The sequence below is a fragment of the Archocentrus centrarchus genome, chromosome 4 (assembly GCF_007364275.1).
Source record: "Archocentrus centrarchus isolate MPI-CPG fArcCen1 chromosome 4, fArcCen1, whole genome shotgun sequence".
NCBI lineage: Eukaryota > Metazoa > Chordata > Actinopteri > Cichliformes > Cichlidae > Archocentrus > Archocentrus centrarchus.
This window is the reverse complement of record NC_044349.1, coordinates 22256354-22378249: the sequence shown is the minus strand read 5'-3', so window position 1 is coordinate 22378249 and position 121896 is coordinate 22256354. Positions and strand designations below refer to the sequence as shown.

Below are 121896 nucleotides of genomic sequence, written 5' to 3'. Positions count from 1 at the left end.
ATTTTATCTTTTATGATGCAGTTGTTAATAACATAATATTTGAGGTTGTTAATTTGTGGTGAAATATTAAATGGAGGAAGTAAAATTAAATAAAGATTTCTTGAGACTGAGAAGCCTTAATGTCACAATTTTCTTCTACTGAATACATTTAAAAATAAAGAGCAGTGCACTGAATTTCTTAAGCAAGACAGCAAATGTTCGCGGACATAAAACTATAGCTCCCTATATTCCCAATTTTCTGGGTAATCCCAGGAATTCTTCTAAGAAGAGAATTCCTTCAGATAAACCTGTTAACAAACTGAACTAGCACTCTGCAGGATCACCTGCTGGTAAATTAAATATTTTGAGGGATATTTCATCAGTGGCTCAGGCTTTTATATCTGTTCTTTGTTTTGCATGTTGCTCATTCGGTCACTGACCTCATCAAAGTAATTATCAACAAAGCAAAGCATCTGGATGACAGTGGTGAGCAAAAGGATGTCACAATTTGTGTCCAGCTCCAACTCCTCGCTGTAGTTCTTCACAGGAACAACACAGGACAACGGCACACCGAGCCGAGAGCTGACCTCCTGCATCTGTATCACAGAACACAGCAAAACTGCTACTTTTTCCCCCCAACATTTATTTATTGAACATTTTTGCAAAACAGGTAAGACAGAGACATAAAGTACAATACCAGCAACCATGTACAAAACTGCTACTCTTGTCTAAATTGTTACTAATAGAAAGAATCAGGAAAACAAAGCAAAAAGATGAAAAGAAAAGAAATAAAAACCTCACCATGTCCTTAATGTAGCCACTCTTATAAATGTTTCTCACATCCACTTTCACCAGTGGACATGCTTCATCTACTTTAGTGAGGAGGACCAGCTGAGGAATACCTGGAAGCAAAAGAGCAGAAAGATCATTTCCCAGATGCCAGAGATTTTTATGCATTGCCTTATCAAGATTGTAGTGTCACATTTCTATAATACCTGATCAAGTATGCTGCGTAATATTATTTAAAGATTCAGTCCACACTGAAAACAGACTGTAGTGAGAGTAACTGCACAGGCTCAGGAACACTTTGAAAAAACATTTTAATTGGACATAGTTTGTTGCTATATCCAGAAATGCAAATTAAAACTTGACAATGCAAAGAAAAAAATGCAATAATGTGCCACAATCTCTGGACCTGGACTCTTTAAGATGAACTGAGATGAAGCTGAAAACTCTGATCACAAATAATAATGTACAAAAAATTGCAGGTTTTCAGTGCTTTCCACATTATTGCATTTTGTTTTCATTTGTTTTACACAGCATAACTTATTCTAACTTATACTATATTCCCCAAAATATATTGCACAACCAGAGTGAATTATCTTTGGGTAACCTTATTCTGCTGAGATTGAGGGTGAGAAAAAAACACAATCAAACTGAAGTGGGACTCAGTTCTACTGACCCATTAAGTTGGCCTTTCTGCGGATAGAGTCCAGCTTCTCCTTCAGCCCTTTGGGCATGATGGAGATCTTGCAGGCATCGATGACATAGGCCACACATTGGATCTTTCATACATTCAGTGTCCTGCTGGTATAATGCAGTACCTGATAACAGTCTGGCAGGTGACCTTTGAGGATGCTGCTCATGTCATCAATGTCAAGCCCCGCCCCTTTGCTTTCCTCCAGTCCCATGGTATCACACAAGATTATTGGCAGAGGTTTAACTCCACGCCCAGCTTTCACAGAGTAGGAGTGAAACATACAAAGGGAATGAATGACAGACCACAAAAAGTGGAGGACTGAAATCAATCCCAATAAAAAAAAAAGCATACGCAGACCTGTGTGACATAGTTATTGTTGCTTTTCTGCATAGGGTCTCTGTTGTTCTTCTGCTGTTCATTTCTGTAACAATGAGAAGACCCCCTCACTGTTTTTGTTCTTTCTGTTGGCAAACAAAGAGGGAAGAGAAAAATGCTTTTTTTTTTTTTTGGCTGAAATGCATGAAAACATGTTTAGAAACAAAAAGAAAATATCCCTTTAATTTTTTGAGCTGTGTATTTTATTTGCTGAATTGTTTTTTTTTTTTTTTTGTCTTTCAGATTTTTTTTCCCAGCATCTATCTATAAAGATGAAAAAAAATTATGTAGGTACATTTTAGGATTACATCCTTTTAGCTAAAACTAAATAAAGAAATAAATCAGAAAAAAAAATGAGCGGCGTATTGGGAGCATGAATTGTTCCACTTGTATTATGCAAATTCAGGAGCTAAATCTGTTAACTTTTTACATCCAGATCAAAAATGTGTGAATTAAATTACACTGCAGAAGAACCTGTTCTGATCGGTACAAAATGGCCACATTGAATTTGTTTGTTTAAAATATTTGTTGAGTTCAGTCTGAAGAAATAAAATTAACACTGTAATTATATACATAATGTTAGTCAAGTGTTTTACCAGGGGAAGGGGGGGGGGTATTGAGAAATGCTACTGCATCTGTCAACATGAATCGATTACATCTGGTTTATCAGTAACTTTTTATACTCTAGCAAACAAACAAGAAGTGATCTGCTGTTTGGGAGACCTTTCTCGCAGCCTGACACAGGTAAGATTTCTGATGCCTTTCTGGGTAACTTTGAGCTTTGAAATTCATGGTTGTATAAGATCTAATCTTGTTATATTGTTCTGAATGAATTGGACTGTTCATTCAGTTTAATCCTTATGACATCTGTGAATTTACACACTTATTTGACAGGAATAAAATTAACTTGTCCTATGGAGGTTTAATTGCTTTTTGCAATGCAAAGTGCTGTTATTTTGCAATATATTTGCAGAAACTTGTTTTGAGTTGTCCATCTTCTGTCTGTACCTTTTTTCCCCTGCCTGTGTACGTGATTTGACTGAATCAAAAGAAAAACTATGAAAAGTTGTGTGTTTAAAATCATTGCTTAACCCACTTAGTTTCTCTCACAGAGAATCCTGTCTCCTGATGCATGCTTTCTGCTGCCTTCATGTAAGATGGAGCAATGTAATTGCGAGAGAAGTAGCAAAGAGATTGGAAAAAGAGAGAGGAGCTAAAAGGATCTTGTTGAGATGGCTGATTGTTCTCTTGGGAGACGGTTGAGAGGGAGATGGGAAGGGAATTCAGGCAGATGGAATAGGGTGGATGTTTTTAGATATGTAGTCACTTAAGAGTGTGGCTGCATTGTTTTCTGTAAGTTTTTGCCTGTAACCAGGATAAATTACAAGCATACATCAAATCATACAAAATTCACTGTAACTTTATTGATAGGTGCTTTTCTGATATTTCTTAACATTCAGAATCGATGCTTTATTTTGTATTTTACTTTGTTCTTCAATATAGCAAGTTCTACTGTAATACTTTGTTCTTCTATTGCTGTACACTTGTGTTGTTTTTTTTATGCAATTTGATTTTTTTGTGTACATTTTGAGCGTGCAAATTCCTGATTAAAAACATTCTCTTGTGTAAGTTAGCAAAATACAGAGGCAGTTGAAATACATGCACTGAAAGATTAAACAGAAAATACATTTGATAAGAAAAATTCCAAATACATTGATAATGGATGGGCGAACTGCTCAGGATGCCTCCCGCCCAATGTCAGCCGGGATCCTAGTTGGATCAGTGGTTAAGGGGATGGATGGATGAATCGCGTTATTTCAAATATAATGCAGCCTTATTTATAATGTTAATCTCATTACGCTTCTATTATCTGAGGTCAAATGCTGGCAGAATTGTTCATTTGAACAATAGTTCCCAAAATGTAATACATAATGACTCAAATTACGATTTTGCTGAATGTCCTTTATGCAGAAACGCAGGTGCTCTGTAGAGCGTGAGTGTGTGTGTGTGTCTGGGAGCAGGGTGGTTCAGGCAGATGTGTTTTAGCTAATACAGTCTGAGAGCAGCTGGGCAGGGCTAATAGACCAATGACATCATCCAAACAGAGAGAGAAGAGAGAGAGCAAGACTGGGAGCACAGCTTGCTTAAGGCAGTGAAAGGGAGCAGGGTAGCTCAGTGAGGAGAGCAGCATGAGAGCGGGACAGTGTGTGTGTGTGAACAGGAGAGGACCAGACAGCATTCAGTTGACTTTGACAAGGATATAGGACCAGCGAGATTTTCTCTCTAGTTTCCTCCTCCTCCTTCATTGCACCTTTCCCCCTCCCCTTCTCCCCTTTCCCCTTTTCCCTCCATCCTCCGGCAGTTATCCCCCCTCGCAGGTCCTGCTTCAGGCGGCTCCTCCGGGCATGCTCCTTAAGCCAAAGTATGATCGCTTTCGCAATGAGTCTGTGACCTCCTCCGACGACCTAATGCAAAGCTTAGCCATGAGCGGCAAAGTTGTGGCCACACCAGTGGTTCCCTCCTCCACGCCAAGTCTTCCTCTGCCTCCTTTGCCTCCTTTGCCTCCCCTGGATCCCAGTGCCAGGTCCTCCTCCTCTGCTGGAGCTATGGCCTTGGCTGACTCCCCCTGCCTGGATGGGGAACAGGATGCCACAACAACCTTCTGTATGCTCATCCCTAAGATGCCTCAGTGGAAATTCTCCAACTCCCTGCTTAGCCGGAGTCCATCCAACTCCAGTTCCAGCTCCAATTCTAGCAAGGACTCGGGGAAGACAGCGGCAGCTACTTCCCAGGCCTCTGTCTCCTCTTCTTCATCATCACACAGGCCTGGTGGTGGAACCTCAGCCAGTGGCCCAGTGGCGAGCCTTGCAGCAGTGCTTAATTCCTGTGACCCTGTGTGTGTCACTCCCTGTTCCCTACAGGCCATTCGGGGGCAGCGAGCAGTAGCAGCAGCAAATTCTGCCAGTCCAGGGGGGCACGGATTTGGAGTCACAGAGGTCATGGCGAGCCCTGGTAGTTCCAGCAACTTCAGATCAGGAATGAACCGCAACACAAGAGTCGAAGGCATGTGGCTTGGCGGAGAGGACTTCAACCAGAAGGGCAGCTTCATCCACAAACCCTCTCAAGGCTGGCTGCACCCTGACAAGAAGATAGCAGGACAAGGAGCATCTTACATTGTCAGGGTAAGCCAGTTGGCATTCTTTTTATGTATATTGTATATCCATTTTAAATGTAGTGGATCATTTACTTAAAGATTTCTTTAAAGAGAAAAAAACAAATGGAATTAAAGCCGCAAGTGGCGTTAAAGGCCCTCGCCGGCCGCCGCCCAGATGCTGGTGCCGATTTGAACCCATCTTTCCCTGCCGTGCCCATTTTTCCCTTTTTATAGCTGCTACATGTGAAATACTGAAGTGGATAAATTGGCTAACTCAAAGAAAAAGATGCCATATTCCAGTTGTTGCCATTACAACAACTTACACATTACAATATTTTCACCTGTAGGTTTTCTGTTCAGGTAGATGTGAAGAACACGTGTACCAAATTGCATGCATTTCTATGCGTTTCTTAGAAAGGAAAGGGTCACTTTTCAATCGCAGAAATTTCAAATTTTTCCCCACAGGAATAAAATGGGGCAGTTTTGTAATTGTCACAGCAACAGCATGCAAAATATGATATAGGTGTGATTGACTTTTTTGATCAGGCTGACATAGAGAATCTGTGTACCAAATTTCATGTATTTCGGGCAAACTAAGTCAAAACTTTTGTATTGGAGAAATTTCACTTTTTCCCATTAGAATAACATGGGTCATTTCGGACTTTGCCATGGCAACATGTTACATAATTCAATATGGGTGTGATTGACTTTTTCGATCTGGATGTTGTCAAGAACCTGGAAAACAATTTTCATGCATTTCAGAGAAGCAAAGAAGCAGAGAAGCAAATTTCGTTTGCTTCTGCAGGAGGCGCTATTGCACCTACAGCCTTGATTCCCTAGTTGTGGGTTCAGGCTGGTTCAGTACATAAGTTATTAAATTTTGAGGCTGATCGGCCAAAGATTGTGCGAACGAATGCAGAAACAAATTTGCGGCGAGACACAAAAACGAAGGCCAAATTCATGGGGTTGCCATGGCAACACCGTTTAATATTCTATAAAACCCCGCAGAACTTTTGATTCCCCACTTCTGTAGATGATCCTGGGCGATTTTGGTTGTAGTCGGTTAAACGCCCTAGGACAAGTTGATTCAAGTAAGAGGTGTGCAAAAATGCTGACTCTACAAAGGTCAAAGTTCAATCCAAAATGGCCGACTTCCTGTTTGTCAGGCGGCAGTTTTTTGAGGTTTTTAATTGCACCATTAAAAAACAAAATGTTTCACCAGACCTGGCTTGTATGCAAAAATTGGTGAGTTTTCGTATATGTTCAGGGGGTCAAATTAGCGATCGTTTACTCAGAAAGAAGAAGAAGAAGAATGAACGAAGCTAACGATTCCAATTATGCGCTTTTCCAGTCACCTTCATATATACGTTTTCGGAAAGTGCTCGACCCGACCCACGTTGTCCATTGACCCAATTTCATTGCGTAAGCTAGCTCATGACGCTAATGATTTCAATTATGGGCTGTTCCATTCACCCCCATGTATACGTTTTTGAGAAGCGTTCGACCTGCCCTACCTTGTTTGAGGGTGTGTTGTCAAAGTCGAGCGCGAAGCGCTTCGGGCTCGACTTTGATCCTTTTCATTTTTCGCGCGAGCGAATACAATAGGCTCCTCGCCGATCCCTTCGGGAGGCTCGGGCCTAAATATCCAATAACTTTTTCAGGTGCTCATTAATTAGTAAAGAGAACCAAATAATTGCAGAATATTGAATATGTGACCCAACTGCAAAATTTCTGTCTGGCTGGAAAACAAAAGGATGCCTCACTATCAGGCAGTTTGTTATGCAGCTCATGTGGCAAGGACTGGAGAATACATAATTTAATCCAGATAGATGGCTTAGTGTGGCTCGTTGGGAGACATCACGCAGGCGTCAGGGTGGAGAGAGATAAACCATAAAATTATGTGTACAGACTGTAGAAAGGATTGTTGTTCGGCTGCACTGTTTACGAGGGGTATAATGCATCATACTATAGTTAAAACAATGAGCATCTGTATTTAAAGCGTATGTAACTTATGTCTGATTGTAAGCTCCCACTGCAAGCTTGTGGGAGTGGTGCTCTTTGTGCGGTTTCGGGATTGTTTACGTTCTTGTGTGCAAAGAATTGTTATGATTTTATCCATAAAACGTGATTTACAGCACCGCAGCATAGTGAAAACCAAATGTTTATTATAGTATCATTGTAGCATGCTCAAATTAAGCTTTTTATTATTCTGCAAATAAAGAAAGGGTTACCATCTGCAGCAGACTGCTCGATGTCAAAGATCTCCCCTCAGCAATCCCCCATAGCTGTTCACCTCTGCCCCTCTGCTCTCTCCTCCTCCTCAAACTAATGACATGACTCTTGATTAGCCCAGACTGGGGCCCAAGCACGCTTTCTAATAGCATTATACAGGCACCATTCATTCCATTATTCAATTACATTTAATCACAGCCATTTGCATCATATGATGTGGAAGAGGATGGTCGGGTCTGTATGGGAGCAGTCCAAATGTTGAGTACATATGAGCTCTCATCACCAGGAAGGGCTTTCCAAAATTTATAACAAGTGCTCTTTTCATATCTGACTCATAATCGGATTAATGATGGGACCAAGCCTTTAACAGCTTGTTGTTGTCATCAGAACCTGCCCTGTGACAATCGCAGATGACCTGTGAGAGCTAATGTTTGAAATGTGTTTCATGGCTCTTGAAGCGGTACTTCACGAGACATGCATGTGCAGCATGCAGTTCAGTGGTAAATCTATGCAGGGAGGCATACTCACTGCATACATTAGTGTCAAGAGTGACGGTAGATTTCTGCTGCACTGTGCCATTTTTAAGCAGCATGGCCACTATACTGTGTGGCTCTCATTCTCTCGCTCACACATTGACAGACATCCACTCCTCTGCTGGGAAAGACATAAATCAGATTTTTAGCAATGGCCTTACACTCTGTCTCTTTCTCTCTCTGTCAGCATAGCCACGTCAAGATCTGTGTCTGGCCTGCATCTGCCGTCTCCGATATTCAGGATGTTGCACCAACCATCAAAACACTGCTTCTGCCAAATCATTTGTGGAGAGAGTGAGACAGTCAGGCTGTTTCTGTTTTGTCCTATTCACGTATTTCACTTTCAAACCGAATCATAAATATTTGTAATGTGATTGCCTGTTGCTACTGATGCAGTTTCTAGAAAGATCCTATGACCGTGGCCTTGAGTTGTTGTAATTTTACTGTCATGTTTTTTTTAATCTGGTCTATGTTGTGTGCAAAATGATGAAATCAAATGGAATTTTATTATCCAGAATGGGGAAAAGAACTTTAAAAGAAGAACAAAGTAACAAATCATTTATTTTTATCTGGTCATCCTTTACTAAATTGCATACACGGCTCTTGTTTTGTTGTAAAATTTAAACATACTGGATAATGAACAGGAGCTTAGGACATTTTTTTTTTTCCAGTAACAAACAATATGAAATGGTAATTATTTATCATAAAGGCGGCAGCTACAGCAAAACACAGTTTAAGAGGAGATGGCAATGTTATTCAATTTCTAAGGAATGTGTCTTGGAAAGTCATTGTCCCTGTAGTCATAGCAATAGTGTGCAAGAGACTTCGCCAAAAGGACAAGAGTGCAGATAGGGTGATAGAAGTAGGGATGTTGCATCAGTAGATTGAGTGTGTGACAATGGAAGCATTGGCGGAGAGAGGGAAAGAAAAAAGAGAGGGACAATTTCCCTGATGGAAGACTTCCCTCATGTCCAAATCTTGTTAGTGAGCTCATTAAGTTCTCTGGCTCAGAGGTCCCTCTCTTTTTCTCTCTCTGCCTCTCCAAATAAGTTTCACAGGGAGCTGTGCGTTACATCCCCAATGCAATGTATTAGATTTAAGACGACTTTCACATGTTTTTAAGGAGGCTGTGACCCAGTCGTAGCATAGCCAAAAACACTGTTTAACGTATGGAATATGGGACCACACTAATTCCTTTCAATTCTTAATTTCAGTGCCTCATCTGTTGCTGTTTTTGTGTATTTACTGTTTCATTTACCTATGTAGCAGTTTTTACAGACTGATAAAAGCAGGTAAACAAATGCCAAGCAATTGATTCATTACGTCATCTTTTCATAATCATGAAAAGATATGTAAATATGAAGTAGAGGGCATCCTCACATGCTGATTGTTTACACAGACACACTCACATTCCCCAGAGGGCTAAGAAGCTACAGTTTATCCATGATTTGGATCTTTGAGTGCTGCTAATCTAGTCACAGTGCCATTAGCACCCCAACCTGACAGGCATTAGGAAGCTGCTCAGCTGGGACCTTCCCACTGGAGGACACTACATTAATGGTCTATATGGGGATTTGATTTAGATTACTGTTGAAAATAATCACATTTACCAACAGAATATTGCATATTGTAAATGTAAAATGTCTTTCTGGAAGTGTTGTGGTGTCATTAAAATACAAACTTAATTTAAATGGAGCACGTTTATAGTTCATTCGTCTTTTCAGATTATCAAACCCGCTTGAACACTTTATATGATGAGTTTATTCTGAAAGAAAAAATAGGGTATTTAGATTGGACCAAAATCTGCACACAGCCATTTGGTATAACTTAGTTTAATGATTTTTTCCCCTTTTTGTTTGTTTTTCTATACAGTACATGGGATGCATTGAGGTGCTGAAATCAATGCGATCCCTAGACTTCACCACACGGACTCAAGTGACAAGGTAAGCTGGTAACCATCTCATCTGCTGGTGGTGAGTCAGAAAAATTTGATCCAAGATGTATTGTATTAATTGAAGTGTCCGCCCTGATATCCAATTTCTAGTAACAGTTCTAGACTAGTAGTTATGGGAGGAGTGTTTTTAAAAAATATATATTTTTACTCTTATTACTACTATGTCAGTGCTGCATGACAATGCTTTTACTCTAGCATGGCTACTAGGAGTCACACCTGTAGCTCTGGGAATTGTCTTTTTTGATCAAGAGCAACAACTTTGAATTTCAGTTGCAGAGGAGTTGTCCAATAACTGTCACGCACTTGCAAGTACTAAAAAAAACAGTCGGAGCAAAAGTCACAATGGTTTGCACGAATACAGCAATATAGTATGTACCACTGCTGATAAACAGCTACTGTATTTGGTTTCAGTGGCATGACAGGCCATAAGGTTATACATGGAACTATGCCTCAGGGTCTTACTATGTCTGTTTCTTAGTCTTTTTATGCTCTACATGTCATGTTATTGTTATAAAAAAAAAAAAACAGGGTGCTTTGCAGTCCTTGACCTCATGGGAGAAGTACTTTTCCCCACTCCCTCCCTGTCTGCTTTGCTCTCTGTCTCTCACCCTCTCCTCTCTCCTCCACAATTGATCGACAGTAATCTGAGCCCACCGTGCATCCAAGGCTTTTAAGTGCAAGGGGGAGGAGGTAGCAGAGATGGAGTGATGGAGAGGGAGATCTATTATTGATGATGTTCGTTAATGACTGTGGAAAGCTGCAGTGGTCCCCATGAGCGCACCAGGCTGGATAATGTCTGCGGCTGTAACTTAAGGGGGAGGAGCAGCAGGAGAAAGAGGAAGATGATCAAAACAAAAACGGCAAAACAAAATGTTTGCACAGGGAGTAGCCATACAGAGAATAAGCTGGCTACTTCTGGTTTTGTTGTTATGTGACTGATTGCATGGCTGCAGTTTAGCCATGATTATTTCCAGCAATGATGAAGGTTTTGTGTTTGCATCCTTGTGGTGGTTGATTTTTATAGTCCCATTAAAGTGTGCTTACCCCTCAGTCAAATTCAGAGTGGCCTTTTTCACCTGGTAGCTCATATAAGGCAGTTTTATTAAAAGTGAGTTCAAAATGGTTATTCAAATCCTCCATGATCCTAACAGCACAAGGCTTTTGTTCCTGGTTCTTTCCTTACTTTGTCTGCCAAAGTTAGTACTGTATGTGAATTGCTGGATACCGCTCAAAGGCAACAAAGTCAGGGCTTACATATCCATCCAGAAATAGCCATTCTTCAGTTTCCTGACTTGTACACAACTTGGCTTTCAGAATTTCAAAAATGTACTTCAGCTCCTGGATTTAAAGAAGGTGCTTTTTCTCAACAGTACTCTCTGTGTTTGTTGCTGTTTAACAGCAAAATGAGCGAAATGAGGCACAGCATTTTATTGTAGAGAAGACTGCGGACAAAAACAACAGCTCATCTCTCTCTCCTCCTCCTCCTCCTCCTCCCTCTGCCCTCTCATCAGCATGAGTCATTCGAACATTGTGGTGTTTTTCAAAAATCCCTGAGAAGACCTTTACTCGAGATGGGGCCCGGGACGCTGCTTTTTAAATATTTACAAGCCACTTGATAGGGGCAGCTAGGTTCTTGATTGCTGTTCCCACTGTCCCCAGGCAGGGACCATGTGAGCTCCAGCCTCAAATCCACTTTATGCCTCACTTGCACCATCACACTCAAACGGGGGACAGACCCTTTAAATGCCCATTAGGCAGCCATTCCCAGGAGTTATATCAGCTTCATCTTCAACTTGTAACAAATCTGCAAGGAGGATTGCACTACAGAAAATACATGTGAATGCTAATGCCCTAAAGAAATCCTACACACTATGTCCTTTTTATTTTTATTCATCTGATGGTGTTTATTCTTCAATAAATTGACATGGAATTTAAATTGAGTTTATGAAACATTAATACATGAATACTGTGATTGTTTTCTTTCCAGGGTTTATGAACATTAATGTTAAAGTCGATAAGTTTGTTGTGACTTGATCATTTTCTTAACCTTTGAACTATGATTTGCTTGTGACCTATGGCCACTTCTGTTCATGTTTAACCTAAAGTTTTCCATTATTGCGAGGCAGCATTTCTCCTGTGACTGAGTTGGGGTTTTTTTTGTAATTTTGCACAGACAACATAAGGCCATATGATTCTAAACAGCTGATGATCACTGGCCAGTATGTTCGTCTTTATTCTGATCTGAAAACTTTCTTCATGTTTCTCGTTAGGGAAGCCATCAACAGGCTGTGTGAAGCTGTGCCAGGTGGAAAGGGGGCTTGGAGGAAGAAGGTTAATAGTAATTAATAATCCTAACACTCATCAATCAATAGTAATTTCACATACACTGAAACAGTTTCGACTTCTTCAGCACAAGATGTTAAAATAATAAGAGTATAACAAACCTCTGTTGCTCCATGCAGCTGTTTTTTCTGGTGACAAATATCCAGGATGACATTTTTATTTCTGAATATACTGTACCTACACCTAAAACTATATGCTTGTAATTTCCATTGTGCTCTTTATTATGTAGGCTCCAAACAAAGCTCTACAGTCAGTCATGGGGAAGAGTAATCTACGATTTGCAGGCATGAGCATCGCAGTCAATATTTCTATTGATGGTCTTAATCTGCTCATTCCTACCACACGCCAGGTTAGATGAAGCTTAATAAATGTGACTAATGTGCTTGCATGACCACAGCTTGATTAAGACTTTCAAAATATGCAAGCTATTATTTTTGCATTTTGTTTATTTCTATAGGTTAGCATCGTGCAGAAGTGTGCATAATTACAGATTTTTTTTTCTTTCTTGGAAGTTTTTAGTGAACAATTTTATACTCGTACATGAAAAAAATAAGTACTTCTTTTCTGAGCATATATCTCATACTATACAGTATTATACAGAAGTCTTGAGCCACCTCTCATTTATATTTTATGAGGAAAAAATGGAAGTTCTTAAGAGAATGATTTCCAGATACTGTTCATCTGCTGTAGATAGTTTTTTTTTTTTTGCCCACAGCGGCTTTTATCAGCAGTGGAGGGAGACAGGAAATGGGGGAAAGATACATGGGCAAGTTTGCAACGGGCTGGGACTTGAACCCACGCCACCCGCACCACAACGCTGCTCATGTATGTGGTTGCCGGCTTCACCACTATGCCACCCAGATGCCCCTGCTGTAGATAGTTTTTAGGCCTTCCACTTCTTTTATTTTCCACTTGTCCAATTTCCTCAATATATGCCAAGTTTTTGGATAATTGCTCTTGGTGCAAAAAATACTATTTTATGCCTGTCCAACTGTGTTATCTTTGGCATTTTTGTGGATTCAACTAAAGAACTGCGAACAATTTATGTGTTTTTGAGAAAAGCCTAAAGATACAATTTAAAATTGGTCCTTTGCTAAGTTGTCTGTTACGTGTCAACACCGGCTCATCCCTTGAGTTAGGTGCCTTTTTATGCTTGAATGATTCATAGGTCAGTGTCGAGTGGCTTAAAAATCAAAAAACAAACAAACAAAAAACATTCCTCTAAAAATGGTCAGGTACAGGGACCGGACTGAAAATGAGTGAAAAAAGCCAGTGTCCAAAGAAAAACTTTGAAAGGCCTTTGGAAATCCTGGAGAACTATTGCTCAAGATCAGTTCAGAGGATGTCTTTCTTCTTGGAAGCAAAATATAAAGCAATGAGGGGTGGCTCAAGACTTTTGCACAGTGCTGTACATTAATTGATAAAATAAAGAATAGCTTCTTGTCTCTTTCAGGTGATAGCTCACCATCCCTTGCAGTCCATCTCATTTGCCTCTGGGGGAGACACGGTGAGTACAGCATTTATCAATTCTCCATTAAATTGTTGGAATGAACAAACATATAATACTTGAATTAATTTTCCCCAAAAAATCACTGACAGCTTTGATTTATTAAACTGAATTTTCAAACCTATATGTTACAGGACACACCTGATTATGTTGCATATGTGTCCAAAGACCCGGTGAATCAGAGAGGTATGTTTCACACTAGGAATATGAGAGTGAGCTCATGCTCACATTTTGTCGCTAAGTTATCAACTTTGTTGGCATGCAATGAACTGACATTAGAATACACTGTCTACACCATTTGGGAGTAGTGCTTTCACCATGTCACATTTTTACTATTAATTATAACATTATTATTGTGATATCCATAGACACCTTTTTAAATACATTAAGTTGAATTCACCTTTAATTTTTTAATTATATGTTTCATCCGTGGCTTAATTATAGTTAAAATGAGTTTAGGGTGGCATTTTTAATAAATATTTTATTATATATTATAATTTGATTTATTGTTTATAATATTAGTATTTGGATAATACATGACATCAGTTTTTCAGTGCAAAATATCAGATCTCTAAAAATGAACATGTATAAAAAGCATATACCAGTATATATAACAGTATATTGCAACACCCCCAGGTGAGTTAAATCACTTATAATTATTGAATGTTTGTTGATGTGAAAGTCTTAAAAAATTTTGATATTTTGGACCCATAAAAAAATCTACATGTGAAAAAACCCTTAAAGTACCAGAAGTTTGATCTTAATAGCATGTGGCAATTGGTAACAACTTCTTTAACTCCCTAAATCTCTCTTTTTTTTTTTTTCCTTTAGCATGTCATATCCTGGAGTGCTCAGATGGTTTAGCCCAAAGTGTCATCAGTACCCTCGGCCAAGCCTTCGAGCTGCAGTTCAGACAGTATCTGCACAGTCCACCAAAAACCATGGCATCTGTGGAGAGGTAACAGAAAGTCGTGCTAACACTGACTGACTTCAAAAGACTTTTGGTACTCGCCTCAAGGTGAAATAATGAATCACAAATTATCCCACCACTTCAGCTAGACAAATCTATCTTTTGGCCAGAAGATCTTTTTTGCCAGAAGATAGATTTGTCATTGGTTCTGTCTTTAATAAAAGACTGACACTGAAGATGGTTTAAATTATTTAGTTGGCACAATCAGTTTAAACTTTGACACAGTAAATATTTGAGAGTCTTTGCAGGCCAAGCATCCAGCAGTTTAGCCACCACCACCTGATCTAGTTTACAGTTCTCATATTTCTTTTATTTATTGCAAGGAGATGCGATACTTTGTTCTCATTGTACATCCTGTATAATGACAATAAAGGCATTCTATTCTATTCTATTACTTCAAAATCTATCTTACATTGTTCCAGATGCATAGATCTTCTCGCACTGCATCCACACATCAGGTGCTGCCACAGTGATGCTACTGCAGTCACCAGAATAACTCCAGACAACCAGTTTTTCTTTTTTTTGTTGTTGTTTTGTTTTTTGTTCTGTTCTGGTTTCAAATAAGCATCATCTCAATTTCGGATGTGGAGATGTCACTTGATCTGAACAAATCAATATAAGAACCCTGATTTACTTCTCTGATGATTATTACTATTATATTAATGCTATAATGTTAATATAATTTAAAAAATGAATAGATAATTATTTAGAAGTTGTTGTATTGATATGTTTGTAATCATACTAATATTATTTAGACATTTAGTTCTATTTGTCAGACCTGCATAAAATGTTTCCCTTTCACTTACACATACAGTATATTTCTCCTCAGATCTGCCAGAACAGAAGAACCAATTTGGGTGGAGGATGAGGACTTCTCTGAGCCGGATTACTATAACCGTATTCCAGGGAAGGAGCCTCCTGTCGGGGGAGTAGTGGACTCCAGACTCAGGCCCAGTGGAGCCCTCCTTGGTCACATGCACACTCAACCACAGAGTAAGACAGCAGCTCAGGTGAGTGTCCTGACATGGTTATAGAAATAATGTCAGATCGGGCTCTGCTGTCCAGTTTTGAGGTACTTTAATTGTATTTTATAATATTGTGTGTTTCTGCTTCACTAAATTTCATACAGAAGCACTCCAGGACATTTATGTGGCAGCTGCAGATCCTATATGCTAATTGGTTTTTAAATAAATACATAAAAATTACATGACCATTTTTATAGGACAGCGAGAGCCACCATTTATGGCTCTTTACAAAAAAAAAAGTTGTCATTTGAAAAAAGTAGTTTGTAACATTCCATAGTCTTTTTCTTTTCTTGCTAGCACTGCTAAACATATATATGTAATAAGCAACCGTAGAATCTAATTGTACCAGAGATGGAGTTGAAACTGCGTCTGGACATCATCATGAAGTGTTGGATTGATGTTTATAACAGAATGACAGCCAGACTCAGTCTAAACTCTCTGACATCTCTTTCATAAACTGGTGACTGATGTGTTTTCATGCTCCTACCCCATATTGTTACATGGAATGAATCACGAAAATATACTCCCTGACTGTGCCTGCACCATAATTGCCTAAGACAAATATGATTAGATAAAGAGCCTTGGGTTCTCTCTAGCCTATCAGGTGAAAGAACCCATTGCCCCCTTGTTGCAACTTGTTCACAATAGGGTGACATGCTGCAGCTAATGTTTCAAATAGAGTGCTTCAAAACTACATTATGCAGGGACAAGCGATGAGAGTCCTTTACTCAGTTATACAGATACAGATGTATTTAGGTTGTGTTCTTGTTGTGATTATGTGCTAGCAGGTGGGCTCAGCAGCCAGGAGGGAGCAAGTGTCCTACCAGCCTGGTCAGCTGTGTTATGAGCTTCACTGGGACACTGAGGCAACCTGCAGCTCAGGTGAGACATCCTGTGGCAGTGAGCAGCTATAACAGCTTTTAAGAAAAGTTCAAAGTGAGGAGATGATGGCTTTTTAGATAGATAAAAATACTTAACTGGGGAGGGGGGGAGGGGTTCAAATTAGGAGGTTACTGATAATATTGAAAATTATTTATATTTTTAGTAACTTATGATTTACTGCCAAAAGTTGGTGGTATTATCTTTATGGCATTTAATAATATATAACCAGTTGCCATTAGCTTCACTGTATACCAGACTTTTCGGTCAAACTTCACTGTGTTAGATCATCTTTTATTCATGTCAGTGTAACATAGTCTGGCTGTGGTGTTTGTTTCTTTGTTTGCAGAAAAAGAAACAAACTCCTTGACCATCAGGAGTTGAGCAAGCAAACTTCCCACCAAGTACATATTGGGTCCCTGAAGGGTTTTATCTATAGCATATATTATGTCATTGTGTTGCCCAGCAACCATCTAACAACTAGCCTTTATGCATCTGCAACACCTTATGAAAGGTGTATCCTATCATTTTAATTTCACCACAGTAACAACTCATTTATATCCACAATAGTTGAAGTATACATGCCAACAGCCACTTTTTAGCAAAACAGCATCTACCACATCTACTTTTTTTTTGTTTTTACTTTTTTCAACATGATTGAGTATATCAGTTTGTCAACAGCATGAAAAGGTCAAACAATACTGTAGCATGGAACTGGTACTAGTGAATAATCACACACAAATCTATCCAGCCAGAAGTCAGAAACATTTTCTGCACACCTTTTGTTTTAGGTCTTACATCGGATGGTTATTTGTGTGCTGATGGTCAGCCTCCAGGCAGCAGAGACTATGAGGAGCATCAGTATGTTAACACACAGAGTCTGGAAAATCTGGATTCACTCACACAGGGTCCTGATGGGCACAGAGTCACGAGGGCACCAGACAGTCCCAAAAAGGATCTGTTTGACATGAGTAAGTCCCTTGATATCATGTTCTCACACACATACAAAATGTATAATATATATAGTACAGTATATATATAAAAAAATGTGTGTGAAAACATCTTTATCGTAGGGCCCTTTGAGGATGCCCTGAAGCTCCATGAAGCCTGTGGTGGAGGTGTTGGGTCCATGACATCTGGAGGCTACAGTGCTGAGGGTGGAGGGGGAGGTGTTCGAGTCTTGGAGGACCAGTGGCCCAGCCCTCCACGACGCAGGGCCCCTGTTGCTCCAAATGAAGAGCAGCTCCGCCGGGAGCCCTGGTACCACAGCCGAATGAGCCGACGAGACGCAGAAAAACTCTTGAGCCGGGATGGAGATTTTCTCGTCAGGGAGAGCACTACCAATCCCGGGCAGTATGTGCTAAGTGGCCTGCACCGTGGCCTGCCTAAACACCTACTACTAGTGGACCCTGAAGGAGTGGTGAGTCTGCTAAGAAGTGGCTTCCCCAAATCACGCTTTTCAATTGTTTTGTTGTGAAGATCACTGATTAGTTATACTGGCATTTTCTTTTTATATATATTTTTTTTCCCTCAAAAAAGGTCCGGACCAAAGACATGTTGTTTGAGAGTATAACCCACCTCGTCGCATTTCACCTGAAGAATGAGCTGCCTATTGTAGCAGCAGAAAGTGAGCTTCATCTCAAACGGGGTGTCAGGAGGAAGCAGTGAGTCACCTGGACCTATATGGGATGGTGAGCATACTGTATACTATGCACTGTTCAAACAAGATAAATAAATGATTTAAGGAATTACAATGCAGGCATAAAGCAAGGAGTACATGTTAATATCATAATTTTAAGAAGCATAGCTGATTGTTTACTCTGTGGAAGTATACAGTTTTAAACAGTCTTTACCTGCAAAGGTGAGCTTTACATTTTAGCATATACAACATATGTATGTTATGCATGCTAGATTATATAGATTTCCATGAATGTTTACTATAGATATATATAGAAATTAAATAATATTTCTATCTCCACCATTCTACAGAGCTACATTCCTATGTGCCCATGCAAATCACATAAAAGCTGAATCTGGGACTCATTTTCTGGGATTATTTTTCAGTGGCAAAAAGGACATTAGCAAGACTTTCTTTCTGTGGACAATTCTGCTAAGGAGTGTACAGTATCTGATATATCCCTGTACTTCTTCTGCTTGTTGACTACCAGGATAAACCAAATATCCCTCATCTGTCATAAACTCCTCAGCACGCAGCTATTAAGCTAACAAACCAACCAGGAGCCACAGTTTGTCTTGTGCCAGAGCTGGATAATCACCAACCAAGTTCAAAAATTAAACCGACAACTGTTTGGAAAGGACCCTAACCTCAGGAAATCACGAAAGGATTTAATGCACAGTGAAGAAAAGCCTGTAATTGTGAAGTGTGTTTGAAGTGCTTCCTTTAATTCATAACTTGCACAACCAGTGAGTCACAGGTCAATCAACCAATTATGGGAATCACCAGAACAAAAATGTCATTGATTTTTCTGTGCAAAAAATGTAAAAAAAACATGTCAGGCTCCATATTCAGTAGTTCATCTCAATATAAATGCAAGATACAGCTACAAAGCCTTCATTGTTTCTCTGGTATTTTAAGCATCAAATTCCATTAAAAAAAAAAAAAAAAAAAAAAGCATGGTCATGCTACAGTGATTAGCCCCAACATTAAAAGCACTGACAATGAAGCGCATACCACAGACTTAGCTGGGATACTTGGACCCTGGCATTCAACTGGAAGTTATTGAGACGTACTGCCCACCTAAACTTTACTGAAGAGCAATCCCAAGTGACTGCGACCTCAAGCGTGCTCCATAAAAACTGCTCAGGAATGGTTGTAGAACATGACAAACAGCCCACCACTCTGCAGATCCCAATCCGTTTGGGCTCTCACAGGATGTGCCAGAACAAGCCCAGTTCATGGAGTTTTAATGTGGCTGATCAGTGCATACATCAGTGCAGTGGACATTGTCTTAACTGAGAGGTTTCATCACATTTGCCATTAAATCTGTTGTTTGTAAGGGCTGTTCATTCTTTTGGGAAAGTCGTGTGTTGTAAAAGCCTGAGTTAAAAACTCCTCTGCATTCGAGCTCAGTATAGTCATGCCTGTTTTCCCCAGCCTCTCCCACTTAAGTGCCTTAATAACTACACTGACAGGCATTTGTGTCAGCGTGTATATAATGTGCATTTATGCTCTTGTTGCAAAAGAATAGTTTTCTTGCCACGCCAATGAGTAAATGAACAAACTTCAGGATGATTAAACTTGTGTACTTGTAAACAATAATGAAAGCTGCTCTTGTTTTGGGGTGAATGAGTAAATACTGTCTGTGGTGGTCTCAAACGTCATTGTCTTATGTGTCCCCCTCATTTTTTTCCATTAGAAAAGTTATGTCAGCCATACATGCCTTAAAGAAGGCTCTTAATTTGTCCCGGTTCAGGGAAGTGCATCACTTTATGGCTTGTCCTTATCCCATGTCTATCTCTATACATTTCAGTGACTTGCTTGTGTGTTTATGCTCCAGTAAGTTTTATTCCCAATTGTGACAGTGTAATACATTGTTTTTTCCCTGTTCTTAGCTAAAGTACTTCTGTTTAATCAGGCCCTCCTTTGGTCTTAGCCTCAGCCTCATAAATGCACAGAGAGATGAGGTAAGCTGCAATGGATTTTAGTGAGATTCCGATCATTGTCTTTTTTTGTGTATCTCCCCTCAGGAATTTCCTGGACCTTTTTCTTCTATGATTATCTGTACTGAATTTTTGTTAATAAAAATGTATCAAAGAAAGGGGGATTGCAATTTGTGAGTCCTAAACCACTTTTTTTTTTCTTTTTCCCTTCAGGGTTGTGTCAGGAAGTGCATCTGGTGTAAAAGTGTTCCAAATCAAACATGCAGAGCAATCCTTCATGAATAAGGGAGCAGCTGAAAGTTGCTTGCTTACATAGTGTTGTTGCCCTTATAAAGTATGAACTGTTGTATGCATATATTTGGGACATACTAATTTGTCCCAACATTGTGCCTTGAACTTATACTCTCTTAATGCATGTAATGTACAGTAGTTGCTGCAGACTGGCCAGAAAAGCATGTTGGCTTACAAACTGCAAAATAAAGCTGGATGCAGCAAGGCATCCTGGTGTTTTTGAATACTGCATTTGATATATTGCTATGTATTTTTCTGGCACACTCCATAGTATGGTTACTCAAATGTACCCTGTATTTGTGTGCTACTGTACCAGGTCAACAGTTAAGCCCAGCTGTTAAACTTTCCATATACAAATGCTACAACCAAATTATGACTCACCCAAAAATAGATGAATTGCACTGTACAAGCTGTGGCTTTTGAAACAGTGTGTGTTCACTCAACCTATACTCTTTCATGGATAAAGTTAAAAAGAACACACACAGCAGAGAATTTATTTATTTATTTTTATTAAAACTATTATATAAAAACAAGTCAATGCATCTGGTATCATCTAAATATCCACTCTGTCACATTTGCATTCATAAACCCCTCACATACCATATAATAAAGGCACTCCATGTTCCATTTTATATTTTTTATCTGTTGTTTGGGTTACTACATTACAAGCATGCAGCTATACCTGACAGCAGATCAGTTGTATTTGGCTTTATACTGGGTACTGGTCCCACAGGTTGCTGTGACAGAGCTGCTGTGCTGCCTGTAGAGAAAACTGGAGGTGGAGAGAAACTTGCAGATGCTCTAAAGTTCAGTTTCCCTGCTGCGTCATCTTCAGGATCTGGAGTAGCACACGCTGCACCTCTTCATCCATATGACCCTGTTGACAAACGATGATGCCATATTGTAATGAAAGGTAATTAATACTGTAAATATCAGTCTAAGGTACTTGTATTTCCATTTACTGCTACTTTATAATAAAATTTACTAGAAAAGAGATGTTAGCCACTAACTAGTCATTACAATAACTGCCCCATTTTAAGAGATGCATCAAAAACACTACCTCCTAAAAGCATTAAAAGGTAAACTACGCAGCCAGCTCAACAACCTAGAACAATAAATTTCACCTAGTATGGCAAAAGGTAATAGCAAATGTCTACACCTTATTGTAGTAGAGGAATATGATGAAACTATTAAAAAAAATATGGCAATTTGAGCTTCTTTTCTCTAAACCTCATCTGAAATTACATCCACTTTGCTCCACAGAGATGACAGACTGATTGTTCTTATTCTTTAGTGTCTGCATCTGATGGGGACAAACCCAAGTTCAGTCAGTGCAAATCACATTTGAGACAGTTAAACTGAACAATGAAAATCATTTAGCTAAATCAATGCCCTAGAAACTCTGAAAAAGCCAGGACAACATGGTCAACAATGGTGTATGCAGGTGCTCTACTTATACAAAGATTGCTGTGGCATGACTCCAAGTAGACAGTGAGCTCACGTTCACACACCCACGTGCACACACACATATACAAATCCTCAACAAACTGCCATTTGTCCTAATTTTTGTGTATGTTGAGTTCACTGAACTGACCTGTACAGCTGCCAGTAAATGCGAGCGGTATACAGCCACCACTTGTTTGTGCTTTCTCTCCCAATCCTGCGAAAAAAAAAAAAAAAACCCAAACAAATTACTATCATGTGAACAGCAAGTGTACACATTGTTTTGGCCATTTTCATTTTGGAGCTAATGATTTCGCACATCATACAGCGCCAGCCTAATCTCAATTCTTGGCTCACCTGGAGCTGTTGAGTCAGTATGGCAATCCTGTTCTGCAGTGCCATTTGCTGTCCAGGGTTAACATGATGGGTTGATGAGGATGAAGAGGTGATTCCGAGAGGAGGTGAGAGAGCACCCAGGGCCTCTTTTAGCCGGAACACCTCCTTTGACAACTCTGTTATCTGCACAAATATTAAGCACACGTTTGCACAACCTTGTTCTTCAAGAGCAGCTGTGAACTTCATGAACGATTCATATCTCACCTTGCGGTCCTTCTCCTTCACCAGGCTCTGGGATTCCTGGATGTCCTTGTGGAGTTCCTGGATATGGGTTGATTGGGCCTGTAGTTCAGCAAGTTGTTTTTGAACTGTAGCGAGCTGGGACTCTGCAACCTGCCGCTCACTCTTGTTAAAGAGTGCCTCCCTCTGTACCTGGAATACCTGGAGTAGACAAGAAATACCAAGAGTAATCCTGTTACTACAAAAACAAAAATCTCTCTACATTTAGTAATACCGCCAACATTTATTATCCAAATTGTTGAACAGGTTGAAGGAAAATTCAGTTTGGAGTGTCATTAAGATGAGATTAGATGCATTTATTTATCCCAAATTCCAATGTCACATCAGTTATAATTAAACACAACAACATTTAAAAAAAAAAAAAGCTTAAACAAACAGAATGGTCATATTGCATTCTGGTTTTTGTTATATGTTGTTTTAAACTTAATTTTAATGGCTATAACAAAGGAATCAAGTTTAAGACTAATTTAGGATTGACAGCCATATATTAAAGTAGTGTTGCATGTGCACTAAGTATAAACACAGAGGGATCACTGAAACAGAAAGAAGTACAAAAGAGGGGAAGTAATGGAGATGAATAATGTATAGGCAGGTAGGAGGCTTTCATGGAACACAGCTCACTTTGTTTGCCACAAACTGAGATAATTGGGCTTTAGAAAGGACTGAAGGCAGCACAATATCACAGACACACAGACCTCAGTGCAGGTCTTCTCGTGTTTACGAGTGAGATCATTGAAACGGGCCATGATGGCATTGATCTCAGCCTGCAAAGAGAGCCGCAGGGCCTCGTGGTCCTCCTTAGAGATCAGACCCTGTTCTGCAGCCTTCTGGGATTTCAGCTCTCTCAATTCCATCTCCTTCTCACTCAGAGCATCCTGAGCTGCTGCTGCACTGCTCTCACTGGCCTGCAGGGCGTGCTGGAGCTCTGCCTGTAAGACAAGAAGGCCAGATTAACTGAAGAGTTAAAACATTCTGAAAAACTGAACATTAAAAACAAACTTCTAAAACTTAGTAGTGAAATGAAAATACAATGATGGTTATTTTTAAATAATGTGCCTTTTGCATTTCTTGTAGAAGGTGACATCGTTCCCTTAGCAAGAGATCTGGGATCTGCTTATTCATAAGTCCATGTGGCTAAATACAATTACAAGGAGGAGAAAAGTCAACCAAAAGCAAAAGCACAAAGTTCTTATTTCTCTCCATGCCGCGATACAAAATTTTAAGAAAAACTGCAAGCAGTCCAACGTGAAATTCATAGTACGTAATATTAAAGATTTTGCATAACAAGGGAGACATAATTCCGGGCCTTTGATCATTCAGAGCCTGACATTTCATGCTTCAGATAAAATGCATTAACTTTCACACTGAATGAAGAGTGTAGATTTTGTCCCCTGTTGCTTACACTAAATTTGTTTTTTTACACAAGTCCCTTTTGGCAAGAAAGTAGTAACAATATAACCTATTACTGTACACTGGACATGTGAGCTATGTTTTTTAAGATGTTGAAAAAAAAAAATGTGAACCTGTCCTTTAAAGTAGTGGGAATGGTTTACCTTCCACTTATGAGCCAGCCTTTTCTGCTGAGTCTATATTTAACATCCCTATATTTAAAAAGATTCCTGCCTTATTGGCTTCTTTTGAAAACTCTTATTATCATATTTGTAAATTCCTGCTGACCTTGACTTTCTCATGCTCCTCTTTGGGGATGGCATCCTGCATGGCCTGCAGTTTAGCCTCCAGTGAGGCAGCCTGTTCCTCAGCATGCCCCCGAAGCGTTTTCTCTTCTTGGAGCTCCTGCAGTGTCTGAGCTAGCTGTTCTGATACTGCAGACAGCGCCTCTTTATGTTTTGCAAGTGGCACAGTGTCCTTCAGCTGCAGGGCATCCTGTGCCCTGCTCTCCCGCTCAGCGCACAGACAATCCAGAGCCTGAGCCGCTTCCTGCCTGGCTAATTCAAGTTCTTCTCTCACTGCTGCCAAGGTGCGCCTGGAGTGCTCTAATTGGATGGAAGCACAAATATTCACACAAAAACCCAAACTATGAACTAAAGACAATAGCTTTCTATTCAGACAAAATTATACTGCGTACCTGATATGACTGAGGGTTCTGAACTCTCTGATTGCTCTTCCTCCTCTTCTTCGTCTTCATCTCCGTGTGATGGAGGTCTGAGTCTCTCCAGCTCCAGGAGGGCATCGTTGAGCCTTCTAGCCACATCCGCCCTCTCCCTTGCCAACTGCTCACACTGGAGTCCCAGAGTCACCTGCACCTCCTCCAGCTCCGAGCGGGGCACACATTTCCTCAGTTCTCCCTCTAGCTCATGCAAACGCTCCTGAAGACGACGGACCTGATCTCCATCTCCTGCTCCTCCTCCATCTTTCTCAGATATCCTGCTCTCTGCCAGGGCTGCCTCCAACTCAGCAACTTTGTCACATAGGCACTTAACTGTTTCTGTATCTTCTCTTTTGCCTTCTTTCTCTTCTTCCTCTTTTGTAGACTCTTTCTGGGCCAGAGCAGCCTGGAGCTCCTTTACTTTCTCTGTCAGCTGTTTGATTGTGTCACTGTCCGGACTGCTCTGACCCCCAGCCTCACCCTGTCTCTTAGCAAGCTCCTCCTCCAATTCTGTCACCCTGGCTCTCAGCTGCTCTGCCTCCTGGCTCAGGCCGTCCTCTGGAGCCCCAGCACCTGCTGCAGCAATATCCCCTTCACCACACTCCACAGAAAGCACCCCGACACGCATCTGCTCCTTCAGCTCCTCCAACTCAGATTTGGAAGAGGCCAACTGCTCCTCCAGCTCGTGCAGCTTCTCCTTCAGAGCTTCCGTACTTTCTGAGTCTGTACCTCCTTCCTGAGAGTTCTCATCACCACTGCAAAATAACACAGGAATTATAAGTTGTGAACATTAAAAGTGAACATGCTAACATTATACTAGGAATACAATTCATTATGCTCTGTAAAGATTAAATGACAATTTCATCATTCTGAGATTGTTTAGCAGTCACACAAAATAACAAGAGCACAAGGTGATATCCTCAAAAATGCAGAATTCTTATGAATTATATTACTTCTCCACCCTTTATGAAAACAAGTTGTTGAAAGTCCATTGTTAAATAAACAAGGGAGTAACAAGAGAGATAATTTCAGAATTAGATAATACTTTATAACTCTTTGTCAGTGTATTATTGAAGTGTATTGTTGCCTAGATGCAACACAAACATGGGTTTGTACTTTTTTTTTCCTCCAAAGAAAAATACACAGAATAAAAAAAAACAAAACAAAAAACATACAGTCATGAAACCGTATGTCATGACTACACAATTTGTAAGCAAGCCTTAGAATAAAGGCCAGATCCAATGAATGGAAACTATTAGAGACTCTAGTTTGATAGTATTTAAGAAAATTAATTAATCTTACTGCTGCTCTGCCACACTTGAAGTATCTCCTGAAGCCTGGGCCTGAGAGAAACGCTCCTGAAGGGCTTCAAACTCTTTTCTCAGGGTCTCATACTGAACAAGAGGAACAAAGTCCGAACTGGCGGTCTGCATATCTGTGTCATCCTTCTCAAACATCTCCAACATCTGTACACAACGGAGGTGAAACTATAGCAGCTTATGAAGCTAACTGACCTTTTATATGTGAGCACAACAAAACTAAACAGTGTCCACAGAAAATTCAGGTAGTGTCATTAGATAAATGTTTTGGTAAAAGGGTGAGAACATAGGTGTGAATTGCCAGTTCAACTCAGTTTTATACTAGTTTATTACTGGAAAAGTAGATTTACTTTCAACTGGTAAGAATTCAACTTCTATAACATGAATGACCAAAAAAAAAAAAAGAAGTCCAAACTCAATAAAGAGTATACTGATTTTTATTCACTTCTTGGACAAGCTTCAAAAACATTAGATCCAAGATTTTGGGATTTTTTTTTTTCTGTGAAACCCTTCCTGCCTGGTAAAATCTTTCTAAGCTCATATCCCCAGTTTTATTCTCAACAATGCTGATATCATCAGAGGTCATTTTCTTAGACTCAGTGAGTTTCCTCCAGAGCCACAGAAGACTTTTTACAGGCTAAAAAAAACTTAACTTTTAATTTAATTCTTCCCACCGACATTAAAGATCACAATTATAAATCAGAGCAGAAGGTTATAATACTAGTTTACTTCTGTCCGTCATAACAGACTCCATCTCTTTGAGAGATCCTGCATGCAGCAGCGTACGTGAAACCTGTTCTCACGTTTCCAGTGGTGAATGAACAATCACACTATAACAGAATCAAACAAATATCAGCACTAATAAGCTCTGATTACTTCAACCAGCATGACACAGTCAGTGTAAAAAGGCTGCAGAATGCCTCCATGTCTCTATCTGATGCTGTTCTGTTCTATTTATATCTAAATGAACTAACTGCCTGGGTGCATTAGTGCACCAGAGTGAACCGTCTCAAAGTTTAAGTGGTCATGACTAATGCTTGAATGAGGGATACTCAGCTAATCCTGAAACAGATTCTTCATTTTCTGCCAGGAAACCAATTAATAATCAACTTGACTACCAGTTTATCCTTGTTAATGATGCACATATTGAGTGCATGAGAATGTTCTCAGTACACGTGTAAGAGTAGGTACTCATCCATTAGCTGTGCATTTATGCATTTGTGCTGTTTCACCTAACCTGCACTTTCAGAACGAGTTCGGCATTCTGGGAAGTAAGTTCCTCTATTTGTTTATGCAGCTCAGCAACAACTCCTGGGTCTGCAGGGGCGCTGACTAGGTCAGTGTCGTTTTGAGAAGAGGCCTCATCCTGAGCAGGGGAGGCTCTGGAGCGCTTGGAGAGCAGCTTTTCTAGAGTGAAAATTCAAAAGAAACGATGACAAAAATAGATCAGTGCAAGGACACAGGCATGAAAGTGCATGCATGCTTTGTGCCAGCGACAGAAAGCTCACCAATACACGGATCGCATACCTGGGAAGTCCAGCATTTCATCCATATCCTCAGAGTCACTGGCCCCAATACCATGCCCCCCCTTCAGCTCCTCAAGCAGTTTGTCCCTCTCTGCCTCTGCCTCCTCTAGACGTTTCTTTAGCTGGGAAAGCTAGTGCACACACACACACACACATGTAAAACTGGCCACTCTAATTGGCAGACCCTTATTCTTTATAAATATATCATCAAGGTTTTTTCCATTACGGTTGCATGCAGACAATGGGCTTTCAATCATTCGAGGTTTAAACAGAATTAGGGAATGCATGCATAGCAGTGAGGAGACTGCATTTTAGTACCTCCTCCAAGGCAGAGATGGCACTCTGTTGTTGCTGCTCCAAGGCTTTGATTTTCTGGAGCAGACGGCCTCTCTCCAGACGTAGCCGGCGAATCTCCTCAAACACCTCCTCGTCTTCTGCCTAAAGGAAACACAAAATAATAAAAAACAATCATAGTCTGTCTTTTATGTTAAGATGAAAGGAAAACATCCATAAAAGCCAAATAAAAACCAAGATTACAGAGCTAACCTGGGGTGATTGCTGGGTTTCTTGAGGCTGGGGAGAGGGAGATGGGGACTGAGACTGATGGGGCTCAGGAGAGTGGGCAGGGGGAGCTGAACTCTGGGACTGTGGGGAAGGTGGTGCACCTTTCATCTTTGAGATCAGCAAAATAATACAAAATGACATTAATGAGATGGTACAATTAGCATAAAAATGGAAACCTGCTTATTTTTTTTAGATTTTTATATGAAACTGTGGACTAGAATTTCAGATACATCTTTTTATTCCCCTGGTTTTATCGGATCAAAAATGACATAATCAAGGAAAAGAAAATCTTAGGTGTAAAATTTCTTGGCTATTAAACAGATATCACTTAATGTTTAAGGTACAGGTGATACTGTAAATGCTGACAATACTGAATACAGAAATGTTTCATGTCCACTAAAATGGTTCTTACAATACCTGAAGAGGAGAGCGGGGTGGTGGAGGAGCTTTCCGTTTGCGGGGGGTAGTCCCCCCTTGCATTGATGAAGCACCTGAGGGGGTTTGGGGAGGCTGCATGGGGGTGAGAGGGTGATAAACAAGCAGAGACCAAGCTCAACTTAAAAAAAAAAAAGCAAAAGGAAAATGGAGGAAACCAAGATAAGACTAAAGGTCAGCAACTAAAAGGAAAAAAGCCAACAAAAAGAAAAAATGACCTCATATTGGAAAACATGCACAATATGATTGCCAAAGTGAGCCATGATCTCATTTATGGAAGGAGTGATGCAACACAAGGCTATGCAACATTACCTCCTCGCCCGAGCCCTCAGAGACTATGTACGCAAAGGGAAAGAAACACATTAAAACACTTAAACTTCTTCAACACAGAGGTTGAGAAAGCAGCTAGAAACACATGCAGACAATGCCTTGAACTCACGTTCTAATATGCATCTTATATACATGCCATTCATGTATCATGCAGTAAATCTATGAAAATCTCTCAAATTATAAAATATTAACTAATGTGGTCAGGCATCATGTGACAACCAAATTACATCCTTCATCTTTTCAGAAAGGCCAAACATCTGGTTTCCATGTAGCCTATCTGCAAAGTCTTTGTTGGGAGATAAAGTGGAACCAGCCTTTTTAAAAAAATGTTATGCCCCACTTCACAATCATGCACAGCTGTCCTTCTGATCCACTTCCTCCTATTACAGTTGTTTCCCATTGGAGGGCAGTGAGAGTGTCTAGATCTGGAGCATCACAGCAACTCGAGCCATACTCTGGGTCTGATTATCTCTGGGAGGTTGCTGCCATGTGTTAAAGTAGGTTTAATTTAAAATTTTGATTGACTGTGTTTTCACCATTCCCAAACAATCAATTTTTTTGAGTCATTCATTCCAAGGAGCTGCAGTAGTGAGACACGCCTTTTGAGATCTCAGAACCAAAGCAAATGGAAACCCTAATGAAAAAAGACTTGGGCCTCATACTCTACCTGGGGGTACTCCATCCTGCAACATCTGAATGATGCGTTGGTTGCCTGTGGTTATGCTGTAGTCGGTAGCTTTGTGTCCAAGGCTGTCAACCAGCTGTGTGTTGGCCCCGCCTCTCAGCAGAGCTTCTACAGTCTCAACACTATCACTCTCACAGGCCAGCATCAATGCAGACCTGTGACTCCATACAATATAAAAGTACAAGGTAACAACAAATTATTTAAAATGTGGAATGCAATACAGAAAGAAACTACTACTAACTACAGAAGTATTACAGAATAACAGTGTATTCTTTGAAGGCTGCATTTACATATTGTGCAGAGATATTTTCTTTGGTTAATCACTGCATATAAAAACTACACTAAAAAGGACATCATTTTTCATTTTGGTCAAAGATTCCAACCATAAAAATCAGGATCCGTTTCAGAAAAAAACAGCAGGACACTGTACTCAATATGAAGCAGAAAGTACTGCAATTTTCCATTTTATGCAAAGATGCAGGAAGAAGTAGTTGGCTTTCCCCTTTTTAATTTTAAACAGAGGATTGTTCTCTATTAATCCTCTACAAGGGGCTATCTAAAGTCAAACTGAAAGCTGTTGCCCCCAGCTGGAGAGCCTGACCTGCATCCTTCCAAATCTCTCAACTACTAGAGTAATTCTGTGGGAATCCCTTCTGTAGACCCAGTGAGGGTGTGAGGGTAATCCTGAAGAGATTTTTTTTTTATTATTCTAGCTTAGCTAGAAAGTCCTAGTGGTTTCATGCCCCTGCCCATCACTACAAGATTCTAACCTGTTTGACACTTTCAGTCATTTCATCTGTACAAGTTTCAGCAGCAGCTACAACAAATGGTCGATGGACAATGTAGTAATAAAAGGCTCTGTAAGATGAGAGAATCATTGGGAAATTATCAGTAATAGTTCAGTACCTTCCCTGATTGTCTTGTATATTTGCTTTTGCACCTCGACCCAACAGAAAGACACACAGCTCCACTCTACTCATCTGGGCTGCTAATATAAGAGGGGTGGCCCCGTCCTGACAAAAAATTAAAACAAAATTGAATTATAGATCAGCAAAAACAGCAAACCAAATACAGTTGAAATGGTCAAACTTACACTGTCCTGCACATCCAGATTGGCTTTAAAGTCCCACAGGGTCTCAGTGCAGGACATGCAGCCACTGACCGCTGTGGATATGACCAGAATTCAAATAATTAAAAGTTTGCATATAGTATGTGTTGTAATTACATGACTAAGTTCAATTGAATTTCTAAACAGTACCCATTCAAGTTAGATAAAGAATTTTTGGAAAACTCAGATTTAAGATTCTTCTGCACCTGCTTAATGTTTTCATTATTGTTATGGACTTTATTAATGAGTGTTATGGAATCAAATAAACTGGTGTAATACTGTTATGCTGGAACTGCTACCTGCATGATGAAGTGGTGTCCTACCAATGCTATCTGTGCAATCTACTGCCATTCTTTCCTGTTGGAGGAAACAGCAAGAGAGGATCCCACTGGTAATTAGATAAATCTTAAAAAATAATGTTTGCCAAGCCCTTATTTTATTCATGATTTAAATTATTAATTAATTAAGTATGGTGTCACCTTTTTTTTTTTTTACCTGTAATAGTCTCTTTAAGCACTCAGACTGGCCATTTTTGGCTGCAAGGTGAAGGGCACTGAAGCCTGGAGTCAAACGGTTACAAACATTTATAAATAGTCCAATGGCTTGCAGGATAAAACTATGTTTTTACCTAATAAAATACCTTACCAGCCCCATCGGTGACACTGATGTCTGCTCCGTGAGAGATGATAACCTCCAGACAATCTAGTCGGCCTCGGGATACACAGAGGTGAAACCTGCCAGGAGGAAACAGGACAAGACATGCCACTAGGTCTTATAGATGAGGGGAGGAAAATAAAAATGGCTTATATTTTTTATATCTACAGTTCTACTCAAAAACTTCACAATCAGTGAATCTTCTCATTGGTTAACTTTTAGCTCAAGAGTCAGGTTACTTTTACTTACAGTAGTGGTCAAAAGTTTACATAAACTCATCATGAGCATGAATGTCATGGTCATTTTGGGCTTTAACGATTTCTTTAAACGGTTCTTTTTCCAGGGTGGAATGAGTGTACAGTATACACATTTAATGAAAAAACAAGAATTGGGGGCACAAGTTTGAATTTATTTTCATCCATCCATTTTGTTCTGCTTATCCTGTTCAGGGTCGAGGGGGCGCTGGAGCCTATTCCAGCTGACACCCTGTACACATCGCCAGCCTATCTCAGGGCCAACACAGAGAGACAGACAACCATTCACACTCGCATTCACACCTACAGGCAATTTAGAGTGACCAATCAGCCTAACCCCAGTAACTGCATGTCTTTGGACTATGAGAGGAAACCCACGCAGACACGAGGAGAACATGCAAACTCCACACAGAGGGGCCTGGGCCAAGGTGGATTTGAACCCAGACCTTCTAGATGTCATTCCAGTGCTAGCCACCACACCATGTCCCTTAGTGATTTACACGTCCACCAGGTACTTTTGGTAGCCATCAAGAAGCTTCTGGCATAATTCTGGCTGGATATTTGAACACTCTTCTTGGTAGAATTGGTAGAGTTCATTTAAATTGGTTGGAAAACTGCCACAAACCTGGTTTTTAAGAAAAGTCCACAAATTTTCAATAGGGTTGAGGTTGGGGCGTTGGGAATGCCATTCCAGGAGCGTCATGTTAGCCTACCTTATCCATTCCAAAACCAGTTTTGATGTGTGTTTGGGATCATTGTCCTATTGGAACACCCAACTGTATCCAAGTTTCAACCATCTAGCTGCTGATTTGAGTTGAAGTTGAAGAATTTGGCGGTAGTCCTCTTTCTTCATTATTCCATCCACTTTGTGCAATGCACAAAACACCACTGGCACTGGGAGCATGACTCTACCACCAACAGTTGGTACAATGTTCTTAGGTTTGAAAGCCTTACCTTTATTTCTCCAAGCATACCTCTTGTCATTGTGACCAAATAGCTCGATCTTTGTCTTGTCTGACCATAAAACCTTTTTAGAATAGAATAGAATAGAATAGAATGCCTTTATTGTCATTATACAGGATGTACAATGAGATTGGAGGGCCACTCCTGTTCAGTGCCATGTAACAGAAAATCAAACTCTCTAAAATAAAAATATTATGAAAATATTATAATCTAGTATGATCAATATAATCAAGAGATATACAGAAATAAACAATGTGTAAAATATACAAAAAATAGCATGTATAAAAATATATACATACATTGGTGCATCTGTACATTGTAAGAAAAGTAAATATGTGTATACATATAATAATGAAGATGATGAATATTGCACTTGGTGAATGAATATTGCACTAGTGAATGAATACTGGATATTACACAATATAGGAATGTCAGATATTGTTCAGTATGAATAATATAATATTGCACAGTTACAGTGGGTGAGTGTGTGAGTTCAGGGTGGTGATTGCTCTGGCGAAGAAACTGTTCTTGGGTCTGTTTGTTCTGGCTTTGATGCACCTGTAGCGCCTGCCAGAGGGCAGCAGGTCAAACAGGTCAAAGCCAGGGTGTGAGCTGTCCTTGATGATGTTCCTGGCTCTGCTGATGCAGCGGGAGGTGTAGATCTCCATCATCGACGTAACATTAAAAAAAACGATTCTTTGTGCTGTCTTGACTACCCTCTGAAGCCTGACCCTGTCTGCCTCAGTGCAGCTGCCGTACCATACTGTGATACAGTACGTCAGCAGGCTCTCAATGGATGAGCGGTAGAAGGTCAGCAGCAGGTTTGAGTCCAAGTTGTTCTTCCTGAGGACCCTCAGGAAGTGAAGTCGCTGCTGAGCCTTCTTGATAACAGCTGTGATGTTATCTGACCAAGAGAGATCAGCAGAGATGAGGACACCAAGAAACCTGAAGGTGTGGACCCTCTCCACACGCTCGCCGTTGATGTAGAGGGGAGCTGAGTCGGTCCTGTGCTTCCTGAAGTCGATGATGATCTCTTTGGTTTTCATGGTGTTCAGTACCAGGTTGTTCTCTGAACACCAGGCTGTCAACTTCAAGACCTCCTCTCTGTAAGCTGCCTCATCTCCCTTCGAGATGAGTCCGACCACTGTGGTGTCGTCAGCAAATTTGACGATGAGGTTGTTTTCTAGAAGGCATTTGGCCTTTCCATGTTGACTGCTGCAAATTTGAGTTGAGCTTGAGGGTGTCGATTTTGGAGTAGGGGTTTCTTTCTTGGTCGAGACCTTTTCAGTCCATGGTGATGTAAAACAATGGACAGTGGACAGTGACATTGGTTTTCCAGCAGTTTTCAGTTCATAACCGGTTTGAGCCTTGATGGTTACTGAACATCCTCACCTAGCCTACAATTCTCCTTGAGCGAAAAGTTCAAGGAACTCTTGAGTGCCTTTGACTTACCAATTTTCTGAGTATTGGTCAATCCAGTGAGTGGTATCAAACAAATCCTTTTTTATGCTGGCAAATAGAAACTACCAGTTGTAGTCAATCATGATCACTAACAAGACATTAATAGGCCTTGGCCTTCAACTTATAAGACACTGAAGAACCTTCAGCACCACTTATCAAAAGATTTAAGTGAGTGTATGTATATATCTGGACCTGTATGTATACTTTTGACCCTGTGTGGATTAGAAAAAAATCTCAAATACTTTCAAACTTATGCATCCAATTCTTGCTTTTTAAAAGTCATTAAAGATATATGCTGTACAATCTTTCCACCCTGGAAAAAGATGAGTTAAAAGAAATCATTAAAAGCCCAAGATGACCATGACATCCATGCCCATAATAACTATATGTAAACTTCTGACAACAACTATATATAGTACATTTGAAAACACATTACATTTTTTTACAGTACATTTGTTTGGGAAATTGTAAGGAATTGTGTTTTACAAAACCAGAATCACCAATAGCAGACATTAAATAACTTTGTGAATTAAACAGTTACTTGTAGTAACAGATTTGCAGCCAGTGGTGTAAGGTAATAATTAGGCACTCAACTTACGCTGACTTGCCCTCAGCATCCAGCTTGGTAGGACAGAGACCTTTTTTGACAATGAGGGCAGAGACTTTATCGGGTTCATTCTGTTCCACAGCTTGCAAAAGCCTTTCATCACTCTTACTCCAGTCCTGACTCTGAGGGGGCCAAAACAGAGAACAGGTCACCATGAAAACTGATAGCGCACTACTTCTCTTGCCATACAAAACAACAGATGACTGAGAAATATGAAGCAATTAGAATGTGCAACAACTAGTAATGATATCTATGTAAAAAAAAAACAAAAAAAAAAACACATCTCTTTTGCCTGATGCAAAAGAGAACAGGGCACAATAATTTTATAGTTTATATAAATAAATACAGAAATACTATAAACTATAGGGAAAAAGCTAATCACTTATATTTCTATTTGATACCTACTGGAAGTGGCAGCAGGCTGAAACATGTGCAGAACCTCTTCATCAAGCTATAAACAGGCTGCTGAGGATCCATAATGCTAGCAGGGTGTCACACAACTAAATACAGCAAGTGTACGAAGCCACCACCTTCATCTATGTCCTATTTGACTATACACGCTCCCACCTGGCTACATAACAATACAAACACACTCCAAATAATTAAAGAAATTAACTACTTCTGAGTTTCTGTAAGCTACCCTTTAGAGGTCAGAGCAAAATCAAAGCAAACATCTACATACCAGAGAATTTATGCTCCCTTCAAATCATACCTCCAGTGAAACTGAAAGGCCGTCACACAAACTGTGACGCACGTACAGTAACACAGCTATTTTCTGTCCCCCCCGTGCAGCACTCCCTCTCCACATTCAAAACAGCGTCCTTTCGTCCTGTTCCAGCTGCTAGCAGAGGCATAGCCAGTCTATCCACTGCGCACACACACACATACTCTGCCTCTTTTCCTCACTGCCCTCTTTTCTCTAACCTAATAATTTCTCTTGTGTCTTCCTCTCTACAGCCACCTCATTTCTTTTCTTCAGTAGGTTTTCTTTTTTGCCAGGTCCACTACAGTACCCCTTGGCGTCAGCGTCACAGATCTGTGCCTCTGCAGCTACAGAGCAGGGCCTGTGTTGTGAGGACTCAGCAAAAACAGAAAAAGAAAGCTGGATAAGCTGCACTCTCCTCTGCAGAGTTGGATGGTCAATTATGGGTAACAGGGGAGAAAAGTGAGACACACAATCAGGCATGAACAAGAATAACAGTATCAAGTCTGAACTAGCTAGTTCACCTATCTTAGATTGTTAAGTAAAACTACACACAGACTCATCTAAAGAGATGACTTTTGTTGCCATTAGATTTGGGGTGATACAGTACACAGAAACAGCCTATAATGGTTCTAAAAGCATCACCAGGATCCCAATGCCCACAAAAGCAGTTTGTTAGATAAACCAGCAACCTTCAAGAAAGCCTGTCAGTTTATACAAGTGCCTATTATGAATACACCAGCCTGTACCATGTACATGACTGCCATAGTTGGTTCTTCTTGTAAGAAGAAAGTTAACATTTTAAAATCCTTTCACAGCAGAAAAAGGATGACAGCAGGAAAGTAGGAACTATTTGTGTGTGCAGGTATATGTGAATAATTGAGGGCTACCTGAGATCTCTGGCTACAGCAGCAGTCTGGAGACAGTCCTGCTTTCCTGCTGCTGCTCAGTGACACCAAATCCCACTGCCCCCCAATTACACACACACATACACACAGAAAGCAACCTGGGACTCTATAAATGACTACATAACAGAGTGCAGTTCAACACCTCAACATTAATTTAAAAACCAAATAACTTGAAGGCATATCAGACAGGTGTGCTCCTTTAAAACATACCCACCTGTGAAGCTCAACATGTCCCACAACAGACGGCTCTTACCTCGGTCTTTTTAAATTTTGCTTTCAGGCTTTTCATAATGGTTGGACAGCCTCTGTCAAAACACTGCAAGGTAACAATAAACAAGAACCAAAGTTATAATGCTTGAGAAATTCTCAGTGTGTCTTAAAGAGGGTTTGATTCATTTACCTATTACTCAGCTCAAACACACTGATACCAACCACAGGGTAATGTAGGTGTACTAAAATTTAGGGAGCACATAAGGCTACCAGGCTAGCATGAATATAAAGGCAGTTTATGTAAACACACAATTACACAGGTCTACTACCCAGCTGGAGAAACGCGCAGCCTACCTGTAGATGACGGCCCTGCTCCAGGTGGGGGTTTCATCTATCCTAAAAGCTCCTCGCGGCAAAACACTGAAGTCACTGCTGCCTAGCGGACTGAAAAAATGCACCCGCCCTAATCGTAAATTAACCAATCAGCAATGCAGGAAACGCCGGATCAGCGTTTGATTGGCGATGATGGATGGCTTGTTTCGTCTGTCGCGTGCAGTACAGCCAGCAAAAGGCAGGCCCACAGTTTATTAAAAGTTGCGGCGTTAAGACTCGGGGAGAAGCAGCGAGAAGCAGAGATGTTTTATGGGGGTGATGGCGACATTATATAAGTATTACGTCGTGTACAATGTCATTTTGCCGCTGCTTCCCTCTCCTGGAGTCTCCTTACCTCAACACCAGTGGTGCTGGGAAAGTTCCTACTTTAGAAATTTCAGCCAATCGCTAAAAGGGAATCTTACCGATGGCAACACTGGAGGACCGGACCCCGGAAACAAACACCTTTATGCAATAAAGAAAAGGTGAGGGGGAAATATTGCAGGTGCCACATAAAGACTATTATGTGTTTTATTAGACTACTTCGGATTATCGCCTCTATGCGCAGTTTTGTGTGTGTGTTGGTTGTTTTTTGTTTTTAATTTTATTTGCATTGTCCTGTTCTTTCTGACGATTTCACAATAAGTAAGTTAACTGTGGATTAAAATGGGACATGCCCGTGTTGTTACTTCTGAAACAACACATGCAATACACACCAACCACCAAATGAGGGCAGTCAGTGCAAGGCAGATGAAGCTCTGGCGACTTAGCTCCTTATTTCAAGGCAGATTCTCATGATCACACTAAGATTAAACTCAAGGTTTTGATATATAACATTTGTGTGTATGTGTGAAACCTCTAGAAAAACACTGGTTGTTTATATATCAAATTTCATAAATTATAGCACATCGAAGCCAACATCTGAGTGAAACTTGGAGTTCAGAGAAGATGTCACATCTATATTTAGCCCTTTATAATGAGGCAGTCTTATTAATTCAATGGGGAAAAATACAGAACGCCCTCATTTTTTTATTATTCAATTCAATCTTTGGCTCTTATGCAACTGTTTCTTTTTGCATGAAAAAATACACAGTCACTATATACCTGTCTGATTGTCAGCCTGTCAGTCTGATTTCATCTCAGTGAGAGATCCAGATTTTCCATTTCAGTTTTTCTCTCCTCTGTGCTCTCCATGTGTCGTCCTCTTGCTCATTTTGACAGTTTACATGTCTGTTCATCTCTGATTTTTCCATCTACTGCTTAGTCTCTGTCTAAGACTTCTGGCTTTCACCCTGGCCAGGATGGAAACAAAAATTAGATGTATCCTCAATATGGTACTCACTAGGGGGTTAGAAGAGGTGTTGGATTGAAGGGGCTGTGCAGATGAAAAAAAGGGGAAGGTGTGACTGAGGGGAGGGGTAGAGAAGAAACATTACAGCTACAGTGAAGGATATGAGAGGATATAAAAATTCAAAGGTAGAAAAGAAAGGGCAAGGGAAGAAACATTGAGAGCTTGGAAATCTCCAGGAAACAGTGATAACCAAAATATATTTTTTTTCCTTTGCTTTTGCATGTGGAGGAAAAGATTGTAGGTCATTTAATAGAATGATTTTGTGGTGACAGCATATTTCTGTTAACTTAATATATGCATCTAATTCCATTGAGATAAGATCTTTAGCACAAGACCCACATGGTAATGACGGCTTCTCAGACAATGTGAACCATGTTACAATGAGACTTTGTTTTTAACTCTGGATAACTTTTTTCCTTTTCCTGAAAAGAATAATGGCATGCATTTAGTGGCTAGTGAAATTGAATCCCTTTTTCACATTTACTGCTTCACTGCTATAATTGATTTAAATTGGGCTGCAAGCCCCACAAAGATTTGCATTCACACTAATGCAGTGCACTCAGATTTCTTTCAGAAACACCTGGGGCCTTGTTTTTGATCTCATGAGCTTTCTTAGGTTTGGAACCAGTACTTGGTAAATGCTGGTGGAGACGGACTAGGTACTGTAGGCAGAATGAGGGAAGATTTAAAGATCTACATGGGATAATGTTGATGGCTGTGGTGATAGTGTGGTGGGGGTGGATTCTAGCTTGCTGACCTCATCCACTCTCTCACACTCCTGGGAGAAAGTGAGCTCATAAAGAAAGAGGCATTTACGGTCTTTTAACAGATTTAGATGGTCCTTACCCGCTGTAGCACGCAATCCAATTTACCTGCCTGCACAGTGATATGACATTTGCGAGAGGATGGAACACATTCAGAGAGATCAGTAAGGATTAAAAAGAGGATGAAATCCAAACATGCTTAATTTTTCTGCAAAGTGGATAGGGCCTTAGTGCTTTTGTCATCTTGTCTGTGTGATTTTGAGTTTTTGGATCTGTGCTTAAAAAAGGTTACTACAGCACTGGTCATCTTGACAAGCAGCCTTTTTATGAGGAAGCAGATGGCAGTTTTCAATACCATTCAGGGGCTTGAAGTTTTCTTTAAGGGGCTTCTCTTTAAAGGCAAAATCATTTAAATAACCTTGACTGAAGTCAAAACATGAAAATTGCCCAGTGATGTCATACAAATAAATAATGCACAACTTTGGATGATATTTGTGCGAGGTTATTTTTTTTCTCCCCTTTTAGATTCAGTTTTTCATTTGCTCTCCTCACACACCTCTTTAAAGAGGATGCATCTATTGTTGCAGCATGCGTGATGTGCAGATATTTCAATGAATGAACGGTCGGCTGACTGCGAAAGGGAGTAGGATGATATTCCACAGGGAATGAAGCGCCTCCCCTTTAATCGCTCGGTTGAGTTTCTCTCGGAGCTGTAGTCGATCTCGTCACTCGCACATTTTCCGTCAGTCGTTGGAGGAACTGTGCTGGATATCAGTGTTCTTATATTAGAAAGGATACTGTTTGTTTTTTTTTTCCTTTCTTTTTCCGTGCTTTTGAGGAATAAAAAGTGGAAGTAGAAGGTTTTGACACTATTCTGTGTCGTTTTGTTGTCATCGAGATGAAAAAACGCGGAATAAAGCATCCAAAGTGGCTGAAGGACTGAATTGGTAAGTGATTGTGCTTCGGAGCGCAGCGCTCTTTGGTATTTAAATCCAGTGTTTTTTGGCCATTGTTTTGAAGGGAAGTTTAGGAAAACCCGCGTATCTTCGGCTTTCCAAAATAAGACTGGGTCAAACCTGAACTGGTTATTTTGTGTTGCACAAATTCATAAACTAAAGTCGCTAGAATTTTAAATAACTTTGATTAATTTGATTCCCCATTATTTTGTAATATTCTCTTCCAGGCTTTGCCTTTACTTTTGTATCACCGCATTGAAGTCGGATTTTATTGCCGGGGTGTGAAATGTAATTGCAGCCTTTGGGCAAAGTCCAGATGCCAGACGTTATTGCTCCCTGCGTAAAACAAAAGGAGTGCGTAAAGCCCAGCTGTCGATGTAGTTTAATGTCACATGAGTGCATGTAAAAGCACACAAATTGTGGGTCCGTGATCAGGGGGAGATAATTCTACACAAATATTGTTAGTGAAACAGGACCTGTGGATTACTACTATCACCTTTTAATATAATAATTTCATTGTTAATCTTTGAACTGACCTGTCACGTTTAAAAAAAATCACAAAATCTCGCAGAGCAAATTCCAACTCACAATTCATAAAGTCTCATTAGGAAAAAAGGTAAAGCAATGACCTTAAGTCTGTCCATGTCTGTCTCCTACAGCCTCCTGCTCTCACTCCACCACACACTGGCACATAGGGAAGCTGAGTGGCAATGGCCAAGTGGTTAAAAGACTATCTGAGTTTTGGCAAGAAGGTGCCTCCACAGCCTCCCACACCAGACTACACAGAGAGTGAGATCCTCAAAGCCTATCGGCTCCAGAGGGACCTTGATTTTGAAGATCCCTATGAGGACTCAGAAAATAGATCCAGAGGGGAGTCTGGAACTTCTGAACCTGCAACACCGGTCTATGGGTCACCCATGAAATCATCCAGTGTGGACATAAAGTCTCCTAAACACAGACTGATCAAAGTGGACTCCCAGGAATTGGGGCGCACCAAGATCCTACTAAGCACCATCTCTTTAGAGGACCAACAAGAGCCTGTAAGTTTCTCTTTGTTGCTATACAAAGAAGAAAGTAGGTGACGACAACCTAGAATTTTTATGTGGCCCATCTCTTGAGAACTAGAGGGATGACTCGAAGGCTAGTAAAGGAAAAACACTCTCCCACTTGTTTCATCCCATTTCCATCACTGTGACAGCATTATTGATCAGACTCCATAAGCAAGTGTCTGTAATCTGTGTCTGAAATATGCATTGTTTACATAAATCATGTTAGATCCTATGCAGCACATAATCTTGCTACCTTAGACTGGAGAAAGAATTATTGATGGCTCAAGCGGACCATTGAATCAGAGAGGGTCACAGTCCCCTGAGTTTATGTCCTATAAATAATAGATGGGGTTTGGTTTTGCAAGCTGAGAGAGACCTCCACATGAGCAGATGTTAGGAACCATATACTGTATGGTGTATGGTGATATGTCAGGGGTGATATGTCAGGGGCCACAGGGAGGTGAAATTTATTCTTTGGTGCTGTTTGGATCGTCAGGACTGCATTGCTCTCTTGGCTGCGTGCTCTGCATTGTGCTGTAGAAAAGCTACTGAGAATAAAAAAGGCAGATGTTAAGAGAACGACTGGAGCAAAAGCAAAAATTTTACAAGGGTATGGTCTACACATCAACACAGCGACATATGTTGAGCAAGTTATGGAATATTTCAGGCTTTTCATCACTGCAGTTAAATCTATGACTCCACTCATGGAAAATGCTACAAGTGCAAATGTCCTGAAGTGGGTTGAAGTAGCAGTCTTAACCGAAGTCAATAGCTCCCCTCTCTGCCCCACTCTTCTTCTGTTCTCATTAATTTCCCATGGTCTGTGGGAACGTCCGCGCTCTAATTAACATTGCAGATTCCCGTGCATCGATAGATAACCTGTTACAGAATCAACATGGGATTAGGATGTAATTTTGTGAGGGCGTGTGTGTGTGTTTATCTTGAATTTGGCCAGCAAGCCATGCTACAGCGATTTCTTTTGTCAGAGAGAGTGACAGACAAAGAACACTGTGCACGTGTGCAGGTTTGTAGATGAATGTGCAACCATATGGTTGCCTATGTAGCTGTCACTGCGCCAGATTACTACTGTTTTCCTTGTGTGCTTGTAAGAAAGAACAAATGCCACCAACTGGACATTTCCCTCTTTAATCTCCTCTTCTCTACCTTCAGCCAAAAACTAGGTCATGCTAAGATAGGATGATTTCTCACTGTTGTTTATTCATTTAACGTGACAACAAACATGCAGTATGTTTCCTTCAGGGGACTGAAGAGTTATTTGCCTTGATTAGCTGCTCAATATAGTATACACTGTAATGTTGTACATGTGTTTTGTTTGGGATCGAAAATCTATTTAGCATGCCATTCAGTGTGGATCTTTCTGTGCAGCATTCCTTATTTGTTGGCCTTAACATGGAAACTATGTTTCCCAATTATGCAAAAACACTTTTCTAGGATACTTAAATTTAAGTGTTTCACTCAAATGTTTGATGTGCAGCTACAAAAATGCTGAATAAAACTCAAACAAATTATAGCCCTTCACTGGCATTATAGCTCCTTTTGAAAATGTGAGTCATTATACTGATTCAGCATATTTGTTTCCAGAGGTTCAAGTTAAAGTTTTGTAAATCATCTTCTTCGTGAACACGTTTTTGTCCTTTAGGTGGTGCCATCCGCTCCACTGGCTGGAGAGACAGATTATTCAGACCCATTTGATGCTCGATTGAACCATCGACCAGACCCAGATCTTCGACCTGTTCCCTGTGAGAACAATGGCTATATGGAACCATATGAGGCCCAAAGAGTCATAACAGGTCAGGGGACTCTTAATGACCTAATCTGATCAGTCTCAGTTTTACCACAGGTTTTCATTTCTTGTTATCTTTGGTATTTTCTTTTAAAACTCACTCTCTTTCACTCGCTTCAGAATACAGCAGCTGGATGTCTTACTGATTTTAGCAGATGGCATCCACTCATGTCCATCACATACACATTTTCAATACAAAAACAGATAGGAATAATAAAAAATAGCAAATAAATAGATAATAATAATAGAGAGTTTACACAGCATCATCGAGGAAAGCAAAGCTATGATTTGATAGGAAAGCTATGATTTACTCATCTCAGTGATGGCTGCTGGAACAAAGCTTTGTTGTTCTGCACTTTGGGATCAGAAGCCTTGGTCCAGAGGGAAGAAACGGAAACTCACTATGCAAAGTCAAAAGTAAAATCGAACCAGCCAACCACTGTAGCTGTCTGATATACAGGGATACTGGTTTTTAGCTGTGGCTCACTAATCAGCCTGTTTAGAATTATTTTACTGATCACTTTTAAAGCATTTCTTCGTCTGGTTCCAAGCTACATAGCTGAAATGTTAACACCACATGACGAATCTCATATGAGCCGCTTCACAGCCTTAGCTCCTCAGGTCATTCAGAGTCAAGACTGTGCCCTCCAGCTTTGTAGCAGCCCAACTGAGGAGTTAAAGCTTGCAGAATCAGTTCCCTTTTACTTCCTTAACCACATTTTTATAGACTCAGCTTTATGTGAAGTTTTCATTATTGTATAATTTTTTTTCTGTTTGTATTTATTTTGACATTATGTTATACATTTTTATTGTATCAACTTTACCTTATTTTTAATTTTTTCTCCTCTTTGCTTTTCTGTCTCTTCCATTTTATTTCTTATCATTCTTTTACTTGTCTGTCGAAGAACTTTGTAAACTCTGTTTTTAAAGGTGCTCTGCAAATAGTTACTTTTCTTAATATATGCAATTCTTACATATAAGTAAATTCAAGTAACAAAATCACTGATATGTAATTTGTCACTTGTTCTTTTTTTTATTATTTTATTTATTTACTTTTTAGCAGACTATTCACCACTAGAGTGTTGTAATAGACCTTCCCAGGGTGTTTTAGCTCACCACAGCTGTAGCAATTCCATGTCACCTCACGAAAAGTCCCTCTAAAGAGTCTAGCCACTATACAGTTCTGGTCCCCTCCCCACCCCTTCCCTGTGATTATTTTCTCCCACATCGTCTAGCTCACATCTATCGTTTTCCATTTGTCTCTCCTTCTATAACATCTCTGTCTGCCCCTTTACCCCCTCTCTCTCCCTCGTCTGTCCTAGTCATTTAGTGTAAAAGCCTGCCCCCTCCTCTTTCACTATTTCGCTATCTCTCTTCATCTCAAGGGCTCTCCCTGGCCCTGAGGGGAGTCTTTGGCTGTCACTCTAATCTGTCCGTTACTGAATTTTATGCCCTGTCCTTTCTCCATCGTCACTTGTGCTGCCCTTTTAGTCGGCAGATGAAATTCATAATATCAGGGATAAGTGAATGGAGCATCCCTTCCTCTGCCTAAACTGAGAAATGTTGAAGAAATTCTTCTGTCGCTACAGCTGGATGGAGCCACAGGAGAGATTAGATGCACAGTGGTGATGGCACAGCATTTGGCAGGCCATTGTCACAATTCTTTCATTGACTTTGAATTGAGTCTGTCACTCCCGGGCTGTCTGTCTGCCTGCTTTTGTCTGTCTCTGTCTGTCTGAATCTGCTGCATCTCACTAAAGAACAGCAAAATCAGGTGTGCAATCAGAATTGTAATGATCTCACACGGGGATTGTCCTGAAAACTGTTCCTTTCAGTGGTAGACATCTTTAATGCTTATTCCTCTTAAGCAGCTCCGTCATGATTCTTAAATTTGGCTCATGGGGATAAAAGATTGGTCTCCCTACTGACACACATCTGCATGCCTAAACACTCACTAGACTTCCTGTCGTCATTCCCTTCAATCTCCAGTGTCTGTCACTCTGTCAAATTGCTGTTTTCTTACCCCCCCACCCCACCCGACCCCACCCCCATCTCCTGCTTGTGTTTTTTCTCCATCATGTTTTCTGTGAATTTATCATTTTATTTCCTTCATGTCAGTTTTTATCTCCCGACCTTCATCTTTTCCATCTCTGGGCTGCCACGGCACCACGGGTTCCCAGTGCAGGTAGAGCAGCATACAGCCCCGCTGTGCTTCTGTCTCAGTGACTTACCATCAAACACTGACAGACCCCAATCCTCCCTCCACCCTTCCTTGCCTTGCTCTCACATCGCCCTTCTCCTCCCCTTGTTTCCTCATTGCTTCCCTTTCCCCTTCCTTTTCCTTCTGCTCCACCACATCCTCTCCTCCTCTTTCCCTTGCCTCTCCGCCTTGCTCCTCGTCTCTCGTGATTTGCCCTCCACCCTCGTCTCCATTACCTCTGGGTCTTTCCCAAGGGGCCCACCACTTGGTCACCATGGTGATTACAAGACCGCCCAATAGCTGTATCTTGCTGTGTGAAGGTTAAAGTTTTTCCCTGCCTTTCACAAGCAAACCTTTCCATGTAGTCTTTCTTACAAAGCAGCCAGATGTGTGCACAAAAAGACCTGCTCTTCTGTTTTCCTCTCCTTTTTACTACCTTTTTTTTCTTTCATTCTTTTTTTTTTAAAAGCAAGGTCAACATATCAAAAGCCATTCCTGTTTGGTGCTGGCACAGCATAGAGGCTTTTACTGATGCATTTAGAAATCAAAGTTCCACCTCTTGGTTGCATCAATAACCTTAAAGCCTTTTATCTCGTGGCTGCATTTGACTCCACATAACAGTTGCAGGTGCCAAGTAGCATTTGTTGGTTGAAACCCACAGAGAAAGTAATGAAAATGTTAACAGGGAATTGTGGATGCTGTGTTGAGCTGTTCTAGATTGCTGCTGGGATTCAGGTTGGACAAGAGGAGGGGCGGTGGGCTGTCTACTGTGTTGCTACTCAGCATCTACCCCAAGGCATCATTAAGCCCCCCCATATGAGATTCTGAGCTCATGGCAAGCTGTGCAAACATAATTTGTCTCTCTCCTCTAATTCTAGTCATGGCAGAGCTCAACAGGCTTTTCGTTTAATTTTTTTTTTTTTTTTAAGCTCAGAATAATATTAGCATAGGGGAACATCATTTATATTATCAGATATTATTTTGTAATGTTATCTGTTTTTCTTTCAGACTGGTTAAACATGACACAACAGACAAATTTAATCATTTTTTGCATGTATATATTCGCGGCAACGTATGAACTTGCATTTTGCTGGATTTGCTGTCACAGAGCTGCAGCGTAACCCAGGAGGAGGACGGGCACGTGGAGGGGTGCAGCTCTATGACACCCCTTATGAAGATGTTCGAGGCCAGTGCTTGGGTTTGATGTATGGAGAAGCTCAGGAAGAGGGAAAAGAGAGCAGCAGGCTGCCGCAAGATGATGAGAGACCGGCCGATGAATATGACCAACCCTGGGAATGGAAAAAGGACAACATCTCTAAAGCTTTTGCAGGTAAACAGAAGACTAACTATAGTGCTTTTTTAAACCAAAAAAGAAAAAAAAAAAGATGGCAGTTCTTCTATAAATGTGACTATTCTCCAGATTACAGGTTACTTAATGCATTTCCTCCAATATTTAAGGAACAGAGACACTGAATTACACTTCATTTTATAGTTAAACTGCCTAATTAGGTAGTAATTTATGAGTTTGAAGAAGCAGTGAATCACACTATTTTCCTTTGTGTCGGTGCTTCAGACTGTGTTAGATGAATCGGATCAAAGTTTTCCTTTCTCACATCTAACACAAAACAGGTGATGATTAACTTCAGAGGCACTTCTCACCGCTGGAAATGTGCTGTTTAATTTAAATAAGGTTGCTGCCTGGGTAGAGCATGCAGGAGGCAGGACACATAATGTCCACTCACTCACTGTAAATTTACTGGACAATTGTGTGTGCTTTTCCTCACATGGGGGTCATCTGAACATTTGCATTCTCATCGACACTCCATCAGGTATTATATCGAAAAGTTCAGGGTTACAGTGCCTGTGTGAAACTACTTTAGTCAATATAATCCCCCATAATAATGGGTTATTGGCAAAGAAAAATGCCCACATATTGGCAGTTCTCTATTCTGTTAAGTGTCTTATTTATTTATATGTATGGATATAACTCTGTGTTAAGGGTCTTTTTTTTTTTTTCACGAATGATGGAGAACTTTAAGGCTGCTAATGTGGATGAAACGCTCCGCTTACACAGTGACACCTGAGCTGCAGAGTAAAACGAAGCATCGAAGCAACAAATTTGTGTTGTGGATTTTTTTTATAATCGAATTATTCGAGTTATTCAAGGACTCGTTGCAGCCCTAAAGTTGATGAGTGTGTTTCAACCTACACATGTGAAACTGATGATCATTAACACCTGTTTGGTATAACTGGTTGATCCTTATATAGACAGAAACCAGTATCATTTTTATTTTTGAAATCCTTCTTAGTTTTATAGCCTAAAACTTTTGCGTATACACACACACACACACACACACACAGTGCAAAAGATTTAGGCAGGCATGGAAAAATTGCTGTAAAACTAAGAACTAAGAATCTTTTTAAGGAATCATTCAGTAGAATATGTTAAGATGGTTAAGAGCAGGCTGAAAATTTGCTGTTTTAAAAGGTCAGAGCACTCCTAGGAGCACACAGACACCTCTACTGCTGATACTACTTGGTGACATAATCATCTAACCCTCCTGACCTTTAATATAGTATTTAAACCCCGCCCCCACCCCCAATCATTACATCTCTGCGCCTTTTTAATGGGAAAAGGCAAGAATTGTGACTTCCACTCTCAGTTCAAATGACACATGCCTCTCTTTTAACATTTAAATGCCTTCTGGTAATTATTGATTTCTTACTGTCACACATGTGACTGATCACAGACTTAATCTGTGAAATGATCATTAAAACTAATAATGGTTTCTTGCATGTCTTTTTTGGGAGAAAGGAATTGTCAAAAAGAGAAGGATAAAGATAGACATTTTCATATTATCTGCAGTATTATTTTTTAATAACTGACACAGTGTGTTGTTATTCCTATTTGCTAAAGCTGTGTAGATTATGTCTCATTCCATTATGTTCTATGTATTTAGCCAAGTTAGAGAGAGAGAATGAAGTGTGAATGAAAGCGACCGAGTGGGAAGGAGAAACAGAATTGGACTGATAGATGATTTAGGAGTGGATCAGTACAAGGCATGCCAGGCCAAGCCGGTCTAATTGAGCTGCATCTCGAAGTCACCAAGGTCAAGGTGATGGGATAATAAATCAACTTGCCTTGTCCTCACTCCCCTCCAATACCACTCTCCTCCCCTCTTTCCCTGCTGTGTATGCCCCCCACCCCATCCCCCTCTTCTCAGTTAATTACATGCCTACATGTGCGTGACTGATCTGGTGTTAATAGGAGAGTCATGGTCAGTGCACCATTGTTAGAGACATACACACTCACATATCCATGCACATTGTGTTCATTCTCAAATCACACTAAGCAGAAGAGCAGAAGAGACACCGAAACTTATTTGAGAGTGATTTCAAAAAGGAGGTGCATGGCAGTTAATTTAAAAGCTAATATCACCTTTCACCTACTTAGCATTTATTCCTGCTTTATCTGTCATTTTCTTCCTCTTCAGCTTTTCTTCCTGTTGCCACATACACTATGCACTCCTGCAGAGGAGCGCTTACAGCACCATTAGAGAAAGCAGTGGAGGAAAACGCTTGTGCAGCTGGAGTCGTCTGACCCCTTGTTTTTTCCATTTGGAGTCAGCACTCTGAGCTGGCGTGCTGTCTGTCTGAGCACACCAAAGCACTGAAGTGTAAACACACAAACAGTATTTTCCATTCTCACATTTAATCCATATTCCCAGGCCCTCTCAGTGTTGCTAGGCATGGCCCACTTGCAAGGATGGGGAGAGATGGGGAGGACAGTGTGGAAAAAGAGAGGGATGTAAAGAAGGAAAAAAATGACACAAGAACTAGGTATGTGAGTAAGAAAGATACAGAGAAAGGTGAAAATGGAGAGAATACTAGCTGGAGTAAAATGGAAAGGGACGCCCAAGGTTATGGTATGTTTGGTGGCAGCTCACTGAATGTTTTTGGAGTCCCAGTGCCTCAGTGGGGAGGGCTAGTGAGGGGTATTAATGGTTGGGGGCTATGGCGAGGTGTAGAGGAAGGAGAGTCAGGGCCATTGTAGCAGGGTGCAATCAGTCATCCACTAATGCAGGCTCACACATACACACACCAACACAGCAGCCGTGACAGGGCTGTCCCCTCAGTCCTTCCTCCCTGCGGATGTGACATACTCACTCAGATAACCTGCTGCAGGGGGCAAAGGGGGGGGATTGCGATCTGCCAGCATCCCTACATCATCACCCACTCACAGGTGCAAATATAGACACACACACACACACACACACACACACACACACACACACACACACACACACACACACACACACACACACACACAAATTTGTCTTTGGTTTCCCAGCTCTGATTATCACCATGCACCTAATTCAAGGGTGTTGCGTGCATGTTGGCACAAATGAGTGTGTGGGTGTGGGTGTGGGGGAGTTGGGAGTTGGGAGGATTGCTGTTGCATATTGTATGTGAATATGTGTGCACTGCAGTCTTGCAAAAGCTTCTCTGATTGTGAGTGTCACAGCTTATCCGTGGTTATATGTAATCACATGGATGAATATTGAATGCTGTAGCTGTAGTTCATATATTATCAAAATTAAGCTTGCCTCCAAAGCATTGTACTTATTTTCTGGTGGTTGTGAGTTCTACTTCAGCCAATTCTGTGAGGGTCAGCCTGTTGGTGCCTGAGGAGTCAGACATGACAGGCATCTCTCAACCCAGTGGGTTTTAATTACAACATTAGAAAGCTGTCACTAGTTACTACCATCCAGCTCAAATTACAACACTCATTAATTCCTGGAAGTTAATAGACAGTCCAGCAGTGAGAGATTGGCCCTGCAGCCATTCAGAATTATTAGTGAGCTAATGAAAGGCACCATCTTATTAGCTCTCCGATGGCCACACTTAATGAACAGATGAGTGGGCGTATCTGGTATTTCATGTTTTCGTGTTTTATAGTCCACAACAATAGCTTTGAGGCATGTGATGCCAGCGATAGCTATGTGAAGGCTGAAAGAGTGGGCGCATGATGAGAGAGGCACAAATCAGCTGGAAATCTGGCTGGGGAAGGTGAATGAATAATATTGCCACCCCTAGTGATTACTGTTATGGTGCCATTGAGCAAAGTACTCATCCTCCACTTGTTCCTGTGCAGCTGCTCATTAGGCACCACCAAAAGACTGATCCTCCCTGTACACAGCAACTCACTCTGAATATTTTGCATCCTAAAACCAATGTGGTGGTGAAATGAAGGCTTTTTTTAGGTATAGGTTCATAATAAGTGTTGCAGCACAAAAATACATTAAAGTGAAATTGTTGTGACTCTATCGTGCTTTTTTCTTTTCAAATGCAGTGTATTAAATATACATAAATTAACTTATCTCAGACTAAAAAGAAGATGGAATTTCCATTTCTGTTGCGAAAGGCATATTGCAACTATAGTAGTGGCTCTTCATCTATTTCCAGCATCTTTGATTTTTAGTTAAATGTCTTGACAACTGTTCTTTTATTTTTTTTTTTTTATTTTAAGCTTTTGAGATTTTGGTGATCTATTAACTTTCAGTTCATCATCATCAGGTCAGGATTTTGATATGTTTTGGTTACTGCTAGTTTTGTGTGCAACACTATAAAATAAGTAAGTAAACATTATACAAGCAATACATTACTATGCCAGTATTATCTCTGTAAGCATTTTAGCATGCTGCGCTAGCACTTAGCTTTAAACACTGATGCACTTAAGGGCTAGGTTGTGCTAGAAGAGACTGCTTTGTAGGACATGTTATCCAACCTCAGTGAAAAGCAAAAGCGTGTATAGCTCTAAACGGTGAAAAAAGTATGAGAAGCTTGGCTTAACAGAGTGGGAGATGGAACATCGTTTAAAGATGAGGATAACGGCGTACATCTTCAGTCTGTCTCTCATGTAGTGGTTTATGTATATATAAAACCCCAATGAAAGAAAGAGCAGTTATGACCACTGAAGTATCCTGGCACACATACAGTTGTGGTCAGAAGCTTACATGCTCTCATCATGGGTGTGAATGTCAGTAATTTTGGGCTTTTAATGATTTCCTTGAACTGTTGTTTTTCCTAGGTGGAATGAGTATACTGTATACTCAAAAAAACCTTTAAAAAAAAACAAGAATTGGGTGTACAACTTCAAATTTTTTGGGATTTTCTCTAATCCACACAGGATCAAAAGTATACATACAGGCTCAAATATATACATACACCCCCAGTAATATTTGGTTAAATGTCCGTTAGCAATTTACACCTCCAGGAAAACAGTCCCAGGGCATGATGCTTCCACCACCATGCTTGACAGTTGGTATAGCGTTCTTAGGTTTGAAAGCCTCACCATTACTCCTCCAGCACACCTCTTGTCATTGTAGCTAATAGCTCAATCTTTGTCTTGTCTGCCCACAAAGCTTTTTTTTTTTCTCCAGAAAGCAATTTGGCTTGTCCATGTGGGCAGCTGCAAATTTCAGACAAGCTTGAAGTTGTTGATTTGGGAGCAGGAGCTTCTTTCTTAGTCGACAGCATCTAGGTCCATGGTGATGTAAAACCAACTTCAGTGTGGACAGTGATGCTGGTGTTCCAGCAGTTTCCAGTTCATGGCAGGCTTGAGGTGGTTGTTTTTGATTTTTTTTTTTTTTTTTTTGCATTTTTGGCCACAGCGGCTTTTATGGGCAGTGGAGAGAGACAGGAAATGGGGGAAAGATACAGGGGAAGACATGCAGGCAAACTGACGACGGGCCGGGACTCAAACCCGCGCCGCCCGCACCGCGGCATATGTATGTGGTTGCCGGCTTCACCACTAAGCCACCCAGGTGCCCTGTTTTTGAATATTGTCTGGGATTTTTCTTCTAGACCTTGGCAAAGTGGTGACATATCTGAATAACTTGTACTTACATACAGTTGTTTGAACGGATGACCTTGGAATCCGCAGTTCCTTAGAAATGGCTCCAAGAAACCTTCACACCTTATGTAAATCAACAATTCTCCTTCTTAGATCTTCACTGAGTTCCTTGGTCTTTCTCATTGTTCTGAGTATTGGTCAATCCAATGAGTGCTGGCAAACAAATCCTATTTATGCTGGCAAAGGGAAACTATAAGTTGTAGTCAATCATGATCACTAATGCGAAGTTAATAGGCCTTGGTCTTGTCAAGTTAAGACACCGAAGAACCTTGAGCACCACTTATTAAAATATTTAACTGAGTGTATATTTGAGCCTGTGTTGATCAGAGAAAATCCAAAATATATTCAAACTTGTGCACCTAGTTCATGTTTTCCTTAAGTCATTAAAGATATATGCTGTACAATCATTCCACCCTGGAAAAAGAACAGCTCAAAGAAATCATTAAAAGCCCAAAATTAGTGTATGTAAACTTGTGACCACAACTGTATGACTGTTTTCCTACAGACAATTGCTGACTCTTTGTAGGTTATATAAGAAAAGATACAGGTGAATAAGTAATATGAAAATTATAGGAAATGTTATACAGCATTAGATTCCATTACCTTCTCTTGACTAAATGGCACTGTAAGCTAGGTGCTGAAGGGTGGTTAAAGTGTTGATGAATACCAAAGTACTGTATACGCTCTTTTGTGCAAAGCTTGCAAAGACACCTTGACAAATAGGGTGTGCGTATAGACTTTATCTTGATACATGTACTCTGACAAGGCAAGGTTTCCAGGGCTACCACGACTATCTGTGTGTGTCTACATGTTTGTGTATGTGTGTTCATGCAGTAGCCTTAATGTAGATTTGTGTATATGTGTGCGTGCAGACAAACATGAGAGTGAAGAAACAAAGGAAAGAGAAAATTAGATTTCCATTTCTGGATTGATGCTGCTCTCAGTATCTCTAAGCAGACCCTGGGGGCGTCTGACCAGTCTCTTCATCAGTTTACTCACACAGTAGAAGGACTCTGCCTCCTCTGCCTTTCACTCTCACCTCTTTTTTTTTTTTTTTTTTTTTTTTCTTTGTCACATTTCCTTATTTCCCTCTTTTCTTTTTTTTTTCCACCTTCAGCCTGAACCTCGACTAACATTAATGAAAAGTCATGTCTTTTGTGTGTTGTCCTCACTGACCAGTATGAGAGACAACAGAAGCAGAGCAGGGCAAAGAAAAGAGTGGAGCAATGTAGCACGGAGAGAGAGCGAGATATTGCCCCACTTGGAGGGGGAAATAGGTGAAGGAGGCGTGATGAAGAAAGAGGAATGTGCAGCACAGAGAAAAAGAGTGAGAGCACCATGACTCCACAGGGACAAGAATATAATGAATGTCTATAAAACAGCGACAGAAAAGATGGTTAAGGAATGATTATAAAAGGGGAACTTGTTTGAATATGTTGCTTTTTTTTCCCTAAACTGATATAAGGTGATTATCAGTGTTTTTGCTGAGCAGAAGGTCTTTGTGTGCATAGACACAATGTAATGCCACAGCTATTTGAAAAACTGATGTCTTCATTACTAGACCTAATGAAGCTGTTATATTGTCTTCGTGTACTCCTCCTTAATTATGAGGACACAGAAAACAGCTGGTGTGCTTGAAAAGTTACTTATCCATCAAATCAGATGATGTGTCCTCTGTGCAACACAAAGTAAAACCTGCACTGTTGTTTCCCTCCCCCTCACATAATTTCTGGTAATTGTTAGCAGGTATTTTAGGCAACAGGCGCAGGAGATCTTGGCAGACCACAAATTGCTGTTACCTGCTTCATTATCTGGGTTCAAAATGGATGAAAAAACCCTTTTTTTTTTTTTTTTTTTTTTTCATAGTCATTCTTTACTTCACAAATGAAAAAGATTGCCCGTGTTTACTGATGTGGGTGCGCATTTGTCTGTAAACCATTATTCTCATTGTTTTCTTCTGATGAACATTCGGTGGACAACAGACCCACAGGTTCCATTAGAAGTGAATGGAAAACAGATGTTCTCTGCTAGTAAATCAGTGACATGGTGTGAGTGTGTGAATTTGAATAAGTGTGTGTGTGTGTGTGTGTGTGTGTGTGTGTGTGTGTGTGTGTGTGTGTGTGTGTGTGTGTGTGTGTGTGTGTGTGTGTGTGTGTGTGTGTGTGAACTTGGGATTCAGTCTTTTGTTATCAAATGGAGGAGCTTTGTGTTTGAGATGTAGTGTGTGTACTTAGTCTTTTCCAGAAGAAATATCAGGAGTCCAGTCTGACGCAGTTCTAGTTAGCTCAGAAGACTGTAACCCCAGTTTGTGCCCCATTCATTAGTATACATTTGGTGTATAAAGATAACCTTTTTTTCTTTTTTTATGTGAATAAAAGCTCCCATATTATTCCCCTTTTAACAAATTGTACAATTCGCACATGTCCTGAGAATGTGTCTTTGACACTCTTTTACCCCAAAATACCAACCCTGGATATATGGATACAGCCCTGTTCTAAGTGGGCTGTGGTAGTCTTTGTAGTATATGTGTGCACAGGTCAAAGCATAAACAACACAGGCACAAAATCTGTCTGTTTTCTAATAAGTTCAATTGCTTTGTGGGCAAATATTATTTAAGTGAATGTAATCTAATATTTAAGGATCAATAAGGCTTTGGTGCCGTCGAGCTGTGGTTGTTACACTTCTGTCATTTAGCTATGGACCAGTTTACAGCTCAGATTAAAATAAATCATTTCAAATATCTAGCATTTCTCTCAGTTGGTTCAGCTTGTACCTTATGTAGAGTACTCAGCCTGTTGCTGCTGCTGATTCAGTCAGACCTGCTTACTATCAGGGCACGAGGGCTTTGCCCATTACTTTTCACACTTTACATACTGTACATAATGCAGTCCTCCTGTAACAGTAATTCGGTGTTAACATTTTACAGATTACATGTCTGTATGTCCTGTTTGTCTGGAGTTTTTATTTGTCTGATGATTGTTTGACTGGTTTTGAATGTTTCCATCAGACTACCTGATTAAATAAAGTCATATTGTTGACTGTGATTGATGAAAAGCAGCACCCCGGACCGGAACAGTGGGGTTTAAGACTACTGTAGTTGAATGAGCTGTCTTATTAGAAGTTCTTTGCAGTGATCAATAAAAATTAATTCAGTGAAACTACCAGAAACGAGTGTATTGTTTAAAATGTCCATTCAGATGCAGTTGTTGTTGAAATTGTTTATCTATTAAGTAAAGCAAAATTCTAGAAATGGTATGAGACGGGGGGAAAACAGCTGAATTCATTATAACATCTTTTTGAGATTTGTTTAGGTGCAACTTTAGAATTCAAAAATACTAGACAAACAGCACCAAAAGTGGGGAAGCTTGATGTAATTTTCTCCTCGTGTAACATGCCACTACCTGAGTTATCTCTAACTCAGATGGCTGAGCACATTTTTGATCTCTAATAAATTGTCTTGGCTGTCTCCAGTTTCTCTCTCCCTCTGCTTTCTTGTTCCCCTTCACCTGCTTTTGTGTGCTTCTCATTTAAACCCTTCTCTCTTTCCACACATCCCTCTCAGTTTTGGTTGAGAATTAGATGTGTGAAATGTGATGTGGAGGTGAGCTGACAGGCAGCAGAGTGTTGCAGTGGTGGCGTTTTGGGGTTCCAGGTTAAGTGTGTGCATGTGGACCCGTGTGTTTGCGTGCGCATCTCCCATTGAGGAGTGCCAGGCCATACTTTAATCCTGGCTTGAGCAGAGGTACGGCCCGCTCCAGATGGGGCCATTGTAATGTGCCATGCATCAATAATTCACGGAGAGCCAGAGAAAGTGGCGGAGTGTGTCTGCCTGTTCAATAATTAACCAGGGAGGGAGAGAGGCATGTATGTACAGCCCGGGTCTTTTTCCAAACGCCCATTCAAATGGCCTTTGATGTCGTGGGCCTAGGGGGTCTTTGGATTTGTCGGCTCATTAAGATGTCACCCCTCTTTCCCTTTTATTTGTTTTGTAATCCGTTTTTGTAGTGAGCAGGAGCTGAATGCACAGTGTGGGGCTGAAAAGATGCATAATGTACGTGTGTCTCCTTGTGTGTCTGTGTGTAAGGCGGCAGTAATGACTGTTGCATTAGATGGTCGCCTGCCATGGTATATAATGAGCTATTTTCAGATCTGCCTCAGAGTGCACCTTCAGTAGCTCTTTCACTGTAGGTACAACGGTAAATGGAGCATGTTTCATCCCCACGCACCTCACTTTCTGTCACACTGCACTGTGGGTTGCATTGCATATAAAATCACTTGTTTTCATTGTATCTAATGCTAAGGAACAATTTCTTAAGGTGAATTGCTGAGAAGACTATAAATAACCAATCCCTGACATTTCCTGCTCTCTCTGTTTTATTTTCTTTGCTTTCTTTAGTGTTATCTCCCCTGATAAATCACTGTAAATATTGGCTGTGAAACACTAAGCTATGTTTATTCACATGTGTGAAGAAAGGAGAAGAGAGAAGGCACAGTATATTACTCCTCCCCTTCTGACTAGGAGGTTTAGTTAACTGCATTGAATAACACTACATATCTCTCATTTGACACACATCTCCTCTTCTACTCTGTTTCCCTTCTATTTTTTTTTGTCACTTCGACTTCTCACACATCTCTTCTCCTTTTTTTTTTTTAAATTATCACCATTTCCCTCGCCTGTCTTTTTTTCATAGTTAACTTTGCTGAAACCCATCTGTTGTTTTCTCACTCCTTTTTCTCTTGCCTCCTCCCTGCTCCCACCTTTTATTAGAAATGAGGGAGTTGTCGGAGTTGCCCTGGCCTGCCCCTGTGGGTCAGCTGGAGGAGGAGCACCCCACCAAAGAACAAGGTGACCTCTCACCCTGAACACCAACAGCCCCCATCCCCTGCTTTCCTTTTTCAGCCCAAACACTGAAACATGCAGTTGCCCTAACCTCTATGGCCAAAGCTGTTGTCCTGCATCTGTTCTGCCTCCATCCTGAGCAGCCAGTGGCCTGCATCTATAGCACCTGCATCTGTTCCTGCCTCTTGTAACTACTGGATGTGGTGTTGGGGGGGGGGGGGGGGGTGTATACACTCACAACCTTCTTACCATATTCCCCTCTTGCAACAACCATGCATGAAAAGCTCCCCGTAAATGAGGATGTCGACTGTGTTTGTGTCAGGGTACTTAGTAGTGCTATGGTGCACTTAATGTTTAATTACAAGTTCACTAGATTTAATTTCACAAAAGTCAGGCAGAAAAGGGGTAAATAACATTTCAGTCTGCGCAAGTAATTTGCTCCAAAGTAGCATTGGTACAGTCAACATCAAGAAATCTGCATTGTCTACTGCAAACAAAGACATGTGCAAGAAGGAAGGCGAGAAGATGCCAAATTCCTGCCTCCCTCTGCTCCCCTGGTCTCACAAAACCACAGATTGTGGTAATTGTGATAATGCTGGTGATAGTTTTGTCATTGTCAGACCCCAACATGCTGTCCTGTAGTGTGACCCATCCATGAGAGATCTATGCCGCATGCGCAGTTTTGCAGTAGCCCGATGTCTGATGTTTACCTTAGTCTGGCTGAGAGGTTTAATCCCTTTTGATAATATTGCTGTGCAAATAACATGACTCACTCTTTCTGTCCCCAACTGCCAACAGTGCAGTTTGATAACACAGAATGGGATCGCTCCTCATCACCCACAGAGCGGTTGCGTCCTCCGGGGCCCAGGTCCAGCCCACTGGGAGGAGGGGGAATGAAGTTTCGAATGCCACACGAAAGCCTCACAATGATGGGGGAGAGAGTGGACCCTACTCTGCCACTGGAAAAGCAGGTGTATGTATGCTGTCTTTTATGAAACCCTTAGGACCTGAGCATCAACAGTTTCTATTTATCAGTATAGGCCACACTGTTCAGGTTTTAATCAGATTAAGAGGCATGCATGCTCTGATATTCAGTTACTTCTGACAGCAAGTGATTGAGTATCCTTTTTGCTATAACTTTAATTGCATTCACTGTAATACATGCTGAAGAAATTTCTGCACTGGCAATATAGTGAATGATTCAGTGTTTAAACATAAATCACTCCAAGTACAGTGAAGAGTTAGATGTTCAGATGCAGAATTAAACCAGGTACTCCATAACACAAATATATATGTTGTAAATTAAATTAGAAAAGTCTGTAAATGTTTATGTACATACTTTTATCAGACATTCCTATAAAAGTGATATTGAATGTATGTGGGAGATTGTAGGTCCCGCACACAAAAAAAGACCAAAGCTTGTCTAATTGAACTGCTTTGATCTATTAAGGGCTTGGGCACATTAAAATGAAACGATTATGTGTTTCGGCTAAGCAGCACTCATCAGACCTTACAGGACTGAGTAAGGTTAGAACGAGAACTAATTAAGTCAGAACATTAAAAACACACATTTACTTTGGTCTTAATTTCAGACATCATTGGTGTAATTTATGTGCTGCTTCTGCGCACATAAAAGGCTGTTTTACTAATGAAATCCAAGCACACACACCCTTTAAGCACAGATACACATTCAAACACACATGCAATACTCTGGGTTGTACTCACAAACCCGAGCATTTGTACAAATTCACATGAGGACGGTGTTGATTATTATGCTCCATTACTCCCTGATGATCTCTTAGAGGCTGTTTTGAGCTTTGTGGTTTCCTCCACTGGAAAACAGCATCACTGTCAACCTGTAACATTCAGTACCCCTGGCTCAGCCATCTCTAATAAAAGCTCATCATTATAGCTATGGATATTGCAGTACTCTCTCTCTTTTCTTTTTAACTACTAATGTGACTCTAAAGATTTGCACTTTGCTCTGTCAGTCGATCCTTCACTTACATCCACACTGAACATTTTCAAAAATGAGTGATGCACTGCAATAAAGTTCTGTCCAGACATTTATGAGAAGACCAAGACAGAAAACTGATGGGGTTGACATTTGCAGTTTTAAGTGAAATACCTCAACTGCTGGATGAACTGCAATGAACACTGTTTCAGATATCTGTGTCCCACTGAGGATGCATAACTTGTGTGATCCCAAATGTATGGTGTTCTTAGTTTGACATTATTCAAACATCAGATATATTTGTTGTAATAAATTTTGAAAAGCAAGCCTATGCATCTTATAATTCTAATTCTTACAATTCTATAATTGTCAAATAAAATCATTCACATAACAACAATACTTAGTTTGTTAGTGTCAATTTTCTGTTCTAGAAGGTGTACAAGAAAACTATATTTTGGCACTTAAAATTACTACTTTTAGTCATGTCATGTCTGTGTGTTTAATCAGGTGGTACCACGGTTCGCTGTCACGTTCTGAGGCAGAGTCGCTGCTTACACTGTGTAAAGAGTGTAGCTACCTGGTGAGGAACAGTCAGACCAACCGCTTAGACTACTCCCTCTCCCTTCGGTAAGAAACACACACACATACACGCACAGGCTTGCAACAACAGGCAGTGAAACACCTGCGCACCCATTCACATGAACAGCTATACAGTTTAATTGCATCTTTCTCTCTTTTATTTTGCCATGTGTGGAAGGAGGTGTGTGTGTGTGTGTGTGTGTGTGTGTGTGTGTGTGTGTGTGTGTGTGTGTGTGTGTGTGTGTGTGTGTGTGTGTGTGTGTGTGTCACCACCTGAGCTACTGATATCATATTGCAGTCTCCCACACTTCTCCATCTGCCTCTCCCCCTTCTCTCCCCTTTACCATCACCTCCACTTAAGATCACTGCCACACTGATTCTCCTCCCGATACTCATTTGCAGGGCACAATACTGCTTATCTGGTCAAATCTCTCCCTTGTAATTACTAGCGTGATCCATTGTCCTGGCCACACCGCCATTCTCCCATCAGCACTCTGTCCTCACGCCAACCTTGGGTTCTCTCTGTGGCCTTCCTTCACAGCCCCAGCGGGCCTTCTAAGTGGTAATCAGCCAGGTAGAGCACACTTCAGTGCACACATCATCCTCCACATAATCACTAATGAATATGAATTACCTTCTGTGGGACACACAAGAAGGGAATTAGGCAGGGAAAGGAGAGCGGAAGAGTAGCGTGAGGGGGGGGGGAGGCACAGAGTGTCACCATGTTGTGCTGACAGATAAACAAGATCATGCATTACTCATTTACATGAGTAGAGTGGGTTTGACACGCGCACACACACACATTTTCTCCAGCAACAAGGTCAGTACTGGTAATGGTTCAACAGCTGGAAAGTGTGCAGGAGAGGTAATATATCCACAAAATCTATGAACCATGTTGTTTTGAAAAAGGAGTTGGCCTTCCCTGAAGTTGACCTTCAGGGTCTAACTAAAACAGTATCACAACTGCTGCTGAGATCTACTAATATAACATCACTAAAACAATACCAAAATGACAAGCAGCCTGATGATCACACAGGTTTCAAACAAAGCTTAGCTAAGAGGACCTTACTTCAAAGGTTAAAAAACAAAACAAGATAAAGTACTTTGGACTGCTACCTTATTTCCCAAGGGGCCGCCACAATGGATGGATCGGCATGTTTGATTTGGCAGAGATTTTATACCAGCTTGAGGCTTGCAGCTTGTACCTTGTGACCCCCTGAGGCTGGGTATTTCTCTCCTACTGATCTCAAACCGGGGATCTTTCACGTGCAATTTTAAGAATTTATTTTACTTTGAAATGGTAAGGCTGTGTATGCAAACAATTTTCCTCAATGAGCAATGAAAAATTGACCATAATTTTTGGTGTTCTCATTTGTGGTTTTAGCCCTGGAAGTGATTGATTATTTAAAAATATCTTCTTCTTTTTTAAACATATATATATTTTCCCCCTCAGAATATGAAAGTGTCGTACATTGTGTACCTTGTCCTCTATTTGCACTTCACACCTGCAGATCTTATTTTTTGGGGCTATTTATTTGTGTTATTGCATTTAATGTGAAACCTAAAGATCTGTAAAAGCCAAATTCTTGTCTGTATTTCTTCAGATTGTTGGCCATTTAGCACTCAGGAAATGTAATCCTTTGGGTTTTACCATCTAGTACACTGGTTTAGATATATTGGCTAATCTTGTGTCAGTATCACAGATAGAAAAGGTAAACAAAACTACTGAAATAAGACCAAACTGGTGAAATAAAGGAGAAAATGAGCCTTCTAGATTTGAAAGAAGCAGCAGTTAAGTCTTTATCAGGCTGTTTTGGCTGATTGGTAGACTGGTTTTTAATACCAACAATATAGCCTTCAGAAAAGTCATTGGCGTATCTGTCCTTGGAAAATGTGAACCCCGCCTACGCTATTCTAAGATTACACAGAAATGTGAACAATAGAAGCAATGACTGATTAAGGATGTTTTAATGGTGACAGAAGGAAGCCTTCCCAAAGTGAGTCAGTACTGAAATACACGGGCCTGCTAGATTTAAACCAGCATGTAATATGCACAAGCACTGGTAGGTTATAATGTACCATTTAGTAAAAAAAAAAAATCATCAAAGCATGCAGGACTGGATGAAAACACACTGTCAGCTCTGAGCACTGACATGATGAAGCGTCTGGCTCTGGTGCTCAGGAAGCCAGTGGGACATTACATACTGCCGGATGTTTGGCTGTTTATAGTTGCAGTGAGTACTTTTTGGTTTCACTGCTCTTCAAAATTTAATTTGATTTACTTGAACAATGACAATTATGGTGACCGGTTTCAGCCCTTGTCTTTCCCTCCGCTTCTATAATTAGACATACATCATGGCTGGCTGGCTGGCTCTTAAAGGGGAAGTCCTATCGCTGCTGCTTGGATTTTTAAAGAGGAGGTGTGGTTCTCTCAATGGAGCCACTTTTCACAGTCTGGAGCATTTGTCTTTCTCCCTCTCTCTCTCTGACTTTGTGTTCTCTTCCATGTGTTAAAACACCGCTCAGCCATCTATCATAATGTCCTTTCCTTCCTAATTTGTGACATGGTGTTAAATGTTGGTGAGAATCGTGTCCTCAAAGTAAAGGGAAAAAGACGTGAGCATAAATCTGGGCTGTCACTTTCACTGTCATTATGTGACATAATGTGTGGAAGACTGAATGGTGTTTTATGTGCCCCACATTTGATGTGTTCTCTCTTTTCTCCCTTGCGCTTCTTTTTCACTTTTGTATTGGATCTCTCCCACTCGCTTTCTCCTTTTTATGTCTGTCCTCATACTATTTTTTTTTTCTGCTTTTGCTCTCACAGGAGCTGTCAGGGTTTCATGCACATGAAGTTCACCCAGTGTAAAGATGGCAAGTACGTGCTGGGACAGAACAGCCCGCCCTTTGACACCATCCCAGAGCTCATCCATTTTTACACCACCCACAAACTCCCAATCAGAGGCGCTGAGCACCTGTCCTTGCTGTTCCCAGTGCTGGTGCAGACACTCTGACTGCCCTGGACACTCTTTCAGTTATCAGACACTTTAAACATGAATGTTTGACTGGATCTGCTCAGTGGAGTGACAGTGTTCTCTTCTATTTTGACTGAAATACTTTTGATGAGTCAGCACATGAGGAGCTTGTGCCCTTAACCACCACTGCTGTTGTACCCGTGCCAAGCTGGAACATCTGGGGGATCGACTCACATGAAATGCAGTGCCTGAACTTTAGGCAACTTCGCTCATCTCACCCATGGGGCTGACTTAAGGACATTGAAAAAATGTATTTTGTTGCATTTCTTTCACAGCTGACAGATATCCAGCGGGTGTTAGCAGAGCTGCAGAGAGGAGAAAGTGTGTATTCTGAATGTACTGATGCTCCAGTTTACTGAAGACCAGCAGAAGACTGAGATTAAATTATTGCTGTTCTACATTAACACCTCATTGACACTGGTAAAATATTGCTGTTGTTAGGTGAAAACCTTGCAATCCACATTGTGCTGATTTAAAAAAAATTTTTTTTTTATGTTTATACCAGAATCAGTCAGTTAAATTGTACTGTATAAAATTTCATCCTCAGACTTGGGAAACCCTTTTGTAAACATTGAAAAATCCATCTTGCAAATATGCTATTTTCACATATAAAAGGTTTTTACCAGCAGCAGCAGTTATATTTCAAAAGCTTTCCTACACAAAGCCCTGCCTGTTTATTTCCATCCAGTCAGTTCTGTATGATTTGCTATCGATTTGCTTGACGCATCTGTGTTACGTGTTGATTGTTCATCATAAGCAAAAGAGAAGCTGTACTTGTGTACTTGTGTTGACCTTACTGACCTTTATCTCTTGTTGCTTGCATTTGATAGTCAATACTGGGTTTGTTAAAAGCAGCCTGTCACTGCAGCTATTGTCTCTTTACTAACTTACAGATAAGCCTGGAAGCTGAGGAGAACATTCATATAAAGACAGAGATGCTAATCAAATATTGAACACCCAAGCGAACTCCCAGATTATTATGAACATTGGTCTATTGTATGTCATATAGAATGGAGTCCCATGTCTGCTGTCTGGTAACAGCATTGTGTGGTTAAAAACTGATTTTAGGAAAGAGACCATTTCTACCAAACACATTTCGAACAATTCAAGAGGACAATTAATTTAAATCATTGTTTCTTAAGGCTATATACATAAAAATAAAAGGAGAAAAAATAGAGTAAAAGATGTCAGGTTGCACTCTATACCTTTGGTGTTGAATCTTACCTAAGTGTTTCTAAGGAATTTTCTTGTATATTTTTAATCAGGATTAGTGGTTCCTCACCTGGGGAAGAAATGTTTAAAATTTGGAAATAATAAAAATAAAATTTCTGCTTTGCAAGATCTTTTTTTTTTTAAGAGTTCTTACTTATTTTGTTTTATTTATTATGACATAGATTTTTTTTTGTTTGTTTTGTCCTTGTTTGCCTTTTGCTTCTTTTGAAAAAAATATTGGAGAAGGGAAAATAATGGACGAACTGCACCACATTAATATTAGTTTCATGTAATAAAGGTTGGGAACCACTAATGTAGGTGGTGAAAAAAAATTCAAAAATATTCTGATTAAGAGCTTTGCTGATGACATTGTATACAACAGACTCCTTTGCAGCAGAAGGAAAAAAAAGGCACAAAGGACTTGGCAAGATCGCGTGCTTCACATACTCAAACACACATGCACACACACTTGCTTTCCTTCATCCATTAACAGCAGGGTTGGGAGGGAGAGGGTGAGAACTAGGGGTGAGGTGTGGCTGAGGAGGGGTGAGGCAGCCCTCATTATTTGGGCTGCGCTGCAGTGAAAAGCACTGGGATTGCTTTCATTACTGAGCCAAATGAAATAGTGGAGGCTGATTACCCGCGTGACGGAGAGAGGAGACGATCTGGATCACCCTGTTTTGGGGAGAAAGAGTGAAGGAGGAGGGAAAAAAATGGGAGGGAGGGAGGGTGGTGAAGAAAGTGAGGAGGAGGGATGGGAGGGAGACGCAGCCTGGCTGTACTTCCCCAATAAGACTCCAAACAAGTGTGTGTGTGGGTGTTTGTGAGTGTAAGAGTGAGACGGTGACATGAAGAGGGAGGGGGGTGTGGGGGGGCTGCTTCAGTCCCATTTTTCAAACAAGCTTCCCTGGGGAGGAATATGAATAATAACGACAGCGGCAATGCGGCATGTAAAAATCAAACAAAATATTCCCACATTTCTCTGGCTTTTGTGTAGCACTTAGCGCTTCTCTCCTTTTAAGGTTATTTCTATTAGAACATTTTCATCAGACAGAAGCTTGCCTAGTATTAAGCTATATTTTTATGAGCACATTTGTGAAAGTTGGAACAAATGGCTCCATCCCCTCAGCATTATCCAATAATTCTGTGTGTGTAAACGATAAAATGTGTCTTCCACTGTATGTGTGTGTGTGTGCGGCTGTCATATCAGAATCAGAATGTGTGTAATGTCAGATCTGGTGGGTGTCGACGATTATGCGGTGACGGCAGCTGTTAATCCATCAGATAAGCTTGGAGGAATGAACACCTGTGATCACCTCAGAGCCTGACAACATTTTAGGAAATCGCATAACACACACACACACAACACACAAATACATGCAAATAAAGGTATTCAATACATAAATAGCTTTTTCACGGTGTTGTAAATCATAAAACCAACCTTTGGTTCAGTTTAGACACTTCGGTTTCAGGGTCATGGTCTTGCTGTTGTAGTTGTGTACCTACACTATATTGCCAAAAAAAATTCTCTCACCCATCCAAATCATTGAATTCAGGTGTTCCAATCACTTCAATGGCCACAGGTGTATAAAATCAAGCACCTAGGCATCTACAAACATTCGTGAAAGAATGGGTCGCTCTTAAGAGCTCAGTGAATTCCAGTGTGTTACCGTGATAGGATGCCACCTGTGCAACAAGTCCAGTGGTGAAATTTCCTCGCTACTAAATATTCCACAGTCAACTGTTAGTGGAATTATAACAAAATGGAAGTGATTGGGAACAACAGCATTTTATGTAGTAGGTCACATAAATAACAGCATGGGGTCAGTGCACAGAGGTCAACAGCTTCCTGTAGAGTCCATCGCTACAGACCTCCAAACTTCATGACACTTTCAGATCAGCTCAAGAACAGTGTGTGGAGAATGGCTGAGCAGCTGCATCCAAAGCCTTACATCACCAAGCGCAATGCAAAGTGTTGAAAGCAGTGGTGTAAAGCACGCCACCACTGGACTTTAGAGCCGTGTAGATGTGCTCTCTGGAGTGACAAATCACGTTTCTCCAGCTGGCAATCCGATGGAAGAGTCTGTTTGGAGGTTGCCAGGAGAATGGTCTTTGTCTGACTGCATTGTACCAAGTGTAAAGATTGGTGGGGGGGGGGGGGGGGGGGGAGGGGGGTATTATGGTGTGGGGTTGTTTTTCAGAAGCTGGGCTCTTCCTCTTAGTTCCAGTGAAAGAAACTCTTAATGCTTCAGCATACCAAGACATTTTGGACAATTTCATGCTTCCAACTTTGTGGGAACAGTTTGGGGATGGCCCCTCCCTGTTCCAACATGGCTGTACACCAGTGCACAAAGCAAGGTCCGTAAAGACATGGATGAACAAGTTTGGTGTGGAAGAACTTGACTGGCCTGCACGAAGTCCTGACCACAAGACAGAACACTTTTGAGACGGATTAGAGTGGAGACTGTGAGACATGCCTTCTTGTCTAACATCAGTGTTTGACCTCACAAATGTGCTTCTAGACGAATGGTCAAAAATTCCCATAAACACACTCCTAAACCTTGTGGAAAGCCTTCCCAGAAACTGTTGCAAAGGGTGGGCCAAAATCATATTAAAACCTATGGATTAGGAATAGGATGTTACTCAAGTTCATATGCCTGTGAAGGCAGACGAGTGAATGCTTTTGGCAATATAGTGTATGTCAAAATGTCACCAGTGAAGAGGCCTTTCATTAAAAGTCACAACCATAAAGAACATTTGACTCTGGGAAAGGATCACCCAATACCAAATGATTACTATGAAAGCAAACACTATAGAACCATCTTACTAGAAAAATTACATTTGGAGCTTGAGAGACCAGGTTAAATGTTAAAAAAAATAAATAAATAAAGGAGTCTCATTATCTTAACATCACTGAGAGACAAAGGCATTGTAACTTGCTGCATCAGTCAAATGGAAAATCTATTAATTGCATGTCAACTGATTGCATCATGAAAGGTACGTTCTCAGGCTCACCATCACAAGAGGCATTACACAACTTTTTTTTACACAAGCTGAGTAGCAGTAACTAAATTGGATTCCCATTTTAATGTTTTTCCCCAAAGTTTCTATACTGTCTTGTATTTAAATGAACAAAAATAAGTCTTTGTAAAAGTCTGATTGTGACAAGTGGGGTATGAAAAGAACACAAAGATGTAACTAATTTGGTTATTTTACAAGACATTTCTGTCTGCTGGATAAGGTTTGGCTCTGTCGGGTGACCAATCAGAATATTACAGCATTTAAAGCAGGACCTGATGACAGACTCAGACATCTGTTGTGTTTAATGAATGTTATGCAGAAATATTTATTCCATCTCCTGCCCCAGGTTGCCATGGGCTTTAACATTTATGAGATGCACACTTTGGGTCTATCATGGGTGTCTCCAGCTTCGGTTTCTCTTCGCACAATATGCACACAAACCTCCAGGCTGTTTGCATGCACAGAGGCAGGGAATTAGCCAGCTGTGCACACAAACTCAGTGCCACAAGTGAGGGACGGGACATGCATGTCAGACTAAGAGGCCGCCATCCTCCCTCTCACTTAAACCCCTATTCCAGACATGTTAATCCCTACAGTTGTGGCAGGCAGGCGTGGAAGAGATAAATTGGAGGTCAGTGTGAGCAGGTGTGTGCATGCCGTCAGGGCCTGCCAGAAGACTGCAATCAGAGAAGGTTGGGTGAGGGAAGCAGCTGCTGTTTTGGGGGCTTTTGAGAGGGAAGGAATTTTGAAGCCATTACTTACCCGCTCCTGCCACCTATCTGTTATATGTTAAGCTGGCACTGAATGGCTGGTTGCTCAGACTGATGAAAACATGATGTGTGTTCATTTAATCAGGTACTGTATTTAACTTCTCTTTTACCAGGGGGACCTGAGTACTGAAAGAGGAATAAAACTGAAATGGGCTAGTTTAACACAAGCACATACAATAACAATCAGCTTTAAAATGTCACTTCATTACTTACACATTGCTAGTACTGGGTTGGACCTCCTTTTGCCTTCAGAACTGTATTAATTCTTCATGGCATAGATTCGACAAGGTGCTGGAAACCTTACTCAGAGATTTTGGTCCAAAGTGACATGATGGCATCACACAGTTACTGCAGATTTGTATGCTGCACATTCATTATGTCAAAGGTGCCCCATTGGATTGAGATCTGGTGACTGTGGAGGACATTTGAATACAGTGATGTTCCAGAAACCAGTTTGAGATAATCTGAGTTTTGCGACAGGGCATGTGGTCTTGCTGGAAACAGCCATCAGAAAATGGATACGATGTGGTTACAAAGGGATGGACATGGTCAGCAGCAGTACTCAGGCAGGCTGTGGGGTTTAAACAATGCTCGTATGGTACTGAGGGCCCCAAAGTGTGCCAAGAAAATATCCCCCACACCATTACACCAGCAGCAGCAGCCTAAATCACTGATAAAAGGCAGGATGGATCCATGTCTTCATATTGTTTATTCTGAATTCTGATCCTACCATCCTAATGTCACAGAAAAAAAAAAATTAAGATTCATCAGACCAGACAATATTTTTCCAATCTTCTGTTGTTCAGTTTTGGTGTGTTGTTCTGCTGCTGTAGCCCATCTGCCTCAAGGTTCCACTTGTGCTGCGTTAAAAAGGTGCTCTTCAAAGTTTGCATACCTTGGTTGTAATGAGTGCGTATCTGAATTGCTGTTGCCTTCCCATTAGTTTGACACCACGTGGCCATTCTCTGACCTCTGGCATCAATCAGAGAACTGCCGCTCACTGGATATTTTCTCTTTCTGACCATTCTCTGTAAAACCTAGAAATGGTTGTGTGGGGAAATCCCAGTAGATCATCATTTTCTGAAATACTCAGACCAGCCTGTCTGACACCAACAGCCACAGCACATTGAAAATCACTTAAATCACCTTTCTTCCCCCATTCTGATGGTTTGAAATTCAGCAAGTTGCACTGAGTTGCTGCCATATGACTGGCTGATTAGATAGTTGTGTTAATGAGCAGTTGAACAGGTATACCTAATGAAGTGGCCAGTGAGTGTACAGTTTATATTAAACTCTTTTTATGTGGTGCAATATATCAGACATCAGCTTTTCCAAGTTCAGTATTTGTGTGGTATCAAGAAAGATAAAGTGACAAACACGTTGTTCTCCTTCAGCTTTTTTTGGGAGACATTAAAACATTACTAAAAAAAAAAATGTCCCTTTTTTGTTGCCTGTGTGTTATGTAGTACAGGTGATGAGTACAATATTCATTCCTGCAAATACACACAGAGCACAGATGAAAAATACTTCCGGCTGTTTTTAGACCGCTCATCATGACAGAATAAGATATTCCCACTATCAAGCACAGACATGATGACCAAAATTGAATATACTGTAAATAAAACAGAGTCCCTATTCTCGTATGAAAAATATCTTTTCTTCCAGTGTCAGAAACAATATTTTTCAATCTAGAGATTATGAGTTGAAATACTTTTTGCTGAAACCATTTGTTTGGTTAACCAGTAAGTCGGTTACTCAGTTTTAGATTGTAAATAGGTCATTAGGTCATTTCTCGAGCAAACATGACAAGCAGTTATTGGTTCCAGCTAATGTGAAAATTTATTGTTTTCTCTGTCTGTTTTGTACCATTCATACTGTTCTTAGGCCAAAAGGGCTTTTTGAAGCCGTCTAACTAGGCTCTGTGAAACTGAGATGAACATTTTTCTGTTGTTCTCATACAGTTTGTAGAAGGATTAGTACATTAATCAAAAACCAATTAGGACTGAATAATTAGTTGCAGTCTTACAAGCCACAAAATAGACTCCGGGCTCATATTTGATCAGATATTGTCTCATGGTTGTCCAGAATGTTGGGATGTTTTTGTTGTTGCTAAGAAACAAGAAGTAAAAAAGACTTAGCTGAGATGTTAAAATGGCTGTAAAATCCAAATATTCTGCTTTCATTTGATTTCATCAGCGCTAGACAGGAGAATTAATGCCAGTGGGGTGCTGAGGGGGAATGCTGGGAGGAGTGTCCACCAATCCAAATCTCAGCGAGCTCCTTCAGATATCTTCGTACAAAGTGACCTTTGCCGCGGCTCCCTCAGCTTCATCCCACCTGCTCCCTAGATAAAGCCCTCTGATCTGGGGGGGGGGGGCTTATCACCAAAGTCTGCTTGAGTCTTTGCTCTCTTTGTTCCACATGTAATTACACTATATTGAATCGAAGAGCAATGGAGGTGAAAGTAGGGGAGGAGAATCATCACACACCAGATGAATGATTCTCTCCTCTGGTGAGAGTGGTACAACTCAGCTGTAGAGTATGGAATGGCTTCAACTCAGGGGCTCCCAGCATGAGTGGCCGCCTCAAATGGGACCCCTCGCTGTTCTCAGCCTGGCCCCACTCCACCTCCAAGCTGAATCAAAAAGGGACTTGAGAATGACAGAAGTGTTTCATACTGGCACATTCAGTGACTGGACCAGATGGAGTCTTTGTTCTTTCTCTCAAACACACGCGGCGTACACACGTCTGTGCACAAAAACCTGACATGTGCAAATGCGCGCGAGCGCGCACACACACACACACACACACTCACAGACACACACACACACACACACACAAACACACACACACATGCATGCATGCACACTTCCTCAGCCCACAGTAGTATAAAGCCAGGATTGTGATGATTGGGGGGGGGGGGGGGGGGGGGTGATTCTCTTGTCCTCTGTTGTGTTCACATTAGTCATATGCAAATAGGCATTGTACACAGAGAATAACACAAATCCACCATGTCTAAATCCTTAAAGAGCACTAGTCATGGCTATTTAGTTAACATGATTTATTAAGGTGATTGACCCAGTTAGCGCATAAACCATTTATGGTGTTTGCTTCAGGTACTTGGAGAATTTTACTCTTTTATAGCTTGAAGTTGAGGATGCAAATGATTAATATAAAAATAGGAATTTTGCTTTTCTTCTTTATGTCTTCACATTCCCCGAATTGAGGCCCCTGGGCTGAAACCATTTTCTTTATCTAGAAATAGATGAGGGCAAAGAAGGAATTATGCTGGTGGATAAGATGATAATACTGGCATGTGTGATGTTTTGTCTTTCATTCCCACCTTTACTTTTTGTCTTCTTCCTTAAAAAATAATGATTGTTGTCTGCCTCTGAGTTTGTTTAGAAGATTTTGTTCAAAGGAAGATACTATCTGAAAGGGCACAATATTTTTTTGCTTAAAAATCATTGTCAGTGACAACAGCTGACAAATGCTGCAAGTGCCAGATTATTCTAAGATTGTCAGCGCACCTCCAACACTGTAAATAAAGCAGGTTCTTTCAAGAAGATTAACTTGGGTCAATCAAGTATTTAAGACAGATTGACATCCTTTCATGAGCTGCTTCCAACTTGGATCCATATGCAAAAGCAGAATGAAAAAAATGGGTCCTAAAATCAGTTTAGGAGCTCCTCACTCTTTCCCATAAGGCATAATGAAAAACATAAGGAACACACCTCCACACTCTTATATGTTCACACATGGAAAGTTGGAGGCTGTGCGGCCAGCAGCGAAACCCCAGCACAGAACTGAGCAGGCATCACTGTCAGATACAACATGTAAAGATACAACAGTTGTAGGATTTTGGTGCATGTAAAAATCCCATATTGTTATAAACGTGATCTATGTAATTGTATTATGTCTACTTTTGACAAATCTATAATTTTATTTATTGTTTATCTTAGTGTATGATCTATATTTTGAAGTAGCAGTCCATCTTGGTGCTGCATTAAGGTTTTTGTGAACATAATAGTGCCACAATATATAGTATAATCTTTTTCTCCCCTTGACATTAAGAGATTTATCTCAAACTGAGAGTTTTTTTTATTGACGTGAATAAAGCTTAATCATTATTACTAAAGTAACTGGCACCAGCAGGTATCAACTGGTGTTTGTTGATACCTCTTTAATATGGCTTTAAAGGAAAACTAAAGCCTTGAAGCTGCAAAAATACCATATCCTTTCTGGGAATAACTTTACTTAGCTACATTTCTGTCAGTTTTATATTATTCTGTATTTTACGTATTTGTGTGGATTTTTGTTTCTTTGCAAAGCTATTTTCAGACTACAAAAAAAAAAAAGATTTATTGAAACTAAATGAGTATGAAATTTAAGAAAAATAATGGTGGGGATGAAGCTGAGATTGGATAAATTGGAGCAAGAGACAAATGATTCACTGTCTACAAACCACACTCCACAGCTCAACATCTGGGCATTTTCCAGTGTTCCACGTGGCATAAGGCCACAATTGTCCCCAGCTAATTCAGAAGAGAACACGTTCAGACATTTCTGACAGGAAGCAGTCAGTGACCTTTAAGCTGGAAATGTTCGGCTGGTATTGCGTCCTTGCTGTCTCTCTTCCTCAGAACTGGAAGCGGAGAGCCAAGACATCCTTCAGCTGAGGTGAGCATGAAATGCCACTTTGACAGCACCTGTCTAGCCTCGCAATACAGTACAAAGATCAAATTCTGCCCATTTATCAGTTCAGTGTAAAACTGCCCTTTAGTGCAGCAGTATTTTAGAACAAAAACAAATGAATGCATTGTCTTTAGTTATCAACATCTAGAAAATACATTTTACATTCCATGCTGCTTACGCACCTGATTACTCACTATGCATTATACTCTCCCAGTTAAATCTTTTCCACAGTACACACATGCAGTATGCCTTTTATCACTAAGTGACCTCACTGACTGGAAAGAGCTACTCACACTGGCTATGAAGAATTTTTTTGCATTATTCATCAGTGTCTGACCCATGTCTGCATGTGTAGGCCTATAAGAGAACATGAATGTGTTCCCATTAGGGTATTAAATGAGTGCAGCAGGTTAAATCTGATGACCCCCCCTGTGAAAAGCAATTAATAAATCAATAGACCACACATTAATAAATGTGTGAAATTCATGGCTTAAGCTTTAATAAGAATTTTATAAAGGACGGATAATGGCAAAAATCTGCCATTAATTTAGCAAAAGGTTACTATCACTGGGTTTTATGATTATTCTTTTGGAAGTCTATGCAGAGGATGATCACAGGGACAGATTGAATGAGAGGAAGGAGTTTGGAGCGAGCCACTGACACTAAAACAAAATGACACGTGAAAAAAAGGGAACAGAATTTTATTTGCTATGTAATGTATCAGGCACTACATCACCCTCAGCATAAATGTCATTTATAGTCTACAACCTTTAAATAATTCACATCCAACACTCTTATTCACTAGTGGTTAGTTGACGTGTGAGTGGTTTCTAGGCGTGCTGATGAGACGCTAAATTTTTCATGATTGTCGTTATTAGCCATGCAGATTTAGCTCACAGTGTAGCTTCTGCTGACAAGATTAGTCTGATGAAACGATAAACCAAGAATAGCAAGAAGAGCTGAGCCTGAAACGTCCACAAGTTGAACTCCACAAACTAACAGCACTTCCTGCAGTGCCACTATTAGGACATACTTTACAATGTTGCCTACTAGTGGTAAGAATCTACTCATAGCAGTGTCATTTTTCATTCAACCAACAGTTGGTTTTTTTTAGTTTGTAATTGGCATCACAGCCTCATGAGGCTGCTAGTCTGGCACTAAACTTATAGCCTAGGTTTCGCTCACAGTGCACTGCAAATAATTAATAATAAAGTGACCAGTAAAATCCTAGTACCATGATGTTTTGCATGCACAAAAAGCAAAAAAAAAAAACAAAAACAAAAAAAAACAAGGTTATAGTATAAGGTTTCAAATGTTTTCACAGAAAATAAATAGTCTATCAAATCAAGTTATAATGAAAGGTGTTTGAAGATGTCCTGCTTATAGCACATGCAAAAAAGTGCAAGAATGTGATCATTTCTGCTTAAAATGACAAGATAAAAAACTAAACGACATACAAAACACTAACAGAGTAAATCATACTCTGTAATTGTTTAAGGCATCCCCCATAGTTCTTTCACAGACAGGAATTCAACCAAATTTCCAAATCCATGTACATCTCCTACATGGTTTTTGAGTGAGTCTGGCATTGGAGAGGATGTCTGAGTCACTGTAAATAGTGGCTTTAAAAGATTGTGATTTATAATTGGCTGTCTTTGGTTCCAAATGAATGTCTGAATTATTGTATCAATACTCCATCTTAGCCATGCTACACAAGCCATACTAGACAAACAAAAAGTGGCTGGTAGCAGCACGATGTCACAGCTCTGTCTGTTTCTGTGTGAATGTAATGCCTCATTTAGGCTCTTCCACTTAAAACTTGCTGAGGGAAGGCAGTGCCCCCGCCTTGACAAGCACAGCCGAAAGCAGGTCTGCCGGCCCTGAGGGATGGGGCACAGCAGTGGCAGAGGGGTCTCCATGCTTGCTATCTGAGTTGACAGGTGTGGGAACCTTCCCGCTATTCATTGTAGACTTGCCAGCCCCACTGCCCCCTCCTCCACCCAAACTGGTCTTGCTGTTTTCTGCTGTGGGGATGACCGTCCCTAGGTTGGGGTTGCCCACTGCAGGAGACCCGGTGGGCTCCATGCTGGCCTGACAGCAGCACAGCAGCCGAAAAAATGCGCCTCTCATTTCTCTGCTGGACAGAGTATATATGAGAGGGTTAAGGGCAGAATTGAGTACAGCCAGGGCAATGAACCAGTCCACCTGATAGAGGACAGGGCACTTATCTGGGCTACAACCGACATCAAGCAGGAGCAGGAGAAACAAGGGAGCCCAGCACATGACAAACACTCCAAGTACAATAACCACCGTACGAAGCAAGGCCAGTGAGCGCTCTGAAGGCCGGCTGCTCACCCTGCGGCCACTGGAGGTCACCAGACGGTAGATCCTGATGTAGAGTATGATGATGGCCACCAACAGGGCACTGAACACACTGATGCAGAAAGCAATATAACTCTTAGCGTAGAGCGGCAGCACTGTAGAGCAGGAGCCCAGATTGTTTAGGCAGTTCCAGCCGAGGCTGGGTAGAGCACTCAGCAGTACAGACACAAGCCAGCAGGCCACCAGCAGTGCTAGAAGCCGACCTCGGCCTGCTGTCTCGCAGGGGCGCAGACGCACCATTGTCATGTGCCTCTCAATCCCTATGGCCAGAAGGCTGAAGGTGGAAGCGCTGAGGGCTACAAACATGCTCCCTTCTCTGGCCAACCACTGCACTGGTGTCAGGAAGAAAGTGTTACGTCCCGAGGTGAAGATGTTAACCACATAAGCTACACCAGCCAGCAAATCCGACAGCGCCAGGTTTCCAATGAGAAAGTACATGCGGCTGTGGAAGCGCTTGTTCTTCCAGAGGGCGAGCAGAACTGTAATGTTCTCCAGGACAATAAGGACACAGATGAAGAGCAGCACAGCCATTTTACAGGCCCCGCTGCTGCGAGGCCGGTCCCACTTCCCTGAGTGGTTGTAGTGGTTGACGATGTCAGGATTCATCCCCTCCTCAAGTTGGTTACTCATCCTGCCTGCCCCTTTCCTGACCTTCCTCGGTCACACAGCAGGGGGCGGCACAGCTCTGGACACAGATGCAAGGCGACTCAGGTTGGCAGAGTCATAGCTTTTGACGTGCCTGTCAAGAGAAGTTAAAAGATAAAATAAAAACAAACTTACTGGTTCAACTTTTTTTAATCAACGGAAAAATTCTCAGAGCTTAGGAATTTAAAAAAAAATGTTCTGAAGAAACATCAGTGCCTAATTGAAAAAGTAAACTATTACCACTTTAATGCTATGTAAATAAACAATTAAGTGCATCAGAATAAAAATCCTTTCAAACAAGTGTCCTGACAAAGATAGCAACGGCACGTTTAAGTCACATAAAACACTGACTGATGAAGAAATTGAAAAATCACATGAAATAAACAAGAACCACTTCAAGTAATTTCAATACTTGGTTGAACAGAGAGTTTGGGAGGTGTTCATGTCATCATTTACTATATAGCTCAGATAAAGGTCTCCAAATGATCCAAAAATACTTTCCCCCTCACAATTACGATAAATATAAATTAAGTTTCTCCTGGTTTCAGAAACAAGGCACAATCTTACACCTTCTGAAAAGGTGCTGGAGGCTTTAATTGTAAACTCTACATAACTTTCCTGGTTTGGAAACGTTATAAATGACATAAAGTGAGTGCAATGTTAGCATACAGCCTTTGCACAGTTGCAGTGTTTTTCTTCGCTGCTGCAACAGTAAGTTAGTAAGTTATCCTACCTGTTGGAATAACTGGGCTCATTTGAACATCGCGGCAGTGAGATTTACAGAAAATTAAAAAAAAAAAAAGTCCCTCTCCTGCATAAAGATTTTCTGGTGCAACTATGCGATTGCCAAAAAAGGAATATCCTCGATGTAAAGTCAAAAGTTGATGTCTTGTCCTTGTCCGCTTAAAGAAAACAAAACTCCAGTAAAGTTTGTCCCCTTAACATCCACAGCAGGTTCTGCCGTGACTTTCAACGTCCTTTCAGTTTGACTCTCCAGCTTTGGCTGTCTTGGTCTCACCCCTCCCAGCCGGTGGGGCGGGATTTTCCCTCACCTCTCCATTTGGTTTGAACCATTAATTATGAGTCAGGAGAGGTCGAAGCCGCGCGAGTCAGTGCGCTACACATTTGAGCCGAGTGAGTTTGAATGATACGGTATATTTTCCAAGCGTAGGTCAAAGAGATTTGTTTTTGTTCTCCGTGGTCATAGGACAAATTACTATTTCAGAGTAGCACATCTAATTTGTTTCTTCCAGTGTGTCATAAAATTGCTGCACTTATTTGTTGCAACACATGTAACAGAGTTTGCCCCTTGGGTCTTATGCGCTCCTGGAACTGCATCGTTTTAACACGCCTGATGTTTTTGATCTTTTTATGCTTAGTGCAATAAACTTTGGGCTTCTCATATTGTTTTTTTCAATATATTACTGATACTGGAAATCTTTTGTGTGTGTGGGGGTGGGGGTGGGGGGTGGGGGGTATTCTATCCAAAGGTTGATATTTGAGGTTCATAACACAATCTGACATGCATTATGTGTTTATCTGTGGAATAATCAACAGTGACAGGCAAAGAAGTTTTGACTTTTATTTGATGAATCATTGTTTTTCATGCTCAGATAAAGGGTCCCTTTGGTGGTTTAAGAGTGTGAGATAGGTCAGACCTCTCCCATTGGAGCCAACAGAAAGGATGGAAAAGGAAGAGTTACTCATTTCTTCTCCTTTTATGCACTTTTTTTGGCGCTTACTCTGAATAGATACTAGGGTATTAAGTATCTGCGTGTCATCTGTAACTTGTGGAGTTGCATGTTCGTTTGGAATGGCAGGTCGGTCAATGCAGAAAGTTCCATATTAGTGGAAAAAATGAGAGATGCATAGCACAGTACACCTTAATTCAGAACAATAAGGGAAAAGACAAAACTGGTCACACCACTGTCAAACTATACCTATCAAGGGGATCCTACAAACCACTCTGAACTATAAACTGAGTCAACTCATATGCTTATGATTGTGTTTGAAATATGAAGTTAGAAAACACTATAGAAAGCTCTATCATTACTGCATAAAATCACTGAACACTTTATTACATACACCTTGTTCCTATTAGGTTGGACCCCCTTTCACCTTCAGAACTACCTTAATTCTTCATGACATGGATTCTTCAAGGTGCTGTCCCACTTCTTAGAGATTTTGGTCCATATTGACATGATACAGTTGCATCATACAGTTGCTGCAGATTGTTGATGGGAAAGTCCCATTCCACCACATCTCAAAGGACTATAGAGACCATTTGAGTACAGTGAACTCATTGTCATGTTCAAGAAACCAGTTTGAGATGATTTGAACTTTGTGACATGGCGCATTATCCTGCTAGAAGCAGCCATCAGAAAATGGGTGCACTGTGGCCATAAAGGTATGGTCGCAGTCAGCAACAATACTCAGGTAGGCTGTGGCATTTAAAAAATCCTCAGCTGGTATCAAGGTACCCAAAGTGTGCCAGCAAAATATACCCCACAGTATTATACCATCTCCACAAGCCTGAACTGCTGAAACAATGGCAGCATGGAGCAATGCCTTCATGTTGTTTACACCAAATTGTGACCCTACCCGTCATGTCCTGGGTCTTGGACCCAGTGTTTTTGAGTTCATGGACTTTTTGAGGTTCTGTTCTGTCATTCTGTTATCTCTGGTTTTGCCTTTTGGTTATTTTAAGCATTATTTATCACATTGTTAGTTAGTTCCTCCATTGGTGTTCTCCTGTGCTTGCCTCCCCATGTTAAGTGTGCGTTTGTTTCCCTGATTGTTCACTTCCTGTTTTATTTTGTCAGGCTCCTGTTCTGCGTGTGTGTTGTCCGGTTTTGCTTCCTTGTGTCTGAGTTCCTGTAATTAGTTTCAGCTGCCCTTCCACCTGTTGCTTGTTCCCTCGTTACTTTGTGTGTATTTATTCTTCAGTTTTCCTTCTGCCTCATGGCTGTGTGTCTCCAGGTGTGTACTTGACCTCCTGTTTCTGCTACAGTTCATTTTTGTTTTTGTGAGGTCTCAGCAATAAAGCTGCTTTCTGAGTTTATCCAGTCTTCTGAGTCTTGCATTGTTGGGCCATTCTCCACTTCCTACCCAGTCATACGTGACGCTACAACCGAATGTCACAGTTGAAATTGAAACTCATGACACCAAGCAATATTTTTCCAATCTTCTATTCTTTAATTTTGGTGGCCTCATGTGAACTGTAGCCACAGTTTCCTGTTCTGAGTTAACGGGAGTGTCTCATGGTGTGGTCAGTGTTACCCATTCAGAGATACTCTTCTGCTTACCTTGGTTGTAAAGAGTGGTTATCTGAGTTGCTGTTGCCTTCCCATTGGCTCAAAGGAGTCTGGCTATTCTGCTCTGACCTCTGGCGTATTTGGATATTTTCTCTTTTTTTGGACATTCTTTGTAAAAACTAGAGATGGTTATGTTGGAAAATCCTAGAAGTTTCAGAAATACTCAGACCAGCCCAGCTGGCACTAACTACTGTGCCACATTCAAATCACCTTTCTTCCCCATTCTGATGCCCAGTTTGAACTTCAGCAGGTCATCTTTACTGTGTCTACATACCTAAATGCACTGACTTGCTGCCAAGCGATTGGCTAATTAGATACTTGCGTCAATGAGAAACTGAACAGGTGTATCTAAAGAAGTGTCAGGTGAGTGTATAGTTCCTTATTGCTTTCCCCACTTTTCCTCTTATCATGTCATAATGGAGAGGCTATTTTCATTTCTGACATTCTTGATTTTTATCAAATCAAAAATAAGCTTTGAGTCTCAGTTTTTAAGTAAACATGGCCCAGGAGTAATGTGACCAGCTGTCCCACTTTATGTGGAACTGCTCAGCATTTTTATTGCTGATCTGTGACTCTATACTGACTGAAAGCCTAATAAAACTGGCAAACAGTAGCAGTTAACAGTGTTAACAGTTATGGAAATAGAAAAAATGACTACAGAAATGTAGAAAAACTATCGCATAAGACCTTAGAAACAAACTTTAGCTTCCATTTATGCTTTCAAATAACTACAGCACATACAGTATTTAATTTGTCATTAACATGATCAATGCTGAACCTGCATAATTTGTGTGTTTAGTTACATGTAGAAAAATTTCAGGCTACCTTCCATTTTTCTTTTAACATGTCCCACATAAACATGCTCTCCTACCCACATTTGACTAATAGGGATCTGGTCACTCTAACCAGAAGTGTGCACAAAAATCAATATATATTTTTTTTCAAATCTATTTAATTCCATGCTGCTAGAACAGCATGTGTTTGCTGTTCCAGCAGCATCTATTTTCTAAAGATTAAAAAGAGCAAAACGGACATTTTGGTGAGATTGTTTAGTTTGAGAATGAATTTTCATTTTCAGTATGTCTACTTTTTACTGATTTTGACCTAAAGGGGTTACAGCTTGAGAGCAAAAAAAAAAAAAAAGATAAAACTTCACACACATACTGCAGTAAAATTTTTAGGAAAGAATTCAGGGCCTCGATCTGCAGTCACAGGTTGATTTGACTTGTGCTGCTTTACAAGTCTATTCCAAGACAAGGTAGTCATCCATGTCCAATATGTTTTAAAAACATCTAAAATAGAACTGAAAGCGGGGGCTATTTTGTTTTCTCCTTTTCTCTTTTCTAATAATGGCTCTGTTTTCCAAAGTGTCCATCACGTCTGAGGTTTTTGTTTTGTTTTGTTTTGTTTTTGCATTCTTTGTTTTTTCTGGCTCAAAAGTGCTTGAATAGCATTGGACAGACCAGAAATTGGCTCTTCTGTCTAATGCAGACTGACAGCGTAACAAAAATTGATTAAAAAAAAAGGAGAGACGGTAAGAGACAGAAAAAAAACCCAGACAGCTTTCTCTTATTCCCTCTGTTCTGCGGTGTCTGTGATATCACTGATTTTGAGAGGTTACAGGCAGTCTGGACAGCTTACAAATGTCTACCCTGGCATGGTAGATTAATGAATGACCTCCACAGCTGTTGACTTTACCCTGAGTAGCAAGAGATGCACAGACACTCTGACAACACATTTATAACCATATGAAAACACCCCAAAGGCCTTGGCTCAGTGTTGGATACACATTTCCTGGATTTTTGGTGCTGTGTTGGAAAGAGGAAATGCTGCAGGTCAATAGATCCTGAAAACTGGCCTTGTAGCCACGTCCAGTAATTTGCCATTGGTGTTTGTTTCTGCATCTGTGTGTGTGGCTGTTGTGTGTATATATGTGCACAGTAGCGAGTGAGTCAGGGCACACTGACGCAAGCTCCAGTGGTGAGTTAGATGTTTGGGAATGCAAAGTGTAGTGGGAGTGAAGAAGGAGCCGTGGTGGTGGAAAAGGAAGGCCTCTCAGGCCATCACCCCACTGCCCTCGATTCCTGCTGTTTACCCACACCCACTAAAAAAATGTTCTGTGTGACAAAATTAGACATAAATATACAGTATATTTACGGTATGTATGTAAAGTGTGTGTATATTTTTACCCATATACATCAATTTTATTTATTAAGAATGGATATGACAATATTTTATGTCGCAGATAAGTAAACAACTAGTGATATACCATCATAACCCCACTTTTCATGCTGGTGAACATGGGCACCATGGTGCGTGAAAGATTCAATGGCTGTAAGACTTGCATGGATTGTATAGTACATATGGCCTGTTTGTTGTGTTCTAGATTTTCAGCTGTTTTTAGAGGTCCCAAAATTATGGTGTCCCCTAAAGACGATTTTAGAGTAAATGGTGTTTTGATTACACTGGTGACCTTAACTACTTTTGTTAAGTTTGATGTTTGTAAGTGAGCAGCATTAGACTCTGTTTTTGCTTGGTTCACAGCCACATTTCATTTGTTTGGTAGGCTGAAGGGACTGATCTCAATAAGAGACCAACCAGGTTTGTTTTATCTTTAAATTGATGGTGAACAAAAGACGAGGTCTTCAGAGCTTTTCCTTGGTTTGTAGAGGGTTTCCAGTTTCTGGTTGCCTTTTGGTGTTAGTGGAATCGATGCATAAGTACCCACCACAAGTATCTGCCTGAGGAATAAGGTTAAAATTAGTTGGGGCTTTTATTTTACTCCTGCATTTATTCAAATACATACATCTCTGTTTGTCTAGGAAAGGGGGGGGGGGGGGGGGGGGGGTTGGACTGAGAAGATATACAGCCAGACTTTAAAAAACAGATTTGCTGTTTACCCTGATGGTATTTGGGTTGTGAATTTGCTGGAATACAGTATAGTGTTTAGAGGAACCTTTGGGTATACTACTTTGGCTCTTTTTTTTTTTTTTTTTGCTGTTGTTGCTTAAAGCCAATTGGCAGAGGATCACTGTGTCATTATTAACAACAAGAATATTTGCTGAAAGGTTAGAAGGTTGGGTTTCTTACAGTGTTAAGTGTGAACATGTACAAACATGATGATGCAATTTGGGGGAATTCCATTTAAAAATATACATTTTACAATCCTGTGCATGGTCATCTGCAAAGTCATGAGAAAAAAGCCTTTATGTAATCTCTATGACAAACAAAAGAGTGCATCCCATGATTCAGTAACTTTTAGAACCACATTTAGCAGAAATCACATGAAGTAATCATTTTCTGTATGACTCTGTATCAGTCTCTCACATCATTGTTAGATAATTTTGGCCCACTTTACTTTACAGAGCTGACTCAGTTCATTGAGGTTTGTAACCAAACCTTTTATTCACAGCTCTCTTTGAAATCTTGCCAAAGCATTTAAGTTGGATTGGATTTTCAAATGTGTGACTTTGACTGGACCACTGCTACACCTCGATTCTTTTCTAAAACGCTATGTTCCATATGAGTAAAATAGAGATTTAGCTCCCTTTAAATTAATAGAAATTTAAATAATAAAATCCTTTTAACACTTAAAGAATGCTGTTAAAGTCCCATCATTTCTCTCATACAACTCACCCACACTTTGTGTTTACACGTGTCTTTAGTATCAATGTGATGTTCCCAGTTTAAACAAACAACCACAGATAGTTCAAGAGTCTGCAGCTGCAACCAAAACTATACTGAGTGCAAATATGAAAATGAAAATGGCTCTACTGGCTGCATGCAAAACAATTTATTTGAAAAAAAAATCACTTGACACATCAGCTCAGACTACATCAGTGACTTCATTTTATTCCCAACACCTTCCTATACTCTGCTGGTGTTGATTGAAGCCACTGATGATGCTAAGAGAAATGGATCTGCATAGATGTTCCTTTATCACATGTTTTAATTGAAACCTTGGCAACTTTTAAAGTTGCTTTTATCTGAAAACATTTGCTATATTTACCTTACTTACTTGCTTATCTTAAAAATATAAATGCATGATCTCTATATTATCTCATATTTTATCCTGTGGATTTTTGGTTTTGGGTCCTTTTTTTTTTGCTGCATTCTGATGTCTGATATGCACTATAGAAACTGAGGCATTATTGGTGTCATTACCCCACAGTAAAAAATATTCTGTTTGCACTTAGCACATTCAAACTGAAAATGACAAAAACAAAAGCAAAACCATTTGCCTGATTCTGCTCGGCCCAGATGATTTGGACATTATCTGAATCCCGTCACATATTTTATTTTGTTAAACATGTTACTTCATTGTTGGAGGCTGTGAGTAGAGTTCTGAGGGCTGATAGTTTATCTGGAGCACTGTTGCTGCTGGTGGGTTATCAGCAGAGGTCTGAAATCTTTAAGGGCACAAGGTGACTGCCTGTCTGAGATACAGCCATGCTGCTTCTTTTAGATAACATTCTTATCTGCATTCAACTCAAAATAGCTCCATCAAAGGATGCACAGATGGCATAATAACTGTAGAACAGATGGATGTACACATTTAATGGTAAGCTGGCCATTTTGTTAAATGGCACAAAAACCATTTTATTAACATTCTCTCAATGTTGCTCTTTTGCATACATGAGCTCAAACACACACACAGGTGCAGGAACATATGCATGTAGGATAATGGGAAGATAAAGTGATGTGTGATTTGACAAAGACTTCATCCTGCTTGTAATCACTTGTCAGGAGGGAGGAAGGCAGAGGAATTATCAGCAAGAAATCCTCACTCAGCCCTTCTTGGTTCACACACACAAAAACATCCTTCTCACAGTGCACTTTGGAAATGTGTGAAAGAAATCAGAGACGGGAGGGGTCAGTTTGCTTATGTTACGAAATTCATGTTCAGAAAGAACTGCATGACTTGAACTTTCAGGACTCGTAGTAAACCACGATGGAAAAGCTGTGGCCCTCAAAAATGACATAAAGTGCTCGTAAGCATGGCTTCAGATCTGAACTCTTCATCGTTGCCCGAAATGTCACCATCTGTTTTCTCACACAATAAGTCTGGAACTTCACATGTCAGGAGCTTTATGATGTTATTTATAATTTTTAGGAACCAGGGCCCTAAACACAAAACTTCAAACTATTGCCTTGTCAAAACATGGTAAAAAATAACTTGGACCCTTCTCATGTAAACACTCATGCCCAATTTTCTCAGAACTGCTTCTCTAATGTCTGGGAAAGAATCCTGTGTGTGTGTGTGTGTGTGTGTGTGTGTGTGTGTGTGTGTGTGTGTGTGTGTGTGTGTGTGTGTGTGTGTGTGTGTGTGTGTGTGTGTGCGTGTGTGTGCGTGTAAATGCAAGACGAATGAGTTTTTCTGCAGGCATGATGCACGTCTGTCTCTAATTACTTTTGTATGTGTTTCGTGCTCTATTTTGATTTGTTTTTTATGACTATTTGTTAAACAAATAGTCATAAAAAATTGTTAAAGAGGCCATCACACAAGAAAGTATGCCTCCTTTACATTCAGGAATTATACATCCTATTTTTGGAGGTTTATTTTCGCCCGCTGCTATTTGTACATCTGCTGTTCTGTATGATGATGTCAAAAGTACATTTTCCTTGAGAGGAGTCCAGTGTGTGTGCTCCACACATGTGCCACTGACCCCAATCAGACACCATCCACCACCCCACGTATCCGCCTCACCAGCAATCTTTCCAAGTCCAGAAAAACGAACCCCACACCCTCAGCTCCTAAAAAGAAAGGCAGCAGGAGCCTGAGAAAGTACTAACCCACTGACAGACGCATACCAGGCTCAGTCTTCAGTGCCTTCTGTGCAAATTTAGAATCACTCTAACCTTTCAAAGACAAAAACGTGCATGCTTCTCCCTCAGTTTCTATTTCAACACTTGAGTGGTAGGGTCAGAATTATGCATAAACAACATGAAAGCATGGATCCATCCTACCTTGTATTAATGATTCAGGCTGCTACTGATGGTGTAATAGGTTGGGGGATATTTTTGTGGAACATTTTGAGCATCATTTAAATGGCATCACCTGCCAACCTGAGGGTTGTTGCTGTTGTACAGCCCTTTATGACCACAGTGTACCCATCTGATGTTTCCAGCACAATAATGTGACGTGTCACAAAGCTCAAATCATCTCAAACTGGTTTCTTGAACATGACAATGAGTTCACTGTATTCAAATGCCCTCCACAGTCACCAGATCTCACTCTAATAGAGCACCTATGTGGTGGAACAGGAGATCCACATCATGGATGTGCAGCAATCTGCCACAACTGTGTTTAAAGCAGTTCTAAAGGCAAAAGATGGGTCCAACCTGGTAGTAACAATGTGGAACCAACAATGTGATCATGAGTGTATACATTACATACAGCTATGCCATTACATACAGCTATGCCAAGTGTTTAAATTATAAGTTGATATGCTTATTCAGTTTCTTGCCTGCAGCACATCTGGCCATTTCTGTCATGTGAATTGTGTTGCTTTACTCCACAGCTAGTCTGGCTCTTTGATCCTGTGTCCAGTCTTCGTGCTTACTTAAGCTAACCACCTGCTAGCTGTAGCTTTACAACTTTTGTATTTTTCTTATCTGTTTAGTATCTGGCAAAATGAGTCGCAAGTGGCCGGGTTCATGGGATGTTCTCAGTAACAAGGGAGCATTCGTTTACATGTTTTGAGCACTATTATTATCTATTATTATAGTGCTACCAGTGATGTTATCATTAAAATGACTTTGCATATTAGATATGCATATTAGATAGAATACCCTGCGAACCCTGAAATGACCTTGCAATACAGCCCTGATTCATCTGTTATTAGCCCGTGGGACTAGCGACTCATTTTGCCAGATCAGGTCACAAATGGCTCTTTAATTCCTCAGAGATTTCAAGGCTAAGCCACTAACCGTAAGGAATTTCCTACAGTGCCGATAAAATTAAAGACAAGAATTTTACCAAATAAACACAGCAAAACCCTTCCATACACATGGTTAGAGTATGTGGGCATGTTCAGAGGCATTTTGGCAGCATGTGACCTTGCTATAGTGGCTGTTTGAGATGAATGGTGCATGTTTGTGAATGAATTACTGTGTGAATGGCGATCAGCCAGGGTACCAGACTCTCACTGACAGTGGGCTCTGTGGTCTGTGTGACATAGCTATGGTTCACATAAAGAAAGGCTCGATAGAGATCTGCAGAGGTAGTAAAGGCTGCCATGGTGACCACTCAACCAGCAACAACAATAAGACAGGCTGACCATCGGACACTGGCGTCCTAAAGCTCCCTGGCTCCAGAGACATGCTGGACAAAATAAAGGCTAAAAACACACACTTCACATCTCATTAGACAGGCTCACTGTGACAGCTGACTGAGGGCCCAACAAAAATCGACTTCACCAATGTAACCTTCCCAAAATGTACACTGTATAGTTGGCTTAATGACCTGAATCACCAAACGTTTACCTGGTAGACCAGCTTTTAATGAAGAATGTTTATCTCTTTAACAATGTATCTCTTTATCTCTTTGCTTTTATTTAAAAATATCTTGTCATAGTTAGGAAGTTTTCCAGTCTGGGTCTTTATTGCATGTCTGGTGTCTAAAGCTTCTACATTATGACCACCTGCCTAATATTGGGACCAATGCATATTGGGACCAATGCATAATAAGGGGACCAATGCATGCATTGGTCCCCTTTTACTGCCAAAACAGCCCTGACCTGTTGAGGTATGGACTCCACTAGAACCCTAAAGGTGTGCTGTGGTATCTGGCACCAAGATGTTAGCAATGGATGCTTTAAATCCTGTAAGTTGCGAGGTGGGGGCACCCATGGATCAGACTTGTTTGTCCAGTGCATCCCACAGATGCTCAATTGGATTTGGATTTGGGGAATTTGAAGACGTTGTTGTGCTCCTCAAACCATTCCTGAACCATTTTTGCTTTGTGGCAGAGTGCATTATCCTGCTGAAAGAGGCCACAGGCATCAGGGAATACCGTGTCCATGAACAGGTGTACATGGTCAAACTCGCTCAAATCCTTAAGTTTGCCCATTTTTCCTGCTTCTAATACATCAACTCTGAGAACAAAATTTTCACTTGCTCCGTAATATATCCCGCCCAATCAGTGTTATCCACTACACCAGTTAGTGATCATAATGTTATGCTTGATCGGTTTTAAAAAAGAAGGAACTGACCAACAGGCAGTTACACTCAGGTCCCTGCATTTTTGTTTATTAATACTTATTTTTGTATGTTTTACCCACCTTTGTCTGGCTCTGATTCAGTACTGATAGCGTGCACAGTCCCTGTGACATTAAAAAAAAAACCCTAAACATATATTTTCTGGAGTCTAGAATATAATTGGTTGTTTTCGACTACTTTTGATTTTACCTTTAAATTTCACCTTAAAAAGTGTTTACCTTGCCTTGTTTGGTGTAATTCTTTTCAACACATCCTCATATGTGTGACTGTACAGTTATTATTTTCATTTTGATATACTGTCTGAACACACTGGACCTAAAATCACAAAAATAAATAAAATGCAGGCAATGCCTCAGGCGTTTTTTTTGTACAGCTATTTACAGAACAGTCAGGTTTCACAATAAGATGCCACACAAATTATTTGTGCCAGTCCAAAAAACAGTTTCTGCCTGACACTTCCAGGTGTGTCCCTCCTCCTGCTGTTGACCTGGAGATAGCATTTTACCTTTGAGTCTGCCTTGGGTGGATTTTTGACTAGCATCTGCCAAACGTCACAAATCTCTCAAATTTCAAAACTCGCTATTGATGTTGTTGTCTGCCTTTCGCTGTCGCTCCCAGAATTTTCACCTTTTCCTCAGCAACCAATTGCCATGCGTTGCCACATAATTTTTTTGATTGATTGATATGGGGCTTCTTTCCACCAATAGGAAAGGAGATATTGTGATATTTATTTATTTATTTTATTTTACTTGCAAGCACTTTCAACACTCAGGCTGCGTTCTGCTGCTGTGCCGTCTTAAATCAATGATGTCATTTGGATGCGACTCCAGAGGTTTAAATTGAGAATTGAGAATGCCTTTCTATCCCATGCACTTTAATTTGTTCTTCCTCACCATAAACATGTGTGTATACAAAGACTCCCCATTCACACAGATTTCAATTACCATATATATATATATATATATATATATACAGAGAGAGAATTAGAGGGAGAAAGGGAGAGAGAGATTTTCCAAAATCCAAAAGAGCATGGGGCAATAAACAGGAACTCACAAAGTTGGGGTAAACAAACACTAACCAACTGAGGCTTTACATACACAAGAGGTAATGAGAGAAGTGGAGACACTAATTAAGGTAATGACACACAAGTAAAAATAAATACAAGACATGAGAAAAATGACAATATATATAATAAAACAGGAAGTATCAGGAAAGGGAATCACGTAGACTAAACAAGATACAAGAAACACAGGGTAGGCAGGATAAACTGAAGCTCAAGTAATCAAATATAAACCAAACCACAAACAGAAGGTAGATTTAAAAGCTAACAATAATTAAAACTGAAAATATAATCATAAACAAACCAACCAGGAAACATCCGCCATGCAAAAGAATACAAAACCCAAAAGGAACTCAACCATTTATGTGGTAATTTATTGTATGTTGACAGACTACTAAGTCGACTGAGTATATATTCCAGATAAAGTTGTTGATATTGGATTGCACAACTACAATTAAAATCACAAATTACTAAAGTAAAGTATTTAATTTTAGCTCTTGGTCAACACGCTGTCACTGGCACACAGGTTTGAAAGTTCCCATCTAAGGAATATAATCCTTATATGGAATCATCGGCTAAAACAAGCACATAGTGATGATTAATGTTGTCAGCCATTGTAAAGTCAATATATTACAAAGGTTTGGGCCATCTGCAGGGCACATGTTGCTGCAGTTCATCTGGTGACTATCACATACAAATACACACACATGCACATACACATTCCCAAGAAGACACACAGACATCTGGTCTGCATTTTAGCAGTCCACCTTTGTTTGTGGTTCCAACACATGATGGTCCATCACACTGCTGAGATCACAGCAGTCTACTCCACCTCCCATCCAGCGAGCCAGCCATCCAACATCTGTCCTCTTCTCCCCATGAGTGTGCTATGGGAGTTCTGATGGTTTCTGAGAGGGTCTAACAATGGCATGCTTCAGTGATGGATAAGAAAAGGTGGCTGTGATCACCATGGTTTGTTTATTGACGGAGTGTAAAGGGAACAAGGGATAGGACAGGGGGGTGGAGGAGGTGTACTGGAGTTACCCAGGGAGAATGTGCTGTTAAAATAAATGAAACGCTCTGCAAGCTGCAGATCCAGCGGCGGCATGGCAGGTCCAGGTCTGCACAAGGTTTGAGTGCCTGCTGTATAAGCACTAAAGATTTGTCTGCTTTGTGAGGTCATCCTTTCCTACAGGATAGCCTTTAAACTGGCCCACCAAAAAGCCAATGTCTCCAAAACATCTCTGACCAAGCTAAAGTAAATCTGACATTTGCACAGAATCATGCACAAACACACACACATACACACGCAAACCCTTACATGCACAACTGCTGCAACCTTGCCCTTGCCTTGGACCTCTGCACCGTTTTCCCTGGAGGCTAAACTAAAACAATCAAACCACAGGAAAGTGGACATATGTCTCCAACACAGCCGTCACCTTTACCAACCACCATTCTGGAAACACACACACACACACACACACACACACACACACACACGCACACACACACACACACACAGACCTCTAGATAAGATCTTGAAATTGTTATGAAAAGCTAGCACTGGCAAATAAGAAGGGCATTTAATCTTGTGTTTTTAGGCTCGAGCTTGTCTCCAGCACCCATATTTCAGCCCTGCTGTACTGCTACATTTCCCATCTTGGTTATGCACCTTATCATCCTGCTGAGGTACTCATCAGAGCAAAGGCTTATCAAGGTGAGGTGAATAAAAACACACTGAAACTTACATTTCCAAAGAGGTAGGGTGCCTTACACTGTTTCCTACTGCAATTCTCAACCTAGTGGATTTTTTTGTTGTTTTTTATGGACACATGCCAAAAGATAAAGACCTGACCTCTCAGTGGACTGCCAGTTCTATGAGACTGTCACCACAAAGGCACTCGCTCACTTGGCATTCTTGGAACATTTCACTCCAATATAGTCCAAGACGGCTGAAGGGAAAACAGTCGTCATGGAAAATTACCACAACGCTTTTGTTATAAATCAGAATAGAGAGGGGCACAGGCTATTGGGATAAGTTTTCCTACTTTGATTTAGTTTAGGCTGTTCATTATTAAATGTAATTTTTACAAATACTGTACATAAATTGGCTCACAAAATAAATAAACTGAAAAATCAATAAGAAATATGAACAGCATGTATGGAGTAAGATTATATGACTTATCCGATCTAGAAAACCAGTGACCGTTAAGCAGTGACATAACATTTCAAACAGCCTGCATCCACTCATATGATTGTGAACCAATAGAAGGCAGCTGGCTGCTATTGCAGATTAACTGTGGATTGGGAACAGTGGACAGGTTGTGTGCTGTATCTATGGGACTTGTGTGTACACACACCAGTGGGTCTTCAGAGTGAAAGGCCTATGTGTCTGGGCGTCAGTGACTTAATGACACCACTTACCGCCCTAATTCACACTCAGGTTCTTGTGAATATTTTGAAAAAATAACATGCAAGGAAATCCTACAAACAGAGAATCACTTGTGTCAGTCAGATCGGAGGTGAACGCTTTTAGGGTTTGTGTTTGACCTCCTTTGATCCTTCTTCTGGGTTAAAATAGATTTTTGTTTGTCATTTAGTCCAACAGACATCATTTGGTATTAGCAACCTGATAAATTATGCCTTTAAAAAAAAAAAAGATTAAATGTTTCAAGTCAACTCAGTTCCTGAGCTACTAATGAAGTGAATTAGGGCCAAAAATGGTAAATCTGAGGAAACATGGTTAGGAGAATATCAGCGAGAACAGAGAGTGAAATGGGAATTGGAGGGTGGAGAGGTACTAAAAGAGGAGAGGGCAGAACACGCACAAATTTCCACTCCTGTGTTTTTATTTGAGCTTGTTGTGTCTCACAGGAAATGCCCTCCACTGTTTCCACAAAAAGGTCTTTTTCTACAGTAAAAGACACGCAGACTATTAATAAAACAAGAGAACAGAACATGCTGTTAAGATACAAGTGTAACTATAGCATATTTCTTTCTTTTGTTTTTTTTAATTCTACCTTAAATTATTCAAAGTTTAATAAAAGCACCACAGCAGTTTGTGGTTGTCACTTTAGTTTATGAAACAATTCTCTGTTAACAATTCTGCAACAATTCTCTGGAAAGAAAAACATGCCACCACTAAAGTTTTCTCTCTCTTCCAAGTTGCACTCACACTGGAGCAAAATTGTTTTTGTCATGAAACAACTTGTACTTATGATTCAGATCCTGTGCTGCACAAATCGCTGCCCAGGCTGGCAGGCATCTAACATTAACTGTAGTTTGTTCACACGCACAGCAGCACAATACACGGAAGCCCAACTCTCCTGAGTCTTATTATATCACCCTCAAATGTATCCATCTTTGTAGCCTGGATAATTTGTCATAATATAACAGTACTAGCATTCCTGATCATCACTTAACCAGCACCCAGACATATTAGAGATCATCTCCTGTAGATAAGAAGGGGGACATCGTGAGATCATTGTGACCATTTCCTTTTTTTACACAGAGTTTGAGCCTGTTTAGGTATGAAACAAATGAGGCTGAGAAACAGCGTGAAATATCACACGGAGGGGTGCCTCACTATCAACTCACACTGTTGGCTGCAAGGCCTCCTGTGTTTTGCTGTCTCTTTCAGTGTGTTCGTTTAGTGGGGAATCCAAATGAAAGCCCTAAATCCCAGTTAATCTGTCACATCACTGGGAAAGCGGGACACTCCACGGCCAGGCTATCTGATCATCAGCTTTCCACTGGTCTACTGCGGCCCCACTGAGACATAAACATCCTGTTTAGAGAGGGAGAAAGAGAAAGAAATTCCAGTGAATACCTTGAATAAGTGAATGAGAACAGATACCAACAAGCATGACTGATCAATGGTGGGTTGAAAGTTTCAGAAATACCCTGTGTCAGAGGCGATAGTGTCAGGATCTGTGTTGGCATTTCTTAGAATTTGTTTCAGTGCGAGATAGCTAAGTATAGAAGATGATTTATTTTAATAAGCCTAGAGAAACATGGGAGGAAACAACACATTATATCCCAAATGCACTGCTATAAAATTTACATCAAATCTGAGCCAGCTATGCACAAGACACATATACCACATGTGTAACTAACACAGCAGATGCTTGGCCTTTTTTTTTTTTTTTTTTGTATTTGTGTGACTTGAGCAAGTTTTTTGAACCTGATGTAGAAAAGCGGTTTGGTGCCAGTGCTCAAGTTCCTGTGTTGAATGATATTTAAGACAGCATTGCCCCCTTGTGGAATGGTAGATACAGTGTAAAACACAGCTTGCTGTTACCTAGTTTTATAAATCATGTTTATTTTGAAAGTATATTTAGAGATACAGGCAGCACAGTGGTTCAGTGGTTAGCACTGCTGCCTCACAGCAAGAAGGTCCTGGGTTCAAATCCACCATCTGGCTGGGGACTTTCTGTATGGAGTTTGCATGTTCTCTGCATGGGTTTGTGCAGGGTCCAAACCACAGTTCAAAGATATGTAGTTAGTGGGGTTAGGTTATTTGGCGATTCTAAATTGCCCATGAGTGTGAATGGTTATCTGTGTTAGCCATACGACAGTGTTAGTCCTGCCTCTTGCCCTACGGCATCTGGGACAGGCTCCAGTCTGCTAGCAACCCTGAATTGGATAAGCAGAAGACAAATGGATGGATGCATTTAGAGATCTGAACCTGAGCCATATCAGACAAAAGTGAAAGCTACACAACCAAGACAGAAATCAGGCCCAGGCTTCACTGTTCCCTAAATTAACAAAGGAAGATGCAGAAACATTGTAAAAAGAAAGTGTTTAATTCAACATTATTCTATCACCATTTTAAAGGCTCTGCAGTGAAGTACTTTCACAAGCGATTTCAATTTGGATTTAAATTCAAATTTGGAGAATCTTTGCGTCACAACCACAGACCCAGAAACATGTAAAAGAAGCGCGTTTAAATGTGGCTTAGAAACACATATGGTACAATGTGGCATCCACACAGGCGATGATTGACTGCTCAAAGTATTTCAGTTGCCTTATTTTATTAAAAGTACATTTTTAACATTTTACAAGTTAAACACAATAAACATAGTCCAGTATGCATATTTAAAATTGAAAAAAAATGTCCATGTTTCTATATATCTTGACATTTTTTTGTCATATTGGGTGAGCTGTGGTGGTTAATAAGCTGATAAGCATGTGCTCAGTAAATGAACGAAAAAGACGCAGTCATTCCCAGGAAGTGACTTGAGGAGTAAGGAAACAACTCCTTCCTCCCATTCTTTTCTAATGACTTTGTGAAATAAGACACTACAAAAGGTGAAATAGATCAGTTGTGCATATTCAAACAAAAAACTTTGAGTTGTTTTCCATCTCTTCTCAATCGATGTCAAGACCAAGTTTTATTTACAATGTTAGAAAAAAAAAGTCAATTTCCTGTTGTTAATGTTATGTTAATGTCCAAAGCAGATATCCATTAGCACCCCAGTTTCCTGCTGCAACTAATTTGCAGACTTTGTCAAATCATAGTTCATTCTTTTAATACTCAATCCAGCCATGCAATAAAATCATTAAAGAAACTTTTAACTACTTTTTAGTCGTACTTTTAATTGCATTGCAGTGGCACACTAAATCAAACCCAAACCTATTGTGTTTTTAATGCATCATATTTCTGAAATATGTATCACATGGGATGAGATCACATTTCTTTGGTTCACGGTTGGCATTTCACTTTGACTCATGACATCTTAGTGGTTACCACGAGTCTAAGTTGCATTCAGGCAGAGTGATCACTATCCACACACACTCAGCAACCCATTTTAACCACCCACGCACCCCCACAATCATCACAAACAAATACCCATTCCACAAACACCCACCCATGTTAGTGCTTTTAGTTTTGTGTGTATAGCAGTTGTTCTGGAACAAACTCTAATGTGCACTGAGGCCTATCAGCTGACTGCTACCCTGTAGCGCTCGGCTGGGGCTCATGAGGTTGTCAGGACAGCACAGCTCCCAGATAAGTCTCAGATTGGACAGTGTGAACATCTCGGGGTTTTTTTTTTTTTTAATTCAGTGTGTTTCTGTATTTGTACTCTCTGCTCTCTCTTAAAACAAAACACTGGACTGTAGCTATTGCATTATAACCCATCACAATGGCTTTTAACTAATGAAAACAGTCACAACTTAATGTACTATTTATATATTTCTCCCATTTCATTTTACACACATTATATATTAAACCTCTTGATAAAGCATACAGTACACTTGACAAGAAATAAGTCATAAAAAGAGAGGCACAATGTCAGACACTAAATATAATCCCTGCTTCACATCTGCCTTTCATTTTGAACTGGAACAGGTAGTCTTCCCCATAACAGCATGGTGTTTATGGGTCATGGTCATGGTTCAGTGCCCAGTTCCCACAGCAAATTCTCCTGTATTAACACCACATGCAGAACATCTTTAAACTGGATCATGTGGTCTTCAATTCACCCTTCATCCAGGAATCAGAGGCAACTGAGGATATTTTTAATGTTATCCTAATTTGAGTTAAAGTTCCTGTCATGGCCCTGGGCTGTTGGCACAGTGTTTTATGTTTTTTCTGTAAGGTTCTGTTTTTGTTGTAGTCTCTGGTTGTGTTTCTTAGCTTTTCTTACAGTTTAGATTCTCAGTTTGTTGCAGTTTTTGTATTCTGTTTTTGGTTTTAGTTATTGTATTTCATTCTGTTTTCCTCAGTGTGTCTGTCTCCCCGTGTCTTGGCCCCTTAGCCCATGTTTTGTGTTTAGTTTCACTTCCTGTTGTTTTCCTGTGTTGTGTTTTGGGTTCCATTTTATCATGCTCACTTCCTGTTTTATTTTGGCAGTTCCATGTCCCGTCTGCTTTGCGTTTAGTTTTGGTTCCTTCGTGCCGTTAGTGTCATTTTGTTCACCTGTGCCTCGTCTTCCCCAGCTGTCTCTCTTTTCCCTGATTATCTTTTGTGTGTATTTAAGGTCTCAGTGCTGTTTAGCTCCTTGTTGTGCTGTTGTCTGTGGTACCTGCCTGCTGTGCAGGTGCCAACCCCTTTAGTTCCAAGTGTGTCATGTTTTGTATTTTTGGACACTGAAAGACATTTCAGCATTAAAGCTGTTAAAAGTCAGTTCCGACTCATGTGTTCTGCATTTGAGTCCACCCCTGCCAGCCGTACAGCCTAACCGTGACAGTTCCACTGTCTTCGCAGTAGCTCATAAAATCAAGATTCACTAGTCAAACATGGTTTACCTGCATACTAAGCAAAGTCTTCTTTTGGCTGCTTCTTTTAAGGGTCACCACAGCAGATCATCTGCCTCCATCTCACCCTATCCCCAGCATACTCCGAAGTCACACCGACACCTGTGCATGTTCTCCTTCACTACATCAACAAATCTTTATTGTTGTATTCCTCTTTTCCTCCTGCCAGGCAACTCCATATTTAGCATACTTTGTCTAAGATATCCACTGTCTCTTCTCTGCACATGTCCAAACAATCTCAGCCTTTCCACTCTAATTTTTTTTCTAAACTGCTCAACCTGAGCTGTCCCTCTGATATGCTCATTTCTAATCTTGTCCATTCTGGCCATTCCCAATGAAAATCTTAGCATTGACATACTAAACAAAGTAGAAAAGTCCCTACTTCAAAATTGATCAGTAAAGTCACCATGTTTGTTTACTCCTGAGCTGAATTGTGGAGCTTTGAATGCCCACAGAGCCACAGAGTCAAAGCATTCACTTACTTATCAACCAGTCCACACATAATTCAGATGGACTTTGTATGTCTGAAGAACTCAACAATACACATGACTACAATATGCCCTCCACTCACCAGCAGTATGCATATAAATACTCAGGCATGATATTTACACTCTATACTGAATATACAACTTTCTAGAGTCATCAGTATCCCAGTTTGCTCCATTTTTGTTTTGTTTCTAACAGTTTCTAATTTAAAAAATTCTACCACAAAAAGAAGTGGAGCATTGTGAGCAAACAAACAAAAAAATATATACTTTCTGCTGTGTTTGTTTTGTTAAGTTTTTGGAAGGGGTTTTGACCTAATATGTTAAGGGGATACTTAATAAATAAGAAGAGTTAGGCCCATAGGTTTTTGGACAATGACACATTTCTTGTAATTTGTCTCTGTATACATCCAAAGTGGATTTTAGCAAAAGCAAGATGTGATTAAAGTGCAGCTTTAATTCCAGGGGTTTAACAGGACCACTTCATTAACTATTTAGCACTTACAGCAATTTTTTTTAATACAGAGTTCCCCATTTCCAGAGACTTAAAAGTACTCAGGCAGATGAGTGATTGATAGATACACAGTTTTGTGCTGAGGTGAGGCCTGTTCCCTCATTACTACATGACAAACAGTTAAAAGATCAGGAGTCAATTCCAAGTGCTGAACTTGCATTTGGTGGCTGATTACTGATTGTTCCCTTCTTAATATGACATCCAAAGAGATGTCATTCCAGAAAAATTATTTGGACAGATGAAACTAAAATTACCTCATACCAGAATGATTGGAAGAGAAAAGTATGAAGAAGCAGAGAAACAGCTCATGATCTGAAGCAAACCACATCTTCTGACAAACATAGTGGAGGCAATGTTATGGCATGGGCATGTATGGCTGCCAGTGGAACCAGGTGATTTCTCTGTATTATTGTAGGGTCTTTACCCACAATACAAAGCGCCTTGAGGTGACTGTTTGTTGTGATTTGGCGCTATATAAATAAAATTGAATTGAATTGAATTAAAAGTAGCAGGATGAATTTTGTAGTGTACAGGGCTATACTCCCTGCTCAGAATCATCCAAATGCTGCAGAACAGATAGGCCAGAGCTTCACAGTGCAAATAAATAATGACCCAAAGCATACTGCAAAAGCTACCCAAGAGTTTCTCAAAGTAAAGAGGTATTATTCAGTGGCCAAGTAAGTCACCTGATCTCTGTTATCAGTCAGTTGTTCATGTTTTTCAGTCACTGAAGACAGAATGCTGAGAGACTCACAAAAAAGCAGCAACTGAATTCAACTTGAGCATCTCAAGAAACACAGCTTTTGGGTTTGTTACTCCAGACAGTCATTGAATGCAAAGGATTTTCATCCTAAAAACAATTATAATTATTTATTTATTTGCCTCTAAAATGGGGAAATATATATAAAAATGGCTGTAATTCCTAAAGAGGTCATGCAAATACTTATGGACATTACAGCATACTTGTAAAAATAACTTCTACACAGTACTTTTGTTCTCAATATTTTTTCTAAGTAGGTTCACATAAGGTGCAATATGCTTACCATTTTTTTCTGAGCTGTAATGCAATCTGTGTCACTCACTCGCTTTTCCTACATGTCATAAAAATGTAGATCTTTGTGCTGCCATGACCGCTTCTGTGGAACCTTTAGGATTTGTTTTTTTCTACTGCGTGTGACAAAAGAGAAAGCTCTTTAGCAAACAAGTATAAATACAACATGGGATGGTATTTTTATTTATTTATATATTTTTTTGGCATAGCTACTATCTCAGAAATAAACTTTTTATAAGTTTATCTTACACTAGAAATTACAACTGAATATATCTGTGTTTTGGTGATTCAGATTTTGAGTCCTACCAAATGTCTTCCCACTTTTAAGTCCTAGTGTTTAACATAACCAAGTGAAAAAATAAATTACTGTCACATTCAAAAAGAGGTACTGTATTTTTTTTAGTCTCTCATTTATTGCTTTCATTTGTTTCTCATTTTGTGATGCAGGATTTGATGAGAAGTATATTGTCTGTAACTAACATTTTTACACAACTTTTACACTTCTCTTAAAAATCTCAAAACACTTAGTAACACCAACAAAGTCTTACCTTATTAAAAACATTCACTTGGTCTTTTTTGAGCAGCTCTTTCTTACTCACAAAAAACAAACACTGAGTTAATGAGTCCCAAAGAAACAAAGAACATGAGTGCTCTTACTGGTATGACCCCCACTAAAACCTTTGTCACTGGGGCAGTTAAAGTGAGGAGAGGTCTCTCACTGAAGGAGGAGTTTTGCTGTCTCAGAACTCATACACAAGCCCTGCAACATCTACAAGAATAATGAAACAACTAGCAGTCAGATAACAGACATATTAAACCTTTTTTTTTTTTTTTTTAAAGTAGGGTATATAATAAGGGGTAGACTGTAAAGACACTTTTGTAGGCCGCTGACTATTTCTGCTCTTGGTAATGCCTTTTTGCACATAATGACAACTCTCTTGGGTGATGGTGACAGATGGAAAGCTGTTTTTTTAAACAGTTCTCTTTAAAAAAAAATCATAAAATTAAAAAAAATCCTTACTGGCTTATGCATTAGAATTTCTTTACTAAAACTAGACAGAACTGTAGAGACAAACATCTTAAATTCAATAATCTGCAATTAGTAAAACAGAAGTACATGAAGGGCAGTCAGTGGCATGGTAGTTAGCAATGTTGCATTACAGCAAGAAGGTCCTGGGTTTGAATTCACCATCTGGCCGCAGCATTTTCTGTGTGGAGTTTGCATGTTCTCCCCATGTCTGCATGGGTTCTCTCTGGGTATTCTGGCCTCCTCCCACAGTCCAGAAACATGCAATTAGCTGGGTTATATTAATTAGTGATCCTAAATTGCCCATAGGTGTGACTGTGAGTGTGATGGTTGTCTGTCTCTCTGTGTTAGCCCTGCGACAGGTTGGTGACCTGTCCAGGCTGTACCCCACCTCTCACCCAATGGCAGCTGGGATAGGCTCCAGCCCCCCACCCAATCTCCACGAATGTGAAGTGGATAAGCGGAAAAGGATGGATGGATGGATGGATGGATGGATGGATAAGTACATGCAAACTTCAAAATTTATGCTTTCTGCTGAACGCTACATGGCATTATGGTATCATTTAAAATAAGTTCCCGATGAACGCAGATTAATAAGATGCATTTCATGCCTTTTGGGGCTTACAAAACTGTGCAAAATTATTGAGCCACCCCTCAATTATTTATATTTTGATAGGAAAATGGGAAATAGGCACAGCAATTTATTAAATGGAAATACAGTATATAAGACAAAAACAGAGGTTGTATAATTCTAAGAAGCTTGAAAGTGCTTATAATGCATTGGCAGTGTGTTTGGGATTATTGTCATGAAGCTGTTGCCAGTCATATGCTTTCCATGATATTGATGGTGGATTGAATCTAATGATACATCTCTGTGTTCATAATTTCTTGTCAGTTTTGACAAGATCCCCAACACCATGGGCTGAACTGCAGCTCCAAACCATGAAAGAGCCTCAACTGTGTTTTAAAAATGGTGGTAGACACCGTTGAACCTCTCTCCTGACCTCCTCTGTACATGCTGAAAATGACTAGAACCAAAAATTTCAAATTTGGATTCATCACTCCATGAGATCTGTTGCCAGTGATTTTTAGTAATTTGGGATACGCCTTTCTCCTCCTTTCCATTCTTAAAAACTTCTTCTTCTTGACAGCCACCCTTCCACAGAGACATTTCTGATGAGGCTTCAGTAAAACAGTAGATGGATCAACTGAAGGGCCAGATGCATATATCGGGTCCTGTGTCAGGTCTTTTCCCTATTTCTTAAGGACATGACTTTCAGATACTGTTCATCTGCTGTAGATAGTGTTTAGGTCTGCCACTTTCTCTTTTGTTCACCACTTGTCCAGTTTCCTCCAATTTTTTAAGGACAAACTGCAGGCTATGCCAAGATATGTCAGGTTTTTGGCTGACAGCTCTTTGGGAATCACCCTTTTGGTGTAAAAATACTATTTATGCCTGTCAAACTATGTTATCTTTGACATTTTTCATAGATTCAGCTGAAGAAACAAATTATGTGTTTTTTCACCAGGCTGCTAGCAACTAAATGTCTAAAGATACATTTTAAAATTGGTTCTTTGCTAAATTGCCTGTTATGTGTAGATACAACACTGGTTCATCCTTTGAGTTTAATTGGCTTTTTATGCCTCTGTGATTCTTAGGTCATTGTTAAGTGGCTTAACAAAACCAAAAACATTCCGGGGAAAATAGTCAGATACAAGGACTGGAATGACAATGAGTGAAAATAACTATTCAACTTTGCCACTATAAAAACGAAACTTCATCCTAAGCAAACATTCTTCATTTAAAGGTATTTAAAAAAATAATCTTTTAGAGGTTATCTTCCTAGTTCCATTTTGATATTATTTGTTTTCTTCCTGCTTTTTTCTCTTTGTTTATATATTAACTGTTTATTTGCTTGACATTCAAGTTTATTTATAGCATGTCAGAGAATCAATGCAATCATTATCATATGGTGCCAATATGTAGAGCTACATTATGTCCTTATATGTGTGCAGTCACTGGCTGAGAACAGAACCATATAGGCAATCTTTATCTGCTTCGGCCACGTCCTGTCCCCTCCTCCACTCACATAATCAGCACTAATCGTTTAGCCCGTCAGCAACCGCATGAACGTGTTTGTTAAGGGGGGACATTTACCTTTAACTTAAAGATGCATTCAGTGCCAAACTATTGTTTAAACAGAGGAGCAAATGTCTGGTCAATACTTATGAGTTTTAATGGAAAGAACAAATGTGAACATTTACCAATCATAAATTTCACTTTTCTTTTTTAAAAGTAATGTTTTAAAAATATGAGTTGCAACAAGACCAACATTTTAGAGGCGATACCGAAAGTGTCGGTTGGGGGAGTTTTTTTTTAAGTATTATTATTTAAATAGTTACTTAAAACTGTGGGGAAATTTTAAGTAAGTTTTAAAGTTAAGCAAAAATCACTAAATTACTCTAAAAAAGTCAGTCTAACTGCACAAAACTGCACCACAGCCGCTGTTGCTGAATCGTTGCGGCAATAAACGGAGCTGTAGAGAAGAGCAGACCTACAACATCCGGGCAATAGTCAGCTTGCGCAGAAACGGAATGGCGGAGGTAAGTGAGCGAAAACGAGAAATGTAATGACCCAAATGTTAGAGAAACTGGGCCGAATTTAAGACTTGTGTCAGTCCGTACGATACACAAGCCTGCCGAGGGTTTGGCCGGCTGGTGAACGGCGGCTGAAAGAGAGCTACGGGGGATATTTAACTGGGAAGCGGGGGAAGAAATGGAGAACCTCTCCAGCGTATCGCCTCTCTCCGCGTTCTTGGCTTTAAAGAGCCATTCCCTCAGCCTTGATAGTAAAGCCGTAGAAAACAATAGAGAGTCCGGCAGCGTCTAACACGGTGGTGCTGAACTATTTCAGGTGTGCCCTGCCGGCGGAGTAGGTTTAGTGAAAAAGTTGGGAGACATGTCATGACTCGGCGGCGGTAAACTCCGACCGTCTCTTTCAGAAATATTGAGAACTAGTTATTTCCTTCTTGCCACTCGTAGCGAGCCGGAGAGAGGAAGAGGCGTTCAGCACCAAGTCGCAGGAAAGCGCCCCTGGTCAGACAGACAGCGCCCGACGAGCTGGGAGATTTTCACTGACTTTTGGTGTCGTTAGAAGTAGACTATAATCTAATTTAGTGAGTGCTGGGACTTTATGTGAAGTAGGGTTGGTCGAGATTCTTGTACAGTCACTGCTGTAGCCTGTTACCCAAAGTTTTTTTTCACTTCGGTAATAAACTCTTTATGTGGCCTTCTTCGTGTACGTACATTGTATCTAATTAGTTTAGACCAAAGCCTAGACTGGAATCATGTTGATGAATCAGGAAAAACCACTTCGAACTATGATATTATATTGTTGTTACTGTTATATCACAGCTAAAGCAGCCATCCTGTGACGAGACGTCAGAATGAGTCTTGGACATTTAAATATCTATAAAGTTTGATTATATTGCGATTAAAGCTTCCACATGTACTATGGACAATCTGTCACCAAGTATAATACCTGAGTCTGACTCGCAGCAGGTCTCATAAGTCGAAAAAGAGCCCTTTAAAAGTGAGGAGTCAGCTGACCTGTAATGGGATGAACCAGGATCAACCACTATTTGATCCTGTGTTGCTCATTTGTTCATGTGCGTTGGGTCCTCAGCACTGTTTAATGTATCCTGTGCTATTTTACATGACTTGGCAACTGAACAGCCATACTGTGATTATCTATGTGCATGTTTGTAGGTGGGTGATAAGCATCTAAACATGAATGCAGAACTTGCAGCCTAGTGGAGCATGGAGGAGATACAACAATGAAGGCCCTCGTCTGGAGAAGGAGAAGTCTTAACGGGTTTTAGAGGAGCTGGAGGAGGAGAAGAGTCCTCGCTCCATGAAGATGGCAGCACCATCCCACACCGTATGATCAAGTTCTGCCATGTTTACATATGACAAACGTATTTTCAGCTGTCTAGAAGCCGCACTTTCTTCAACAAAATTGTTCCCTGTTATTATGTGAACCTGATAGATGCAGATTGTACTACATCACTCACAGTAATGACATCACCCCGTGGTATTGTTTAGTATTAGACCTGTTAAAATCAATCAAGCCGCGATACCTAATTCTGAAGCACTATGACAAACTTTATGTTTGACTCTAACGGTTAATGAAACAAATAAAACAATGAGCAATTTTGTTATTTTAAAGTCATGCAAGATTTACTTTTGATACTAGTTCATAGAGATTTTAAGAATGCATGATTTTGGGGGAAAAAAAAAACATCTAAAGACCAAATTTATCCATTATATACTACAGCTAAATATTATTTTTGAAATCAGAAAAATCCTGGCCTAAAAGCACTCTGCTGCTACAGCTTTTTATTCCCAAACTTTCACACACTGTTTAAAAGGTGGGCTGTAAACAATGAAAACAGTTCAGTGTTAGCATGTACAGAAAGACCTGCTATGGTAGCTGCACTCAAAAGCAGCTCCACTTCAAAGAATTACTGTATTTCCCTTCTGTTATTTATAGCTTCTGTAATTACTCTAACCAGCATTATTGGTAACTCTTAATGAATCTGTTCTATTATTATTGCCATTATTTCCCTTATTTATAAAATGTCATCACGATTGTTGAAAACTCTAATCTAACTTCTTATTTAAATAGTTGACAGAGGAGTAGAGATAATGAAGGTAGATGAGTTTAATTACATGGGGTCAACAATCCAAAGCAATAGACAGTGCATGAGTGAGGCTGGGTGCAGACGTGTGACTTAAGGATAGCAGCAAGAGTGAAAGGGAAGGTTTATGAGACAGTAGAGAGATCTTCTATGATGTATGGTTTGGAGACTGACAAAAAGACAGGAGTTGGAGCTGGGGATGCATTTGATGCAGATTCATTGGGAGTGACCAGAATGGACATGATTAGAAATGATTACATCAGAGGGACAGCTCAGTTTAAGCTGTTTGGAGACAAAGTTAGAGAAGCAAGGATGAGATGGATTGGACACGTGCAGAAAAGGGATAATGAATATATTGGACAAAGCATATTTAACATGGAGCTGCCCTGCAGAAGGAAAAGAGGAAGACTATAGAGAAGCTTCATGGATGTAGTGAGGGAAGACATGCAGAGGGTTGGGTGTGACAGAGGAGGATATAGAGGCGGATGCTAGGGATAGGGTGAGATGGAGGAAGATGATCTGCTGTGGCAACCTCTAAAGGGAGCAGCCGAAAGAAGAAGATAGAAATCATTAACAGAATAATTTATATTTCACTAAATGTTTACATCTATTGTAATAAAATTGCAAAAATGCAAAGTAAAGAAATACAACGTCCTTTTTTTTTCTCTAAATGTAACATTTAGAAATGCTGAAAGTCTGAAAACCGTGTTCAGGAAATGACGTGGGCAATTCAGTTGTTGATTTTTGGGACTTTTAGGCATCTTACAGGTAGACTACTCATTCAGATTGATGGAGTTATTTGGACAGGAAGAAAACTGTCGAGTGTCCTTCAGATAGCTAAAGTGACAGACAGACATATAGATGATTTTCAAGGAATGTGGGAGTTATTTTTACATTTCTGTGGTTTCTCTCCCTCATATACCCCATCACCTCCCTCCACCTGTCACTGCCTCCGTCTGTAACTTATTTGTAGGCCAGTGAGCTTCCCTTGGAGGAGCTGCTGGCTTTCTATGGCTATACAGTATCAGATCCAGAGAAGGAGACCTGTCACATGGCTGCCAGTTTGCCAGACATGACACTGGACAAGGTATACATCCCGAGGTGCACCAGAACACACCTGTGGCCTCATTAATATTTCATATTTCTGCTTTTAATATCAAAACGGATTTTGATTTGTTAAATCTGTCACAGAACTTTTGAGAATCAGTCAAAAATATGAAACTGAATTATTATACATCTAATGAATACATTAATTCTGTTCTGCTGTTTGTACTATTCTGTTTTTTTTTTTTTTTTTCTTATGTTGTTGTTGTTTATGTTGTTTTTTTGTTTGTTTTTTTGGTCTGCTTCAGGATCAGATAACTGAGGATCTCTTCCCTGGGGAGGAGGAAGAAGAATCATTAGCCGACGATCTCACCCCCTCAGTCACCTCAAACACCTCAGATCTGCTTTGCCGCCTCCAAGGTAACACCCAGAGAGGCGCACATTAACACATTTCCATATAACACTTAAAATCTTCACAATTCTCCTAGAAGGTTCTTAATTTAAACTCAAATTGAGCAGCATTTCTGCTGAGATGTGTACAATAGTGAAAGAACATCCCCAGGTCCTTTTGTTTTTGATGATTTCTCTGGCACTTTGATGACATTTCAAATAATACTACCTGCCAGGTTTTATGATACCAGGGAAATGCACTCATAGTAAACATTGATTTTTATATATTTCTGTGGAATTTGTTATGGGACTTTCCTGTGTGATAGCATGTATATGTCACTCCCCATATGACACCATTAAATCAAAGGCAGAGAGCTATTTCGAACTGAAGACGTTTTAATATATTGAAACAGTCTTCCCACAATAGTGATTCTGTTTGAACTTAGTGAATGTATTGGTGCTGAGTCCATAAAATATGAAAACCAAATATATAGCAGGTATGCAGCCTTAGTGTAGTTTATTTTACACTCACTGAACGCACTCTGAAGGTTTAAAAGGGAAGGTGTCATGTTGTTCTTTGATCCGGTCCTCTGTTGTGCCCTCTGCTTTATATTGAATTGTGGTTCACGCTGAGTTAGATACAATATATTGTCATTTTACTTACATTTTACTTAAGATGTTAAAGATTTTTTGATTTGTCGGCAGAAATATTTGATTTTTTTAAGATGGCATGAAAAATCTTGTGGAGTTACTGAAATGTTCTCCTGATCCTTTCTCTAATGATTTAATCTCTTTTAGGTGGAGACAAAGACACATTAGTCAGCTCATCAGACGAGGACTCTGATGCCTCTGTTCCAGCCAATGAAGAGCACAAGGTGGACTACTGAGCATAATAATCTTGACTCACTAGTCTCTGAGTCAGTTCAGGTTTAAGGGAGACGTAAGGAAAGCAAATTGTATGAAGCACCAGTAGCGCGACAATTAGGCAGCAGTAAAGTATTTATTATTGAATCCTTTGGGAGCATTTCTGTCTTCATATTTCAATTTAAACATTCAAAGCCTCAAAAGCTGCATACACACGCTAACATTTTGTACATAAATGATCCTGATCAAAAAGTTTACATATCTTAGTTCTTAATACCATCCTTCTTTAACATCAATGACCGCTTGAAGTCTTTTGTGGTAGTTGTGGATGAGGCTCTTTTCACTCAGATGGTAAAGCTGCCCATTCTTCTTGGCAAAATGCCTCCAGTTCCTGAAAATTGTTCGGCTATTTTGCATGAACTGCAAAATAGCTCAGTGGTACTGAAGTCAGGAGACTGAGATGGACAGTCCAGAACCTTCACTTTTGTCGGCTTTAGCTGATGACAGGTTGACTTGGCCTTGTGTTATGGATCATTGTCATGCTGGAATGTCCAAGTGCATCCCATACGCAGCTTCTGGGCTGATGAGTGCAAATTTTCCTCCAGTATTTTCTGATAACCTACTGCATTCACCTTGTCAATTTTGACCAAGCTCCCTGTGCCTGTGTAGCTCACACATCCCCACAACATCAGCGATCCACCTCAGTGTTTCACATTAGGGATGGTGTACTTTTCATCATAGACCTTGACTCCTCTCCAAATGTAGTGTTTATGGTTGTGGCCAAAAACTGCAGTTTTGGTCTCATCAATCTAAATAACTTTGTTCCAGAAGTTTTGAGGCTTGTCTCTTTGCTGTTTGGCACATTGTAAGTGAGCTGCTTTGTGGCTCTGGCGCAGTAATGGCTTTATTCTGGCGACTCGACCAGGCAGCCCATTTTTCTTCAATTGCCTCCTTATTGTGCATCTTGAAACAGCCACACCACACCACTGTATGACAGCTGGGGTTATTTGTGGGTTTTTCTTTGCATCCTGAAGAAGTTTCCTGGCAGTTGTGGCTGAAATTTTTGTTGGTCTACCTGACTGTGGCTTAGTTTCAAAGGAATCTGTCATTTTCCATGTCTTAATTAGAGTTTGAACACTGCTGATTGGCATTCCCAATTCCTTGGATATCTTTTATATCCTTTTCCTGTTTTATAAGGTACAGCTATCTTCTCCTGCAGATCCTGTGATAATTCTTTTGCTTTCCCTGCAAGTAACATCAGTCCAGCACTGGATGAAACATGAAAGGGTCTGTCAGGAGCCCAGAAACTCACTGACTTTTAAATAAACACACACTGATTATAAGCACACAGATCACAGGTAAGGATGGTTACCTTTAGTAGCCATTTAAATCTGTGTGTGTCATCTTCTATGTATGTTATCATGCCAAAACTTCCAGGGTATGTAAACTTTTCATCAAGGTCATTTTGGTAGTTTTTGTCATTATCTAAAAAGGTCAAACACAGTTGTTTCATAATAAATGGCTTCAGGCAACCACTAACCATGAGTGAAAGAAAGGTTTTTGTGCTATTATTCATATTCTCTGAAAAATGGCCCAAAAAAAAAATATCACAAATTCTGTCAGGGTACATAAATTTTTGAGCACAACTGTAGGCTACTGAGGTGTAAATCAAACTTAATTTAGACAGAACCACCAGGCTGGCCTGAAAAACTGTACTCAAAAAAGATTACTTTTATGCAAGCTAGAAAAATAGTCAGTGGGGATAAAATCTCACCAGTCCCCAAACCGCAGTTGTTTTCGAAATGTAACCACTTGTTCTGGTCAGGCCTGTGTTTCTCATGGTTGTAGGTCTACACAAAGAACACTAACACTCATGCATTTTTAAATAAAATTTCAGTTTTAATGAGTTTGATGACATGTTTCACAACTACAACTTCATATTTGGAATTCATTTTTAGGAGATCATGGTTGGCTCCATGTACCAGGCAAAAATCCCCCCAATCAGCCCGTATACCTACCAGGAAAGAGGTAAGCAACTTAAAAGATTAATTTAATGGTGTAAAAAGAACAGTTTTAACAGTTGTTCCATTTATATTAAATTAATACTCACACTAGGTGTTTAGCACTGTGCCTAGGTGCTTTTAACCCCCCCCCCGATTTATTGTGATTGATGTGTACTGTGCTCTGGTCCACTTCAAGAGGTAGGCCTAGTACAGTTCAGTTGGACTGGAGCTCAGTGTGCATGTAGTGTGGTCGTGCTGCCTTCATTAAAATTGCTGCATTACATTATTAACAAATCTATAAGGAATGTGGGAGGACAGTGTGTCACCGCTTCTAAAAACGACCCAAATACATCCACAAAATACATCACCCTCATTGTGCTCTGCAAGAATGGCTTTCAAAAGCGTGTTGATGCATGAAAGAGAGAAAGCGAGTGCAAGAGAGGAGCTGAGGCACTGAGAAAAACTGAGGTGTACTCTAGCCCATAATGTTAAGCACAGTGTGAGCGCAGGCCAGTGGGGGACAGTTATGCTTGGGAATTGTACAAGGTAATTGTGCCTAGTGTGAGTGCACCATAAGTCTAAGAAACTGTACCTGTATTCCTCTAGCCTACAGCAGTGAAGACCAGTTGCTGTGGAGGCCAGGGGTTCTGCCAGTACATGAAGTGGAAGAGTTCTTGCTGAATGCACAGAGACCACATAGCCAGGAGGAGGCAGTAAGCACAGAAGGGGTCATTGTCCAAGACAATGAACAGGTACGTCTTAGAAAACACTGTTGGCTACATTTGTTTGTTTAAGCTTTGATGTAGACTGAAGTAACATGTATATGCTCCCCCTTTTAGTAATAAATTACTCTTGAGCAATGTGCCAACTGCCCACTACACAAAGGTGCAAAATGTGCTTTCTGTACACGCTGAAAGAAACCAGCAGCTGGATAAAAGAAGTCTGCTTATTGTTAGAGTTTTGTACTTTAAGATTTTAGTGTCATCTTGTTATTCAGTTGTCTGGCTTATTGACTTCATCCCAATGACTTGAAGATACACCAGCACACTTCTTCTACTTGTCTTATTTAGTCTGCATTAGCTGAACTTTTCACCATGGTCAGTCTTCATGTCAGTAATTAAGCATTCCTCTTCTTGTAACTCACGTTAAACAAAGAGGTAAGTTTTCACTGATTGACATTGTGTCTGTTCTCTAAACCTTCAGGCACTGTATGAGTTAGTGAAATGCAACTTCAATGTAGAAGAAGCACTGAGGCGATTCAGTTTCAACGTGAAAGTATTCAGTGGTAAGAACCAACCTGTCTGCTTTACCCAACCGGGCATCACACATCTTTCTTCACGTGCATTTATGATAATGAATGATAGTCGCTAACATTTAAGTAACCAAAAAATTGTTGCATTCATATGTCACCTCTTTTTTGCAGTTCTAGTATTTTATACAAAATTTGACTCCATTAAGGGTAAACCCTAACCCAGGAATTCACACACTTGGCTCATGAACCAGCTGCATTGTGTCTCACTAAATATTAGCTGTAGGTTGACGCCACAAAAAGCTGAGATAACATTTAAATGGCTTTCACATATTAATGAAAAAAATCTCATGAAGTCATGTTTCAGAAATTCTTTTAATTATTTATTTTATTTGAGTTATTATTTAACATTGATAATGCAGTTTAACATAGTGCCAATAGAGATCATGAATCTGATGTGCTGCATGTATAGCTACTTCTAATTTGCAGTCCTTGTCCCTAGTCTGGCTTTTTACATCCACAATACAAGTTTTACAGCATTAAAGTATATAAAAACCACAATACACTATAGAACAACTGGGGACAGACTCTGAGCAACTGGCAGGCAGGTCATTGATAGAGTAAAAAGCAGCAAGCCAAAGATCGTTCCTTGGGGACTACCCATTCTGTTTTTCACATTTTTCACTGTTTTTCTTGGTTAACCCTCACACTGTGCACTGGAGTATGTCATAGTTTACAGTGTCGAATGCCTTTTTTAGATGAAGGAACACCACCCCACAACACTGCCACCATCCAAAAAGTGCTTAATATTTTTCAGCAAAATAACAGTTTGGTTTACAGCTGAATTGTTTCAGGGAAATGCAAACTAATTGGACAACCCAAAGCCAATCTAGTTCTAGACACTGTATAACAGTGTATTTCCAGCACAGGATACTGCAGAGTACAATTTTTCATTAGCCTTTCAGTGGAACAAAAGCTGCCAACTTCAGCACTGCAGAGGAAGAATATTTCACTGATGTGACCTCATGACCTTTAAGTCAGCAATGGGACTCCAGTTTAAGTCCAGTATTGTGGGAATAGTTGTATTGTGCAGAAAAGGAGAACAAAATGAACATGTGAAAACAAGAGCATTACTTTTCAGTTCAGTTTTTCTGTTGTGTTTGGGTAATGTGGTGGTAATCACAAGTATGTGATCAGTTGAATTTGATATGTAGCATTATAAGCCTGTTGTTGTTGTTGTCCACTGTCTTTAGAAGAGCTGTGTTCCTGGAGTGAAGAGGAGTGTAGGAACTTTGAGCATGGTTATCGAGTTTATGGGAAAAACTTCCACCTTATTCAGGCTAATAAGGTGAGTGTCCAGGAGATGAGATGCAGACCAGAGTCTGCATCTTCCTGCTATGATCTTCCTGCTATGGTGATTTAAAATGTTGAACTTTTTCACCTAATGCAAAAACAACCTTTTTCTTCTCCTCAGGTACGAACGCGCTCAGTGGGCGAGTGTGTGGAGTATTACTACATGTGGAAGAAGTCTGAGCGTCACATGTACTTTACCCAGCATGCTACCAGGCTGAGCCGCAAGAAGTACAACCTGCAATCAGGGAGCATGTGAGTGTTGTTGGAACACCAACCTGAAGATAAACAGAATCTTTTCATTATAAAGTGAAATCAGAAATGTTCAGTCCTTCAGTTTATCTTCAAGGTCGTCTCTTTGTGGAGCACTGCACTGCTCCCAGCTAGTTCTAGATCACCCTCTAGAAGTCCTCTTCTGACTACTTGCACTTGCTCAATGCATCTTCATTATGGACAACAAATTCATCACAGAGTTAACGTTAAACTCTGGACTAACTTACTTGCCAGATTTGGCTCCCTGTGAATTCATCCTCTACCCCACAATGAAATCTCAGCAGAGTGGACACAGTTTTGACTGCAGAGATCAAGCAAATGCACACATGTAAGTGGCCAGGATGGGATTCACAAAGAGCAAGTCTGAAGTACTTTTAGTACTTCAGACTTGCACAAAGAGACAACCTTGAAGGAGATAGCCCCTTTGGGATTGTATCAGAAAGAGCATCTGGCTTAAAATCTGCCAAATCAAACATGCTCAAGGGAGCCGCTGAAAGTAGCTTGAAGTTTTTTGCTTTTATGACACAAGACTTTTTTGCTGCAAAACTTCTTTTTTTTTTTGGTCTCTTAGCAGGATCATGCAAAAACTAACAAGCTCATTTTCATTAAATACAGTGAAAAGATGGAGTATGGGTAAAGGAAGAGCTAATTAGACTTTGGTGCATATCTAGAATCACTTTCTGTAAAATTGCCAGAAAGGGCTTTGGCCTTGGCAGGTGTCTGCACTCAGACTGAGACCTGTAAGGTAGTACAAGGATCAATTTCCCTTACTTTTTAATTTGTACATGTTACCTTTGGGCAGTGTTATTGTGAAACACAAAGCCTCTCTTTATGCAGCTGACATTCTGTGGATGAAATAAAAATATTTAGCCATGTGTCCTGATGATCTAGGGCCTGTTGGCTCACCCGAATTTTAGATTAAAGTGGTCAGGATGTCACAGAATTTTTACAGCCAGGATAAACAAAACTGTTGACCTAACCTCCAAATTGAGAAAAAACCCAAAAAAAACTAATGCATGCTTTTATAACTAGTAGGTTAAACTATTGTTACGCTCTCTTTCTGGTCCACCAAATAATGAAATTACTACAAATAAATCAAGAGTCTGGTACAAGAGTGCAAACACCAAAACTACATCGGGTTGCACACCAGACTACCTCTCACAACTGCTCTTGCTTAATGAACCTAGAAGCCCATCATTATTCATTCCCACCTCACCTAGTCTGTAAGCAAGTAGTGTTTTTGGGAACTATCTGCTAAAGTCAAGTCTCTCAACTGGAATGGCATCTTAACATGCTGGTGACCTGTAAAGGGTTGGTTAAGCCACATTATATGAACATATTGTAGATACTGTAGATAACAAAACACCCCATTTATCAGAGCTGAAAGTTGTGTGTTGTGTGTTGCAGGGAGGATGGAGACCAGGACGGGGAGGTTGTGGAACTGGAGGGAAGCAACAGTTCCTCAGGGTTGTTGTCTCACAGCTCCATGGGCACAGGGCAGTTGGAGTCCCCATTACCTCCACAGTCCAACCTGGACCAGGACAAACAAGGTAAAAAATAGAGGTAGCCTGAGAACCATCAGAACCACCATCTGATGGTTCTGATGGAAACTCCTTAAATTCACTTTTCTGAGCTCTTGCCACAGTAAATTTCCAGTCTTACAAAAAACCAAATTAATACTACAGCCTAAAATATTAGCATTGACCTTAAGTTCAAAGTACAGATATAAATTCTTAAAAAAAAAAAAAAAAGCACATATACAGAAAAATCTTAGAAGGGTTTTCCACATTGAATTTTCAGTACATTTAAGATTGAGTCAAGTAATACTGAAGCTATGTGTGTTTACCCATCGTTTTGTACATAAACCATTTACATACCATGTCAAACATACATGCCAAATCATTTTTCAGTCAACTTATACATGTAGCTCCATGGATTTTACGTTGTGTGCTGGATTTCCTGTTTGTTTACATATTCTTCCTGTTTATTTTGATATATTTATTATCCCTGTCTCTTATGAAACATTTTATGTCTCCCCTCTTTTTTTTTTTTTTCCCCCAATACTTTCTTGCTATACATTTGTTTTGTGTTGTGTTTTTTGCTTGCATGTGTGCATGTGTGCGTGTGTGTCTGTGTGCGTGCTTGTGCATGTTGTGCATGTTGACATGGTGCTCCAGAAGAGGAGGGCCGCCCCAGGCGCAGACGAACTCCCCGTTTTCTCTTAAAGCCATGACCTCAGTCCACTCAGGCCACAGACAGCAGGTTGAGCAGCCTGCAGGTAAAGAAAACAAGATGAGTACAGAAAAAAAAAAATAATGTGGTCACCAGGAAATAATCAGACGAAGTTTAATGAGAAAGGAGAGAAACTAATGTAAACAGCCTCCTCTGGCTGTGTAATAAATAATTATAAATAATGTCTGAATAATGTCAGATATATTCTTTAAAAACAAATTGCCGCCTTGCTCTTTTCTGTTCGTGCCTTTTGAAAATCATTTTTCAAATGCAGTTGCCTTTCATATTTACCGTCACATCTGTTCAAAGTAGAACTTGTATGAAAGTAAATGATTTAAACCAGCAAACAAGGTTTAAATCGTGACTTCGGTTCAACTTTTGTATTGGAACTATTTTTCAACCGCGACTAGACGCAGAGAAAAGACCACCAGCCATCTAAACGTTTTCTGGCTACTTTCTGATAGAAATAGTTTCATTCCAAGAACACACATACATTTTACACTCATCAGATGCCATTGTAACCATATACATGAAACATATACCCTTAAGATCATTATTTGAACTTCACATAACGCTGTTATAGAAGATATGACGGCAGTAATGGCTGTTCTATTAATCTGTCACCCTGTGAATTTCCATACATTTGTCCAGATGGTGAGCTGATGATGGGCTTGTCTGAGCTGTGTGGTGATGAATGTCCTCAGCAGCTGTTTGGATGTCACTTCTCTCTCCCGCCCATAGACAACCTGCAGGAGTCTGGCTCAGATAGTTGTTGTCCTTCAGCTCCAGTCCAGCTCCAGTCCCAGCTCTTTGCTGAGAGCTCCCAGTGGGCCTGCGGGAACTCTCCGACCCTCCGTGACAGCCACGGTCTCCCAAACTCTTGTTTCTTCCAGCTACACATGCACGGCGAACATTTACTTTCTGAGGGCCCTGAGTGTGGTACAGCAAGCAGCGGGGCTAGTGCTTCCCATATGCTGCAGGTGGAATTTAGCCTGCCGTCCTCTTCAACTTCCTCATCTGCTGTCCTTCCGTCGCAATTCCAGGCATTCGGCAGTCTGCTTCTCCCCTCACCCGTCCAGCATCCTCGCTCTCTCACACAGTGAGGGGACATGGAGATATCTAAGTGGTACTCTTTGTAATTTGCCCTGTGCATTTTTGGTTGGTAGTGATCTTTTACAGCAGGGTAAAAAAAAAAAAATAGGACAAAAAGTGCATTTACGCAACTTTCTTGAAAAAGGATGGACCAATGACCTGTGTTAGCAGGTGACTTATGGGCCTCTTTTTTTTTTTTTTTAAACTGAGACACTCGAATGCTTTGCCCATTGTGGAATGATGAGTGTGTTAATCACTACTTTCAGGCATTGATTATGTGCTGCTGTCCATTTTTTCCAGAAACAGACTGACAATGTTGACCGCTGCTGCTTTGTTTTCTTATTTATCAGAACGGACAAATTTGACTGCTGCTCAGATTATTTTTCTTACCCAGATTCTTACCATGAATACAAACCACATGTTTTTTTTTTTTTATGTCCTTCATATTAGTCAGCACTTTCACTGCTGCAGACATTTTAGATCTGCCACTGGACAGTACCTCACATGACATGTAATACAGTGGCTGGAAGTCTGACCAGAATAAAACCTGTCCACTTCTACAATATAGAATAGTTTATTTAAGCATTAACTTAAAGTGTTTTCTCCTTTTTTGGTCCTACATATCTGCCTTCTCTTTATTCTCTCTTTGTTTCTGGGCAGAAAAGTCAATCTTTCTTAAGAATTTTTTTTATTTTTTAAAATATAAACCTCTTAAAGCAAAACAGTTCTAAGGACTTCATTAGGAGCATAATGGAGCACAATAATGATCTGTTTTTATTTTTATTTATTTATTTTTTTTGTTATCTTCTTTCTTTTGGCTTCTGTGGAAATTTTCATCCTTGTGTATCCCTGAAAATGTCTTCAGAGATTTCTAAAGGTGCAGGGTTTTGTCATCAGTTTTGAACACCATGCTGAATAACTGGTACCACGATGAGCCTGTCTGACAGAACAGGCTTAAAATAAAAGACATAAATATAAAAAAAATTTACAGGGTAAGGTGCAGTATACAGAACTGAGAATACCCCTGTGCAATATCACTGAAATGTCAAATGTTCCAAAATTGGATTAAAGTTCACATAAAAGCATAAACATAATATATAAACACAAAAAACTAAATACAGTTGTGGTCAGAAGTTTACATTTACTCGTCATGGGCATAAATCTCATGGTCATTTTGGGTTCTTTTTTCAGGGTGGAGTACTTGTACATAATACATCTTCACATGTTTATAAGTTTGAATTTATTTTGGATTTTCTCAAATCCATCAAGGCTCAAATACATATACATACACCCCAACTAATATTTGGTTGAAAGTCCACCTCTAGACACTTTTGGTAGCCATCAATGAGCTTCTGATAAATTTCTGGCTGGATATGTGACCACTCTTCTTGGCAGAATTGGTTAGTTAATTTAAATTGGTTTCCTAGCATGGACCCGGCTTTTAAGTGTAGTTCACAAATTTTTCAATAGGGCTAAGGTTGGAGTTTTGGGAAGGCTATTCCAGAAGCTTCATGTTAGCCTGCTTTATCCATTCCAAAACCAGCTTTGATGTGTGTTTGGGATCATTGTCTTGTTGGAACACCCAACTGTGTCCAAATTTGACTCATCAATCTGTTGATTTGAGGTCCACATTGTGCAGTGTACCAGTACCAAAAAACAGCCCCAGAGCATGATGCTACTACCACCACGCTTGACAGTCAGTACAGTTGTTCGTAGGTTTGAAACCCTCACCTTTTCTCCTCCAGAATTACCTCTTGTTGTTGTGGCCAAATAGGTTTTATGGTGAGATGAGAAAGAATGAGCTTTCTCCAGAAGGAATTAGGCTTTTCCATGTGGGCAGCTGCATTTTCATTTGAGCTTGAAGGTCTCAATTTTGGAGCAGCGGCTTCTTTCTTGGTCTGCTCCCTCTTAGTCCATGGTGATGTAAAACTTGCTTCACTGTGGACAGTGACGCTGATGTTCCAGTGTTTTCCATTTCATGGCAGGCTTGAACCTCGGTGGTTCCTGGGTCATTCCTGAACAGCCTAACAAAGGTGACAGTTTGGACTTCTTCCAGACCTTGTTAAAGTGGTGACACCAGAATAATTTGTACTTGTGTACAATTGTTTGAACTGATGATCTTGGAATCTGTACTTGTGGAGACCTTCACAACTTGTGAAAATCTACAAAGTGCTGACAAATCCTTTTATGCTGGTAAAGAAAAACTACCGGTTGTAGTCAGTCATGATCATAAACAAGCTGATAATAGGCCTTGGCCTTCTCACATTAAAAGACATTGTAGAACCTTCAGCGCCACTTGTTAAAAGATTGAAGTGAGTGTATGTATATATTTGAGCCTGTGTGGATTAGAGAAAATCCAAAATAAATTCAAAAATTTGAACTTGTGCCCCCAATTCTTGTTTTTTAAAGTCATTAAAAATGTGTGCTGTACAATCATTCAAGAACAGTTCGAAGAAATACTTAAATGCCCCAAATTACATTCGTGTAAAAAGTTAATGCAAAAGATCATTGACAAGTCAGAAAATCTGATTATGAAAACAAAAAAGTTTTGCTTCTTCGGTCTCCAATCAGCCATTAACATGAGCACCAGAACTTAGAGATTTTTAGATTTATGGGTATCTGCAAAATGCTGTTGAAAGGAGAAATAGATCAAGCCACAGTAACCATCGTCTTGCGCAGTCTAGCTCTTTAAAAAATTTTTTTTTAAAAAGCACAGGGAAGTGTTTTAACTCACGTTAACTCAAATGAATCGTGTCCAAAAATAACTTTCTGTCTATAGCACAAAACCTCTAAACAACATGAAAATGAGCCTGATGGTTATTAGGAGCACACTGTTTAGTCAGATGACACTAAGATGAATTTGTTTGGCTTAGATGGGGTCCAGCATGTTTAGCATGAACTCAGCCAAGACCACCGCAGTGAGTACATTCCCAACAGTGAGGCATGGAGCTGGGACTGTCATGAGATGTGGCTGCAAGAGTGCAAAAAGTGTTGGGGAGATGTTATTTATGCATAGCTTGATAAATGCCTTTAGATAAATTACTGGATGACGAGATGACTTCAAGTCTCCAGAAATTTCAAAAAAGATGAATTCTGCAGCACGACACTGCCAAAAATCACATAAGAAAATAGTAAAAACTTTGAGCTGAACACAGCTGGAATCCAACAGAACCTCTCAACACAGAGCAGCTGAGATGATCTCCGTACTGAGAAGGATTGTCAAACACTGAAGCAAACGTGCAGAGTAATGACAAAATTAAATATGACCTTGCTGTAATAATATTAGTATTAAATGTGTTAATTTACAGAGAGTGCCTTGGTGTTTTGTTTTTACTTTATATCCAAAAGGCATCTCAAATAAAGCAAATAAGACTCCAAAAACTCAGATAGTTTTTGTGTTTATAATTTAACATAAAAGCCAATAGGCTAATGTTCAACTTAAACATTCAACATTTTAGTGATATTGCACATGGATGTACTCACTTCTTTTTCCAGTAGATGAGTGAATGCAAACAGTTTCTGAGGTCCTGGTGAATTGATGATCTCTTGGAGATCCACCCACTTTGTCCACCACCAGTGGACAGAATGGGTCTTCCCTCTGAACAGGTGTTGAACATCCAGACAGGAAACTGATTTTTCACAGCTTGTTGGTCCAAGATGTTGTTTACAAAGATTGTCCTACCATAGAAGACCTTCTGCTTATCTCAAGTTTCCAGGTAAGTCCCGCCCTTGAGCTAAGAACTGCCTGTCCTTCTCTTCAAGCCACATATATTTAAGATGACACATTCTTCTGATCATTTAGTGAAAAAACACTGGCGTATCCCAAAAAAACAGGTCTTCCAACATCTGGAAGTCATTAACTGATGATCCAGACTTGAAAGTTTTCTCATTTTTATTCAGAGTACTCAGTAAACCTTCTTGCTACAAGCCATACAGAGATTGTTTATGTTTTGAGAGCCTTGAGTGAATGCAAAGCAGAGCAGTCATAATAATTATTTCCAGTTTTTTACATGGAGCGATGGTTAACATCAGTAAATATTTGATAGTTATATAATACAGGATGCATAGGATATTATTACATTGCCTTTTTCTGGAACAATTTCACTGATTTTTAATGGGTAGTTTCACAGGATCATGTTTGTACATATATAATCTACACATTAATTTACTAAACTTACATGTCTGTAAGTTTTAGTCTATTTCTAAAGATAAAAAGTTCCACACAAAAAACAATGATTTAGCCCCAGCTTTTCCCTTCCACCTGTCCCTGTTTCTCAGTTCTCTCTGTGCTGGCTTTTCTGGTGATCCCTGTTTAAAGCTGGTTTCAGATCAGTATTTGTTTTGTCTGTTTACATGCAGTGGTTTGGATAAGACAATGAAGACAGGAAAAACAGTTAAATTACTGCCTTTTGTTTATTTATGAATATTATTTTTAGTATTGTATACATAAAGCTTCTGCTTCTTTCATGCCCATTTGTAATTATTTTGTAAAAAAAAAAATAAAGTGAATGAAGGAGTTATTATTTTGCTAAAGTATTACTGTCCCTTGTAGCTGATTTGGTGCCATTTTTTTGTGTCTGTTATATTGATCTTTAATCACAGATGCTTAAAAAAATACCTTTAAAAATATATTTTAGACCATGAGTAACTGTTCTAGCAGCTCCCCTGCAACTCAGCCAGCACCCAGCACAGATAAACTAAGTCCTCAATCATTAACTAATAAATCTGAAATAAGGATATTCCTTCACAAAAACACAAGCAATGTTAATACATGAAAAAAGGCAGTGTAAAACTTTTAAAGGACTTTGCTCTGGTAAGCACTGACATAATTGCCATGTGTGTTTATATCAATATTTTCACTGTATTAACTCCCACTGTTACTCCTAAACCAGTAACCTTATAATTATTCCTGTTGCTGGTTAAGCTGGCTCCATGATGTAGCAGTTAATACATTCACCTTATGATCCTTGGTTCAAGACCAGAAGGAGACACAAACTCAGCCTCTGGGGATCATGAGTGCTGCTCCCAGGCCTGGATAAATAGGAGGGTTGTGTCAGGAATTTTAAAATCAGTGCCAAATCACATGTGGCTCCATCTGCTGTGGCATCCCCTTGGGAAATCAGGGAGCAGCTGAACCAGGACAGAATTTGCAGTCAGTACAACTTTAATTTCACCCATGTTTGACCCCTCTATATTTTGCATTTTACCATCTTAACAGATTTTACCTGTCTTTGTGTCCGTTTCAATGTTATTTAAGCAGCTTTTTCCACTTTTACTACTGGACTCTTTAGTGCCCTCTATTGGCCCCAGGCTGCAAGTAAAGGCGCAGAGGGGTGGTGCGTTGGCCTTGCCCCCGTGGAGAAACGCGATGGCTTCATCACTCAGTAAGCATCTAGTTTCATAATTAAAAAAAAACAGTAAGTAAAATGTGAAATGTAAAGCTATTGATCTGTAGACTGTGTTGTGTGTAGTGGTCAGTCTATAAAAATTGAATTTATTTGCTGGTAAAATAAAAGTAAATATGAAAGTCTTTATAGAGTACTCATTTATGGAGGCATCACATAAAAAATATTTTTAAAAAGTCTTACAGGTGCATTTGCTGTGTAGTGTCATCAGTGTTAATTTGCAAATTAACACAGTCCTGCTTCACCTCTCCTCATCCAAAGCAACTGCAGACTGACACACACACACACACACACACACACACACACACACACACACACACACACACACACACACACACACACACACACACACACACACACACGTCAATTTACACTAGTTTAGAGAGTACCAACAGATCAAGCCATTAAACCTACAAACCAACATTAACATCACAGAAGCCAATAACATACACTGACTCATTACTAGCTCATTTACACTATTAAATGGCTCCCTATAAAGAAAAGTAATCTTAGAAAATGTTTCCATAATTCATAAAACAAACAAAAGAAAACAGTCATAGCAAAAAGAAAACCCCTGCACTTTGTTTAGCCCACTGACATACATGCATCACATACTGTGAATGATTTTTAGGAAGGTCTACAGTAAGGCAGCTTAATTACCCCATGCCACTGATTTGTCAGCTGTGCTTTTTCACATAATGTGTAAAGATACAGCTGTGTGGCAGGCAGAGTGTGTATCCAGATGCAGGACATAGGAGACCAGACTTAAACTCAAAAATTGCTGTTTTAATGCAGAAGCCTCTCACAAAAATACCTGGAGATACAGAAACTCAGAGACAGAGGGAAAAAAAACCACTGAAAAGGGGAAGGCGCAGCATGAGGGGGAGGATGCAACAATATATACCTGGGAGCGTGGTTAGAGGAAGTGGAGACAGCTGGAGTAAGACGCAGGTGAAGTGAATCTAACTAATGAGACAAGAGAGGCAAAACTGACCACAAAGTACATGAAAAATCAGACACATGAATAAACTTAATACAGGAGCGGACCCAGGAGACCTTCATTTTTCCTGCAGATTAGAGATGCAGCACTGAAATGTTTATCTGACTCTTCTCAACCGGAAGCAACATTATACTGTGAGCCTGCTCTGCAACCTAAGGCCTTAAAGGTTTAATAATAAAGCTTGAATGGGAAGGAGGTACTGGTTGTGTAACAGCAAAGAAGTGTTTAGTTTGTCTCTGATGTGATGCTTATGCAAATGTTAGCTTGTGTACTACCACGCCTAGGGGAAATCCTGGTGCAAGGACTTGTTATTGCAAACCTTCTTGCCCGTGTACAGTAGATGTATGTCAAGGTTGTGTCTGTAAACATTTTGAAATATGTAGATCTGTGATTCATATGGTACTCTGATATTTTATCAGTATAGTTTTATTATCTTGTCTCTTAAGGCTGAACATCAGTATACTTCAGCATACTTTTTTCTGGCCTGGTTCTCTACAGAAGACCCTTCATTTATTGACATTTATTATCTGAGTTCACATTGCCAAAATCACAAGAGGTCTTGTCTGTTGCTGGTTGTGTACTTTGCTACATGTTGTCTGTGTAGATTTATCAGTTTGCGCATGCTCCCACACATCAGTGCATGACCTGAGAGAATTTGAGCTGCATTCTTATGGATTCAGCACAATGATCAGGTACAGTCCCACTCACTGACATTGCAACAGAGCTGCAATTATTACACTATTACTACACAGGGTAATAGGTCACTATTACTACAGTGAAGGAAATAAACAATTACAACTGCACTAATATGCTCACCCATTTTCATATGGGTGTAAGACTCAGAAGGTCCTCAATGCACTGGAAAGCTACAGAAAATATACTGTATGTGTAATCTGATGTGAAGAGGCCAGAAGAGGAAGAAGCTGCTTTCTGTGCATGAGCGATGGAAGCTCCATGTATGCAAAGCAAGAAATCTAGAAAGTAAAGACATAAATACCAGAGTGTCAACCCCCTTTTTAAATGAAATCATCATTTAAAAGGTGCATTTTGTATTTATTCTGGTTATCTTTGTCTGATGTCAAAATTTGTTTGATGATCTGAAACATTTAAGTTCAAATTTGCAAAAAAACTAAGCAATCAGGAAGGAGGCAAATATTTTTTCATGGCACTCTACCTTTCATCATTGATGGTACCTTTCCAGATATGCAAGTTGCATATTCAATAGGTACTAATGCACCCCTATACTATCAGACACGCAGGCTTCAGAACTGGGCACTGATAATAAGCTGGATAATCCCTCTCTTCTTTAGTCCAGAGGACATGCCATCTATGTTTTTCAAAATATTTTCAAATTTGAATTTGTCTGACCACAGAACAGCACCTCAGTCCGTTTTAAATGAGCTATGGCTTCTTCTTTTCATGATAACCTGTATTTGTGGATGGCACAGTGAGCTGTGATCACAGACAATGATTTCTGGAAGCGTTCATGAGCCCATGCAGTCATTTCCATGACAGACACATAGCACACAGCCACCTGAGGATCTGAAGATTGCAAACGTCTAATATTGATTTTTGCCCGTAACCCTTGCACACAGAAATTTTTCAAATTCTCTGAATCCTTTTATATTATGAACTGTGGATGCCAAAGTCTTCAAATTTTCACTATGAGAAATATTATTCTTCAATGTAAACTATTGGTCTAACTCTACCCATCTTTATTTCTGAGAAACTCTGGCTCTCCAAAATGCTTTTTATATGCTTAATCATCTCACTGACCTGTTGCTAATTAACCCAATTAGCTGCAAAATGTTCCTCCAGCTGTTTCTTTTTAGTGCCACTTACTTTTCCGGTCTTTTGTTGATCACTTTTTTAGAGACATGTTGCAGCCATTGCGTTCAGAATGAGGTAAAATTTTTCATGAAGTAGTAAAATGTCTCAGTTTAAACATTTGATGTGTTTTCTGTGTTTTATTATTAAAAAAATATGGATTTATCTGATATGCAAATCACTGCATCCTGTTTTTATTTGCATTTTACACAGCTTTCCAACTTTTTTGGATTTGGGGTTGGATGCTACACTGAGTACATTTAAAGCAAAGAAATAAGGGGAAAAACTGCCAGTAACAACAATCCTGTGTTGCAACACTTTCTCTTGCAGATGTTACTTCTCTAGCTCAGGTGTTACAAAACCGGATAGCCTTAAATAAAAATCCTCAGTTCATTCCAGTATGATTCACTGAATATAAGGCAGTATTCACCTCACTCATGAACCAAAGGATAATCAGTTCAGCTGAAAAACTCTGTCTGAAAAATAAATAAATGGACAGTACCTTCTACAGATATGATAGTAAAGCCTACCAGGATGCCTGAATTGTTCCTTTGGCAAGACGTTTGCCATTCAGAAAGCTTTCAGAGACTCACCTACTGGCCAAGAATTTAACCAAAGGATGCTTAAGCACTTGGAAACATCTCAGACTCTAAATGCCCATCAAGATGTCCTGCTTCATGTCAAGGGACTAGATATTGGATAACTGTGAGAAGCATCATAAGCTTGTTCATAAGC

The 121896-nt window shown here is 40.1% G+C and overlaps 5 protein-coding genes and 1 pseudogene across 7 annotated transcripts; 3 read left to right on the top strand and 3 right to left on the bottom strand.

The window, feature by feature from the left end:
• Nucleotides 1-374: 374 nt before the first annotated feature.
• Nucleotides 375-1739, bottom strand: LOC115778868 (interferon-induced protein 44-like; annotated as a pseudogene).
• A 2283-nt stretch (nucleotides 1740-4022) lies between these two features.
• Nucleotides 4023-20227, top strand: shc2 (SHC (Src homology 2 domain containing) transforming protein 2). 2 transcript variants are annotated; one of them, XM_030727403.1, is made up of 13 exons: nucleotides 4023-5016; nucleotides 9626-9696; nucleotides 11978-12038; nucleotides 12280-12399; nucleotides 13504-13557; nucleotides 13692-13743; nucleotides 14389-14515; nucleotides 15357-15537; nucleotides 16341-16434; nucleotides 17223-17402; nucleotides 17505-17851; nucleotides 17971-18122; nucleotides 18421-20227. In XM_030727403.1, exons 1-12 carry the CDS (start codon nucleotides 4240-4242, stop codon nucleotides 18097-18099), a joined length of 2193 nt encoding a protein of 730 aa, XP_030583263.1. In that variant the 5' UTR covers nucleotides 4023-4239; the 3' UTR covers nucleotides 18100-18122; nucleotides 18421-20227. The 2 variants fall into 2 exon arrangements, with proteins under 2 accessions (XP_030583263.1, XP_030583262.1); XM_030727402.1 differs by having other exon boundaries at nucleotides 16338-16434.
• Nucleotides 20228-20901: 674 nt separating this feature from the next.
• ankrd24 (ankyrin repeat domain 24) lies at nucleotides 20902-36663 on the bottom strand. Its single transcript, XM_030728022.1, has 23 exons — nucleotides 36611-36663; nucleotides 36300-36362; nucleotides 34427-34557; nucleotides 31142-31230; nucleotides 30992-31056; nucleotides 30796-30853; nucleotides 30482-30552; nucleotides 30295-30401; nucleotides 29371-29543; nucleotides 28686-28708; nucleotides 28356-28448; nucleotides 27921-28046; nucleotides 27693-27812; nucleotides 27376-27505; nucleotides 27086-27255; nucleotides 25832-25995; nucleotides 24509-25284; nucleotides 24100-24416; nucleotides 23118-23351; nucleotides 22387-22563; nucleotides 22144-22305; nucleotides 21938-22003; nucleotides 20902-21220 (listed from the first exon to the last, which is right to left on the bottom strand). The coding sequence occupies exons 2-23, from the start codon at nucleotides 36333-36335 to the stop codon at nucleotides 21152-21154; spliced, it is 3357 nt and encodes a 1118-aa protein (XP_030583882.1). The 5' UTR covers nucleotides 36336-36362; nucleotides 36611-36663; the 3' UTR covers nucleotides 20902-21151.
• A 2821-nt stretch (nucleotides 36664-39484) lies between these two features.
• Nucleotides 39485-63377, top strand: shdb (Src homology 2 domain containing transforming protein D, b). Its single transcript, XM_030727618.1, has 8 exons — nucleotides 39485-39690; nucleotides 40359-40739; nucleotides 42409-42559; nucleotides 45861-46082; nucleotides 56437-56514; nucleotides 57307-57481; nucleotides 58970-59089; nucleotides 61869-63377. Exons 2-8 carry the CDS (start codon nucleotides 40410-40412, stop codon nucleotides 62053-62055), a joined length of 1263 nt encoding a protein of 420 aa, XP_030583478.1. The 5' UTR covers nucleotides 39485-39690; nucleotides 40359-40409; the 3' UTR covers nucleotides 62056-63377.
• Nucleotides 63378-72474: 9097 nt separating this feature from the next.
• s1pr3a (sphingosine-1-phosphate receptor 3a) lies at nucleotides 72475-75791 on the bottom strand. The gene is made up of 2 exons (XM_030727399.1): nucleotides 75535-75791; nucleotides 72475-74895 (listed from the first exon to the last, which is right to left on the bottom strand). The coding sequence occupies exon 2, from the start codon at nucleotides 74784-74786 to the stop codon at nucleotides 73587-73589; it is 1200 nt and encodes a 399-aa protein (XP_030583259.1). The 5' UTR covers nucleotides 74787-74895; nucleotides 75535-75791; the 3' UTR covers nucleotides 72475-73586.
• A 24430-nt stretch (nucleotides 75792-100221) lies between these two features.
• On the top strand, nucleotides 100222-112625 carry mier2 (mesoderm induction early response 1, family member 2). Of its 2 annotated transcripts, XM_030726568.1 has the most exons (13): nucleotides 100222-100336; nucleotides 101501-101672; nucleotides 103406-103519; nucleotides 103785-103896; nucleotides 104665-104741; nucleotides 106689-106758; nucleotides 107340-107485; nucleotides 107937-108018; nucleotides 109236-109330; nucleotides 109457-109587; nucleotides 111013-111155; nucleotides 111783-111883; nucleotides 112489-112625. In XM_030726568.1, exons 2-12 carry the CDS (start codon nucleotides 101646-101648, stop codon nucleotides 111836-111838), a joined length of 1053 nt encoding a protein of 350 aa, XP_030582428.1. In that variant the 5' UTR covers nucleotides 100222-100336; nucleotides 101501-101645; the 3' UTR covers nucleotides 111839-111883; nucleotides 112489-112625. The 2 variants fall into 2 exon arrangements, with proteins under 2 accessions (XP_030582428.1, XP_030582429.1); XM_030726569.1 differs by lacking the exon at nucleotides 103406-103519.
• The last annotated feature ends 9271 nt before the right edge of the window (nucleotides 112626-121896 follow it).

Bases quoted from the DNA above. Each gene is read 5' to 3' on its own strand.
- mier2 (XM_030726568.1), top strand. From the start codon at position 101,646: ATGAAGATGGCAGCACCATCCCACACC. The intron at 103,520-103,784 runs GTATACATCCCG...GGTCTGCTTCAG, and splicing joins CAGACATGACACTGGACAAG to GATCAGATAACTGAGGATCT. The intron at 106,759-107,339 runs GTAAGCAACTTA...GTATTCCTCTAG, and splicing joins GTATACCTACCAGGAAAGAG to CCTACAGCAGTGAAGACCAG.
- s1pr3a (XM_030727399.1), bottom strand. From the start codon at position 74,786: ATGAGTAACCAACTTGAGGAGGGGATGAATCCTGACATCGTCAACCAC.
- shdb (XM_030727618.1), top strand. From the start codon at position 40,410: ATGGCCAAGTGGTTAAAAGACTATCTGAGTTTTGGCAAGAAGGTGCCT. The intron at 42,560-45,860 runs GTCAGGGGACTC...TTGCTGTCACAG, and splicing joins GGCCCAAAGAGTCATAACAG to AGCTGCAGCGTAACCCAGGA. The intron at 59,090-61,868 runs GTAAGAAACACA...TTGCTCTCACAG, and splicing joins GACTACTCCCTCTCCCTTCG to GAGCTGTCAGGGTTTCATGC.
- shc2 (XM_030727402.1), top strand. From the start codon at position 4,240: ATGCTCCTTAAGCCAAAGTATGATCGCTTTCGCAATGAGTCTGTGACC. The intron at 12,039-12,279 runs GTTAATAGTAAT...TTTATTATGTAG, and splicing joins AGGGGGCTTGGAGGAAGAAG to GCTCCAAACAAAGCTCTACA. The intron at 17,852-17,970 runs GTGAGTCTGCTA...CCCTCAAAAAAG, and splicing joins TAGTGGACCCTGAAGGAGTG to GTCCGGACCAAAGACATGTT.
- ankrd24 (XM_030728022.1), bottom strand. From the start codon at position 36,335: ATGAAAAGCCTGAAAGCAAAATTTAAAAAGACCGAG. The intron at 29,544-30,294 runs GTACTGAACTAT...ATGGAGTCACAG, and splicing joins ATACAAGACAATCAGGGAAG to GTCTGCATTGATGCTGGCCT. The intron at 21,221-21,937 runs GTCAGTTCAGTG...GTTTGTCAACAG, and splicing joins ATTTACTGGCAGCTGTACAG to GGTCATATGGATGAAGAGGT.